This window comes from Parasteatoda tepidariorum, chromosome 7 (genome assembly GCF_982258835.1).
Source record: "Parasteatoda tepidariorum strain Cologne lab strain chromosome 7, Ptep-v5.0, whole genome shotgun sequence".
Lineage (NCBI taxonomy): Eukaryota > Metazoa > Arthropoda > Arachnida > Araneae > Theridiidae > Parasteatoda > Parasteatoda tepidariorum.
The window spans coordinates 86,626,053-86,762,640 of NC_141761.1; the positions used below are offsets into that span (position 1 = coordinate 86,626,053).

The window sequence follows — 136,588 nt, forward strand, 5'->3', positions numbered from 1 at the left end:
GATTTTTTTTCCTCCGCTGTGAGTTTGGCAACTTCAAGCTATACGGAATTCACAAACAATAACTATTTCTCTATGAATCTCCCCAATTCTGGTAATATTTTCTTTATTAAATAAATAAATACATCCATGAAAAAAAATATTTAATAGCTCCCGTACATTTTTTTTCTGAAAGTCTGCTCTTCTTCTAACGTAAATACGCTCCATAACTTGAAATTAAATATTACTGTTGTTGATAAACAAAACTATCTTTACATTTTGCCCATAATTCGGTATCCATGGTGGCTTGGTTAATTCTCCTCCGGTTTATTCTCTTTGACCGGTCATATAATAAACTAAATTCAACTTCTTTGAGAGGGGAAGATAATTTGTTTGATTACTTTTACGAAGATGATTTCCAATTTTGTGTGCTATTTTTTCTTACCATTAATATTTAAAAATATAAGAAAAAAAACTCAAGACTGAAAGGAACAAAATCGAATAGAAAAGTTTAAAGTTTCATTTTCTTGGGTGGGATTGTTATATTCGCTTTTTTTTAAATCAAATTATAACAAAGCAGCAAGCTTTTAAAAGAAAAGGGTTATTATATGGGTTTTACATAAAAATAGTTATTTAAAACCAATCTTGGACTTTCCTGCAATGCCAGTAATATTAACGGTTATTTTAAAATAATATATTTAGTCAAATATAATAAAAAGAAACGGATGGTAGTTTCAACATTTTTTTTTCTTTTTTTGGAAGAAACATTTTTAAGCCTCGAAAAATAATACAGCACTCCCACACAGGTAATGTTCGATTCGAACATCAATGCGTGAAAACTGGAAGAAAGTTTCAGTTCAAAATTTTAGAATGTATTCTTCAGATATTAAATTTAAAATTTATACAATATGCAATACAAGACGAGCGAAAGTTCAAATGAAACAAAATTAACATATTTAGTTGCGTAAGATTTGTAAAATATTTACATAGTCGGAATTTTCATTCTGAAATTATGATATAATAACCGGCAGCAGCCTGCCCATCCAATTAACCATAAAGTTTACGGTAGAGACCATTTATACCTGTACGGTTTTGAAACCGTTTGCAACTAATATGGTTAAAAAACCATGAATACAAAACTATACGGTTTCCTTAGTATTTACAGCTAGCATGGTTCAAAACCATAAGAGAGAAATTCAACCAGGGGTACCATCTATCATATCATGAGCGATAGGAAATTCTAAACTTTTTTATGCTAAGCAGATTTATAGTGCTGCCATCTAAGTGTGAATGAGAGTATCGTAATTTAATAGCCCAGGGTCACAAATTGGGGAGTGCAGGACTTTGGAAACTCTTCATGTGTTGAAGGGAATGAAGGAAATATTGTAGAGTCAACGCTGGGATTCGAACCCACATTCTGTCAATCATGAGATTGACAGGTTAGCCATCTCAGCTATAATATGTTCTTGGCTGCAAAGAACTAAGTGACTTCATCAGGGGGGCCTAGATGATGCGATAAAGTACCGTTCGTTTAACCGAATTAGGTGAAAGCTGTTAATAAGGGATTTTTCTCACTATTCACAAATTAAATACCTTCTAATTTATGGTTATTTGACAATATGGTTTGAATATGGTAAACCAACAATTAAAAAAATTGTTATTTAACCACTTTTCCGAGAAGTTTCTAACAGTGTATAGTTATTAGAGATTGTTGTAAAGATAGTGTCATTTATTAGTAAAAAAAAAAAAAAATTTCAATTCCAAAATTGTACAATTGATAATAGGTAGATTATACATGACATTAATATGTTTATGCAAATATATTGCTTCAATTTTTTTTCTGGAGAAGCGAGACGAAAATAGTCTGATGTAAGCATAAGCAGCTGCCTATGATAAATAATTCTGGAAAGAAAATGGATTTATTTCATTCGAAATTATTCAAAATAAATAACTTTTCTCTGCAGGTGTAAGCTATTAACCGTCTTTTTTATCCCTTGATTTCGAAATAAACACCACGATATTATATTTCCTCATAATCATTCCTGACTCTTCGTTACTCAACAGTTTGATAAACTTAAAACGGAAAACTAATCATATGAGTTTGCATGAACTACCATGTTAAAAAACAAGCCCATTTTTCAGTTTATATTAAATAAATTATGCAAAATGAAAATAAGAAGATGTTCATAATCATGATTCCTATTTTGACTATTTTGTAATCTTTAGAAAAAAGCGAATATTATTAAAATACAAAATTTAGTTTCAGTAAAATTAAACTTATGGAAAAATGAATAAAATTAAGAGATAGTTTAAAATTGACTTTAACTTTCGGACAATTATTTTAGATATATAATCTGCGTAAATAAAATTTAAGAAACTTCAGTACAATTGTATGAAAACTTTCGAAGTTACAAGTGATGTAAACACGAGACATTGAAATGTTATAAAATTGTAACAGCTGTTCCCGTGATATGTGAGTTACAGGGTTATATTGATCTTATAATTTTTCATGAAATACCATTTACTTAACTTAAGAAATGCTCTTATACTAGTTTGTGTGATGACCAATTTTAATTTTCCGGTAATTATAAACCACATTCATTTTGACTGGAATAATAAAAATGCTTTTATCTTACTCTCTTTGTAATGAATGAACAAATACAATTAAAGGAAAATTTAGTTCACTCATTAATTTAACTGCTCTTTGCTCTGTAATCTTACAGAATGAATATTCCTTCCCAAGACACAGAACCGTCGCAAAGAACAAAAATGGCGATTGTATTCATTCGCTAAATAGTAGGTAAATAACAAAAGGTGTTATTGTAGAACGGCGAGTTTCAAAAAAAAAACCTTTTGTTCGCATATATCAAATGAATTCAAAGCGAAAGAAGTCAGGCAGTGTGTCGAAGCTGATCGCCTCTGTTGAACAAGGCAGGAGCCATCTTTTGTGCACCAGGAATAAACTGCCCATCGAAGAATTCAAACGGAACCATATTGATGCTCTGAACCATATCCTCATTCGTATTGCTTTGCTCACTCAGTCGAAATGGCGGGGCCTTCCGGTGTACTATTTCGCACCATCTCTTTAGGTCGGAAAAATATTGCAAATGAGAACAGTTTAGTCAGGAGTCATCAAAAATTTGGCGCGTGTCTGTTAGGTTTGTGTGGTGAAGATAGATTCTTTTTCATCAACACTTCTCCAAGCTATTGCGAGTAAAGAGTTTTAAAAAATATAAGGTAAGAATTTATATCAGTGGTTTTTTTTATTTATTAGTAGTTTTAGATTGTTGTTTAGTTAACAAAATTTCTCTGACGATGCTAATATGCATAATCATAAAATAAATATGCTTATAAAGTATGATCCTATTTTAACACTCTCAAAGAAAAAATCGATTAAATGTTGTACTACATTATTGGTACCTTGAAATAATTCATGAATGTTTTCGTTCCACTTGCACTATAGTCTTGCGCAACAAGGTTTATGATGGTTTAAAGTGCCCCATAACAGTGTTCAATCTAGCACCATATTAAGATGGCAGCTAATTTGCACGATTATATGATTCAGTGCTGGACAAATATTTCAAAGCATATACCGTAATATCTCGGTGTATAAGTTGATTTTTCAAACCCCCAAAATGTTACGAAAATCATGGCGCCGACTTTAAACCGGTAATTGAGTCAGATATCAATTGATAGTAATTTATAGATGCATTTTAAACAATGTGATAATGTGAATAACTCTAAACCAATTGAACCCTTTTAGAAACTATTTTTAATATGTTACACACAATTAATTTTGAATTTGCTTTCATCATATTTGCTTCACATATAAAGATTTCCTTTTAGAAACAATATTTTAAATCACTTTTAGAAAGAAAAAAAATAAGAATAAGAAAAGTTAAGATAATTTTGCATTTATATTTATAATTTTAGAAAATTACTAGTAGATTTATTACTTTTTGTACGTTTTTTAATTTTAGAAATTTTTATATTTGGTATGTTCAGCTGTCGACTTATAGACTAGAAATTCGCTATATCATAATCAAAAATAAGAGGTCAACTTATACACCGAGATATATACGGTGCATGTTTTTATTACTTTCAACTTTGGGATTAAAAATTTTTAACTGAAATGCAATGCATTTTTATTTATTTATTTATTTATTTATTTATTTATTTATTTATTTATTTATTTATTTATTTATTTATTTATTTATTTATTTTAGTTTTTAAGGTCGCTGATGAACAATTAGCCTAACAGAGCCTTCTGAATGAATATAAATTCTTGTAGTTTAGAACCACACTGAGAAGTGAAGAAAATCCTTGATATCATTATTAGGACTTTTATGTTGGAAGTTTTGAGTTAAAATAAGCGGCATTTCCCTGCGTTAAGAGAAAAACTATCCAGTGGTTAGTTCGATGTCGATGGGGCAACAAGCACTAGTTTGTGAAACTAAGAAATGTTGGTCCATATAGCGTTTGTTTTACAATGTTCTGCCTTTAATGATTTCTATCATTGAGTACTTACTCTAGCCCTCACAGATACAATTTTTATTCAATCACACTCCATATTGCACTATTCCTATTGGACTATTCGTATTCTTATCCAAATTGAAATGCATTTCTATTGGTTGCATCTCTAGCTGATTGATCATTGATGATCTTCTAGTGACCAGGTAAGAGAAGTGAGTTCAACTTAGACATCTCCAAAGGCTATATAAGTACAACATAGAGCCACGATGGCTTAGAGGATAGAGCGTTCGCCCTCCAATAAGGTGAACCGGGGTTCGATCCTGACTGGTCGATACGAATTCCGCATCTGGCTTACACCGACCACAGTGCTGACGTGAAATATCCCCAGTGATAGACGAATCATGAGTTAGAATCCCCTTGCCATCAGGTTAACCGTGGGAGATTCTCGTAGTCTTCCTCTCCATGTAACGCAAACGCGGGTTAGATCTAGTAAAGAAGTCCTCCAGAAAGGCAAATTTCTCCCAATACTTGATCCAGGAGTTCCCTTGTCTTCTGGATTGGGTTCAAATTACAAGGTTATGTAGTTGAACATTAGTAGTCTCAATGCTGCTCTGCGCCCGCCATGATCATGGGCTGTTTGCCATGTCTGATATGTATTTTATGTTTGTACTGTTTTCTGGATTTTTTTGATTTTAATAAACTTTTACCCGTATGCCCTAAAAAAAGGCGGGTCGGGGAAAATTTTCAGTTATTAGTTGTAAACCCAAAAATTGGGTCGGCTGTTCAACGATGGTTATAAAATAAAATAAAAAAATAAGTATAGTATAAGTAAAATTTAAAAAAAGAAACTAGTTTCATAATAGATTTATATTTCCGAATTATTTATATTATTGTGTACCTTTGAGATGTTAAGACGAATTTTAATGTATTGTCTTCAAGTAGTTACATCGTAAATGTAACACAAATAGAAAAAGTGCTTTTGAATATTAGCTTTACATTGATTGTTCGATTCTTTCAGGTTATATATAAGTCCTGCGGGTAACATAAATAGTTGTTATGATAACATAAAAGTACTTAAAAATGTCCTTTTTGAAAATGGATCTTATCATTAAATTGTTTTTATTGGCAGATTTCTTTGAGATGTTAAGAGTATTTCGCTTGATAAGCCTACAAGTGTGTCTTATTATCCTCAGCAATCAATTCATAACAACTGAAGGTAAAAAAATCAAGCAATTTGTAAAGAAAGGACATAGGCGACAGAGTGCTCCAATTGATATTGGCGAATACTCAGGTATGCTAAACATTTCATTTATTAAGTAAATGAAATTCGCGCTTAGTTGTAAATTCGTAAAATAATGACACAATATCAAATAATAATTTGAAAGAATTATTTTAGTCTGTTCATTCATTTATTTGTTCAGCAAATTTTTTTAAATACAATTTTAGAAAACTTTTTATCAGAGTTTGTCGCAATATCTTGGATTTGATAAATTTTTTAAGAAGAAATAATTTTTTAAATTTCGATAAAAAATCAAAATGTTATTCTTTTTTTCCCTACTTTTTCAAGTTCAATAAAGCGTATTCAATCATAGTTTCTTTTAATAATTCTCTATTTTAAATTATGTCAGTACACAAAATATTTGGAAGATTGAAAAAAATTTAAAAATTGCAATTTGGACGGAAAACAGGGGAGGGATAATTTTTATAGGTAATAAGCATATTTACATACATTTCAAATGAAATTTTAATAATTTTTTCAATAAAATCTCTGCGATATATTTTTCAGGGGACTTCGACAACAATAGAAGGCAAGGCAGGCCAAATCCGAATGGAGATGTATACGAGTTCCACAGATTTCAGCATTACGGGTATAAAACGCCTGCACCCACCTCCTTCAGTCTGGAAAGCATGCTAGCGTTACTTGCACCCCTAGCTACCATACCAATCATTGCAAGTGCTGCTCTCAGCAGTATGGCCGCAATTCTACCAACTTTAACAACCGAAGGTAAATTACTTTAAGACTACGCTTTTTGAAATCGCAAGGAAAAATTTAGTTTTAACAGCGCGAATTATTTATTTAAAGAAGAGTTTGTTTTTTCAATTTATTTATTTCAAATGGCAGAGGTGAATTGACATGTTAAAAAGCACAAACACAGGAACAAAACAAGAAAGTAAAAAGTCATTTCCTCAGGAGCGCTCCTGTCTCCCAATATCGCTCGGTAGACGACGACCCGCAGAGGGCCCTGCAGCACAGGATGTGGCTGCTATCCAAAACAACTTGGCTCTTGCACAGAGAACAATAGGGATCAGGTGCCAGCCCTAAGCGAAACAGGTGAGCGGCTAGGCAGTCATGTCCGGTATATGGTCGAAACCGAGCCACCACTTCGCTGCACGGCCAGTCTGAATGGTGTTCTGTCGAAGATCTCTCCACACTTCAGTCTTTACCCTTTCTGATAATTGAAGATGGAAGTCCCCATTGATTTTTGATCTAACAATCCTTTTTAAAGTTGAAAAGGGAACTGGGCTACTAACAGCCTGGAGAATTCTTGTGCCTCTCTTTGCCAAAACATCAGCCCTCTCATTTCCTGCAATATCACAGCGCCCGGGAATCCATTGTAGGGCTACAGTTTTACCAAATTGCTGGAGTTTACGTATCACATCCTGACAGAACGTCGCAAGTAGAAGGGCAATGCATAGATTTTTTTAAAAAATAAGAAGAAAGAAAGAATAATTAAAAACACGTTTTTAAAAACGTAAAAAATTTTAAATTCGTGTAAGGAGATTTGTTAAGAATGCAAAGAGTTGCTTTAAAATAAATAACTCAAAACCATGAGTTAAAATTAATTTAAATTTTTGGGGCTGGGATAGCCTGGTTGGAGGGGTGCTGGACTCACGTCCGTGAGAACGGGAGTTTGAATCCAGCCGGTCGAAGACTCTTCTTGTAGTAAAAGGAGACCTGGTGCACGTTAAATCTCTCGGGTCACAAAGTACTCCATGTCCCCATAACAAATTATACTTCTAGGAGTACTGAATTGGAGATGGATCGTTCTCTGTTTCAGGTCAAAATTACGATCTGTGGATGAATGAATGGATGTATAAATGGGTCCGCCCTATAAACAGATGTGACGTATGGGTGCGGCAGAATTCAAATCTTTTACCATAGATGGCTCCACTGGAAAACAAGAGCAATCGCACCCCTTGCCTTTATGGCCTACGACAGCAACAGCAATCAATATTTTTACTGTGTATAAAAAAGAAGCGGGTAAACGAATATTTAGAATAACTTGATGACATTTCTTAAACGAAACTTGGAGTATTTATTATTAAAATCCCACAAGAGTAAAACAACAATATGGCAATATGATAGCTCATATTTAGTAATCCCAATAGAATGTAAAACGCTTTATCTATATCTCCTAAAGAATTTATGCCAACTTTGTATTAAGAAAGCTCAAAATTGATCCTAATAACATATTATTTCGTGACAAATACTTTACATCAATGTAATTGAAACGCAATGCAGATTTTTCTTATAGTCTTTAGGCTGAAAAAAGTAATCATCTGGTGTTACTTTGGCGAATTTTAAATTTTTGGCACAAAATCTGTGTTTATCTATCAGATGGTGAAAGGTAAATAATTTTCTAACTTTGCGGAGAACAGTATAGAGTAAGACTAGAATGTTTAAATACATTTTAACTGCTTTCTTTTTCTGTAAAAATTCTAAAAAGTTGCTGGTGAAGTTACTCAAATCACATGAGGTAACTTTAACCCACAAAATGTTTTTCATTGTATACTGCCTTTGAAGTCCTTTTTCGGGTTCAAAATAAGCAAAGATAAACTTGAAAAGAGTTTAAAAAAAAGTTTTTTATTAATCTGCTGTTGTTGTTGTTGTTGTTGACGTATGCCTGTTTAGGCAGAGGGGGTGTGATTGTTCTTGTTTTCCAGTAGCGTCATCTATGACCAAGAATTCGACTTCCGCCCCACCATACGTCACACCCGTTTATAGGGCGAACCCATTCATTCATCCACATTTTTATCAATCTTTATTGCTTTTATGAATTTTATGTACCTTCGGCATTCGTTTAAGTATTAGATTCTTGTTTTGAAATTTTAGTACTAGAGATAAATGAAAAATAGGAAACATATAGCTGCGAGAGAACAATACAGATTGTAGATGCGTACTATTCTTCACTAAGTTTGCAAAAACTATTATAATATAATAATAATAATGAAAAAGAAAATGGCGAATAGCTTGAACTAAGAACAATAGCATGGAATATAAAAAATCACAGTACAAGTTACGCTGAATTATTGAATACAGTTTGCCTGTTTATCTATGTACTTAATAGAATGATTGAATTTGTTTACCCGTTAAAACTTTGTATATGATACTGATCTCATTATAATATTAAACACTTCTTTTATCTTTTTTACTTTCTTTAATGATAACTACTTAATACTTTATTTAAATATTAACGCTGCTTTTTTCCCCCATTAGGAATGATAACTGGCAGGAGTCGGAGAGAAGCTGTTGATGACATCCTGATGGGAGCTTCAAGTAACCTCAGCTCGTCATTTAAAACATCCCCTACCCAGGAAGACAGCAATATTCGCCTCAAACGAGACGCTCGAGATCTGGATATTATCCACAAGTACCTGAAGCAGATGAATCCCAAGCAAGACTACAACGATGAGGTCATGGCATCGTATTTGCAGTGCAGCGGAATGCTGAGCGAAAATAATCACTGCTTAGAAAGATTGGTCTGTCAGTTTTCAGATCAGTCAGCTCGGATGGCTTCTTTAGAAAAGGATGTGTCTTCACTGTAAGTATCTATCTATATTACAGTGAATTCGCGATAACTCGAATCTGATAGGACTGACGAAAAACTTCGACATATCGGAAGTTCGACTTACCGTTAGTTTCGGTTTTGGACTTTCAAAATATTGTCGGATTATTTAATTAATGCTTATTAATTACAAATCTTCTAAATGGTTACAATATTTAAGATCATTTTTCTGACAAGCCATTTACGATAAGACTGTTTGAAGCATTTTATGATACCCTGGTCCATCGGCTGCAACTTTGTTGTTGTGTTTTGCGGGAGAAACTGCAAGTTTATGGCTTTCAAATTAGGTAGATCACTATGTGCTGTGCATTTATCCATTAAGAGTATCACTTTTCTTTTTTTAGCGAAGAATTTCCGATCCAATTTTCTTACATAGTCTTCAAATAAAACTGATGTCATCCAAAACTTTTTGTTAGACTTGTAATCCAAAGGATACGTTTTTACATTCTTGAAACATCGGGGATTTCGGTATTTTCCGATAACAAGTAAGGGCAATTTCTCTGTACCAGACGCATTTCCTCCAACTAGGACAGTCAAACGTTCCTTGCACATTTTACCCCATGAGCAGTTTTCATGCTTAAACATCATAGTCTTATTTGGAAGACATTTAAAAAATGAACCCATTTCATCAATATTGAAAACATCATTTTCACTGTATCCTTGAAGTAAATTTGGTAACGTTTCATTTAACCACTGTTCACATACTTCAAGAGGGACAGCTTTAGCTTCTCCATGAAGAGTGCGAAAGACATTGTGTGTGTTTTGCAAAGGAAGGGGCAAGATATCAGCTCCTAGGTTTTTTTTCTTGCTTTAAAAGATCCAAAAAAAATCGAGTTAAAGGGACTCAAATTCGAGTAATCGACAATAATTAACATGAAATTGAAGATAAAAGGGTCGGGACCTCATAAAAAAATCGAGTTATAGTAATATTCGAGTTATCGTACTTCGAGTTATAGCGAATTGACTGTATATAAAACGCTAATACGCATGTATCAATAAAACCAATGATATTTCTTTTCTCGCGTTGGCAACAGTTTTCATTTCTAATTGATAGGATTCGGCGCGCAAGAGCACGTAGTGAGCATCATATGGCTAATCTATATTATATAAAACGCTAATACGTTTTAATTGATAGGCTTCGGCGCGCAAGAGCACGTAGTGAGCATCATATGTTTAATCGGGTGAATTCTCACCGAATTATCAAAAAAATTCTCATAAAGTTATCTTCATCGAAGCCGATGCTTTACATCCGGTGTTCAGTACTATTTCATATTGCTTTACAACACATGGTTTTAGCCCTCTGGTGGGAAAGACTTTAAAACAAAGCTTTCAAAAGTTACTTTTCTCAACAACTGAAATTTAGTATAGTGTGATTAAGAAAAATATGTGAACTGTTTGCAATTTCAAATTAATATTGAAATGTACAGGTTTAGAATTTTCTACAGTGAAAAGTTTTCGGAACTTCAGTAATCAAAAAAGTATACAAAAGTTAGATGTTAAGAATGTATCCAATGCGCGAGCAAAGCGAGCATCGGATTGCGAAGCAATCCGAAATGAACTGCAAAAGCAGTTCCGGGGGTTGGCGAGGGCCAGCGAGCAGGGGGCGAAGCCTCCTAGTATTATATAAAACGCTAATACGTACGTATGTATCAATAAAATCGATGATATTTCTTTTCTCGCGCTGGCAACAGTTTTCATTTTTAATTGATTGGATTCGGCGCGCAAGAGCACGTAGTGAGCATCATATGGCTAATCAATATTATATAAAACGCTAATACGTTTTAATTGATAGGCTTCGGCGAGCAAGAAAGTGAGCATCATATGTCTAATCGGGTGAATTCTCACCGAATTATTAAAAAAATTCTCACAAAATTATCTTCATCGAAGCAGATGCTTTATGCAGATGCAGCGGATTGCGAAGCAATCCGAAATGAACTGCGGAAGCAGTTCCGGGGGTTGGAGAGCGCCAGCGAGCAGGGGGCGAAGCCTCCTAGTATCATTTAATTCTGTAATGGATCCATTTGTATTAATATGCTCTCAGAAAAATCGGTTCAGTCTTATAATATCGTACAAATTAACTTTAATTATGCGTTTAAAATTAACCCCGTTTCCACTCAATGTGAACGATAATATCGTGTTGAAATTTTTAAACTATTTGCTCTACAATATGGTTCAAATTATCGTCGTATTACGGTTGCTACAAATATGAACGATATTGTGGTTCAACAAGTAAAAAGTATTATATTTTCCTGTTCGTTCTACGCAAATAATGCTTTTTCTATTAGCATAGAAGAAAAGGGATGTAACATTGAGTCAGCATTCTATTACTCTATACTTCAACCAAGTTACAGTAACCAAATTACAAAAAAAAAAATTGTTCTTTGAACGGAAAATCTTAAGAAAAATATTTGGTGCAGACCATGAAAATAATAGCTAGAGTTACTTATTTAACTTCGAAATTTACCAAAAGTACAAACAACCTGATATTTTTAAAGTCACGAAATTCCATAGACAACGATGACTCAGACATCTATTACGATCTGATGAAACAAATGTAGTAAAAATGCTCGCATTTATTTATCCATGGAAAACAGAAAATGAGGAAGACCACAAATTAGGTGACTTGACTCTGTGGAGAAGGACTTTCATATAGAAAATAAGGGAAACAGTAAGAGCCTTGCTGCGGATAGGCCCTGATGACAAAGACTACTTGGGACTGCCTTAGCCCGTAATAGGCTGCAGTGCCTTCAAATAAGGAAACACTCCAACTTAATTACACACAACTCATTTGCCTAACGCGTAAACATATATGAAGATAATACTTAAAGCTCTTTAGTGTCTTGGACTTGAAAATGAATATTTGATTACAGACCCCTTGATTGTAATCTACTATATCAACGTCATCGTCCTAATTGATTTAATCTAACTTGTATTGATTTACTTGGAAGTTCAGAAACAACTACAAATAGTTCTGAGGGAAAATATAATAAATATTTATTATAATCAACTGTAAGTCTTAACGCAGCACTGTTCTCTTTCCTTGCTTCAACCCGGCATGCATAGCCAAATTCCTATCACAATCGGTAATACTGTATAAATCACAATATGTAGTTCACATATAGTACAGAGAATGAATCACAATGTATTGATTTGAAAAAGAACTTAATTACACAGTTTTGCAGAAATCCACCATTCCATAACCTATAAGAGGTCCCTAACAAAGACTATATAACTATAGCTGAACGGCGCTGTTTTACAATGTAATCTTTATTTTGTTATATCATTGATAACTATGCTCAGACGCGATGGTTAAGCGGATAAGTCACTGAACTATCCTTGCGAATGACTGAGGTTCGAATTTCGAAACTCGGTGGCATCATGAAGCTCACTCAGCTTCCATTAGCTACTCAGGGCAGTCTAGCATAATCTAAACTGACCACATTGCCGCCGTTGGGCCCGAAATTGTGGCACCATGACAACCTGGTCAGTAATGCGTTTATTGAAGGAATGCTGTATTTTTTAGTCATTTATGTTTGGTATTTTTGTTTGAAAAATTAAGTCTTGTTTTACTTTGATAATCAAAACTTTCATTTCGCACAATACTAGACATTAACTTATACTCCCTCTATACCACATACATACATGGTATATAGAAAAAGCGGAATTGTAACGAACTAAATTACTATTCCTTATTATTTCTCCAAATATTAATCATTAACAAAGAAAATAATGAATAACGGTTGAAATTTTCTAAAAAATACTAGCACAAGTGTATTTAAAATTCTTGTTTTATGCTTAGTCTTGTCTTGAATGCTTAGTTTTTACTGTTAAAATGAATTTATGAATTAATAAGATTTCAAGGTAAAATATTCAACTGTAGCGAGTAATGCTTGCCGTAACGAAAATTATCGCGTTTGACAACACCCCACAATCTCGGAAAGTAAAATAACTGCAGAGAAATACCTTGATTTAGAAACGTGAACTTCAACTTGAAATGTTTTGTTTGTTTCACAATTTAAGACGAACTCTTATACTAAATAAGATGCTTTTGAGATTATGGTTGACAAGTGTAAACTAATACACCTGAAGCAGAAAATGTGGCAACATTTTGCACCAAAAATAACCACATCAATGAGCTTCAGTTTCAACTAATTTACACTTCAACTTCCTATATTGATCGACAATACTTTTTGTTGAAATCATGTGAAATTAATCACACCTCAAATATACTTTGTTTGTTTGATGTATAGAAAAAAATAAAATGTGTACCTCAAAAGCAACCTCTCTAAGCTGTATGCTCTGAGGTAGATTTCTATCAAACCTAAAAACAACCTCAAGTGTGAATAAAAACAACTTCATACACCTTGATTATGAACCTTTGGGGGTTGACTTTTTAAGGTTGTTTCTGAAGTTCACTTTAAATAAACCTCAAATGAACCTTATCTCTTCAAAACAACCTCAAAAGTAGCTTAAATTTTTTTGTAAAGGAAGTTTCCAGACGGACAATCCTTCCGATGCTGAGGTTTTAGTCTATTTTGAATAGTTTTGTATTTATTTTTTTTAAATTGACAACTAATGAAATTTTTCTTTTCCTTTTAGGATAATTTATACCATTTTTAATAACAGATACATCAAAAGTGACTTTAAAGAAAGACTGAGAAAGGCGGCCTTTTTTGGAAGAGACAAAGGACGGTGTTCATTGTTTGCATGTTCCAGAAACCATTATACAACTATTTGAAATGTTTTTAAAAAAAACGCGAGACACCAAAAGTTTGGACTTGTTTTTAATAAAATTATTACAGTTTCAGAAACTACTAAATTGCAATTTGCTTTCTGGCTTTCAAATAATCTCGTGTTGTGTTGAAAACACTATATTATAGTTATGTTAAACTCGGTTGTTAGAAATTCTAATGATAGGTGTCGTCAGAAAGACGTATTTAAGAATTTTGTGGTAGTTAGATCGTTCTGACGCTATCTATTAGTGAAATTTCTTATCACCTAGTCCCTGGAATATCTTTTTACCTTTCTATCAAGAGATGTGAATCTATTTTCGTAAGAGCCTTTTCTAAATGTGTGAAGAAAAAAAACATTTTGATTAATTTATATGCGCAAAAATTACTTTCTTTTTAAATTTGAACAAGTGCGAAAATAAAACATAGGAGGTTAATTGAGTTTAGAAAAAAAATAGCATTTAAACTCAACTCTAAACGTCTGGGGCAATTGTGCAGAATTAACAATTTGATGAGTAATTTGAGATTCTAAAATGGATCACTAGGCCGTTGACTTGAATTCAGCTCCTCTTTTAACCAACAGAATGGTTAAAAAAAGTTTTTTTTAATAAATCAATGTTAAATAAGTCATAGTTTTAATGAAGCAAAATTAAAAAAGTTGTAAAAAATTTATTATATAAGGTTTTTAATTTAGAGGAAGAGGGCCATCCTAGGGGGAAAATCTACAGAGTTTAATCCATTTATCTTTTAGAGCAGGGGTTTCTAACTGGCGGCCCGGGGGCCGCATCCGGCCGCGAAGCCTTTTTTTGTGGCCCGCGAACTAAAATATATTAGTTGTCATTTTTTTTAGGACAATTTTCGTAAAAAAAATCTATATGGGTTTAAAATACTTCTCTCGTTAATAAAAACCTAATTTCTTCGTTTCTGTAAAATTTAACATACCAACGGTGCAAAGAAATTTATTTTTCAGGTTTTGCATTCAGGAAAAAATTTATTCAAATACAAACATAATCGTGTATGTTTGTCTTTTTTACTTCACTTTTTTTGTATTTTGTGAATATAATTTAGCATGCGCGTATCAAAAATTTTCTCGAATAAATTCTCCGATTTAACTTTTTGAAACCACCCATTTTGTACGAGAATATTTACACACACATTTGTAAATTTTAAATTTAAAATGTAAATATCTATTTACTGTAGGATGCATCAGAAAAAACCTCAATTTTCTCACTGAATATTTTGTGTGCTACTATGTAAGTTTTAATACCTTAACAATTAGATATCTGTTGCACATTAATTGTTTAATACATAGGTGCATATTAAAGTTATTGTAGCCCGAAATTTCATTATTTATTTAATATTTTTAAAATTATTATTAATAACAATTAAATCTTTTTAAAAATCTACTTCTTATTTTAATTCGTCATTCAATACTTTCGTTTTTTACAACTTGGTAAAACTCTGACAGTAATATTTAATGTTCCTTCAAACATAAAAGAGTCCTACAAAAACTTTTGATAAAGTTGCGGCCCGCCATTTGATTTGTGTTTGTAATTGTGGCCCCCGACCTCATGTAAGTCGGAAACCCCTGTTTTAGAGGTTTAGATTTCAGCCATTTTCACTTCAAATATCATTCATTTTTTTGGCTGAATAGACTTGCTGAAAAAAACGAGTTAGTAAAAGAATTGATATTTGTTTATGATGCTCTGATGGTGTATTTTTGTTATTTAATTCTGTATTGTACATATTTTTAATAGTTTATTCTCTGATATTTATATATCATTGCTTGACATCAAGTTTATCATTCACATAAATAGCTTGTAATGTTTTATAAATAGAATATGATTTGTCAAATCACTTGCGTTAATAAATATTTTGTTTATCTTTATTCTGAGTGCTCTTGTGATATTTGTTCTACATGAAATAGAACAAAGATAGAAAGAAACAGTATCAATAAATCAGTAAATCGACAGATTAGAAATCTTACGAATCAATGGAAGGGTGAATCAGCAATTCAGAGAGAGAATTTATATAAAAAAATATTTCTGTAAGGAAGAAAAAAATAGTTTTTGAACAGTGAGGAGGAAAAATATAAATTAAGCACCCTGAATAACTTTTGATCACATGATCGGATTTCAGGACTTCAAGGCTTGAGGGCGTAACTGCGAGTAAGCTAATTAGTTAGTGCAAACGATATTTCAAGTTACGAAATCAGACACAAAAACGTATTTTCTCCGAATAAACATACTTTTTTTCCGACGGATTCGGATTCTTGACCATCAGTATAAGGAATAGACGCAATATGAAAATTATGATCTCGATAGTTTGGTCAGAAGAGTGGTTGAAATATTGGACATAATAATTTCATGTTTTGAGTATTTCGCTCATAATTAATACCTTTCAGCATATTAAAATTACCCTACATTTTTCTGAAATTATTTACATACATAACCAAAGTATATTTTGTTTTTTATCCAGACTTATAAATAGTTAATGCTTCTCGTACAAACGTATATACCTTTCAAAAAATGCTTCATTGAAGAAAGGCTATGGAGTTGTTATTTCATTCTGTATCGCTTTGAAGAAATTAATTTTTAGAGTTATTAGTTGCAGAATCATCTATCTTTTCCAGAATTATGATTTATTTCTTCGTTTCACAGCAAAAAGTTTTCCAAAATAAACTAATTTTTTAGCCAGTAGACTGCCCCTTAAATTTTTGCTTACATTTTCACTAAAAATAATATTTTTTAATTTTATAAGCTAGTTTTAAGGTGCAGACTTTGTGGTTAGATCAAAATCATTAAAAATATCAAAAAATATTAATATATATGTCCGGAATTTTACTTGACTATATTTTTTTGGGCACTAAGCACTTAGCTTTTCTCTAAAAAGTCAGATTTTTTAATTTAAATTTTCAAATAAACAATGGCTTTATGAATATGATCATGATTAACAAAATCGTAAGTATTTGCATACTAAACATCATAAGGATTGTGATGTTCAGAAAAACAATCCAATTGTTCAATGATCTAAATTGTTCAGAAAAATATAACAGCACATTGGCAGAAATTTAAAAATAAATCCTCACTCGAATGTTTGTAACTGAATTCTAAATCATAAATTCTGAGATGTTCCTAGTATCATTATAATTATAACAGTTTCTCTATAAAACTTAACATTTTTCCGCTTATTTATTCAGTTTTATGTCAATAAAGTTTAATATTGGTCTGGTATTTTGGAAGAAAAGAAACAGGAACGTAACTAATACTAAAATGTAAAATTTATGGCACCATTTTAAACATTGGAATCCGTAGAAAATATTTATCTTCAAAACGAATGGATTTCGCCATTCAAGTTTAAGAAATTTGTGTTAAAAGTGTCTTTTTTAATTTTAAAAAATTATTCACACGTTCCTCTATAAAAATTTAACTTTAAATTGCAGTTGGCACAAAAAAGATATTCATCAAATACAAATTTAATGACGTCATTTTAAAGTTTGGAAGTCGTAGAAGTATGTTTTAAAACTGTAAATCTTCTGGCTCAAAACTTGAGAATTTAGTTTCAAAAGTTTCTCTTGCAACGATAAATTTTAGAAACTTTTAACTCAAGCCTCTAGTGTGAGAGAAAAAAATAATAAAAACAAATACAAGTATAATAAAAACAAGTAATAAATAAATAATCATATTAATTCTTGCTTACTTTCTATGCCAATAATACTCTACATGTTTATGTTTAATTAAACGACCAATAAACATTAATTAAACATTTTCCGGAAAAAATATTTAGTTTTAAATATTAATATATTGGTATCGAATCTTTTTTCTGTTATATCGTGATGAAAGTTTTAGACCAACAAACAAAACAGAACTGTAGACAATTACTTATCTGCACCGCAGATCAAGTAATATATGCGTGACCTAATTTTTATACAATAATGATTCGGGATTTGTGAATTTTCGTTTCAGTATTATTGAATAATAGCAAATGTTAAAAATTTTCTTGCAATACTTGGAGAAAAAAAAGAATTTATACGCTTTTAATAAATGTTACATTAATTTTCTTTTTCAGAAAGACAATTTATTTTTTGTAGCTGAACTAAGCAATTAACGCTTAAGTAATGCATATAATAATTTCATTTTTCCAAAATTACATTTTGTTTATTTAGCATTTCATTAGTAACGTACAACTCTAATTTATCTAAAACTCATCATCCTCAATGGCTCGACAGCCCAGGGTGGACCTTGCCCTTCTCAAGAAGTTTTTTCCAGGCTAACCTTTTTTCTTCTAGCGTTTTCCAGTTTTTAGTTTTTCAGACCAAAGGGTCTTTTTCTAGATCATCTATCCATCTCAAATTCGGCCTACTTCTTTTTCGTGTGCCAACTGGTCTGGCATTGAAAACTCTTTTTGTGGTACGGTCTTCATCCGTTCTGATAACGTGGCCTGCCCATTTTATTCTTTGTCAATTTATAAAATTAATAATCTCAGGTTCATTATATGAGTGATAAAGCTCTGAATTTGTTCTTCTGAGCCCCACACCATCTAAAACTACTATGAAATTAATCAAACTATCGTATATTATATATTTACGATCGTAATAAATGAAAAAAAATAATGGTTATAATTAAAATTTATCTTTATCAAATGAAATAAATATTCAAATTATGACTTTTCCCGTTGGCAATATTTCAACAATAGTACTAAAATTATGTATTGTAAATTGGATTTAAGCACGGAATTCAAAACTACGAGGTTTAGAACTCAGGTCAAATTCGATTCCGAATGTAAGTCTAGATCAAAATCATTGATCCCTTTATTTAAAATTTTAGTGCCAGCTAAGTTATTTTGATTGTTTATTGAGTTAAAGTTACCCACTTGCTTAAGGAGAAAGACCAATCTGGGACATTTTAGAAAAAAAACTTAGATTAAAAGTTTTTTTTTCGTTTCTTTAAAATTAAATAACTAAAGATCTATTTAAATTTGAATAGTCAATTTCTGGACAGTCGGAAAACTTGAAATGCGTTTTTGTTTTTTTCGAAGCTACACTTTTTAAAACAGCAAGATCCAGAACTGGTACAAATCTCCACACATTGACTTCAAATTAAAAGTTTCATTCTTCACCGATAACGTTTAATTTTTATTTCATTGTTCTCAGTTTTTTCCTTTGTTGTTAATAACTTGTTTTGGAAGTGGGAGTTTTAAATTTCTTTTTAAAAAGTATTAAAAAATCGTACATATATATAATTATTCTCAAATAGAACCTAAATACATTTGTTTTTTATCCCGATGCTTAACTGACTGCATACACCCTTGTGCAAATTAATTGAAACAAACTTTTTTTTTCGTGTTTTTTAAAGAAGATGTTTTGGGATTGTTTCGGTTGCAATGGGGTTGGACCTTTGCAGCCGATAATGATGCGTTCTGAGCAGTACATTACTATTCTGGGTAAAAAAGTTGTTCCAGAGTTGAAGAAACGATACCCTGATGGAACAGGGATTTTTTCAACAGGATTTAGCTCCTTGCCATACGTCCAAAATTGTCAAGAAATTCATGTCTGAGAATCAAATTGAGACATTGGAATGGTCAGGGAACTCTCCGGATATCAACCCAATTGAGAATTTCTGGGCCATATGCAGGAATCGCCCATTAAATATGGACTGTACAACTATGGAGAAGCTAATCACGGTGCTAATTCATGTGTGGTACAAGGACACAAATATTATAAATGACTGTAAAAAATTAGTGGAATCCATGCCGAATCGTGTCCAAATGTTAATAAAGTGTCGTGGAGATCATATTACGTACTAAAAATTTTTGAGTTTGTATAAATTTAAATAAAATAGCATTTTCTCTTAGTTTTCTGAATTTATTGAGTCTGTTTCAATTAATTTGCACAAGGGTGTGCCCTTAAAAAAATAAAAGCCCCAACAAAAAACACTGAGTAGTCCTTATTTTGAGGTGCATTTCCTTTGATAAATTAATTTTTTTATAGCCGTCGTTGAGCAGCTGACATAATTTTGTGCTAACCACTACCTATGTTCAACTCCGTTCCCTTGTAATTTTGAACCCAATCCAGAATTCCAGAATAAAACTCCTAGATCAATGCGTTAGGAGAAATTTGCCTTTATGGAGAACTGTTTGAAGGAACTGAACTCGCATTTGCGTTACTTGGTGAGAAAAACCACGAAAACCTCCAACGGTTAGCCTGATGGCAAGGGGACTCCAGCCCATGATCCGTCTACCACTGAGGATATTTTACACGAACACTGTCAGTACGAGCCGAGAGAGGAATTCGTAGCGGCCAGCCATTTCTGGGATCACCTCTTTGGGAGGGTACTCTAAAAAAACTGTTAGGAGCAAAAATAAATATTATTAAAATTTAGTAATACACGCCTTTTGTTTTAATATTTCTGCACCTAATAACAGTGTTTAATATAATCTAGTTTGTAACCCTATTATTTAATATACTAATCTGATCATTTGAACTCAGTTACTCTAAATTTTTTTCTAACAATTGTATTATAAGTCTTCGGTTATGAAACATATTGATGTTCGCACACAATAATGTTCGGAAAATAATATTTATTGGAATTTATTGCATTAACACACTTTCCACAATTTATGAAAAATTAAAAGCAATAAAAATTAAATACTTTCTATAACATTAATGAAGGTGTGTTCTGGTCTATTTGTTGCAATTTTGTTATGCCGTGAAAACGGAAAGTAGGCCTATCCTTAACTTGGTATCGATTAACGTCATTCACAGTTCTATTTATCAATCAATGGTCTTCAATTGAATGACGTGATGAGTTTATTTAATATAGATGAGCGATATTTGAGCCCTCAATGTTGCTCTCAATTAAATATTAACTACCTGTATGTTCAGAAAAAAAGGTAAATTACCATTAAACCAATAAAAGTTAATTAAAAAAGAGAGAAGTAAATACTTTGAAAAAGTTTTTAGAAAACTACAATATAAGTTTAACAGTTTAGTACAAACTTGTAAAATAAATAATGCAAGATAATAATCATGAACATGCAACAAAAAATTCTAAAAGATACTTTTTCCAAAAAATATTCCATACATTTGCGAGTCGTCATAAAAGATTCTGATGTAGACATGGAAGATATTACCGCTATTAAAGTTGTTTACGCTGAGGTAAGAACAATTTTTTGGAGAAAGAGTAATAATTTAAATTGAAACAAATTTTACGTAATAAAAGTATAATTTTACCTTTGTTGTTGCCTTTCATCTCACGGAATGACGTTTCCTATTGCCGAACATCTTATTTAATGACTTTGTCGATATTATATGCTAACGTTGCCATAATGACGTTGTTAATCTTCCAACTTTTTAAATTTTGTATACTCTAAAGTATTTAATCTTGTATATTAACGTTATCGCTTTTGTATACTGACTTTGCCAATCGTATATACTATGTTAATCATGTATGGCGGCAGTGTCAATTTTGCATTCTGACATTGCCAAATTCGTATACTGACGTTTTTATACCTTGTACAATGACACTGTCAATCTGGATTTGTCAATTTTGTATGCTGTTATTGTCAATCTTGCATATTGACACAGACGTATGCTTTCATTGCATTTTGTTCATCTAAAATCATCTACGGTTTCTAACCTCAAAGAATAACGTTTCTTAAAGGACAATAAAGTTTAGAAATAGTTGCATTTCATTGCTGTTAAGCTTAAGCATGTGCAGAGAGTAAACTGAGCAAGCGAACACACTTAATAACTTTTGATCTAATGATCGGATTTTTATGCTCTAAGACTAACGTATAGTTCGAGGGCCTAACCTTAAATATGCTAATTAATTGCTGCACACGACATTTTAAGCTGCAAAGCTAGATACAAAAACGTTCTCTTTCTAAAAAAGCATACCTTTTTTTCAACATATTTGGACTCTTGTTCCTCAAAATATAAGAAAGATCCTACAATCTTGAAAATGTCCCAATAACTTGATCAACAGAGTGGTTGAAAGTTTGGAGCTATTAATGTTAATTTCATTTTTTGTGTTTTTGCCATAAACTTTTTTAAGCTTATAGTAATACAAGCATATCTACTTATCTACGCAGACGCCGAAAACTAACTAACAGCAATACGCCAATATAAGTCCTATTTCTTGACTAGTCAAGTGTAACTCAGAGTTTGTCCACCAAAAAAAACTAATTTCAACACAATCGAGGTACCCGGTCTTACCTCACTCTCCCCTAATAACCAGTGCTACTGGTAACATACGAGAATGATATTAATAAAGATGATTATATTTGTTATATTGATTATTGATAATTATATTATATCATTGGTATTTATATTATATCATTGATATTGATATTAATATTATCTATTAATTCAAAAAAATTATGCATTAAAAAGTTTCTATAATAAGCGAAATGTATCTAATTAGTTACGGTTGTCTCAAAATAAAAAATAAGTCTAATTCCTGTTTGAGTGATTCTTCGTCTTGATCACAATTGTACAAATTCTTAGGAATTATGATAAACAGCTATTAGTGGAACAATTCTTTAGCTAAACACAGAGGATGCTTTGTCGTACAAGCATTATGTTTTTTCCTATAATGCCTTAGCTTCCTTAGAAAAATTGACTCTCTTTCTATTTGTTATCTTTGAGAGTTCGAATTTCTCTTACAAACAGAGTCGGGAAAGCATTCCGGTTTCAATATTTCAGTTTGAAGGAAAGTCACTCGTGTCCCACTTGCGGGACATTCAAAACCATGTGCAATAATTATCTTCTATGATTCATTGTGCGTTACGCTGATAAATCAATGTAGTTTATAGCAAGAAACTTGATTTTTTCACGTTTTTTAAACTCATCACATGACCGCTATGCAGTGAAATAATAATGAAATTTTACCTTATTTTATTTTGTATTTTTTGAAATAAACATAGAAACTATAGCATAACGATTGTACCATACATGGCCCTATATCACCCTATATATATGTGGCCCTATATATGTGTATCTAATTATAGGTAACATTAAAAAATGTAAGAAAAATGTTCAATTTTGTCAGTTTTTATAAATTTGGAGTGCGATGGGAAACCAGAAAATATTAACCGATTTTTAAAAAATTTCTAACAATTTTTTTTTTAAATAGCATTTGCACTTTAGCGTTTTGAGAATAAATTTTAAAAAAATCATTTTTTTTTTCTTTTTGCCCTTCCTAATGTAACCACAATTCAAAGTTTGATTCTATAATTCCCATTCTGTTTCTCGACATTAACTTCAGAACGATTTTGTAAAATAAAGGTCTTTAGAGAAAAACTAAAATTTTCCTATAATAATTATTTTCCAATAAATATTCGCGAATTTTTTCACGTATTTGAAGCAAAAATGTAAAAACACTCGAAATTTCAATAACGTTCAATACGTTCATAAATAAATTCATTCAATACGTTCATTAAAAAAAATGATCCGTTCAGCTCTTCCAATTTTAGCTCTGTAGTTGTATGTCTGGTTTCATTGTACTCCATACATATTTTTCTATTCAATTTCGTGATTTCAAGTTCTAACTCTAACAGATTTTGCACGGCAAAACAAAATGTACCATAAATTTGAGCACCTAAAACTGCATCGGCGTAACTTACGATTTTTAATATAGATAAATAATCATTATTTTAATGTACCTCAAACAGTTTTAAAATATCATGCATATCTTAGTATCTATTTTATTCCCTTAGTTACCACCTTTTGTAGAAATTCTGAGTGTTGACGGGAGAGAAACTCTGGGGGGTTTTATGCCCGCCATGTTCCAGGCTGTTATTCACTGGATGAACCTCACGTAAGTTCTTCAATCCCTTCCCAGTCCCAACTAATAAAACTTTTAATAATTATAGTTTCTTTTAATAATTATCGTTTATTTTAGTAATTACCGTTTGTTTTAGTAATTATCGTTACTTTCAGTAGTTATCGCTTCTTTGAGTCATCTTTGCGAAAACCACATTTAAAGCTTCCGAACGCATAGTTACCTTTTTAAGGAATATTGTAACTAGTGGTAATGAAATTACGCTGTGCTGATTTTAGGAATGAACTTTTATTAAATTCAAAACATCAAATGAGTAAGATTCCTTACATAGCAATGCTTGCATTTTTTATGAACAAGTTATTCCGTAATGCCCACTCTTAATCTATATTATTAGAATCCTTATCAAAAATAAAATAAAAAACAGTACATATTAAGGATTGCAAATAAATATTTGAACAAGTAAGAAGCTATCAAAAACTCTCAAATCTCTAGCGAGGAAGGCAAAATAATTGTAATAAGAACCTTTTGATGAGTTGGTGAAACTAGGATGTGTTTATAATTACCTCTTTTCAACTTCTCGCTATTTTTTTAGGCAATCAAACAGATTTCTACTTCCAGTATCGCTTTTCACAGTAGTGATTTGTTAGATTTCAATTGCTCGTTTGTTTTTCCGGAAACATTAATTTTTATTTCATAATATGCATTTACTTCATTTTTGGCAAAGTTTCTAAAAATATTATTTAAGTATAGACTTTATGAATTACCCTACAAGGTGGTAACCAAAATAATTTGAAATAAAATATATTTAATCAGAAATGAAAAAATGAAACCATAAATTTTGCTATATCTCGAAATATAAAGGCAAAATCTTCCGATTAATTATACTTATGAAACTGGTGTCTTGGCATGACAAAGAGGATATTAACTGCGTTTAGTATCTCCTGGTGAAAAACTGGTGAGCTAGCGTTCCTATATCTATCTCGAAAACAGAACAAGTTATGAAGGGAAGTGAATTATAAACATTAGAACATTTTCGGTTTAGTACAAATAGACACCGTATCAACATTAATCATAAGAGTTAAAAGCTTTAAAATGTATGTTTGTATGAGATTTTCGAGGTTTCCAAAACTGTTGTGAAGTGACGAAAAAAGGGAATAACTATAGTCACTATGAGATACCTTTATTTCCACGTAGAGCGCTCACTAGAAGCTTTCTTTTCTTTCCTTTTTTTATCTTCTTTTCTATTCAAAATTATTACTGTAAGTCACAGCGTAATAAACTCACGAATACTCATTTCTTTCTTAGCATTAATGCCTACAAAACCACTAGATATCTGATTTACCAAATAGCGAGAAAAAGAATGTTTCAGAAATTTTTACCTGACTCGGTTGTTGTATGGACTTGAAACTAATAAATTAAAGGTGCAACGTTTAGACATCTCACAAATCAGTTAGAATTTGCCACAATTTACTGAAATCGGAGATGAACTTAGAATATTGAATTATACCTCGAAAACATTGAAACACTCCACACACACGAATCGATACACTTACACTATTTATTTTCTCAATCTCAATGAATAATTAATTAGGATGCGCAAAGCGCCATCTGTGGACTATAGAATTACACAATATCTATTCATATTAGATCGATGCTACTTAATTATTTTAGGATTAAAATGTTCCCCTTATCTTGCACCGTTTTTGAAATAAAGACACTAGTTACTACGTTTTCCACTATGCGGCGCTGTAGTAATTCTTTTGAACGTAGCACATAGCTAATTCACTTATCTCCACTCATATAACTATAGCTGAAGCTGTTACAAAGTTAAAAAGGTGGATCTGGATTTTAATTGTATTAAACTTATTCAATTAGTCAGTGAGAAGTTGATGGTAGAGTTTCATCTTTTATTTGCAAAATAAAACCAATTAAAGTTTAAAATTAAAGATAAGTATTTTGTCCAAACAGATTTTCTATTTATCTTTATTTTTCCAAAACAAAAACTGAAATGAAATATTTTCAGGGCAACATGGATTAGGGAACCAGAAGATAAATATGGAACATGGGAAAATGACACTTGGACAGGAATGTGCGGAATGCTCTTCAGAAATGTAACACAAACTAACATTATTTATGTATAATTATTTATATTATCTTTTTAACATATTTTGTTACTTAAATAGAATGTTTTTCCCGGACAATTTTTAGAAAAAAGTATGTATGTAGGTACTTTTAATTACGTCGCACAAGAGGAGCACAATGCAACAGTTTAGGAAACATCCCTGGGGATGATCCGAAGCTTGGCGATCCGAAGACACCCTATCACAAATTTGATCCTCTGCAGAGGTGATCTCATTTATGAGACCACTTCTTCAATTTTGACATAAATCAGAAGGGGAAACAAATTTTCTCAAGTTTATGTACCCATGATACTGCACAGCCACCTACCATAGGACTTTCGATTCCACAAATTGTACGAGCACGTATATCGAACGTATTCGGTGGGTCTGAGCGGAATCGAGGATCGAAGTCTGATTCTTTAACCATTTATTGCAGCCGGGGAAATTTTATTAATGTGTGGTTCATGAAAAAAATAAACCATTTTAGTTTAAAAACTATTGGATTGGGAATTTAAACAATAACAAAATCCTGAAACCGAAGTAACTTTTAACATGTGCTGTCGTTAGCTCCGCTTATGTTATGTATAGGAGGAGACATTTGAACAGGCTTGATATTCTAGGAGGTTTTATTATTGTGATTTATGCTTATATTTGAGAGTAATTTTATCATGCACAAGATTTTTATATAACTTATAAATAGGTCATTAGCATTAAATCAATTTAAGAAAAAGATTAAGATGACACAAATACAGTGATTTGCCATGTTTTGAGTATTATCCCTTATTTAGCTATATTTGTGTAAAATATCTCCGTTTGTAATTTTTTGGGTGCTTGTTGCATGCTTGTGGAGTTGTTTAAATTAATTTGTTGTCGGATACCCTACAAACGAAACAAAAAAATGCGTTATATTGTAAGCACTACAAGCATAATAATATTGTAATATTGGCGTAAGCAATATAATATTGACGTAAACAAGCAGGAAGCGAAGCCCCATAGTTTGATTAGTTTATTAATAAGACGGTTTTTTTCCTAGGAAGTTGATGCTATTGTCAATCCACTTCTGCCTGATGATAATTATGCTAAAGTTTGTCACTACACTAATCCCATCTTATATGAATCTTATACATTTCTGTCAGGCAAAGAAATAAAGGATGGGGGTCTATTTCTCTATTTCAGTGTTCTAGAACCACCAGTAAGTTATACCAGACTAATTCCTTTTTATTCATACTTAAAATTTTAACTTGGACATGATTATGAATTACTAGACCAAATGACAAGCTTTTGCACACTTTCTGATAAATAATTGAAACTGTTTTTTCTTTCTGTACACATATCAAATCTTCTATCTAGTCTGGAAAGATTCTTATTTACTAGTACGATCCCATATCCTGTTTTTACACTAATTCATGTAGAAATGATCTTGGAGTGCAGTTATTTTCAGTGAAAAAAATAAATTAATAAAATGAAAAACTCTTTTAGCAAATTCATATAAGAGCCCATAATTTTTTTCACCAAGAATTTCTGGCTTTAGATTAAAATATTCCAACAGTTGACTTTTGCAAATCACTTCGCTCGTCATTTTCTTTTCGTTTTGATGCATGTGTCGAGTTGTTTTTATGTAACATATAAGTATTTATGGTAATAGGTTTGTGTACGGATCAAAAATTAACGAGTTCGAGTATGTACCGCTGTTCTTCAACTGGGTTGCTAAGTTTACTGAAAGATGTTTCGCTTATGACAGACACAAAAACGTGTCAATAAATCAGACACAAAAACGCATTTTTTTAGAATAAACATATCTTTTTTCGATAGATTCGAAATTTTGTTCTTCAGAATATGGGAGAGGAATCCGTAATCTGGAAAAAGTGAACACCATAGTTTAGTGAGGAGAACGGTCAGACGTTTGATGTTTATTTTATTACTGACGTATTTAACCTTTATAACTATTTTAGAGAATTAAGAAAAATTGAGTTATTTCACGCAAAAAAAGAAATATTTATTATATTTTATTATTTAATTCAATTTAATATTTTATTATTTAATTTAATATTTTGTTATTTGATTTAATATTTTATTACTTGATTTAATTTATTATTTTATTATTTTATCGTTGGTGGAAACTTTAGAGCCTTCCGCAAAGTAACAGCATTAATAAATTTAACCACCCTTGTTTTTTGCACTTTCTTCTACAGAAACTATTAGTTGAAATAACATGATTTATCTCAATCACATTTACCTTTTAATTCTTCCTACAGGTGTGGAACAGCATTGGACTTTCTCTTATTGCCATCACTATTGCTTCCGCACTCCTGTTTTTGAGGCTCACATTTAGAAATAAAAGCACTTGGCTTTTTGCACTAGGGCAATATCTTTGGGTGTACGTTGTTTACATGCTTCGCCAAGGTAAGTCATGACTGCAATTAATTTAAATGTTTGTTTTTTAAATATTTCTAAAGCTTTTTTAAAAGAATTATCATTGTGGAATTTAAATTCACGAGACTCAAACTCTTACAAATCAAAAGTAAGGCTATTTGCACCACATAAAAGTGCAATTTAAATTTTAAAAAAGAAGATATTAATAACTTTTGTTCTTGTGATCAGATTTCAACGTTCTAAGACGCAATCAGAATGGTTTGAGAGTCAAACCATTCATCCTTAAATATGCTACTTAATTAGTGCAGAAGGTATTTTTTGCTAAGAAATCAGACACAAAAACATGCTTTCTTGGAATAAACCTACCTTTATTTTGACAGATTTGGATTCTTTGCCCTTGAAATATAGGGCGTAGTCGTAATTTGGAAAATATCTGTCTAATAATTTGTCAAGAGGGATATCGAAAGTTCCCTCAGTGTTAATTACCTTTTTTTACTCATTTCATCATATTTCTGGAATAACTTTAAATTCATACATTTTCTACGCCAGTGTTTCCCAAAGAGTGGTACGCGTACCCCCAGGGGTACGGGAACAGTTTAGCAGGGGTACGCATTCTTATGCGAAATATCTTGCAAAAAAGGAAAATTTAAAAAACTTTTATTTGAAAACATAGCTAGCCATGAAAATTTACGATTATGTATTTTTCTATTGGCTATTTTTTGCAGAGTTAACAGTTAATAATTAGTGGTGTCAACAGCCAGATGTGATTTTTAACTTTTGTGCAATTTTTTTAGTAAAAAATGCATTCATTTTTTTATTAGTGGTACACAGCGTTACGAAAAATTTAGAAAGGGTACACCAAAGTCATAAGTTTGGGAAACACTGTTCTACGCAGTTATAAAATCTTCGACTCACGGATAATTCCTTTTAAAAAATTATAACTATTTATCATTAATTACTTAATTTAAAAAAGCCAAAAAAAATGTGTTTTAAGGCATACAAATTTCAGCATCTTATCTATAGCAGAATAACTTTAAATGACAAAAATAGCTCTTAAGAAAGCAAAGTTTGAAAACACTATATTTTTCTCAATATAATATAGATTTAAAAATAACTTATATATTTCAAAATTATATATATTCAATAGATTTCTTACATATATTTCTTATACATATTTCGTATATATATTTTCAATATATTATTCTTATATATTTCAACACTATATATTTCAAAATAACTTGTAAGAAAGGGCCAAACTTTTGCACTTTTACACCAGCAAAAATTAACTTGAGTACTCTGAGATAAAAATATGAGTCGATTAGGTGAATAGTTTACTGCACATCAAATGAATTTTTAACTGACCGATATCTTTGATGCAAAATAATCGAAATTTTTTTTAATGCAAATCTTTAAAAGCAGTTGAATCCACCTTTAAATAATCATTCTTTTCATTGGTTTTTAGTGTCACGTCTTACGCTTACTTACAGTTGTTTCTGTTTTATATTTCAGCATTAAGCGAGCGATGGATGTTCCGAGCAAGTAAAATTCCAATTGCTACTCTAATGCCCTTCTTAGTGATATTGTGGATAATAGGCGTTTCATTTTTAGTTATGACTGTATTTCAAAGCTTACTGGTGTCCAAACTTACTATAGTCAAAGCACAACCTGTTGTCGATTCAGCAACAGATCTCATAACCAAGAAAAATGTTTTAGGATGGACGGTGCCTGAAATCGAATTGCAAGAAGTTCTGAAAGTAAAGTTTAAATTCAAATAGTACAATTAAGCTGCGACAAATTCAGCATCTGATTGTGACAATTTAATAATCAGTCAATTTAACTGATAATTAGAAGGCCGTTTCTAGAGTTAAATATGGAATCGACTTGTAAGCTAGAAAACGAATTAAATTTTTTAACAGATTGGTGTATTTCAAACGAAACACACCATTATGAGAGTCTAAAAAATAGGTTTTAAATTGAATTATAGTAAGTCGAATTAAAAACAAAAGAATAAAAACTAAAACAATAGAGTCTCATAATTAATGAAAACAATTGTATCATGAAACAAATAAAAACAGTGGTATGACGTTACTAATAAAAACATTAGTATCGCATAATAAATAAAAACAATAGTATCACATAAAGGATAAAAACAAATTTAGTTTTTTATTCTTTTAATTTTTCCAATCTTTTTGAATTATGCTCAAAATAGTATGTATGTTAAATTTGTGATCAATTAAGAAAAACTTTTAAAAATATTAGCTAATGACTTAAAAATTTATTTATTTTTATCCCATATTTTCTGTAAGTGTAAGTTTCCGTTGTGCGCTGTTGCAGATTTCATTCTGCATACGATTTTTTGAAATCATTTGCACACCAATAAACCTCTTTAAACATCAATATAATACATTTCAATTAATATTAAGATTATTATCTTTTTGTTACTTTAGCTTTTAAGAATTATTTAATAAGTTTAAACTGCAAAATTACTCTTATGGTAACATCTTAGTAAAAAAAAGTGATTTCGTTTGCTTTTATAACATTCTCTTGTCATGACGCCAAAATAAACATGTTTCTGTTGAGGACGCGAACTCTATTCAAATATACTTAGAGTTCAGTATATAACCCAGAAATATTTTCTGATTCCAAGATAATCCAAATATATTATAAATATAATTTAAAATTTTTCAATAAAAAAACAAGTGGCTTAAAAAATTAATAATACAAACAAATTTTAAATTTATTTGTCAAACATTTGCATATTAACTCATATGTTAAAGATCAATTTGTTTAAACTAATCTGGAATAATTATTTCATATATAATTTATAAATTTAAATTAGAATTACCTTTTAAAGTATTTACTTAATACAAGAACGTACGATCATAGTTCTTGAAACTTTTACTGTAAATATAGTTTCAAAGCAAAAAAAAATTTTAATTATAGTTATGAATTAAAAGTTCTAATAAACATTGATTTTTAGTAAATTCGCGATCGCAACGAACTATAGGGGGCGTTGTTGCATGAGACTAATACCTGCGATTTTTATATGAACAATCATTCAGTTACTCTAGAGACGTCGTTAATGTAGCACGTAGCATTGCAACGTTCCTTATTTATTGTGGCTAATTAAATTTAAAAAAGAAAAATGCTTGATATTCTTTCTTATGCAAACGAAAACAAAATGATATCTCTTTTTATTAGAGAAGGAATATCCAAAACACATCGGAAAAATATTTGTACATTAACAGAAAAAAATATGTATATTCTTATAAGAGTTAAAACCTAATGCCCGAGAAATAGTATTACTAAATTTAATGATATAACATGAAAGGCCCATTTAAACTTTACATTCTATAGTTTTAAGAATCATATTACTTCAAAAATTAAAATGAACAAAAAGTATACATAAGCCTCATAATTTTATGAAATTTAATTTTGTAAACAAAGTTTTTTGACAACAATTTTTATCAAAAAATTTCAAGTTTCAATAAAAATCATTATTTAGAAACTAAGAAACGTAAAATAAAGAATGCTGACGAAACAAAAACAACAAAAAAAAACAATTCTTTTTTGTCGCCATTTCTAGTGCTACGAAAATTCGTCTTTGGGATTTGCCAAAAAACAAAACAAGATGCAATTTTATTATTTCAGGAGGGAAATATTTTACCGAAAAAACGAAAATGTACCAAGTCCCACAACATAAAACTTTATCTTGGTAAACGTACGTTTTGGAAATGTTATTTCATTTGGAATCTTATTTATCAGAGTTCATATGGCGATATGATTGCTTTGAATCTATGCTAAACTCTATATCGGCTCATTTTCCACCGAAATCCGATTGACTATTCTGATTTTAAATAAAGTGTTTTATTTTATGAATTGTCGCAAAAATTTTAAGTGTAGATTGGCGGCACTTAAAAACCGCCAAATCTGTAGCGGCGGTGGCGTTAATACGTAAGTACCGAATTTTTATTCCATACTTTTCTGAATCATATTACTTCAAACATTGGAATATACAAGAAGTATACATAAACACATAACGTTATACCATTTAAATTTTCAAAAAAAGTATTTTGAGAACAATTTTTATCAAAAAATTATAAACTAAAAAGCGGAAAATAAAGAATTCTTAGGATAAAAAAACGATTTTAAGAATTCTTTACATTGAAATAAAAACTTTCATATTGTTTCTTTTTTTATTATTCTTATAGTTCTTAATCAGACGTAAAAAACCATTCTGTAGAGAACCATCATCAAATGAAAAAAAAATATTTACAAGCAAATTTTTTATTGTAAAAATCATTGCACTTACCTGATTTATAATTCCCGGAGAATTCCAAAATGATAAGTTCCTTGTTTGAAAACTTTATTCTCAAATAAAAGATACTTAGTTTATCCCTTCATTACTTTTAGATAACATACTACACAGCAAAATTTTATAATTGATACGAATTTGAATATGTAGCTAAAAACAGAATAGCTGAATTCTAGTTGAACTTATTCTTTCAAAACTAAAAAATACTTACCAAGAAAACGATTAAAATTAATTAAGAATCAGCACAAATGGCACTATTTCAAGTAACTTGGATAATTTTTTATTGTTGTTTTCCGAATTATATGCATACAGAAATATATACTATTCTATAACGAAGAAAAATATGTTATAACTATTACAATTCTGTATGTTCTGAATTCATATTTATTCACTGGAATGACGAAAGTAATGTTAACTTCACTTTAATTCGTAATGAATTGAAGACAGAAGAAATGCATTTTACCTTAATACACACATCTGTAACAGTATCCGAAATCGGAAGTCATCAGTTGCAAGTTTGTTGATAATAGAAATTAAAAATTATTGAGGAATTTTTCTTCAAATGTTTGGCGTGTTCTGTTCCTGAAATATTTACTAATATTCTGGAGATTTTTTTCAAGTTCTTCGGCCTTTTCCTTAGGGAAATTTTGTTTCTTATTTGCTGCTAAAAAATGGCGTCTGATTCATTCAATGATTTTGATGGAACTAAATGAAAACGTGATAAATTAATGTCTGATATTTACAGGCTCCCGCTAGATGGCGTACTCGAGCGTTGCGATCGCGAATAAGAAATCGTTTGGTTCAAACATTTGCTTTTTTATCGTTTTCTTAAATGTTGTATTTGAATTTAAGACTTAAGATCAAGTCATATCCTTTTCATGTCTTTTTTTCAAATAGCAATCAACTCTTAATAAATTTTATGTTTTCAGAATTTGAAAGCAAAATTACTTGTACAATTTTCGAACTATATATTATATTAAACTTTTAAAGCAAAAAGAATTTAAATCAATAAGAATTGGATACTTGCAAGCGAAGAAGAAGTTAGTTGAGTATGCCTAGCCATATGATTTAAATCAGATTTAATTGGAGATGGATACCTTTAACTTACGTCACGCGTGTGTGTCGCCGCTGGGTTGCATTTGAATCGACAAATTACCTACGATGACGTCACTTGCAGGCATCCAATTACTTTAAATATATATAATGTTCTCGCTTTGAATTACATTATATTTTACATTCATATTTTCTTTAGAAACATAAATTTAAAATTATTGTTATAAATAGTTTTCCTAACATAGAAAGTAAAAAAATTAATAAACTTTGTTTGAATAAAAATAATATATATATATATATATATATATATATATATATATATATATATATATATATATATATATATATATATATATATATATATATATATATATATATATATATATCTATATATATAAAAATCTCTTGTCACAGTTTTAGTGGTTAAACTCCTCCTAAACGGCTCGACCGATTTTGATGAAATTTTATATGTATATTCAGTAGATCTGAGAATAGGTTTATAACTAATTTTTTTTCATTTTTTGGACAGATTTAACGTATATTTTAAATATATCTTTATTTAATCATATTCCAACCCAAACTAGACATAGAAACATGATAAATCAAAAACAATATTCATGCACGTTTCAACAAGTCATATTAAACTCTAATACTTATGCTCGCCCTTAAAAGAAGAACACCAAATGTACTTGCAAGTATGTGAATAAAGGCAATGATATGGCAGTATTTCGAGTTGAAAATACCAATGTGACTGCTCTTCCAGTGAATGACAACGATGAAGTAACGCTGTACCAAATTGGCCGGTACATCACCTCCAATGAAGCTACTATGGCTCTATGGCCACAGTGTTGAAGCACTGTAAAATTATTATCTGGGAGGAATGCACTATGCCACACAAACATTCGCTTGAGGCGTTGAACAGGACATTAAAAGATATAATAAACAATGACAAATTATTTGGCGGCAGTTCAGGTGATTTCAGACAAACACTTCCCGTCATTCCACGTTCAACGTACGCTGATGAGATCAATGCTTGCTTGAAATCATCTCCACTGTGGAGTAATGTTCAAATTTTCAACTAAAAGTAAATATGCGTGTCCAAATGCTTCAAGATCCATCTGCTGAAACATTCTCAAAATAATTGTTAGATATCGGTGATGAAAAAGTTACTAAGGATGAGACTGGATGCATAAAATTACCGGACGATTTCTGTACAATCATTGATTTACAAGATGCTCTCATTAACCTAATATTTCCCGATGCACACACACACCGATGTTCACTGCAGAAAGGGCGATTTTAGCAGCAAAAAATGTGGACGTCAACGAATTGAATCTGAAGATACAACAGTTATTGCCAGGTAACTTGGTGACATATAAATCCGTTGATACAGTTTGAGATCTTATTGAAGCTGCAAATTTTCCTACAGAGTTTTCAAACTCATTGCATTTACCAGGCATACCACCGCATAATTTAGTACTCAAATTTGGATCTCCGGTAATTTTGCTTCTTAATTTGAACCCACTACGGCTGTGCAACGGCACGCCATTGGTCGTTAAAGAATTAATGAACAACGTTATCGAAGTCATTATTTTAAATGACAAATTCCGGGGTGAAAGTATATTACTTCCACGAATCCCTATTATACCCACAGATGTGCCAATTCAATTAAAACGCATTCAGTTCCCCATTAGATTGGCATTTGCATTGACAAGACCAAACAATGTCTGTGTCTTAGATTTGAGCACACCATGTTTTTCACACAGACAGTTATAGGTGGCATGCTCTCGAGTGGGCACACCATCCAGTTTATTTGTGTTAGCTAAAGATGGAATGACAAAAAAAAATATTGTTCACTCCATTGCACTAAGAGATTAATATTTTTGACTAATATTTTCAGAATTCGTTGTATATATAATTTATAAGAAAAGTTACAATAAATTAAAAAGAAAACTATTATTTGGTGTGTTGTTTCACATTCCGTTATCGTTCACAGCTCTCCATGCCTCTCACTCATATACCACACTTACAATAAATAAGATATATTTTCATACTCTAGAAATAATTCATATGGCGAAACAACGTTTGCCGGGTCAGCTAGTATATATATATATATATACTAGCTGACACACACACACACACACACACACACGCACGCACGCACGCACGCACGCACGCACACACACACACACACACACACACACACACACACACATATATATATACTAGCTGACCCGGCAAACGTTGTTTCGCCATATGAATTATTTCTAGAGTATGAAAATGTGTGTGTGTGTGTGTGTGTGTGTGTGTGTGTGTGTGTGTGTGTGTATATATGTATATATATTTTTTTTTAAATGAAACTAATCATAGTTCATTTAAAATACAATACACTCTAAAAATAAAGTTTATAAATTAAGTAAAGTTTAAAAGAATTAATTAAGCTTTTTGAAAAAGTATTAAAATATTATTCTTACTCCCTTTAAATATTATTAGTATTATTAGTATTATTCGCAGAAAACTGACATCAAAGAAATACGTGAAAAGTATACAAGGGAGTATTCAGAGGCAAATTAAAGATCAGAGTCAATTGCGTGACCACTTTCCTGCACGCTGCTAAAGGCATACTAAAAAGTATATGTTATAAAAAGTATTTCATCAAAGAAAAAGAACTACAATATGTGATAAAAAAAATCATATAAATTAATAACTAATACAAAGAAAAGAGCACTTTTAATAACAAGACAATTTATCTATCTATCATACAACATTCTATTCTTGTTCTACTTATGAACTTCCCCTAGACAAGCGTGGAGAACTTTCCTTACTAGAAATTGTTCTACTCAAATTATTAACTTATTCTACTTAAATTTGTTACTTAAATTTTCTACTTCCTAATGTTAATGGTTCTGTATCCATCTTCAGGACTCTGGTATATCAGCATATGAAAAACTGTGGGACAAACTTGAGCCAGAAATGACAACTGAAGACGTTTTGACTGATAAATATATCAAGCAAGTAGAAAAAGGAAAAGCTGCAATCGTTCATGGTCAGCTCATCATGCGAAATGGCTTGAGTGAATACTTTAAAAAACACGGAAAATGCAACTTGCATGTCTCTAGCAACGTCATATATCCGTTTCCGTTATTGGTTGCTTTAAGGAAATCGCTATCTAAAGAGTTTGTGGAAAAATTCAATGCTGGGTGAGTTTTTTAAAAGCACTATGAAATTTTCGAATTTCCCTGGACATTCAAAAAAAAACTTTATTTTGCTTTTAAACGTTGTTAATTTTTTATACTTATAATAAACACAAATAGCCGACCGGCCTGTGTAGGGGGCAGGGAACTGTCCTTGCATCAGAAAGGTTCTAGGTTTTAATCCCGGTCAAGGTATGGATGTTCTTTCCTTCTCGGTACTATCTGTCCTTAATGTGGGAGCGACGTTGGCCCACCTAATATGGTACCCCTGTAAGAGAGGTCAGCAAAATCTCCCTGTAGATACCTGAATTGACGGATGTTAACACAGACGGGCATTAGAAAAAAAAATAAACACAAATAACGCTTGGTAAATATCTTACAATTGCACTCGCTTTATAAACAGAGCGTTGAAAAGGCATTTTTAAATTTATTGCTACAATTAAATTTTCTTTTACTCTTCAGATGTTGTTACAAAAAAGCTAATAGAAAATCTTTAAAACAAATTATAAAACATTCGAACATTTTTTAACATAAAACATTTTTTTTATATATACTCATATATCATTTAATTTAAATAAAGATTTGGTTAATTTTTCCTCAGATATATAAATATATATATTGAAGGTGATGATTGCGCTAAAACGCCGTATATAATTCTCCTTCATTCTTTACTCTATCAACATTTAAAATACGCTCTTCACTCTCAGTTTTAGGATTAATTTATACTGATTGCCCTAAAATTATTTATTGTTGTTTCAGCATGACTAGACTCATAGCTGCCGACATCAGTGGAAAGTGGTTCAAGCCAGTGTTTCAAGCATCTAATTTGTGCACAAGTTATTCTGACAATGAACTAAAGCCTTTAGAGCTGAAAAATATTTTGGGAGTAATTGTTATTTGGTGTTTTGGAATAGCAACATCCATTTTATGTTTTATTGTAGAAATTTGCTTCAACAAAAAAATTCAATAGAACTCTTCTGATGACAAAATAAAAATAATTATAAGAGAAGAAAAACATCTGTGAACCAGTTATAGTTTATCGTGCATGAATCATGATCATGACGAATGAACTAGAACCTTTACAGCTTAAAAATATTTTGAGATTTATTGTTATTTAGTGTTTTTGAATCGCAACATCCATTTTGCGTTTTATTGTAAAAATTTGCTTCAACAAAAGAATTCAATCAAACTCTTTTGATGACAAAAGAAGAACAATGATAAGGAAAGAAAAAAACATCTATGAGCCGGTTGTAGTTTATCGTGCTTGGATCATAATCATATCACGCATCCTAAAAAACAATTTCATGGTTATCTATATAAATAAAACATTTACATCTGTCAATAAGCTTGAATTTCTTTTTCTGACATAAGTATCCTGTATTAAAGTGAAATAATTTTAGAAAGAAGAAAATGTTCTGGCTTAAACAATTTTCTTTATTGTTATAGCTTCTAATTTCTTTAAGTTTTCTAATATGTGAACAATTTTACTAAGACCTTTCGCCCCTTCGACTTATTAAACTACGTTTTAAAAATTCATGCGATATACTGTATATTCAAGAGTACATACGGGATTTACATCTGGATTCTGAGAATTCCAGTTCAGTCTTTTAACGCCCATTTCGTCGAATCATGGCTACAAAGGTGTGGTGGCTCAGGGGATAGAGCGTTCACCTTCCAATAAGGTGAATCGAGTTTGAATCCCAGCGAAGGCTGGTCGATACGAATTCCGCATCCGGCTTGCACCGACCACAGTGCTGACGTAAAATAACCTTAGTGGAATAAAGATCATGAGTTAGAGTCCCCTTGCCATCAGGCTAAATGCGGGAGGTTTCGTGGTTTTCCTCTCCATGCAACGCAGATGCCGTTTAGTTCCATCAAGAGGTCCTCCACGAAAGCAAAATTTTTGCTAGTGCCTGATCCAGGAGCTCCCTTGTGTTCGGAAGTGGGTTCAAAATAACAAGGCTGCGGAATTGAACATTAGTAGTCGTAAACCCAAAAAATAGTGTCGGCTGTTCAACGACGGTTATTAAAAAAATTTAAAAAATCACACATGTCTCGCTACTGTGTGAATGGAGAAGTTATCCTGCTGGAAGAGAAATGGGCCTTACCGCAAATATTGCCTTATAGTTAGGTGAGTAGTAGTAGTCATCATAAATTTCAAAGTTCATGTTTCCAGCCACGGAAGCCTTCCCACACAATTAATAAGCCTCCACCTTGCTTTATTAATGGAGAATAAATTATCTTCTTTTTCATATGCTAATGCATTTACTTATTTTTTGTTTATTTTTTGTGGCAAATTACTTTTGCATTACATAAAACGAAACAGTGCACCAGGGAAGAAAAGAGGAAAACTTTTTCATTGGACAGCGAAATGGAAGTTCATTGATGGTGAGTAAATTGTGATAATTTTAATGTGGCTTAACCGATTACCAAAGACTGTTAGTTTATTTGTTTCATTTTTTAATGTTTTTTATTTATTTTTTATTTTTATATATATTTTTTTAAATTATCTATTTATTTTGAAAAATTAAACGAAAAAAAAATTTTTTTTCTTAATCTGATGGGTTCAGAGATACTACCATTTCAAATAACTTATACCCCCATTTTAATTTTTGTTGGTGCCAGCCCCTAGGGGAAGCAATATGCATATTACGTGCAGGTCGAATTCAAGTACTTTTTTCTGGAGAATCCAAATCTGCAATAAAAAATAGAATTTCAAATTTAAGATATCAAAGTTACCGTCATTTAGCATCCAGGAAGTCGGGTTCTAGTTCGAGTTTGGTATCACTGGATATCTCTTAAAAAATAATGAATGCATCGGTTTTCACTTTTTCGATCTGATTTATATTTCTTGAGATATTTGACCGTTTCTGAGCTTTTTTATAGTTCACATTCGCTTTCTTTGTGTCCAATTATAACATAAAATCGAATGGCTTTATTTCAACGGGACACGTCCCGCAGTGGACTGATCGTTTAGACACGGTTCCCAGCAGATCACTGAAGTCAAGCATCTCTGACTGCCATCAGTGTGCGGGTGGGTGACCACTTGGTTTAGTCTGCGTAGTAACCGAGAGTGTGCGGTATTGGTCCTCATTAAACTGTTCTACCGTGAAGTGCTCGACTTCGCGTGCTTATCGTCTGCCTACCGAAGTGGGGATCAACTCTGCAGAGGTTCAAAATTGTGATGGCATGTCTTCGGATCATCATCCGGTATATTTCTCAGACCGTCGCCAATATCCCATTGTGCAGCTCTATTGCGACGTAACTGAACTACAACAACAACTTCAACAGAGAGAATGAGAACTTCGAGAAATATTATATGTCTCCCTGATAATAATTTTCAACGTTTTCAACAGTTCTTTTTCGTTTTTATTTTAGCAAAAGCCATAATTTAGCTTATTTTATTCATTTTCAATATATACACTCTCCAAAATGCAAAATCCAGAACTAGACTGAAAGACGAAACTGTCCCTTGAACTGCGAAATCAACTGCCTGATTGGCAAGTTTTTCGAGGCAAAATATTTTATTTATGAAGTTGGGAGTCTGCTGAAAGTCGTTCAATCACTTAGGTAGGTACTATATTTGCGTCGCACAAGAGCTGCACGCTGGGCTATAGGTGACGTTAAGGGAAATATCCCTGAAGATGATCCCAAAACATGTCATAGCAATTTTGATCCTCTGCAAAGAGGATGGCTCCCCTGCTTTGGCAGCCCGACGACCTGCGCGCGAAGTCGAACTCTTTACGGCAAAACAGTTCTACGAGAATCGGTACCGCGCACTCTCGGTTCCTACGCAGGCTGATCAAAGTGGTCACCCACCCACTTACTGACCATAGCCAGTTGATGCTTGACTTCAGTGCTCTACTGGGAATCGTGTCTTTGCGATCAGTCCACTGCGGGACTCAAACACTTATGGGTTCACAGAAAACATAATTCGGAATCGCTGCTAAAGGATCATTCTCACTGCACTTCTGATGACTGGCGAGAAATATACTAATACTGATTGGCAAGATTTTCACGGAAAAAAAATTCCCGACAGTTATATTATCATTCTCCCTCGAGGACGATTGGAAGTGCATGAACTACGTGCCGTGAGAATAGCCCTTATATTAGTAAAATGCGATAGCAAGTCTCAGGAGTGGTCTGAGAAGCAAAATGCTTCATAGACCGTTGCCACCAACTCAGTTGTGAAGCCCTAGTGCGACGCAAATAATATAGATGGTTAATGTAAACAATAACAATATTTCAAGAACCGGAAGAAGTTTAGAAAACTTCCGGTGCATCCCTCCGTTTATGTTGTGCTTACGAGGCGTTGTCTGAACAAGCTTAATGTCTCTTGAAAGTCTTATTATTGTGATTTGTGGTTAAATTTAAGTTTAAACTTAAGTGTAAATTTACCATTTATAAAAGTTTTCTACAATTTAAAATTTTAACTGGATATGAACCTAAAACAAATTTAGGAAAATTAATATCACAACATAAATAATGTATAAGGTTCGCTTTGTTTTGAGTGTTATCCCTTATTTGGCTATATTTGTGAAAAATATCACCGTTTGTTATTTTTTGGGTAGCATCTTTCATAGCAGAGCATGCCTGCGGAGTCTTCTGAATTCATTTGTTGCTTATTTCGTTGAAAATAAAATTGAAATAACGTGTTTATTGTTGTTGTAATTCTTTTAATTCATTTACGTCGTACTAGAGCTGCACAATGGGCTATTGGCGACGGTCTGGGAAACATCTTTGAGAATAATTCGAAGATATGCCATCACAACTTAGAACCCCTGCAGAGAGGATGGCACCCCAGCTTTCGGGAGCCCAACGACCTGCACACGAAGTCGAATACTTTACCGTAGAACAGTTTAATGAGGACCAATATCGCACACCTCGATCCCTACGCAGACTGATCCAAGTGGTCACCCACCCGCAGCCAGTGATGCTTGACTTCGGTGATCTGCTGAGAACCGTGTCTTAACGATCACTCCACTGCGGGACAGCGTGTTTATTGTAAACACTGCAAGTACAATAATATTAGATGGCGCGCTTCCTTAATCTTAGCCGTGAAAATCAATCGGAAGTAGTAACCCGGAATTCTTACTATGAATTTTATCTTTTAGCGCCGTCTGTACTTAGCTTTACACGGTCAAACATCGATACTACAGGTATAGGACAAAATAATAGGAACACCTGTGAAAGAATGGGGTCGTTCTCGACCATCCAATAAGCTGCGGGCACGTGTCGCAAGAATGTGCCACCTAGTGGTGATGAAAGGCAAGGTATCGGTATAGCATTTGGCAGTGTGAGATTTGCATGAGAAAAATCTGTTTCTAGCAAAACGAGATTATGTCTGACCTCTCTGACCTTAAAAGAAACATAATAATCGGAGCTCGCCTGGCTGGAGCGTCCGTGTCCAAAATAACGAACATTGTAGGTGTTTCAAGGACCACTGTATCAAGGATTCTGTCGGCATACACAAAGTTGAGTAAGGTGTCTTCGGCGAGGCACAACAGTGGCAGGAAGTCGAAGTTGTGAGACCGTGATAGGCGGGTGTTGAAGAGGATAGTCGCTCGAAAACGTAAGACTACACTGCTGGTGATAACATCCGAGATGAATACCCACCTTCAGAGCCCTGTATCCATGAAAAGTATTCAACGGGAGTTGCATGCTGCTAACATTCATGGCAGAGTAGCTACTCCAAAACCGTTAGTTTCTGCGCGGAATGCTTTGATGAGACTACAGTGGTGCCAAGACCACCTAAAATGGACACAACTGCAATGGAAACAAGTCATCTGGTCTGAAGAATCCTCTTTTACACTATTCCAGACCACTGGACGTGTGTTCGTGTGGCAAACGCCGGCAGAAGCATTTCATGTTGACTGTCTGGTTCCAACCGTGAAACATGGAGGTGTTCTGTGATGGTGTGGAGCACTATATCTGCCCGTGGATTAGGGCCTCTCGTTGTCTTAAGGGGGGTGGTCAAAGGGGACCATTACCGAAGCATTCTTGCAGATCATCTTCCCCCTATGCTTCATACTCTCTTTCCGGGAGAACGTCCTGTGTTCCAAGATGACAACGCCCCTGTTCATACGTCTCACTGTGTTCAAACTTGGTTAAATGAGCATAATGATGAAGTGGACCATCTAACGCGGTGTCCTCAGTCCCCTGATCTCAATATCATTGAGCTTTTGTTGGGGTTTCTTGGAGAAAAAAGTCCGTTCTCGGTTTCCTCTTCCATGCACACTCTCTGAACTCGAGACAGCCCTGCAAGAGGAATGGCTGCAAATTCCAATGAACTTTGTTCAAGACTTTTATTTGTCAATCCCACGTCGAATGCAAGCTGTCATTCTGGCCTAAGGTGGCCCAACTCCTTATTAATAAAATATTTTCATATTTTCATAGGTGTTCCTATTATTTTGTCTTATACCTGTATAATTACAATGGATGCGGTATTCTTATCTGATCACTGTTGAGATTATATTAGTGATGAATTGAGGATTAGGGTGTTTTTACTGGAAAATATATTTAACCAATCAGATTCTTATATTTCCTTGACGGTGATCGGGGTAACACGGAGGCATTTAGTAACGAGAATGCTCCTTGAAACCCAGTCTTTTTCCGCTAGTAGCGCCTCTACATTGATGGAACAATTTCACCTAACGGAATAGAAACAAGCAGACTTCAATCCGGGCAGAAAGAGACATCCAAAAGTGTTTCTCAACCATATTTTGAAGGTGAAACTTGTAAATATTTACTTTTCATTACAATATGTATAATTAATTTAAGTAACGCAAAATTACGAATCGAATATCAACTCACCTATTTCTATTTGTAGATTTTATATTTTTTTCTATTGTATACATTCCAGTACAAAAATCCCCATTTTTAATTTATTTTCATTTTTGTTTAATTCCGTAGAGAAATGTATTCTAAGTTAGAAATTTTTTCTTCTTATAGGAAACTATGCCGTTTACTGAAGATTTTTATCTTCCATCTGAGGAAGAGCTGACAGTTCAGGAAGTAAACTTATCTGCTCCGTATTTAAAAGCTGGGGCACTACATTTTGGTAAATACTGTGACACACAATGTAAGGTAAAAATTTTTATTTAATGTTTCAACTCTGTAATATATTGTTTGTAGAATAAAATGTTTGATAGGACTGGCTGATGTTACGATTTCGGCATCGCCATGTATCGTCACTCTAACATCGCGATGTTTCGTTACACTAATATTTTGCATTTGGTATTGTGTAATTTCGAACTCTTGCACTTTTTGATTGATATATTGAGGCGGGTATACTATATTTGAGGGTGCCCCTTGATTCTCGCCAAGTTGTGATGTTGAAACGCAAATGTGATTCTTATTGGCTTAGATTTTAGTGTAATTTTTAAATGTTCAACGGTATATGTAATTTCAGGGGTCCGTTAGTTCTAAGTTGGTTACCGGCTGGTAAGGTTACTTTTGCTTCTGGTCAATGAGATGAAAGGTATGTGGGCAGTCATAAAAAGGTACTTTAGAAAAAACTGTCACCGCCAGTCTGGTACTACAGACGCTAATTTCGATTCGCATTTTGCCGAATTTATGTGGTGATGGAGGTACACAGATTCTATTCATGATAAATTTAGACAATATCTAACTGCTATTAGAGAATTCTGTGCACCTAAATCTGAGGATATTTAAGCTTAATGAAGAAGTGAGTTTTTTTTCTTCCTTTTCTTTCAGTGCTTACTCCATTAATTTTTTTTTCGATTCAAAATGCATTTTAATGGATTTATTAATTTTGCTTACATTGGGTTCATTGCAATTTTATAATGTTTTGTTGAAATTTTCCAATGTTTTATTGAAATATCATTATGTTTTGGCCGTCATTCCTGTTACCACGGTGCTCAGCGCAAACAGGAATGGCGCTAAACATAAGTCGCCAATTTTGCCAAGGGGCACCCTCAAGTATATTTTTACCATTGAGGCAATTATATTCTTGTAATAAACATAATTCTCAGTTACTTTACAAAAAATGTTATAAATTCGTCTAGTTAGTAGATTTTTTTTTTTAAATTAATAAATCACAGCAATGACATGATACATTGAAAATAAAAATAAAATTTGTGACTTGTGCAGACAAAATTAAGTCCGCCAATGTCATTAAATAAGTAATTATGAATATAAAAATCAAAATAAAAATGCTCATTGAGATCATTCATGAGAATCTTCATAAACAGAAAATTAAAACATAAACAGAAAGTTTGAAAACTTAAGAACAGCTGGTGCTAAATGCACGTAACTTCCCTATCACTCCTCCCCCATCTTAAAGTTAGTTCATTACTATAAATAATAAAAGAGGAAAAAGCTCTTCGCGCAAACTTGTGATCATCCATTTCATGGTCGGTAGAAGCACTCATCACACGCACTTAAAACCATCATTGTACTATCAGAACTAATGCTCATCTTCGCATGTGTAGGCGAGGATGCGTCGTGAAACATCACACTCATCTTGGTAAATCGCAATTTTCGATGCTTCGAAAAATTGCCAATCCAAACATCAGATCGGTGATGATTACATAACATCAGCATTTTTTGATAAATCGCCCAGTCCAAATGTTAAATTTAATGGTTCTGAAGGGGAGATTTCTATATTGTGATTCTGTGGCAGAATAATCGCCAAGTCTTGGCAACTTCCAACAAAACATCACAAAGGGACAAACCCAAAAGGTATAACTCGTAGCTACCACTGCAAGGAAATATCTTCATGTTTTTTTTAACAAAAAAATTTGCAAGTTTAAAATCTATTTGTCACTTTGGCTATTGTAGTTTTAGCGCAACAGATCACGATACAGAAATATCCCCGCACTAAAATTACTATATTTATTAATTTTTTACAATTTACATTAAAAATTTGGCTTGTATGTTTTCAATTGCGATATTCAACTTCAGGTACACTGAGCTGGTAGAAAAAAAATAGTGTGCGATTGTACAAAAATTTAAATGCTTCACTGACTTGAAATATAAAATAAGTTTAAGCAGTTTGGGATTTCAGACTGTGAAAAAATTTTGAGAATTCAAAACTGAAATTATTCCACTGTATGTGAAAGCATATAAATATATTTCCCCTCATTTTGAAGTAATTCAACTGTGTTAAAAACCTATAGAGTGAATATCTCTGTATTGTGAATTGGAATGCCAACTACAATCACCAAGAGGCCCAATGGATTCTAAACTTGTAATTTTTATTGAAAAAAGTAATATGTAAAGTTTGTGTGTAGGTGGCTACGAGTTAGACCCATCGAGCTGGCCTTTTTACTGTGTTGTTGATTTTTTTTCCCCTTTTTGGTTTCTTGCAAACTGCTGCCCAGAAGTTGTCAAGACTTGCCGTAATTTTGAAGCAAGGTCCTTATTCAAATATCTTATCCCCATCAACATTATTTTTTAATTCAATTAATGACAGCCGTGGTGGCTTGGGGGATAGAACGTTCGTCTCCCAACTAGGTGAGCCAAATTTGAATATTCAGCTCATGGCTCGCACCAACCATAGTAATGTTATAATAAATGTTTTGATTTTAATATTCTTTCAACATAATCAGTAGACAAATTGTGTATTTTTGTTTAAGTTTTTTTTTTCTCTGGATACCACTTCACTGTTAAACTTTTTTTTTCTTGTACTGCTCCAATACCAAGTGTGGTTCCTTCTTTGTAATGATTTATCAAATTTTTTTTTTTTTTTTTTTTTTTGTAATAAAAGTTTTATGATGAAAAATTCTAGGAATTTATGCTTTGTCGTAAAGAAGAAAATGACCCAAGAAGGTGTTTGAAAGAGGGCAAAGAGGTAACAGCATGTGGCTTAGAATTTTTTCAAAAAGTAAAGCAACACTGTAAAGATGAGTTTAATGACTATGCTGATTGTATCCAGTGGTACAGCCCTCATATGACAATTCAAGAGTAAGTTAATTTTATTTGCTCAAGTTTTTTTTTTTTTAATTATTTATTTTATCAAATCCAATGAAACATGTTATCTTATGTAATAAAATTGGCCAAAACCTTCGTAGTTTAATCACCAGGGGTCTGTCTAGGGTTTTTTTAAAGAGGTACCTATTTTGTGAAAATTTAGACATAATTTGTGAAATTTAAGAATTGTATTAACAAATCAACACAAAAATATGGTAAAAAAGGTAAATATTTTCAAAAATATTTAAATATTTTTCGAAAATATGTTAAAAGTATTTTGTGAAGCATGAAGCTACCGTTTTTCTTAAAATTGAATTTGTGAAACTACTGTTTTTACCAAAATTTAATTTGTGAAACTACCTCTTAACGGCAGTAAATTTGCCCTGGACAGGCCCCTGATCACCTATCTATTTTATATGTTGACCCCTAAAATAAATCAAGTCTGCCTAGAGGTGTTTTTGGTTGAGGCTTTATAAAACCTGACTTGAACAGTAATTGTTCTGCAAATTTTCTATGCTATTGTGTTATAAATATCACTAAATTGATGAAGTAGTATTATTAAAAATTAACCTTAATTCATGAGTTGACCACATAGGAAATCTATTAATGGCTTTTATGTGGAGATCTATTAGTTTTTAAAAATCAATGTCACAAAATATATATATCAAGTTGAATATTTATAAATATACTATCAAGTTGAAATTAATTTGATAAGTCTTTTAATTGCTTAAATGTTCTTGTGTACTGATATTTTAAGAAATTATTTATTTCAGTTAAAAACAGGCATGCATCACTAATTAGTAATGAAAAAGAACTGTATGATGTATATCAGAATAACATGTTTAAAAAGAAACTAATCCACTTCAATAAATTAACCACCTATCAAAGATAATCACTAATGCAATGTACAGCTAATGTGAATAATTTCCACTAGTTACACAGCATAATATTTCAAGGCTCAAAAGGAGGGTTAAGAGGCTTTGCATATTACTTCTATGTAAATTGGTTTAAGGATCAGAAAAATATTTGTTACATCAAGAATTTCAAATTTGATATTCATCACAGTAAAAAATAACAGTACATCTTAATTCTGAGTGACTTAATGTTTCCTGTATAGCTATTATTTGACCCTATGCATGCATTATGACCCTATGCATATGTGAAACATTTTCACACAGCTTTTGTTATGCTCCTTTTCTGAAAAATATATTTTCTATATCATATATTTAATAAAAAAGAAGAAAAAAATCTTGTTTTGTGAAGTAAATTTATTTATTGATTAACAGATAATAATTACTTATTTCTTATGTTTACTTTATTCGATGTCTCTAAAATAGTGATTCTCAACCACTGTCTCACCAAATATTAGAAATGATAGAATAAAAATTATAATGCTTTTTTAATATATTTTTATTTATTCTTTCCTGAATAGTCTTATAACCAAAAATCTAAGTCAGAAATCTATTCATAAAATTTTTTGATAGCAGGGAATCGATCCACGAAAAAATATTTTGCACTAATAATTATTCTATAGTCTTTGACTATTCTGTCATCTTTTTTATTTAATTATTTAAAAAATAATAATAATCGTATAAGATATTATTTGTAACAAACTATGTATAAGACAAACATTTATTTATTTTAATTTTTTTTCTTTAGGATATTTAATATTTTTTGTCCAAAAGCAAATGGAAAAAATAAAAACTAGAAACTATTTTACTATCGAGGGTAATTATATTGTGGCGAGAAACATAATAAATATCCAGTTTCTATAAATTTATTGATTACTGTTTTAAGCACAATTATATGAACTTTGTATTTTATATAAAATACAATACACATGATTATTTTATTTTAGTTGCAGAAAATCCCAATTCAAACTGGATAAATGCATGCTAGAGAAGTTGGGTGTAGAAAGACCATATCTTGGTTATTTTTCTGGTATCTTGACCCATAAGACAGACAGACCAAGACCTGGACCTCCACTACCTCGTAAAGAATATAAAGATGATCGTCCATCTTTACCTGATGATTATCCCAGGGAGAAAGTAACCAAATTTGGTTCTGCAGCATCTATATTCCATTAATTATAATTCTGTTTTCTAGAATAAAGTATGTTAGGGTCTTAAAATTTGATTCTAGAATAATTACGAATGCAGAACATCTTTTCCTGTTCTTTCTTATTGTAAAAATAAACGTATTGAAAATTGAATTATTTGTCCATTGTGATCTCACACTTCTTTACTGTAAGACTTTCATTGTATTTTTGTCTGAGTAAATGTACAGTTTTACTTTTCTAATCGCACAGCTTTGTTCCGTATAAAAATATTTATTAAATTATAACAAAATATTTTAGAATTTCGATTATCTATCTAAACCCCTTTCATCTGAATATCTCTCTGGTAAGCAAATTAAGGATTTTTTTCTTTCCAACATGCAGCCCAATATTTAATATGAGAATGCCATCATAATTCAATTATGAGAACTTTAAAATAAAAAAAAAGTATTGTATGACTTCACATAATTGATCATTTTATGGAGCAAACTTTTTTTTTTTATTGCTTGTGAAAGTATTTTTTTTTTTTGTTAGTAGTTGGTGTTGGTTGCTTGGGTTCTACTAAAGACCTTGAAAACTTTTTTTTTTTTAATTTCCATTATTTCTTGTATGATTTAGTTTCGGTTTCTACTTCTGCTAAAAAGAAGCATTTTATCTTTTTTCTTCAAAATAATAATGATATAGTAGTGCAAACAGAATCAGCAAATGAATTACAAAGCTTGTAAATTAATATAAATCAATTAAATCGGGTAGTAATTCGGAATTGGGCGCTGCTTTGTCGAATATTTATTAAAGAATATAAATATTCGACACTAACTGAGACAATAATCCAGTAAATGATCAATTTTAAAGTTAAAGATATTTATACCTGTTTGGCAAAAATATATTTATGGAATGATCATTTTACATTTAAAATTTTTAGTTCACTATTAATACTATTATTTAAAAGAAGAAAAAAACTTTATTTTCGGAATATATTAAAAAAAAAAAAAATTTAAAGAAAAATGTTGCTTCTATAATCCAAGTATTTTGACTATTCAAAGTGGGTCAGGTCCAAAATATTTATGGTAATTGAGGTTCTATTGATATCAATCTTAAAGAATTCTATTGTTAAAATATTTGAAATCATTGTCTTAAACAAATTATATATATACGCAACCTTCTGTGCAGCAGGAGTCACCGAAAATCTTGTCAATTTTGATATTTCTTTAACTTCTCTAAATAATTTTACAATAACCTGATATTTCTATGCTATGTATCTGAAAATAGATAAGATCGCATATGTATAAAAATAAAACAATGCAGGCAAAGGAAAAACAAAGATGTTCGATGCTTTATATGTATATGTAATAGAAACGTTTATTTTACTTTTCGTTTTGGCTCTCTTAAGAAGGACACAGAAGAGGAGAGACCATTTTTGTAAAAGTGAATGAATTTGTAATTAAAGTCTGCAGTGAAAAAAATTGGCATTTCGAAGTGTCTACAGTCTCAAACAAAAAGATTCTTTAGGGGTATCAGTTAATTTCCACTTCTTTTTTTTTTAAGTAATTCATATTCGTTAATATCACGCAGCAAAATTTTATCTTAAAAATTAGTTAGCCAAAAAATCCTTGATGACTATCAAATTCGAAATCACGATTACGAAAAATTTTTGCGTCCTGCATTTGCACAAACAGTGCGAAAGCGATGGTCCAGGGGAAAATTGGATTTCTATCCAAAGTTCAGCTAAGTAGCAACGAACGTGTAACATTTTCTCATTGCATGATGCATCGAAAGGCCCTGGTGCTATCCGCCGAATTAGATGTTGCTTCGAGATATGTTAAAGAAGTGAACTTTATTAAAAGGCGGTTTACTTTCAAGTCTTTGTCAAATTCTGAATATGAAAACTTACTATTAGAGGCAGTGTTAAAGTGGCTTTCAAGAAACTGCAGTTTAAAAAGTTTGTATTGAAATTAAACGATGCAAGTACTTCTCTTTCTAACTGACCAAAAATCTGATTTTCGCTAATTTTTTCCATTATGAATTTTGGCTATAAAAATATGTTATTTAAGTGATATACAGTACAGAACCCGTTATCCGGAAATCAAAAAACCGGAACGAAATTCGATAAATTTTCCCGCCATTTTTAAAAAAAAAAATTTTTTTTTCCTCATAAGATTTTAGGATTTTTCTTTCTTTTTTGAAAGATGTTTACCTTACCATCATTTTGGAAATAATCATTAGTGTATTACTCCATCGTTTTTTCTTTTTAAGATTATTTCCAACAAAAAAAATGTTTTTAGTTGGGTTTAACAATAAAAAAAACGGCTTTTTGTAGCGAATCAGAATACCGTCAAAATCAGTTATCCGGAATAGCGATGGTCCCGATCGTTCCGGATAATCAGTTCCCTACTGTATTTGAAAAATTAAACGAACTAAATTTGTCACTTCAAGGAAAAAGTTGCAACATATTCCAGTAAAATAATGATCCCTTTATTATGAAAATTACCTTTCAAAAGTCATCGGGGAAAATGGTTCATCAGAAGTGTTTGACTTAATAAATGAATTATGTGTAAGGAATCATCAAAAAAAAATTTTTGTTAAAAGTTATAAATGAACATCTTCAACATCTTGTCATTTTTTAGTGTTGAAGAACTTATATGCATTGTGTGAAACCATTCGGAATTAATGTGGAAAACATTACTCGTTTGCCAATTAAACCACAGCAGGAACACTCCTAGTGTTTTGGAGTTGAAAATTGATTTTAATGCGAAATTCTTAATAGATATTTGACTAGGAGTTGGTAAGAAATTTCCAACGACTTCTAAAACTGCCATAAACTTTTTTTTACTTTTTTTATACGACATATTTGTGTGAGGAGACATTCTCGTCTCTAAGCAACACCGGGAAATCAAATCGAAAGAATATTGAAGTGCTTCGTCCTGAGGTTTCGACTATTTTGCCAAGATATGATAATCTAATTAAAAACAAACCTTCTCATTTATACTTAATCCTCGCATTCGCTCTGTAAGATCGTTTTCTTAGTCGTGGCCTTTCTAGTGGCTACGCTTAATGGACAGACTATAGTTAACGTTTGAATTTACCTAAATAAATTTATTTTTTTTATTATTGTATGTTTGTTTGATGTTTTAAAAATTAAAGACCTAGTATATTTCAGTACAGGTCAAGAAACTTAACAATTTCGCTGTTTCATTCACGCGAGTGTTGGATTTGCATGATGCTTTCAAGGGTCCTGCAAAATTTTCGTAAATATTATGGTGTATCCACCCCGAAAAAGTTGAAGAAACCCTGCTGTAGAGCAACACAACTTAGAGGGATTCTACTTAATTGCCTTTAAAGTGTAAAGACAATTTTTTTTATATTTTTTATCGAATGTTGTGTGCTTCTCTTCCGACAGCTGTATTCTTCCATTGCAGTTTCGGCAATCTAAATCCTTTTTTAGAAGTTTATTAGCAAAATATGTATGTCTCTTTTTTATGTTGTGACTTGTAAATTTATTTTTTATAGAAAAAATAAAAGAAAATTCCTTTAAATTGGAATTTGTTTATAAAAATGGAAAATAAATTCACAAGAAAATTTACCTTAAATGCTATTAAATTTGCTTGATGTTCAAGTAATAGGAAGAATTTCCAACATAATGTGAAAATGATCTGTGATCTAAAAAGTACTCTGAAATATTTTATTTAAAAGTCATTTTATAACATGAGAAACTATTTGAAAATTGACTCCGTTTCAAATTTATTTTCTTATCTAAAATATTTCTTTTGGAATAAAATATACTCCAATATTTTTTCAGTGTATATTTTATTCTATTCTAATTTTGATACTATTTGGTTAGCTGGCTCAAAGAAATTCAACTATTTTTCTTTTATTTAATTTTTTGAATGTCTATTTTGTTGAGTGTAAAAAAAAATAGTATAAAAAATATAGTAAAATAAGAAAAAATTTTGTAAAGTTCTACATTTTTGGGCGATTTTTTGTTTGCGTCTGGCTAACTGAAAAGTACATTAAATTTTTTTAATTTGCTATTATTTTATTGTTTTTTACGCATTGCATATGAAAAGGTACTTTAAAATTTAACAACCATTTTTGCACTTTCAAGTTTTTCCGCCATACTTTTAGAACTAGGTTAGTTTTAAAGTTTTTGCAATGCTGTTTGTAAAGCTTATTTACCCAAAAGCAATTTCGTGAGGAAGAAAAAAAGAGCTTTATTTATAAATAAATCTGACTCTTGTTCCGATACTACAGAATTATCTTTATCAGTGCCTTTTTTTTTTTCTTTACTGCTTTTATTTCTTTACCTCAGCTCTAACGAATGTAATTCTTGAGTTGAGTGCTGAACCAAAACAATTGAACCTATTCACTATCCATTTGTTAACTATACTTGCATTCTTATCACTTCTTCTTTTCAATAGTTCTCTAAGTAGGTTAGAGAATATAGTTTTACAATATAGTACCACAGACTGAATAGCTTAAAAATTCTATTCCTCTTAAGATTTGAGGATTTATATAATTTTGAGTAACTCTTTTAATAAGGAATTTATTTTATAACCGTCGTTCAACTCCGTATCCTTGTAATTTTGAACCCAATCCAGAAGACAAGGGAACTTCTGAATCAACTATTAGGAGAAATTTGCCTTCGTGCACGACTTTTTGAGGGAACTAACCCGCATTAGCGTTACATGGAGAGAAGAACCACACGGTTAGCCTGACGGCAAAGGGACTCTAATCCACGATCCGTCTACCACTGAGGATATTTTACGTCAGCACTGTAGACGGGTGCGAAATTCATATCATCCAGCCATTGCCTCATTGGAAGCGCTATCCCCTGAGCCATCACAGCTCTAATGAAGACTTTAATTAAAGAAAATTGCAACAGTACGGAAATTTGGCTTTTTACCTTAAATAAAATGCTATTTTAGGAAATACCACGATTGGAATAGGTCAACAAAAATCAAGATGTCTTCCTCCCCCTCATAAAGTTCCATTAGTATTACCTCCTTCAAGTTATACAAACGATTAGTGAACACATGAGATGTAGAGTTTAACGGAACAAAAACCGAAATTGGCCTTATAGCTCTAAATACAAACGGTACAATATACTATAGCTTACAAAACTGAATAAGAAGGAAAAAAAAGACCTTATTAGTTCTTCAATCTACGAATAATAAGAAACAAATTATTGTATAAGAAATCATTCTCAAGAGACTAAACTTTGCCCTTGTTACGAGAAAGTGCGCTGAAGGAACAAATTAAGCAATCTTTTTACTCAATTTGCCCAAAATCACATGATCTCTATAAAATCGTCGAATAGGTAACAATCAACCAAAAAAAAATGAAGTTACAGTAATTTTTCAAGGTAATCTCTTTTGAATGAAAAGAAAAATACTATACCCTGGTCAAAAAATTAGGAAGGAATTAACTATATGTACCGTATAATTTTTAAAAAATACTGAAAATAATTTAATGTGAAATAAATTACGAATTATTTATTTTTGAAATTATCAATTTAAATTTATTTTATTGTAACTTTTTATTCTTCAACTGTGGCATTATTACCGTTAAATTAAAAAATAAAATATGCAATTACCTAATTTTTAACAACATACTTTCAAATTTAAAAGAAGAAAATATATATTTCTTATAATTTTCCCTTGTCTTAAAGCTTTGTAAACTGCTTGTAAGTACTTTTTTTAAAATCGTAAGTTCTTAAAATGATGTTTGAAGCATTTTTTTTCTGTGCATGTAAGCAAGTTTTAACAAAAACTCCCATGAAAATATTATATCAGCGCATTAAATTATTTTTTAAATGTAAGAATCAAAATTAAAAATTACATTTTTTATTTTAAAAAAATTTGAAATCAGATTAGTAATTTAGTTTGAAAAAATAATTTAAGTGTTATATCATTTTAAAAAATATATATTGGGCAGAATAGCGAGAAATATTGCGTTGATGTTCAATGGCAAGTAAAAATACAGAGTTTATTTTCAAAATTTGCTGTGAAGTTACAAATATAATTACGAGATTTAATCGATGTTTAATTCAGTTGCGTTTGGAATTACTAAGAAATCGTTTTCTTTTATGTACTCAAAAAAAAAAAAAAAAAATCCTTCGCCGAAAAGTGCAAAAGAAACCAAAATTTGGTATTTATATCTGATTTACGATTCCATTATTGGGAGTTATTTTCAGTACTTCCATTCCGAACAGCCATAGAAATATCGCCATAAATAGGTACTACTGGTATTGTTGTAATAGATGCTGTTGTGTTGTAATAGTTACCTGATGTAATAATATAGGTACTGTGGTTATAAGTTTCTTTAGGTCCCTGAAACACATAAGTATTACATTTGTTTCTGCGAAGAAAGTTATTCTTTGCTTAATCAATTCTCAAACCATAAAAAATTGAAAACTTCATTATTAATCGTTTAGTACTTGAAAACATAAATATCAACCGCATTTCAAACACTGATCAGTACTTATCCATTGCCTGGATATCAGATGAAAGCCCTTGCACTAAAATAGTCGCCAAGTTTTTAAAATATTAATGATTATTACCACTAAGTTATCAAATTTAATTTTAGCGATTGATAAAAAAAATTTGCAATTTTATGCGAGCTGTATGAATTTATTTTTCTTCCCTTCATTATTGTAAGTTAAATTAAATGTAATAAAAGTACACTCAGGGTCAAATAAGGTAAATCTATCTAAGTAAGCTAAGAAAAAAGTGGTTATTATTATATAGTAAGCTTTTTTTAATTACCTTTTGAATTTACATGCACAATCTCAGTCACCATGGTTACTTCTGTAGCGTATCTACCACTACAAAATTACAACTACAATTCACTAGTACATAAGACATGTTAACTCGACTCTATGTCGGGGTACCTTTTCATAGATGACGGTTGACATGGTCTAATACTCATCTCCCCACATTGGTGACCCGGACGTGATGGGAACACGCCTACCTAGACAATAACGCCAACTTCGATGGATGATCCACATTGAACAGTTGACTTGTGACTGTGACATTATCCACCTTCTCGCACTGTTGCTACTCAGTCTCGTCTCGATCATGCACAACGTCGGCATGCATACTTGTGATTACTCGACTGCTAACGGCAACAGAGGAGCGACTACGACCGTGAAGTTAATACACCTCTCACATTCAGCACTAAAAAAAATACGGTAATCTTAATACAGCTCTCCCAGCTTCTCACAAAACAGCAATGAATCAACTGTGGTATTCGTTCATCGAATTCTATCACAGATATAATTCTAGTGGGGGAGTACTGTAGCGTATCTACCACTACAAAATTACAACTACAATTCACTAATACATAAGACATGTTAACTCGACTGTATGTCGGGGTACCTTTTCATAGATGACGGTTGACATGGTCTAATACTCCTCTCCCCACACTTCTAATTAAGAAATTCAACACCTTCCTAACACATAGCCATTTGCAATATATCACACAATAGTAAATTTTAAAAAACCCGCGCATAAAATGAGGTTGTTTTGAAACAACCAAGTTTTATATGAGTAGTGTTCCGCTTATTAGTCGTGCAACGATATTTATGTGATAGCATATTTATTGATGATAACGATATACGATAGTTTATATGAGTAGTGTTATATAGAGTGTTCCGTAATAACTGTGCTTAACAAATTTTGAGAGCCTGCAAGAAGTACAAAGTATGCATATTAGGAGTAAGAAATTCATTCCTAGGCTAGGGAAAAACAAAAACATCAATAAAAAGAAATACGAAATCACTATTGAGTAAAACGGGATCAAAACGTCAAAAAAGTTTAGTAGTTGCATGAATCTTATGGTTCCGAATAAACACTTCCGCATCCTTTCAACTTCCTCGGCAATCAAATGAATCTTTTAATCTCGCTTTGGTTATTAAACCAAAGTATGATTCGACATTTTTTAGTTTCATTTTCCTTTCTTTTTTTTATTTATTTAATATGGATTCGCTACCCTTAATATTATATTTGTCTTTACTTCATGAAAAAAACAAAATTTTAAAATATATATTAAGGGTGGTGATTACGAAACACCTTGCACATAATTCTATTTAATGACTGTCCGAGTCAACCCAACTTTTCTTATGGCAGAGACTGAAAACTTGTTGAGACGATATTAGGAAAAGCCAGGGATGTCAAAGACTGACCGGGAAGAATTTCACTCGCGTTGTGACGCTTGCGACTATCAAAAACTTAAAGTAAGTTAAAACCATTTGGATTTTTTTATGGAGTCTTCAAGATTGTTATGTATCAGCATTCTGATATGGGCCATTCAAATATTACGTAAGCACCTAACAGCGGGAGGGGTTTCTGATTTGCTTATTTTTGCTGACAAGGGGGGGGGGTCTGAGCACTGCTTACGTAAGACATTAAACTCTCCTTATTTTCATAAAAAGCAAAGTAAAATACATAAAAAAATTACTCGTGAAATTTGGGAAAAGAAAAAATTGGAAAGGGATTCAAAGGTCAAGAGTATTGAACTCAAAAGATTTCTAAAGAATGTATTCGACTCAAAGTTCTCTAAAATGAATAAAAAGCAAAACCCTTTTTTAATGAACCTTGAAACTTTGTTTAACGGAAGCTTTTTATTCGAATTTAATCCTGAAATTAGATTGCTACAGTCAAAGTGAAAGCAAAAACCGGAAAAGGTGCTGCAACTTCCTTACGTAAGCATGGAAGGGGGTTGTGATTTGCTTATTTTTGCAGACAAAGGAAAACGGGGAGTCCAAAATTATCAAAAATATATTTACGTATCATTTGAACGGCCCTAGTGAGATCCTAATAACAATTATAACTTTTACGTGTATTCTAAACTCAGATATTTCAAATTGGTGTTGAATCACAATATCGTTTAAATTTGCTGAAACCTTAATATGATGAAATGTTGAACCCTATTAACATATAAAATGAACCAGTTTAAACTTGATTACACAACACTATGATTCAATATGGTTGGTAGCATTAAATTTAAATGGTAGTTTCGTGAAATCCACATATTCTGAATTAGAAAGTAACTCAAATTACGGTTTTAAAATAACAATTTGGCAGAGGAATTTGACAGCCGCAAATGACGACTATAGCCATCCTCAGAATCTCTGCAGTCTCAAACAAATATTTCTTTTAGTTAGATCTGTTCATTTCCACTTATTTCAAAAAGCTAATTCCTATTCTTCACTATCAGATTCGTTGGAAAAATTTATATCTTAAAAAATTAGTCAGCTTCAAAATCCTTGAAAATCACCAAATTTGAAATAAAGGTCATGAAACTTTTCGTGATCGGTAAACATCCTGATCCTGGTAGCTCAGGGGATAGAGCACTCGCCTATGGGGTGACCCGGGTTCGAATCCCAGTTATGGCTGGTCGATACGAATTCTGCACCAGGCTCGCACCAACCACAGTGCTGACGTAAAATATTCTCAGTGGTAGGCGGATTATGGATTAGAGTCCCCTTGCCGTCAGGCTAACCATGAGAGATTTTCGTAGTTTTTCTCTCCGTGTAAAGAAAAGGAGAGTTATTCCTTCAAAAAGTCCTCCAAGAAAATAAATTTCTATCAATACTTGATCCAGGAGTTCCCTTGTCTTCTGTATTTTGTTCAAAATTACAGGGTTACGATGTTGAACATTAGTAGTCGTAAATTCAGAATCTGATAATCTATTCCAACGATGGCTATCAAATAAAATAAAATTAATAAAAAAAGAACATCCTTTGTACGAAGAATATATACTATACATTTTTTTTATTAATTATTCAGTAATACCTTGAAGAATTTTACATGGCAGTCATAAGCAATTGAAAAAAAACACGATTATCGAATTAAAAGTGTACGACAACTTGTTAAGTACCGATTTAAAAAAACACTATCATTTCTTATAACTACCAATAGACTTTTTTAATTTTTCTTATATATATATATATCGATGAGGAAAACCTAAATATTTAATCAAACTTACTTTAGTTGAACAATAATAGTAAAAATAATCGAAATTTAATAATAAAAATTACATTTCCCTTGGACAATGAGTTATTTAGCAAAATTTTACCTCAACGTCACAGAACACTTGTAAAGGCAATATCTAATTTATTTACACAAATGAAAGCATATTTTTCAACTTGTATTAATAAATCGTTTCAGAATGTTTTCATTGGTCAGAATTTTATAATTCTCAAATATTTAAAAAAAAAAATTCTTTTCAAATTAGTCCTATATCGCAGGAATACGGCTAGGAGCACATTTTATCTTATTTTCATTTACGTCGCACTAGAGCTGCACAATGGGCTATTGGCGACGGTCTGGGAAACATCCATGAGGATGACCCGAAGACAAGCCATCGCAATTTTGATCCTCTGCAGGCGGGGATGACTCCCAGTCTTGGTAGCCCGATGATCTGCTCGCGAAGTCAAGCACTTTACGGTAGAACAGTTTAACGAGGACCGATACTAGCACCATCGGTCCCTACACAGGCTGATCAAAGTGGTCACCCACCCGCTTACTGACCACAGCCAGTGATGCTTGACTTCGGTGTTCTACTGGGAACCGTGTATTTACGATCAGTCCACTGCGGGACGGAAAACCTCTCGTAGATAGAAGGGAAGGGATTCGATTATTCTAAAACAGGCATGTAAGAGTGTTTTTCGAAGGCTTTGCCTTAACATGGAATTAAACGAAGCTCGCTCATATAACATCTTATGAAAATGCTTAAATTGTAATTAATACTTATTAATATGTTTCAGAAAATGGAATCGAATCCTATGGTACGAGAATTAAGAGATAAAATTGAACAACTAAGTTTCAGGCTAACGGAATGTAAAAATGAAAACCAAATGTTAAAAAGAAGCTTGCAGCAGGCTAAAAGGGTAAGCTTTCTCTTCTTTTAATGAAATTTACTTGAATAAATAAAACTTATCAAACGCTGGTGTTTTGAATTGTAAAATATACCCAAAACGTCATGATTTAACATTGAATCAGTCAAAAGCTATTTAAAAATAAAATAATGCGTTCTACGAAAATTATATTATTGTCTATCTATGGAAAGAACTCCTCTCTCCATTGCAGTAGCGGTAACTAAGGTTACGAGGGGTGTTGGGATAATATTTAAGATAGGTTAAGGCACGGCTCGGCAAGAAAAAGGAAATCGTGGGAAAGAGAAACTCCCCTCACTGAAATACGCTATTTCTTGTTTCCATAACAGTATGCAGGCTCAGACTTTGTGGCGAAGTGTGTTATTTCTATAGACAAACTATAGTTATGTTGCGGAGGTTACTATGTATAAAGCTTCCTAACTCACTCTGGACTGGGCGTACGTCCTTTTCTATGATGACTTCAGAAGTTCTTAGTTCGAATCCTGCTAACAAATATCTCTCTCACGCTCTCTCCTCTATGTTGGTGACTACGGGAACTCAAACGCGCGACACAACTCTTTCACTGATCGACAGATGGCAGCACTATACTACATCGCCTTATTCCACTGTTCGCCTTGATTCGACAAACAAATCATTTAGGTCCACTACGTCGAAGCCTGAACTGCACTGGAATGGTGACTTCTATCACGGCCTCACTGTCTCGTGAAACGCTCGTGACTGACAACGAGTAAGAATTCTCGCTGACTGGAGGGGAGTGTGCAGCAGCCACTATATATAAAGCTTTCTAACTCACCCTGGACTGGGATGCACATCCTTTTCTATGGTGGGTGGTGGGTAGAGCATCCGACTACGACTCCAGAGGTTCTTGGTTTGAATTCGGCCGGCAACCCAAAAATATCTCTTTAACCCAGTCTCCTCCTCAATGTGCATGATGTTATCGTTTTAAAAAAAAATTAGCAAACGAAGTTAGATAGTTCGCAATTCAGTTTTATTTTTAGTAATTTAATCGATCGGTCAATTATTTCACGATTATCTATTATGATTATTATCGATTATGATTATTATTAACCTAATAGATGGTGTACAAAGAGGTAGGGGCTTCTTCGTTAGACTTTCAAGACATGCTGAAACGCGGCTCTGATTCCAGTCGAAAACAAAGAATGGAAACCATTATTCACCTCAAAAGAAAACTCCAACAGCTGCAAGACTATTTGAATCAGCTCGAAGGAACCTCGTCGAAAACTCAAATTATTGAATGCCCTAAGGTGAAAAAAAGTGAAGATAAAAAAGATTTCTGGAAAATTGAATTGGAACGCCGAAAAGCAAAAGAAGTATTTATTATTATAAACTATTTTCAATTTTTTTCCTACCGATTTTTTAATATTATTATTAAATAATACTTGATAGTATATCTGTTACCAGTTATTAAAATAATAAGAAATTTAAAAAAAATATCAAACTTTACTATTTTAAGAAAAGGGGCAAGCCTTCTAAAAGAGGATTTCTTTTTCAAATCATCATTTAAGGGTGTCCAAATATTTGCGAAATATTTGAATTTTATGCCATTAGAATTAATGTTGGAAAAAAAATCAGACAGGAGACAGCTGATATTTCAGGATTGTTAAAAATGGAGCTATAAGCAAAGAATATCATGCGTATGGATGAGAGATGATGAGTCATACTTTGGGTGTCCGGCTGATGTGAATTAACCCCTTAACAATCGTTTAATTTTCAAGAAAATGGTCATAAAAGTGCCTATTTTCTTATTAATGCTATTTGATTAGTGCTGACATCTAGTTTAAAATAAACTAACTATCTACAATTACCTTAAAATATCCTGGTAAAATCCCATCTGGTGTGTAAAATGATAAATAAAATGTTTTCCGGGGGCAAAAGAACTGAATTAGTTTTATTCTTATTGGCGCGTTATTATTAAATACTCCAGCCCGGAAATATCACGGGAGCGAGAAAAAGAGAGCGAAACCTCACCCCGTCATTTCCACGGGAGCGAGAAGGAAGGGGTTAACGATGTTGGACCAACACCTAGAAGAAAAAAGGCTTCTCTACGCATCAATCTAGTAGTTGGACGTAATGAACCTAAACTGTGGAGTTGTGGGGAAAATGAGATAGATGTCAAACTGTCCGGACCACTAAAGCATCAAATTTCTCGTTTATGCTAACCCCTTTGAAGATTTTCTCTATTCTAGGAGGTGTTGGTTGAACTCCTTTTTTTCTTTTTTTCTTCTAAAGTTTCTACTTTCTATAAAGAATCTACAACGCAGCCCACAACCACCCACACTATGAAGCAGTGACTTGCTGCAGAGATATTTGGAAGTTTGCACACACCAAAGCTTTGCTACTGCCCGTTGGTTAGTTGTAGCATTTTTAACAGTTGTCGCTTTTTGAAAAATTAAAAAAATTTTAATGATAAATAAAACCATTGATATTAATAATGTAAGACATTTATTTTAAAGCGATTCTCAAAGAAAAATTTCAAGAAAAAAAAAGGAGCGTAAAGTGTTTTTCAGAACATTATGAAATATTCATAATATTTCCCTATTTATTTTTAAAAAAAATTATAAATGCACTTCGGGTGGCGATTGGTTAACGATTTTATAATCCCTGTGGTTGGTGGGGATCATTAATTTCGCGCAAAAGCACGGAACATACCCAAACTTTATTTAGGCATTTTAAAGGCATACACATTAAGGGTGATTGATTACAGGACATCTTGGAGTGTAAGTGATAGCATAGTATATTGTTCTTATATATAATACTTTATTGGTATTAATTATATCGTTTTATTTGTTGGTATATTTATTGTAAGAAGTTCTGAAAGTTTAATAGTTTAGTAAAATTTTTAATATATTTGATGTCTCTTTTAGACCACTGAGAGAGATGTAGCTCCACTGCTGGAAGAGAGCAATGAATTGCGGAGACGACTTGCTGCAGAGAAAACAAGATTCAAAGAACTTAGAGAAGAAGTAAATTTGCTTCGGGCAGAATTGGACAGTCAAATACAAAAAAATGAAAGCGACATGAGGCTCACAAAATCCTTCAAAGTAGGTTTTTAAGTTTAAATACTAAAGGCGTTCAGTATTTAAAATTATATTCAGTATAATTCAGTATTTTTATTTAAGGATATCATCTATTCTTAAATGGCTCAAGGGATAGACCGTTTGCCTTCCAATGCGGCGAACCGGGTTCGAATCCCAGTCGATACGAATTCCCCATTCGGCTTGCACCGACCACAGTGCTGACTTGAAATATCCTCAGTGGTAGACGGATCATGGGTTAGAGTCCCCTTGCCGTCAGGATAACCGTTGGAGGATCTCAAGGTCTTCCTATCCATGTAACGCAAATGCTGGTTAGCTCCATCAAAAAGTCCTCCACGAAGGCAAATTTCCCCCAATACTCGATGCAGGAGTTCCTTTGTCTTCTGGATTGGATTCAAAATGACAAGGCTACGGAGTTGAACATTAGTAGTCGTAAATCCATAAAAATGGGTCGGCTGTTCAACGACGGTTATGAGACATTACTTCAAATCAATGACTACAAAGTAGAAAACATACCGGCCAAATACTAAGATTCTGTCGATTACTTATGGCAGGTATGGTGGATACCTTACAAGTACTTGGCATCTTTCTTCCAATGGTAGTAAAAGAGCAATAGGTGTTATCAAAGTTCTTTCTTATTTAATGTAGCTCTTACCTATTAACATAACTATAAAAAGAAATTTATGGAGCGTGGTGGTCAAAATCTTTTTAAATTACATTTATTAAATTCAAAAACGAATATTACAGTATAAGTTTGTTTTTTCTTATCACTAGGAAAAATCTTCGAGTTAAAACGGAAAAGCTCTGGTTGCGATGTATAAAATGAAAACAAGTACTACTTCTCCTGGTTGGAGGTTATAAAACAACAAAGCAAGGAATAACAATTTCTTTTATGTCTGTCGTACACAGTGAATGTGATTTAAATTAGAGTTTGAGACTATTGTACAGTGTACGGATCACCCAAACAAAAAATATGATTTTTTTTTTTAAATTTAACTTATCAGGAACATTTGATCAATTTTGTTCAAAATTTGTATTTTGCCATTTAAAATTAGATTCTATAAATTTATGTAAAAATAGCATGCCTTATAATTCAAAAATTTTTTGATTATTATTAATTAAAGTAATAAAAAAATAATGGATATTAACTAAAAGTTATTTTTTCATAGAATTATCTTTAGATTGTACTACCACTGTATTTAGTATCTACCACTATAAATATTAAATACCAATTCACTAGTAACAATTATAGAGAAAAAAAAATGAGCGAAATGCTATAAACAAAAAATGAGTGAAATGCTATAAACAAAACAAATTAATAAAAAATATAATGAGAAAATGTTGTAAATAAATAAAACAGCATGAATCAACTAGTGGTATCCGTTCATCGAATTCTATCACAGATGAAATTCCGGAAGCGAAGTAATGTGGCGTATCTACCACTATAAATATTTAATATTAATTCACTAGTATATAAGACATGTTAACTTGATTCTATTTAGAGGTACCTTTTAATAGATGAAGGTTGACATAATCGATTTATAATTCCCCGCAAGAAAAATGATTTTTCTAATTGTATGCAGTAAATAAAATCTATTTAATTCCCTTAAAAAGTTTTCAAGATATGGCGAAATATGTAAAAAATGAGTAAGAGGTCCAAACTTTGGACCACACTCCTGACCAAACTATTGAGACCATATTTCCCAGATTGCGGTTACGCCCAATATTTTGGAGATCTGAATCTATCGGAAAAAAGTATGTATATTCAGAGCTGTTCATAATTCAACATGTTGAAGGAAAAAAAAGAGCATACTTATTCAAGGAAAGTACGTTTTTGTGTATTAAAGTACGTAACTTAAAATATCGTGTGCATTAATTAGTTAGCATATCGAGGTCACCCTCTGAACAAGATTGAGTCCTAGAACGGTAAGATCCGATAATTCGATCAAATGTTATTCAGACTGGGTTTTTTTTTGTTTTTTCCTTTTTCGCACTGCACGTAACGATCGCTTTATTCGTACAGTCTATATTATAAGACATGATATTACCGATATATTTTGAAAATAAATTTACAATCACTGTTATCGCAATGTTTAAAAAATCTATTTTACCATACAACGCCTGTATAAAGGAGGGAATGAAAAAAAAAAAAAACGTTCTCTGACAAGTGAATCAAATTTTTCCTCCTTAGATTTCGCAATACCTGGTGGGAACTAACTCTTGCACCAATGGCATTCAGTAACGACGAAGAACAACTTCATTGTGACGGTAAAATATCGTTAACAAAATTCTAATAACCCATAACATTTATTTTAGACAATTGAAAGTCAAATTCAAGATACTGTGTCAGAGAGAGCTGAAATACGAAGAGAACTTGTCGGTTGTAAAGCTCGAAATAAAAGACTGGATGACGAAGTATCTGCATTAAAAGGGGAATTACAAACATTGCACACTAAAGCACAAGACAATAACATGCTGATTGATTGTTACACGGTAGGTTTAGTAGGGAGTGGAGGGTAATTCACTTTCAATATTAAATGTATTTCAAGATAGCGAAATCTTTAAACTCTAAATAAAACATAGTAATTTTTTGATTTAATACGAAATTTTCATTTAATTTTCAAGTAAATATTTGCTGAACGAAGGGAACAGTAGATTGGAGCCACCTAGGTTTATAAAAAAAAAAAGGAAACAATTTTTATAGTGTTTTTATTTAGTTTTCAAAGGATGTAGGCAAAAGGGCGCTGCCTCTGAATTTATGGTGGGAGAGACCAAATAAAATTATTTAAATGGTTACTATGGAAACAGTCTCAAACTTTCCCCATTCATAGGTTAAAGATCCTTGCTTGAAAAAAAAAATTTACCATTGTCCGCACAAGCTCAAAAATTTCTGATCCACTTACTTATTACGTACCAAAAATAAAATAGCTTCTTTAATTATATATCCTGTAACTATACATTTAATTTTTTAATTATATATCTTATGTGGCACTATAAACTTAGGTATTCATCTATCTATTGGCAAGGTTATAATTATTATTAATTTCTTTCGGTTATCTTAACTAATAATTTAAGACGTGTTAAATAGCTAGTTTTACGTTAAATATTTATTTAGTTTCATTCTACTATGTTGTCTTAAATAATAATTCAAGTAGTGTCGAATAGTTACTAAATTTAAATGCATGAAGTACTTTGACAATATCGGCAAGGCCGGATTAACCATTAAGCACACTAAGCACGTGCTTAGGGCACCCGAGGTAAAGGGGGCACCAAGAAGCACCAATGAAAAAAAAAATTTTCCTACTATACATAATTTTTTACGCATTTTAATTCCATTTTTATTACATAGTTTTAACTTATTGATTTTAACTAAATTTATATTGTGTTATAATTATTTCAATCACGCGGACACGAAAAAGAAGTTGTGTGTTTACAAAATAATCCATGCTTTTTCCTAAACGACCACCTATATAGCCGGTGAATAGCTGAGACCTTGAGACCGCTAAATCCCCCCTAAACTTTTGCTTTTCTTTTCAGTGAAAAATACTACTTCTCTATGTACGGAAGATAAGATACGATTGAAACTTTTAAATTGTCCTTCTTTGTGGTAATATCAGTTACAGAAAAGTAGGAGGGCGAATAAAAGAGAGTTTCCTTGACTGGCATATTTTTTAAAGCCAATTACGTGATTAGGAGTTATACCAATTTTCTCATTTCCCACGTAAACTTGTTAGTGCGACTCGATCTTGACTAAGTGAGTGTTTTGTTTTATTTCATGTTCGACTTAATTTTAAAAGTATAAATCTTTTTGAAGATTTAATAATTCAACGAGGTTATAAAAAGAGACAAGGATCCCCCAGAGATTGAAAACTTCACGACTGACGTAAAAGGTAACAATTTATTTTTATTAATTTAGTTTTAACTTGTGTTTCTCATTTTCATTTATAGATTATTGAAAGCGTTATAACAACGCAATGTGATTTTTATTTATCCTGAGATAAGTCACTTTAATTAATTGATTTTAAATAGAATATTTCAAATGAAAATTACCTATACTAGTCAATTGAAACATTTTATTAGATTCAAAATTAATGTGGAAAAAGTAGGCATATTTTAAAATGCAAAATGAGTTTAATTTATTTTAGACCAAGTGAATAATTTGTATATAAGGGGAGTCGGGTGTTCTAATCCAGTTCAAGTTCAAATGGCCAAATTTGATATGCAGGGCGTAAAATAAAAAGTGAACGTTCAGAATAACTTTTAATCTAATCTAATGATCGGATTTTCGCTTACTCAACCTTTGTAGTTCAAAGACTTAACGTTAAATATAAATCGTTCAAATGCTTTAATTTGAACAATGTTTTAAGTTATGATATCAGAAGCAAAAAAGTACTTTCTCAGAAAAACATATATTTTTAAAAATTTTTTTCGACAGTTTTGATATTCTCACCCTTGAAATAAGGGGGAGGTTGGCCGAAATCTGGAAAATATGATCCCAATAATTTATACAGGAGAGCGATTAAAAGTTAGGACCTATCCATGTTAATTTTAGTTTTTTCGTATTTCACCATATATCTCTGGAAATTGCTAAGCAAATCAAAAAGTTTTTGAACACAATTTTAAATTTCCTTTATCGGAATATAATTTTATGTAAAATAATAATTATTATTATATATTTAATTTACTTAAGGGAAATTGAATTGTAAGGTATTATACTGTTAAGTATGTAATTTTAAACAACAAAATACAAAAATTTAAATTAAATTGGTGGAATAATTCCAGAGAAATCAAAATTCAAATATACGGCGTTTTGAAATTTGCTAACTAAGAAACTATTCGATCTATTTCGTTCAAATTTTGTGATTTGAAATTGCATACTTTACTATGGTGTAAAAATTTGTATACGTTACAACAGAAAAATGTTTCGACAACTTTTAGATAAAATAATTAATAATTATAAAATTTTTTTTTAATGAAATTATCTTGGGATTAACGAATTTTATAATTGCGTACAAAACTCTTTTGATTCACTTAAAAATTTCTCGTGATATCACGAAATGCGCAAAAAGTGAAATTAAACGTTAAAAGTTCTGAACTTTCGACTGCCTACTGCATAAACTATTGCGACCATATTTTCCAGATTGTGGCCAGCTGACATTCATATTTTGAGTATCAGAATTCCAAATCTGAGGAAATGAGATATATTTTTTCAAAGAAAGTACGTTTTTGTGTCGGATTTTCAGGGATGAGATTTTTCCGCTTTTTAGCGGATTTCCGCTTTTTTCACTTTTATCTTTTGAATTTCAGCTTTTTTATCAAAAATTCAGATTTTTCTAAATATTTCACTTTTTTTATAAGTATTCCGCTTTTTCAGAAAATTCACCGATTTTCAAAGAGAAACAGAAAATTCAAACTACATAGCCACCAATCCTTTCTCATTTTAGCTATTTTCTGCCCTTTTACTCGCAGCAGATAAGATTTTCTGAATTTTTTACCCGCCCTCCAGATAGATCCGATTTTCGTAGTTCAAACGAACGACGCTGCTTCTGACAAGCCTTTTAGGGGTCCCAAGCCTGTAATCTGCTAATATCTCGATTCTTATTCACACGATTTTAATATCAAACATAGCTTTTCATATTTGCATGTTGCGATTCTTATTCACACGATTTGAATATTGTACACGTTGCGATTCTTATTCACACGATTTGAATATTGTACGTTGCGATTCTTATTCACACGATTTGAATATTGTACATTGCGATTCTTATTTACGAGATTTAAAAATCCGATATTGTGATTCGTATTTACACCTTTTTAAAAACCTATGTAGCGATTAGTATTCACGCAAGTTTAAAATTCAATGTATTGATTTGCTCATGCGGTTTATGATATCAAACATTAATTTTCGTATTTATACGTGATTTTAAAATAAGGCATTGGGATTCGCATTCATACATTCTAAAAATTATGCATCAGGATTCGTATTTACGCTATCTAAAAATTATGAATCGTGATTTGTATTTACGCGTTTTAAAAATTCTATATCCTAGTTTGTATTTTCTCATTTTCAAAATCGTATGTCTAGTTTCATATTCATGTGATTTCAAAATCCATAATTGTTATTCATATTCACGCAATTTTAAGATCAACTATCGCGATTCTTGTAAGAAGTAAATTTTTTTTAAAAATTAGTTACTATAAAGGTGACTGTTTTTCTAACGACGATTATTAGTATATGTAGGTGTTGCAACATCAGAGAAACTGGAAGGGAATATATTCAAAACTTACATTCTGTGCTTGCAAAGAAGAGAAAATAGGATTTGTCACAAGATGTTTGATGATGGACTAACGACTAAATATAGCAAACATAAAAGATATAGCAAACAAAAGCAGTCACTTAAAAAGGGATTTAATAAATTATTTTTTTTTTTTGGAAAAAGAGTTACTTAACTCATCATCAAAATTTTATTTATAATTGCTGTTATTTATGCTATAAAATGCAAAATTCTTATCAAATAAAAAACAATTATCTAAACAGTTGCTGATTGTCATGTAATTTTTCAAACTAAAATAGCAATTTTTGTATGTTAAGGAGTTACTATATATTTCTACTTCACTGTTATTGATATGTTTCAAAGGGCTCTAGTTAGATTAGACTATAATATGAACATAATGATTCAGTCCATTGTTAAAGTTTTTTTTCCCAATATAATTTAAAAAGTAATATTACTGATAAATTTGCTATAAATCACATAACAGTATTTATTAAAAGAAATGAAATATTAATGTATATTCTTAGTAGTTTTAATTTGCTAAACCAGGTAGTTTTTCAAGTAAAAATTGTCTCTTATGTGAACTGAGGAAAAATATAATTTCCAGCTTTATTTTTTCAATTGGTAATTTTTATTTTCACTAAATGTTAAGTATCAATGTAATCATTTATATAATAATAGATTAGTACACAATTGTATATCAACACATTATTTATTACCTTAAACTGTCTGGAATTTATTGTTAAAGGGTTGCGTAAAATTTACTATTCTGGAAATTCAGCTTTTTTGCCTTTTGGCTAATCTCATCTCTGGATTTTGTAATTTATTATACTATTAAAACATTGCCTGCATTAATTAATTGGCCCATTTAAGATTTGACTTTTGAACCCATTAAGATTGAGTCCTAGTGTGTGAAAATCCAATTGTTTAATGAAAATTTGCTCGGGGGGGGGGGTTGTTCACTTTTTTATTTTGCGCACACCCTTTTTCAGAAAATATTGTATAAATTTAAAAAATCTTTTTTGTTTTCCTTTATGTAATAGGGCATGATTTTATAGGTTTTTATAATTTAAAAAATATTGAATTTATTTCTTGTATTTTTTCTTTATTTTCATGATTAAGTTTTTAATTAAATTTCCTTTAAAAAAAAAAAAGAGTTCAGATTCTGCATTATTTTTAAAGCTTAAATATGCATCAAAACAATATTTTGAGTATAATTAAAACCAGTTAATATAAACAGAAAAAATGTTGCTAAAAGTCAGCTACTTTAACAAGCTGATAATTCATCCATATTTTAATAACTTTATATGTTAATAACTTTTTAAATTGCTTTAACAGTAATGCTTTCTGAAGTCCTATGCTTCGTTTAAATAAAAAGTATAGGAAACAGATTAAAAAATAGTTGTAATACTGAATAGTGGAGTTCACTCTTAAATTAAAATTAATAACCAGTTTTAGTGAAATATATAAAACAACCATATTATATTAGTGCATTAGTTTATGCATTAAAACATTTCTAATCCTCTTCAAAATCATAATTGAAAAAAATATAAATTCTCAAAATAATATTAGATTATTTATGCATATCAAAGATATTGAAGACTATTAAAAATACTAGTTAATTAAGTTATTTGGTCTGTATCATTGCAATTGGTTGGTTACTGTTGCTCTTTAAATTTAACTGATTTAAAACCTTCTATTAGAGTGCGAAAAAGCAACTTTTCCAATTAAAAACAACTAAATTTCCTGTCGTTTGCATATGGTCTGTCACTTATTACAATAATTAAAAAAATATTTGCGTTCCACGCTGTGATGAGACAGACAATAAAAATAAATAAAACTGATAGATTTTTCTCGTTAAACTGCTTCGTAGACTACCTGTAAATTTACAGTAAAATTCACGTTCAATACGAATGCATATCTTGCGTCATAAAATAATCACAATATCATTTATATACAAAACTCACTTTTTCACAAACATGAAATAAAAGTGAAATAACATATAACGGTTTAATTATAAATTAAATTTATTATAAATTCAGAAATTGTTTTGCATTAAATATAATTATGTAAAATAAAATTTTAAACACTACGTTTTTCAAAGCAGTAGAAATAAACCGATTTTGTCACAAAAAGCGGAGTAATTTCGTTAATAATAATAATAAATGCTGTAAATAATGAGAAATCTTTTATAAATTCATGGAGATCTGTCACAAGTTTCTTTACATTCTAAGAGATAAAAAAAGAGTTGTTGGTTATTTTTATTTATTATTAATTTCGTTTATGTACTAAATTAAGCTTTTGTATGTTTTTGTATTCTCCGTAAAAATTGGTTAAGTTCGATAATTTTTTTTCTACGCGAATATTAACTTGACACCCACAGTGAAAATATTTTTAGCAAAACTTAAAAAAGCATATTTGAAAATATTACATAACACCCAGAAAGTTTGAATAAAAAATTAGGTTTTATTTTATAGAATTAAAGAGAAATAGCTAAAAAGGAAGAAAAAAAAATTGCTTTTGGGTGAAGAAATTTTTTTAAAAATGAAATACCAGGAAAGTTGAAATTATTTTAATTTTGCTCTAAAATCGAAGAACACGACGTGATAAGCCTTGATTAGAACGTGATTAGCCTTGAAAAACTTTCAAAGAGTGTATCGAAAAATTTTGATTTCCACCAGATTCTCTGCAAAAAGGGTTAAATTTATTTTTTTTTAATAATATATAAATTTATTTATTTTTGTAAACTTACTTCAGTTTTATTTAAGAAAAATATTTTTTTAAATTTACATTGATCTTCTTAATTACATTTAAGGAGCACCCAAAAATGTAAGTGCTTAGGGCCTCTGAGGTTCTTAATCCGGCCCTGAATATCGGTGACATCTCTTAAAATGGTAAAAATTGCAATTAAAGCACTTCGCGGCAACAGCTAAAAGGTGAAAAAAAATTGGTTAATGTATTATTTGAAACTAATTAATGTGTAAGGTGTTAATTGATGAAAAGGATGAAAATAGAAATACAGTTGTGCTAGACATTTGATTTGGTTACCATTAAAGTTTATGTATTGTACAAGGCAATTTTAAAAGGTGACCAAACTGGTCACCAAAGGCAGTCAATACTTTAAAATATTTTTTTTCCTTCATCATTTTAGTTTTTAATGTAAATTTTAAATAAAATCTCATTTTTTATTCAGAGGAAACATAAACAAATTCAAGAAGCAATAGAAGCTGAAAAATCAATAACGCAAGAAAAGATGGATTTTTACAAACTGGAATTGCAGGTCTTAAAGGATAATTACGATTCCGATATGGAAATACTGGATTCATTGCGGAATATTTTTGTTCAAAAGCATCAATTGCTTTCCGAATTAAAACAAGACATCGAAACAAACTTTCTGGTATGTTATATCTCGTATTTATTGTTATTTTTATACATCTTTTGCATATTTAAACCGGGTCATGATAGCCCAGTGATTATAGAATCAGACTGCTGTTCGGAGGGTCCTTGGCCAACACCACTATCTCGGTGGTGTTGCCTTGGCTCAATCCTCGACTGTGCTAAGACTCACCGAGCCACTGAGATGTACGTGATCGTAAAATATGTTAAATCGAAGTCCTATGGTCGATCGCAAAGCAGTTTCATGAGTATAGGGATCTGAAAAAAATTTCCTTTCCCTTCAGATCTATGTCTAAAGTGAGAAAATGGATTCACAAATGAGTGGTGCTGCCATCTATCCGTAGACTCTGATCTAAAACGTATTTTCACAATTGAGGTGCTCTCTTGTCAAGCGAAAGGCACATTTTCCTGTCTTAATTCGTAAAAGGCCAATAGCTGGTGAACTTGGATTATCCATGTGTTATTAGAAATAACATTTTAAACCTCAATCATCCGATCAGAAGGAACTAACTGAATAGTCTTCGAAAAAATTAAAAAGTACAACATTTTTAATGCTTTATTGTTGTTTAAAAACCATTCTGAAGATTTTATTCAAATTTTGAATTTTGTCGCTTTAAAATGCATAGTGTAGAATAAAAAATTTAAGCACCTTAAAACGCTTAAAAATTACAACTATTATTAAATGTTAAAATAACAATAATAAATAAATATTAATCATTGCTTTTTTGCATGAAATTATATTTAAATAAACTAGATTTATAATTTCACTTTTTTTTTTCTTTTTCATTTTTGAAAATAGTTTCTCAGATGTGGGGCATAATAAATTTGACTATAAATTTAAAAGGATTTCGTTGAAAATTAATTTCACAAATTTTTTCCATAAAACTTTTATTATTAGAATATTTTTCGCGTACTTTTCAAAATGATGCCATGCACTCTGCGTGTGTACTGCAAATGTTTTTCGTAAATCACAATAGAGCATCGAGTCTTATAGAGGGGAACGTGGCTAATTTTATTTAACGTTACTAGGGACACTTTGAAAAATAATTTCTCGAATTTGCAACATTAAACCAAAATTTTTAAAATGCTTTCTGCAAACGTCAAAATTGAAAATGTTACCATTTATTTTTCATTCGAGCGAAAAAAAATTTTTTCCACAAACAGCAATAGAATGTCGAGTTTTATACTAGATTTCGTAGCGCTAAGTTTTCAATGTAACAAGAGAGATTTTAAGAACTAATTTTTTAAATTTGCTACCCGAAACCTAAATTTTTAAAGTATTTTCTACAAATGTCAATTTTGAAAATGGTGCTATTCACTTTGCATTTAACCTCTTCGTTTTCACGCCCGTCAAAATGACGGATGAAGTTTCGTCCTTTTTTTGGGTACGTGATATTTCTCGGCAGGAGTGTTCAAAATAACTCCCAAAAAAGATTAAAACAATCTATTTTCTCATCACTGGAATTGTATTATGTTTAGAGATAGTTAGTTTATTTTACACTATTAGCATTCATATAAGATGTAAACTAAAAATTCCATTGAGAGGTTGAGCAGAAAACCTTTTTAAGAAAAAGTAAATAAAATGTCGAGTTTTATAGAGGAATGCATGTAGCTAAGTTTTAAACTTTGCAAGAGACATTTGAAAACTAATTTTTCAAATTTGCAGCACAAAAGCTAAATTTTTCAGGCATAAATATTCTATTTAAATGTCTGCGATCTGTGAAAAATTCGTCAGTCATATTTTCATTCGCATGCGAATTTTTCGCAAAGCTTGGTTTGGAATGCTGCTATACATTTTACATTTGGTCTACATATTTTTACAAATCGCAAATGGTATGAAATTTCGAGTTCTTATACACTGAAGAGTCAAAGTCATGGATTTTGGTGGTCAGCGGAAGTGTCTAAATTCAGAAGAGTGCCACTGGCCACCAAAATCCCCAGACATAAACATTATTGAACATATTTGGGATGCCTTGCAACGTGATGTTCAGAAAATATCCCCGACCCTTTTACTCCCACTGGTTTATGGACAGCCCTGCAGGATTCATGGTGTCAATTATCTCCAGCACTACTTCACACATTGATGGAATCCATGCCACGTCGTGTTGCGGCACTTCTGCGTGCTCGTGGGGGCCCTACACTATATTAGGCAGGTATACCAATTTTTTGGCTCTTCAGTGTAGTGCTAAATAAATACCGTTGCAAGGAACAATACACTCACTAAATTTCATCACAAAATATATGGTCTTGTGGTGAAACTTTACCACCGAGATAAATTAACCATTCGTGAGTTTTCAAATACCATAATAAATAACATTAAAATGTGATGTCAATTTTTTACAAATAATTTTGCAGCAAGTCAACTTGGACGAACAAAGTCAAATAGTTTTGCAACAGGATAACTTGGATGAACAAAACCAAATAATTATGGAGCAAGATAACTTGGAGAAACAAAACCAAATAGAAGCGGCAACGAACAAATTAAAAGACCGCAGTTCAAGTGCAGTTTTTAACGAAACAGAAACCCATCCATCAGAGTAATGCCATGTTTGCCATCATTGATTTATTGCTGTTGCATTTGTTATGTTTGTTAAGGACGACTGCATTTAAATATTACTGTGTTAAGTTCAAATATTAAATGTAAGAATCCTGATGGGCTCAGGGGATGGAGCGTTCGCCTTCCAATGAGGCGAACCGGGTTCGAATCCCAGTCGATACGAATTCTGCATCCGGCTTTCCCCGACCACAGTGCGTGAAATATCATCAGTGGTAGACGAATCATGGGTTAGAGTCTCTTTGACATCAGGCTAACCGTGGGAGGTTCTCGTGGTCTTCCTCTCCATGTAACGCAAATGCGGGTTAGTTGCATCAAAAAAGAAGGCAAAATTTCCACCAATACTTGATCAAGGAGCTCCTTTGTCTTCTGGATTGGGTTCAAAATTACAAGGCAAAATTACAAAGTTTAAGAACATTAGTAGTCGTAAACCCAAAAATTGGGTCGGCTCTTCAACGACAGTTATATAAAAAATAAATAAATATATATATATATATATAAATATATATATATATATAAATATATATATATATATATATATATATATATATATATATATATATATATATATATATATATATATATATATATATATATATATATATATATATATATATATATATATATATATATATACTTGAATAGTTTCGGAATAATTTCATATGTTTCTTTTTTTTTTTATTATAACGCTTCGAAACCTCGGAGGGAATTATGAATAACCCTGTATGTATATAAATATATAGGTTTATGCACTATTTTTGTTTTCCTTTGTTTAATTGCATGTCTAGTATTATTCCCGTGCATTTTTTAATTTTCTTATCTGTTAACTTTTTGTGCAAAACGTTAGCCCTCTTCGTGATTTTCTTGTGCCTCTTTAAGGAGATCTCATTAGAACACTGTCACTTCACAGCGTGTATAAAGTTTTTTCATCAACTCGCTATTTGAAATCAAATAAAAAATGAAGTATTTCTCATAGAAAATATTGTTTTTATTTTATTTTATTTTATTTTTACAATTTGCAAGCACTTAGATTTAACTCTCGCTCAGGCAAATCGAGTCACTTTTCTGCTTTAAGCAAAATATTTGATTATTATTGGCAATTACGATTTTTTTTTCCTTTAAAAAATAATATAAAAAAATTATTAAAAGTAAATTAAAATATTAAAATTATTTTTACGACTTTTCTGAAATTGCAATGCAAACGGAACATTACACGATTATTTTACCTTCAATAATAATTTAATGATTCTTACCTTAACATTTCTTAAAGTATATTTTTGAAAACCAAACAGTTATCAATCGAGCATTTTTATTTCAAAAATTCTTCAAAATCTAAACTCGTAATCTTTTTTTTTTTTTTTTAATTTTGCTGTTTAGATTATTTACGAGATTACAATAATTAAATCTGCACTTAAAATTTCTCTATCGTTGATGGTTTTTAAATTTCATATTAACAAGTCTTTCTTTTCTCTTAAAGAATATAAATATTTAATTTTGTTAATTATAACTTTGCAACCTCTTTTACTAAGCAGATATTTAAATCACGAGTAATTTTTTTTATTCTTATTTTATTTTTTTACTCACTTTTATGTTAAATTATTTTTGTGGAAACGAGTTTTAGAGCTTCAGTGCTTTGAATAAATACATCATGCATAAAATAATGTTTTTCAACTATTTAATTGTGAACTCATAATATTACGCACGATAAATAAGAAGAGTTCTTGGCAAAATTCAATTTTCATTTATTTATTCATTTTAATTTATATATGCCACAAGAAAATTATTTTTTCACATAAAATTCTGGCAAGTCCACATTTTAATTTTAAGCCCTTTAAAAAATATCTGCAGGATCAATTTTAGACAAAATTTTCCGGCTGTAGACTGTCAACAATGAAGAACATTATGGATCGTAAATTAATATTTAAGTGAAAAAAATAATAAAACAAAATATGACATTAAATTCTATGGATTCATTTTTGATGTCATTAAAAAAAAATTTTAAAGCCTTTTTTAACGAAATTTTAACGCATTTTAGTCTCATTCAATGAATAAAAGAGTTCTTAGATTTTTTTACTTATTTATTTATTTGGAAAACTAGCATACGATTCCATGCGGCAGCATGAGCCACTACATTGCCACCATCTTGCAGTTGATCGCACCTTAACCTTTATGACCCCCTAGCCCACAATGTGATGCTGCAGAAATGCCTTTATATATTTTATTGTTTTTATTTTTATCTACTTAGATAATGGTTTGTTAGAGATTGATGAACATTTTCTTTATTTAACTGTTAATTTTCGACTTTAGTTACTTACTTTTTAATTACCTTTAAAATTTTATTTAAACTGCATTAAACTAGTATATTAGTGATCTCAGTTACTTAATATAGTTGAAGTCATAATTAGTGTACTGATGCCTAATTTGTAATATTTTGATTTATAAAGCGAAGAAATTTCTGTAGAAGGCACTACGATTGCAGACGATTCCGTAAGAGAGCAGAATGCAGCGATGAATTTACGAAGAAGGCAACTACTTTTTGATATAGCCATGTACCAAAAACTTCTTGAAGCATCTCGAATCGAAAAAGAGCGCCTACAATATATATTTCAATTGCAAGAACGACAGTAACTATTTTGTTTTAAATCACAATTAACAAGAGAACAATGTGTAAACAGTGGCGTACGCAGAATTTTTTCAATGGGGGTGTTCATAATTTTCTGAAATTACTAAAAGAAATTCGAGTATGTAATAAAGCACTATTATTTCCCTAATTTAGACAGCTAACAATTTTGATTTTTTATTTATTTAGACAGCATTGTTTAGTTAAATTTTGATTTGATTTTTTAAGTTTAAGAACATGGTGTAATATCTTCTCGCATGTAATATCTTTTGAAAAAAGTCCAATGTCCTATGGGTGGGAAGTAACACTTTGAGGGCCACTTCACATTCATCAGATTTTGTTATGCTAGAAACGTTTTCTTCAATAACATTTCTAAGGTATAACATTTCTGTTCAATAAAAAAACTTACATTGGTACCAGATGCTGTCACCTCATTAATTTCAGGTCGTGATTTTTTCTCAAAATGATTAAAAATTGTTAAATTCTTGCGTTTTGCAATCCTAAAGATCCAAGAACAGCAAATATATACATATATTTATTGGCATAGAAATATCCGCTATGCTACGATCTCAAAGTTTCGAGCTGGAATGAATAACTTCAACGAGCACAGTATCTCCAATGGTATTGTTACTGATTTCTTCACTAGTCGAAATAGTGGAGACGACGGGTTCGGCGATTGAATTAACTTTTTGTTAAGACAAAACGAAGCAGATTTAGCTACGAGCTCCGAAAGACAAGCGGCAGTGATAACTCTTAGTCTGACTAACTAACTCCACTGTACTCCGTTCCCCCTTTTATATAATTTTTCACCGCAACTCCAAAATTTTCGATTTGTCTCTAAGACGACAGAACGTCTAGGATTCCAGAATCATCGCGTAAAGACCTCGCGAATGACTGACTGCCAATCTCGAAAACTATCGCGACTGGCAGGACAGAAAGGAACCAGCCCGTAACAGTATCACGCGAATTTGGTTTCAAAAGTACAACTCTATTATAGTAAATGTTTTTTCAGTGAGAAATACCGTGAGAAAAAAAAAGTAGGCATAAGGCAAATAAAAATATTTAGTCTTAAAAAATAGTAGCCCGCATAATTTCTACTAAAATTTTTATTTTTGCCATTTTGTCTGAGCTCAAGGAGGGTGTTTAAACCCCTAAACCCCTCCCTTGCGTACGCCCCTGTGTGTAAATTACATGATGCTTTTCATTTCATAGATTTTATATGAAATTGGAATGCTTAAAAAGAACTTTAAATCAATGACAAAAGCAAATAAACAAACACTCTATGAGCCATTGTTTGTTCCACACATGACGCATGCAAATTATTTAATATTTTCGAAAAGAAAAACTGTATAAAAATTTATCTTAAAATGAAAATTCATGTACTTCGAAAACCGCGAAATCTCTGTATAATAAGTTATAAGTTCCACTTAAACTTTTAATCAGAAAAAAAAGAATCATTTTTCTCACAAACCCACTCATTCACTTAGCATGCCTATTCGCTGACTTAAATCACCGAAATAAAAGTTATCTGTAATGACAGATTAACTTCTAAATTTTTCCTTGTACGTATTTTTATTAATAAAAAGTCCTTAATTTTCTTTTAAATATTTTTTTTATTTAATTTATAGTAATTATGCCCATTCACTTATTAAATTACGCTATTTCAAAACGACAGATTTCTCAGAACGACAACGTTCCAGAGTTTTTTAAAAAAAAAAAATAAAAAATAAAAAAAAAAAGCTCCTTATTTACTTCATCGATAATAGTTTTTCAATTTATTTCATGATTTTACTTATGGATTACCGTCTGATAGTTTTTTGAGCAAATTCCATGGTTGTTGGAGATTAAAAGTAATTATAGATTTTCTCCATTATATACTAATTATAGATTAAAACTAATTATAGAAAGTTAATCTCTTTTTTCTTTTAAACTAAACTAACTCAGTGGCGCGACAGCCCATTAAGAGGGCCAAGGCCGACTGTGCCCATCTCAGTTTTCTTGACCTTGGGCTCTGGGGTGCAGGAGCATATGTTCCGGTCAGGTGGTCTGCCGAACGCGGAATCCCCAGTGTTAGTTCCCAAGCATGCTTGGTACTCATTTTATCGACCCACTGAAGGGATGAAAGGCTGAGTCGGCCTTGCCCGGCCCAAGGATCGAACCAAGGACCTGTGGCACGGCAGCGCGAAGCGCTACCACTCAGCCACCGGGCGTCCTTTTTTCTTTTACGTATTCTTATTTATAAAAGTAACCAATTTTGTTTCCGAGAGTAGTTTTTTTTCTTCTGGTAATTAAATAGCTATTTTATTTATTATATATTGATAGGTCTATTAATAAATTCTTGTGGTAATGTCATTCTAAAATGTCGGAAAAATTGGTACAACGTGAACCATAATATCAATAATTGAACCAAATTACGGCGTAAATTTGTGCCAACCTTTTATAAAGCGTTAAATTGAACATGATAACTCATTAAAGACAACTCACCTAAATGAGATTTAGATCAACAATTATACGAAACTTCTAACTGTATAATTTCTTATGATTTCCGTGTTTTTCCAGTGTCATTGAAGGTTGGACAATAATTGATCTACTATATTCAATTAAGACTGCAATGTTTCTTTCAGAATGAATGGAATAGCCACGCAGGTAGTCGAAACTGGAAGATTGGTCACTGCAAAAGACATCGAAAGAAGTAATCTTAGAGAGAGAATAACCAGAATGCAACGAACATTATCCAAGAAAGCTTTACTCTCTAAAAATGAACTCGAAGATTTACGAATTAAGTAAATTGTTTTTATCCACTTATCTAACCACATACTCATCCATCCATGACCAAGAAACTTGTCCCGTTTTCCAGGGATCTGTCTTTTAACGAACATGGTAGGAATGCCACGTGATTCAGACCCCTGTCAGACAACCTGGAGAACGCCTGAGCTGGTACTCCTCTATCCAATCTTCCACCCTGCAATCGACGAGACAGCGTTACAATTGGCGATCGCAACACTCGAATACGCCATCTAACCGGTTTCATGGCTTTAGCCCTTCTCCCTTCGCTCTCCTCCTTTTTTCAGTTGTATAGGATTATACTACGATATTTTCCCTTTTCTTAATATTTTTCCTTTTTATTTAATAGAAAAATTTTTTTTAATTTCTGTGATACTTTTCCTTAGAACTATGTTTAGCGTAATTTTCAGTTCGATATAGTTTTCAAACTTAAAGATTTTAATCTACATGAAAATCAAGAGAGAAACTAACGTACTTCCTTCCTCTATGACTTTCCACACGCTAATGGGGAAAGCATGGGAAGTGTTGCCATAGGAAGAGAGTTCTGCTCTACGCCACCTGCAGCCCATTTCGATTGCCAATAAATATAACTTGCACCTTGCTGCGTATACTTGATTATTGTTTACTCGGTTGCCGGGATTGAACTTACGATCCCAAGCTCTTACCAAAGGCGTGAGTGACGCCTTAACAGACTACTCCACACTTATGTATTCATATACACTTATGTATTCTTCTACACTTATGTATTCATATGCACGCATGTATACATATACATGCATATACACATATATATTTAGATACATACTTCTAGGGTCCCGCAGTGGACTGATCGTTAAGACACGGTTCCCAGCAGATCACCGAAGTCAAGCATCACTGGCTACGGTCAGTGTGCGGGTGGGTGACCACTTGGATCAGTCTGCGTAGAGACCGAGGGTGTGCGGTATTGGTCCTCGTTAAACTGTGCTTCCGTAAAGTGCTCGACTTCGCGCGCAGGTCGTCGGGCTACCGAAGCGGGGGTGCCATCCCCCCCCCCCCCGCAGAGGATCAAAATTGTGATGGCATGTCTTCGGATCATCCTCCGGGATGTTTCCCAGACCGTCGCCAATAGCCCATTGTGCAGCTCTAGTGCGACGTAAATTAACAACAACAACATACTTCTAGGGATTCGCGATCACAACGCTTGAATACGCCATCTGGGGAGAACACCGGTTCCATATGGAACCGGTGTTAAATAATGGATAGAGAAGGGGAAAGGGTCATGACATACGTCTTGACCCTTCTCTATCCTCTATTCTCTTCTCAGTTGTGTAGGAATGTACTACGAACACATATATATTTTGATATATACTGCTAGAGATTCGCGATCGTAACGCTCGAATACGCCATTTGGAGAGAACACCGGTTCTATGTTTTGACCCTTCCCCCTTCTCTCTCCTCCTCTTCTCGGTTGTATAAGAACGTACTACGATATTTTCCTCCTTCTTAATATTTTTTTTTATTTAATTGTCAAAAATATTTTTTTTTTCTTTTCCATGACGCTTTCTTTTAGAACTATGTTCAATTTAGTTTTCAGTTCCAAATAGTTTCCCTACTTAAAAGTTTGTAATCTATTTAAAAAATCAAGAGAGAAACTAAGGTGATTCCTTCTCCTATGATTCTCCACGTATTAATGGTGAAAGCATGTGAAGTGTTGTCATTGGTAGAGAGTTCTGCTTTAAGTCACCTAAAGTCAATTTCAATAGCCAATTATGGCTTAGCTATGATCCTAAGATAATGCTGGCACCTTCGCGTGCTACCCTGTCACAATTTAGAAGGTGGTACACATACTCGGCTTCTGAGCATGTGTTTATATATTTTTACGATATTTTATCAACTTTATCTGAAATTGTTTCAGTTAATAAAAATTTCTGGTGGAATCAAAAAGTTGTGAATCGACTCTAACCTGAGTATATATATCATCTTAAAATAAATATATTAAAAAAAACATATGAATCATATGCAAATAAGACACAGAATAACGTTCTAATTATTATTATTATTATTTTTTTTTTTTTTTTTAAGAATTGATGGTCAAAAAGAAGAAAATGAGTTTTTGAGAAATTTTCTATTATCAGCTGTTAGCATTCGAACAGAGGATTTTACTCTTTACAAGAAATTTTTGTACGACACAAAAAATTTTTTCGAGGATGCATTTCAAGAAATAATTGGACATTTTAGTCGAAACGAACCTGCTGCATTACCAAATGACATCTCAGTATACAGTGTGAACTAAATATCTTGTATATTATTGCCTTTTTCAGACTAAAATTATCATTTTTATCAATAGTATTATAATTCATATTATTACAAATATTTAAATTAATAAATTAATTATTTTTTGGTTTATTCGAATTTTATTCTCTAGAATATGTGTTTATTTGTATTATTTCATTTATTTTCTTTGTTTTTATTTATTTATTATTTTATTTATTAATTTATAGCAGACTCTTACAAGATACATTTTAAACGTCCTAGTCTAATTTATAAATTGTTATTCTAGTAGAGAGATTTGTATTTATCTACAATTTGTGCATATAGTTTGCGCATATATACACAAATAGCTCTAGTCATTGCAAGTTAGTAACATTTCAAAATCATAATTCCAAGACTTTTTGCGTCAGTTTTAGTTTACTACACATCAATTGATCCTTATATCTGGAGTAAGTAATGTTTCAGTTTGGTGCGGTATAACCATTTCTGACTAATATATCTATAAATTATGGATTCAATTGAATTCTAAATATCCCAAGTTCTAGAGTCCACTCATGAGTATAAACAATAAATACTGTAGGTACGAATAAAGCTAAACAATGTGAATACTATAGTTTCGATCTTTAATCAAGAACTTTCTTCAGCTGGTCCCGCAGTGGACTGATAGTTAAGACACGGTTCCCACCAGGGGGTATGGGGTTGCGGTATGGGTCCTCGAGGCATGGACTGAGGGTGTGCGGTATGGGTCCTCGTTAAACTACTCTACCGTAACGTGCTCGACTTCTCGTGCTGGTCGTCGGGCTACCAAAGAAGGGGAGCCATCCCTTCTGCAGAGGATCAAAATTGTGAGGGTATGTCTTCGAATCATCCTCAGGGATGTTTCCCAGACCGTCGCCAGTAGCCCATTGTGCAGCTCTAGTGCGACGTAAATGAACTACAACAACAACAGAAACAGCTGTTTTTTTCTTTGCCTTAGTTATTAGAAGACCAACTTGCCATATTGGTCAAACCATTTTATTTTATTTTATAACCGTCGTGGAACAGCCGACTAGTCGGCTCAATTCTGGGTTAACGACTACCAATGCTCAACTCCGTATAATTGTAATTTTGAACCCAATCCAGAACACAAAGGAACTCCTGGATCAAGTATAGGGGGAAATTTTGCCTTCGTGGAAGACTTTCGATGGAACTAACCCGAATTTGAGTTACATTGAGAGGAAAACCACAAGACATCCCACAGTTAGCTTTACAACAAGGGGATTCGAACCCAGTTCACCTCCTTGGGAGGCGAGTGCTCTATCCCCTGAGCCACCACGACTCTTTCACATTTGTTGATTTTTGACTTTTCACAATATAACTCTTGACAGCAATAATATGAAAGCCTAATATTGATCCTTGGTGCAGCAGGAGTGAAGCCCAGAGCATTCAGCAACCTCTATAAATAATTACGATCTGTGAAAAAATCACGTGACTTTAAATAGTTAGTTTGCTTTGGTGATTATTTTGTCGTTTAATGGAACTCCTATTTGTGTTTGAATTATTTACTCTCTTTTTAGTCTTTGACTGTGCAGAAATAGGTAGATAAAAGCGTCTCTTTTACCTTTTTTATTGTTTATACTTGGTTTAATGTTTAGTTTACATTTATATCTAACTAATTTTAAACTTTAACTACTCTCCAAGTCTGTTATTAATAACTGATTAAGATCTTAAATTTCTTATGACATCTATGTTCCTATGTCCTTTTTAAATTGTTTAATAATTCATAGTGAGAGCATTAATATGTGCCTTAAAATTCTTCGTACCCATCACCTTAAAATTCTAAATACCATCTTAATAAAGAAAAGATCCAAAAACTTTGCTTTAGATTTCCAACTATTCAGACGAAAATTTTCTTTAGATTACTTTTAGTGGTCCGTTGTATAATTATATCCATAAAATTCTATGCGGGAAAGTTATATGCGAAAACAATTTACAATAATTACCAATTTTAATAAATTAGCGTTTATTCTCCACCAGAATATATTTTACATCACAGTTTCTTCTACTCAAAAGGATTATTTTTTAAAAGTGTAGAATTAAAAGGTCCTGATTCTCGGTACCTTTTTATATTGACAAGAAAACTTATAGCCTGCTGTTTTACTTTACTCTGGAAGAAAAATGTAACATAATCTCAGTGATCGGAAGTAGCGCACTACATTAGTAAGAAGTAGGGTAATGAGTTACAATACAAAAGAAAAAAATTATTACTTTCACAATTCCTGAAAATAAAGAAACATGATTAGATATGACTAATTTTCCAACCAGATTGGCACAAGTCTTTTCAGGTCTATCAATAGACTGAATAAAATTGCCCCTAGAACTAAGCGTTAATAAAAATTGCATCTGTTGCTCCAGAACAGCAAGTCTCTTTTCTTTAATTTAGCTATTATATATAATGACTAAATATTTAAACTAGCTGTTAAGAATAATAGCTAATGGTGGCCATATCTTCAAATGGGAATGTACATTCATGGAACTCCAAAATACTTGATGTTGGATGGAAATATATTTTCTCTGTACTTCTATATCTTGAAAAATCAGTAAACACTTAACAAAATCTTAAATATTTTATGAATTTCTTGCATTATCTAAATTACATATTTGCTGTTGAGAAAAGTATGAAAAGTTAAAGTTTAAAAGAACAAATTTCTTAAAAATTATTTGTATTACAAACAGGCTCATATGAACATGAATAAGTATTTCTTAATCATTCCTGACTTTTAGGCCAATTTTTCATTCAAAACCATTTTGAACATGGGATTTAAATTTTGTTATCCAACATCATTCAGCTCTAAATGCAGTCACTACATTTTAAAAATATTTTTTTGTAAAAATAGTTATAGTTTACTAAATTGATAATAAATTAGTTTTAGTAATAGCAAAATATATATATAGGGTGACCCGGGGTAATTCACAATCACTCTGTTTCTGGGGTAAATAATGATCACCTAAGTTTTATTTTAAAAAAATTATTTTTTTTTAAATTTGAGACACGGACGAGAATGCTTGTACACTTTACTAAAGTATAACTACATTTACTTAATAATAATTTTTTGTTTAATATAACAAAATAAGTATCTTTTAAACTGCTTTCTGTATTTTTCATTTCAAAGATGGGTTTCAAAATGTGCATATTTCTGCGAAGATCCCCCTACTTCTCTTAATAATAAATATTTTGAGTTACTTTCTTCTTCTTTGGTATAAAAGTAGTGTAAGCTTTTGTTTAATTGTTTCACATCTACTATAAACATTTTAATTGATTATAGGAAACTATATCAAATGTTGTCCCCTACAGATGGGGTAACTATTGATCACTGGGGTAATTCCTGATCATTGTCATTTCTTCTTATAAATAGTATATAAAATAGCTTATAAATAGCTAATTGTCTTTTCTTAAATAACAGTTCATATTTATTAAGTGGAACAACTGTAAAATATATTTTAACTGTCATCACAAAATTTCTTTTTAACTGTATACAAGACTGTATTCTGATTTGCACCATTTCTGGTTTGTCTTACCTTGCTTCTATCTTAATTTTATGTGTGTACATCGTTAGAATAATTTTTAAGTGTATAAATTAGCCTCGTATAAATATGGTGAGAAATTATAAGCCTAAAAAGGATACTGAGCTTCTAGAAAGCAAAATTAGTGAATTTCTTTTAATGATTGAAAATGAAAATTTCAGTGTGAGAGCTGCTGCCAGAGCTGTTGGCATACCTTACTTAACTTTACACTTTCACTTAATGAAGTTAAAAAATCCAGCAAAAGTAAACCATGTGGGAACTCCCTTATATTTCAGAAGAACATGAGAATGAGTTGGTTGATTGCCTAAAATGTATGGCACGATGCAAGGATTTTTGAAAATTTAGAGCGTTAATCGTTCTTCTTGCTTTTAAATAAATAGTTTTATTAGCTGCTTAAACATATCTTTTTGGTTTATTTGTTTGATCTTGATGTCTTATTTGTTAATTACCATTATATATTTATTTTTAAACAGCCCCTTTACAATAAAAACTGGTGATCAGTAATTACCCCAGAAGTGATCAGGAATTACCCCAGAAATGATCAAGACCAGGGGTAATTCCTGATCACTAAAAATTTAAAATCTTTTAAATTCTAGCTAGATTTTCAAACAAAAGAAGTTGGCATAGGACTCGTCTCATATAGCCTCAAAGTTCCAGTAAATAATAAAATTCTATTTTGAATAGTTTTTTCACAAAATAGATGTTTGCGTTTTTTGATCAGGAATTACCCCAGGTCATCCTATGTATAGTTTTTCTGATCACCGGATAATTTGAATTATATTGTCTGAATAATGTCATTTGTAAAGCTTAAAATATTTCACGCTTGTTAACCCAACATTATTAGGGGGGGGGGATTTTTTTCAATGAAAATCAACATTAATGTTATATTTAATGTAAGTATTTAATTTATAACGAATGCTTTTACTTGAAATTATGTGTCTAAATTTATGCATTTATTTTTGTAAAAAAAAATTCCATCAATATTTTTTGTTATCTATTTTAATATGTATAAATATTTTTAAAAATAATACTTATCTTAGAATATGTATTTTTTGTGGTTTGACTTCTTTGTTTCTGTAACTTTGTCTTGACAACATCATCAGCTTTTAACCTTTTTTTAACAGTTTTCTTTTTTTTCTCATTTGCTTAGTATAAAAACTATCAAATCTTTGTCAAAACCTAAAAATTTTTTGTCAAATAACATAGATACTCAAATGTATGTGTTAAGCTTTATTTTCAGTATTATCAACTGGTCTCATTTAATCAATGATTTAAGTCTTGTGACTTTTTTATTTTTAAAACTTCCTTTTTTCTTTCATAACTTATCACTTGTAGTTGCATTTAAGGAGTGCGATCGAGATTTTTGTAGTATGAATATTTATTTTTGTATTGCTAAAAAAAATCATGGTAGCGAACCTGCCACTGATGCCCATACTATATTACTAAACTAATCAAATGTAAGTTTGATTAGTGTAATTCTATGTTTTGTTTAAATTTTATTTAATTGGCATAACCATTCAAGTTTTTTAAATTTATTTCTTAAACCCTTTTAATAATTATTTAATATTAATGTGAATAAATAAAACTTCTATTATGTACTGACAGTCATTGTAGTCAAATCTTATATATTACTTTTATTGTATAATTTTAATGTTTTATAATATTTCAGGGATGAAACAGATATCAACTACAGAATTTTTGAAAATATATCTCTGACTTAGAACAACCTAAAATCATCAAATGTTATGGATAAAAAAAAATTTCCCTCTTTTTAAGTAATCAATGACCATTATATTACTTGACTAGTATTGTTACCAAATATTCTAATTCCCAACTACTACACTTTTCTTTTCCTCTTCCCCAATTCTTTGAAAGTGTTCAGCATTGAAAATATGTGATCTATTCAAAATAGGCCACATGTGTTGAAGCTGTAGTTTTATCATGTCTGCAACATTGTAAAAAATTCCAATGCAGTGTTTTTTGATAAAGTGCTTTTTGTGCTATAGAATTTAATACTCAGCGCAAATGCATTTAAATATTAAGCCTCAATTTTAAGGCAAATTTTCGCATCAGAAATTTCAAATGTTCATCATGATCAGTTCAAATGATAAATTGAGTTAATATATAAATTAATAAAGTAATTGCAGAGTTTTTTGATAAAGTGCTTTTTGTGCTATGGAATTTAATACTCAGTGCAAATGCATTTAAATATTGAGCCTCAATTTTAAAGCAAATTTTCGCATCAGAAGTTTCAAATGTTCATCATAATCAGTTCAGATGATAAATTGAGTTAATATATAAATTAATAAATAAAGTAATTGTCTTGACTATATTTTTTTTCATAATCATTTAACTGTTAGATATTTATAATCTTTTAGTTGTAGAGTTGTAGTTAGATCTTTTTGTTGTAGAGTTTTATAAAATTATTTGGAGAAAACATATTTTTACTGAAGTTAAAAAAATCTGCTTCTCTCAATTGTATACTCGCGCAGGTTTTGAAGAACATTTGAAATATTTTATTGATGTTATTGAATCTGCATAATAATGATAAAAAAAGCTTTTACATCTGTAAGTTCAAATACATTGAGCTATTATACAATGCATGAAATAAAAAAAAATTATTTCTTTAGTTTTTATCATTTTTGAAAAGTTAATATTTTAGTTCTATATTCTATTAACTTTTCAGTCTTCTAATAAAAGTATTTGTTGATTACTAACATTGCTATTATTGATTTCTTTAGGACTACTACAGAGACTACGATGTAAAAACTGTTCCTTATGTTTTCCCTCCCAAGTTACCCTTTCAAAACATAGAATGTGGCATCATAAAGAATACTTCCCATTCTTCAAATTCAACTGTGAGCTTTGTCCGTATTCAACTCACAATGGAACAAATTTTAAAAAGCATGCATCTGTGCATGATGCTAGAAGACCTTATCTTTGTCATATTTGTGGTAATAGGTTTTGTTCGAGTCAAAGCTTGGGTAGCCATCTGATAATCCATACAGGAGAAACAATGACTTTATCTTAGGCGAATATATAAAAACTTGTTTAAAACGTTTATGCTTGATACTACAGGGTGCATAGCGTTTGTAAAAAGTACTTAAAGGTGCTTTTTTGGGGATTTCGTTTTTAAAAGCTTTTAAAGGTGCTTTTTTCAGCTGGCGTTTTTAAAAAGTGCTTTTTTTTTTTGAATAATTTTTTTTCCCCCTTCAGTGATATCTGGTGGATCCCATGCATTTCACGAAAAATGGGGAGTTTGCTACGTAATCATTCACACGGACTTCATGTCGTTCCCACGTTATGACTTGCGCTTGCGCGCACACTTGAAACCGAAACCCGAGTGCTCCAATTCGGATAGAGAAAATCAGATCCTTATGAAATGTTTCTCTTTTTAATTTATTTTAATTTTGTTCTTGTTTATTTTATTTTACTTCTAACACTTTTTTTGACGTAGGGGGTAAGGGTACTTTTGTTCTGAGTTCAGGGTCAAGTTGAATTCACTCGGTGATGTGGGAAAGTACTGATTGTTTTGATTTACACCCGTTTCTATTTTTCTTTTTTTTTTTTGACGCTAAAACTGTTAATAACAAGTTTTTGTTTTTCAATAATATCATTGATTGAATATGAATTTTTTGAGTGCTTGAAAATTTTTGTAAAGTGCTTGAAAAGTATTTAAAAAAGTGCTTATTTTTGATTCAAAGATTTGGCTACGCACCCTGTACTATAAAATAATTCATGACTTTAATAATGGCATATTGTGTAAGATGTTTTTACCTTTCACATATTTGACACTTGATGTTTTTAAGTTTTCAGATTATAATCTATGTATTTATAAGACTGGCTTAGAAATTATTTATAAGACTGGTAAAAGCTTAGAAATGTTAATTTCAAAAATTGAATTTGAAACTCTACATTTTATGTTCTGATTATTTTATATATACAGTACAGAACCCGTTATCCGGAAATCAAAAAACCGGAACGAAATTCGATTAGTTTTCCCGCCATTTTTTAAAAAACATTTTTCTTTTTTTTCCTCATAAGATTTTAGGATTTTTCGTTCTTTTTTGAAAGTTGTTTAGCTTACCATCATTTTGGAAATAATCATTAGTGTTCTTCATCATTTTTTCTTCTTTTTAAGATTATTTCCACTTTTTTTTTTGTTGGGTTTGCTATAAAAAAAACGGCTTTTTGTAGCAATTCAGAGCACCGGAAAAATCAGTTATCCGGAATATCGATGGTCCTGATCGTTCCGGATAATCTGTTCCCTACTGTATAAATAGAAATTTTGCTGCTGACTTCTCAAATAGAAAATAAGACAACTGTATGCATTTTTAATTTTATTAAAATATTTGTTTAGTATTCTTTACTATCTAAGGCTATTATAATTATTAAAAAAAATAATTTACAAGTTTAAAATGTGCTTTTTCTGGTTAGGGTCATTAAAAGAATGGGTATCTCTTTGCACAAGTAAAAAGCAATAATTTTTGTGTTGCAAAACAGCTGATGTGTAATATTACATAATAAAAACTCAATTAGAACAGAATTTATACATTTTTTACCTTTGATTTTGTTCTAAAAATTAATATCTTTTACTTGTAAAAAGAGGCTTCTAGCTATTTAATTTTAAAAAGTGATAATCAAAATGGGCAAATATATTTTTATGAGAAGTGCTAGATTATTACATGCACTAAAAGAAAGATTTTTTTTTAAATTAATATTTTTAATTTCTATTGATTAATTGATAATAAATTTATGAAAATTATAATTTTTGATTATGAATGATTATTTTCAATTTGTGTTTCATGTGCTTGAATGGTAGATGTGCTGTCCTAATTCCTTATCAGTTGAGCTACATAAAATCGGGCAATGATTGAACTATTTTTTTCTGTAAATATCTAAGCCTATGTTGTATTTTAACAGAAATTTATATTTCGAATTTATTTAAAACATTGATGTGGGCTTATGGGATTTCTTTATTTGTAAGTTATAATCTATTTCATTTCATTATGATTTGTTTCAGCTTCCCTTACATATTTGTTATTTTATTGTGTTATTAGCATAAAATGAACAACTTTAACCTTTTATATAATTTTGCCTTTTAGTTTTCACAATTGTTTGTTTTATGTTTTTAACATTAATATTTTCATTGGGATAGTTTTTTTAACAACTTCAATAAAAGCTGTTTTAATAATTAATCTTATCTTTCTACCATCATATTTATACTGGTATGCTAAAATTTTTGGACAACCTGTGATTTGTCAATAAAAACAAAATATGTGTTTACAGTGACTAAATTTATTGATTACTTTTTAGTAACAATATTTTAATACATTAGTCAGAAAAATAAGATTAATCATGTATACATATGATTTTTCTTTAAGTTTTACTTCATTAATATGACTCTTTTAGCATATATGACTACCTTACACAGATAATTTAATGTTGACAATTTTTTTTTTTTTTTTTACTAGAAGAAATTAAAGTACTTACATAACCTTTTCATTTTAAAACTTTAAAATGTTCTTTAGCAAATAATATAGACAGAAAAAAATGTTTGAGTGAGCTTTTATTTATCACCACATTTAAAAAAGGAATAGAAAAAAAATAGAAATTTACACCCACATATTTATCAAGTAGCTATTGTCTATTTTTAACTTTTGTATTGGTAAATTTTAACTTCACATTGGCACTGTATACTGTATGTACAATTAATAAAATTGTTTAACTTAATGTTATAAAATGAGTTAAATTTTTTTGATTTTTCTAAAAAGTTACAAATTGTGACAGTTTATGGTAATTTTTTGTTTAGGTTTTATAATTAAACATTGCTTGTTTTCCTTTTATGTACTTTGTATGCAATTAAACTATAAGTGGTTTTTCTTTAAAATTCTAAAATTTATTTGTTGCTTATAGATAATTAACATATTTCAGTTTTTTTTTCCAGTTGTATCTCTATGTAAAGTTTTTTTGTACAATTTTGAAATTAGGGGCAGACAAAATTGAGTTTTTTTTTTAATTCTTAAACTTTAAATTTCTTTAATATTTTTCTTGAAAATGTAAACTTTTGACTTCACAATTTATATATTGATCTAAATATGCATTCAATTTTGATTCTTGATTTTTTTACACTTGTAATTATATTGATGTTATTTATCTATTTTTTGTAAAGGTGTTATCGTGAACCTGTATTAATGTATTTATTTATTTAAGTTGTAAATTTAAAATAAATACATGGATCAATAAAGTTTTTTTAAAATTATTTATAAGATGCAGATTTTACATAGTTGTAATTAATTAAAACACTATGGTCACCTCGAACTTGCTTTTGATAGCCTTAGAATATTCTTTTAAACAGAAAAGCTCTATTATATGGTTTTAATTCAATAACTTGGGTACTAATTCTCCCAATTTTTCAGACGCCCCTTGTTTTAAATGCTTCCTTACTCCTAAAAATTTTATTTTTACCAAAACTTTCAAACTTCTCCTTAAAAAGAGAATACTTTATGTAAAAATAACATTCTATCTTCTATTTTTTAATCATTTGTAATTTATAAAAGGATTACCGATTATTTTTAAGTGTCCTAAGGAGAGAAGTGTTTTACATTCAAATAATTTTTAAGGATAAGAACTTTTTACACAAAAAAAAAAAGTTAAATATGTCTTGAATTGTTATTATATGTTTAATATTAAAATCACATTCTTTTAAAGGAAAACTATTTTGTCATTTGAGAAATTTTGTTATTTAGTTCTCTTTTATTACATAATTTATTAAAATACAAAAGTAATTAAAATATTGCAAGTTGTAATTATCTTTATATCCAGTGATTTTAATATTGTAATTAATCATGAATAATGTTTTCTTAGGTTGCCATAGTGGATTCCCTTGCAGACTTTGTAATCTATGGTTTGCCACCTCAACAACCTTATCAAGGCATGCAATGTGGCACCATGATTCCTTTGGAAAATACAGATACAGCTGTGATCTATGTCCTTATTCCACAAACATTAAATGCAACTTAGAGCGTCATGTTTTTGTTCACAAGGAGGATCGAAAGTTTGTTTGCACTGTCTGCAATAACAGATTCAATAGCCTTACAAGTTTAAATAATCATATGATTATTCATACTGGAGAAGAACCTAGACTAATCTGTCCTATGTAAAAGTTTTATTTTTGTATGCAATATTCTTTTGTTTATTGAAACATCATGTTTTTGTTCACAAGATATAGTGCGGCTTTGAGGAGAACTCCTCCAGACTGAAAGTCTTTGGCTGTCTGCTGCTGTGGTAACAAGCGAGAACACATTTCTAAGGGGGTGAAATGGAGGAAAGAAGGTGTCGATTGGTTTACTCAGGACGACCTATGCTAAGATTAAGGCAAAACTATTCACCCCAAACCCCTTTTCGAAGTGACCTTTCCTCGTAACCATAGTACCCGACACGACGCGAGACGGGTGTCTGGAGGAGTTCTCCTGAAAGCCGCACTATAGATTAAAAGTTTGTTTTCACTGCTTACCACAACAGGTTTAATAGTCTTACGAGTTTAAATAATCATAATTATTTATGTTGAAGAATAACCTAGACTAATCTGTCCTATGTAAAAGTTTTATTTTTGTATGCAATATTCCTTTGTTTATTAGAACGTCATGTTTTTATTCACAAGGAGGATTGAAACTGTTTTTACTGTTTACAATAACAGATTCAATAGTCTTACTAGTTAAAATAATCACTATTATTCATACTAGAGATGAACCTAGACTAATCTGTCTTATTTTAAAAAAATTATTATAGTTTACATTATTCCTTTGTATAATTTATATTTTATTGTGCAAAATTTCACAATATCTGTTTATTAATTTATTTGTATTTCAGTATAATTAATAGAACATAATGTTAAAACAAGTTGACTTCTGCTATTAAGTTTTTTTCCCTGCTTATGTGTGTATTTCATTTCATAATAAAAGGCATAATAATGCTCTAATCTAAAATTGAATAATGTTGCATACTTTTCTTAGTACTTCTATCCAAATAATGAATGATTATTATTTAATCTACAATTTAGTGATTCGTAAAATATTAAAAAGTATTTTCATTACATTTGTTGTAAAATTTCACCAACTGGGGCAGAATAGACGTGTCAAGAATAGTATAGCTGTTTGCACTGTTGCAATTAACAGAAATAAATTAAGACATAAGTTTATTTTTTATAATTAAATTATATAATTTAACGCACAAATACAAATAGAAAGCATTGAATATTTCAACTGAAGAAAACTATAGTTTAAAATACTTAAAATATGTTGTGCAAATCACAAACCTCAGCTTGAATTATCTCTCGACAAAAGTGTATATTCTCTGACTTCAAATTAAATATGAAATAATAATAATACAGTATTTAAGGCTCAGAAAATTTATTGATGATTATTATCAAATACTTTATTGATGATAATTCAGGCACACAAAAGTGCTTTTAAAGAAAAAGAAAAAAAATTTGGACTAACTTACTAAATTTCTGGATTAAATTTTTGGATTAACTTCCATATTAGTAAAAATATTCTTACTTGCTGACTAAAGAATAATATTTTTTACGATTAAAGAAAATCTCAAGATACAACTTGATTTTCTCTTATAACTTTGATAATTTAATTGTGTTCCTTGTGTGGAATTATCTACTGTTAAGTTATGGAATGTTAAGCTTTTTTTTTCTTTTAATTCGAAATTTTTTTTATAAATGTCATATTGTCATTTATATGCAAAATATATTTTAAAATCCTACATACCCATTCATTTAAACAGTACCTAGTGATATTTTTTTCCACACTTATTCTGTTCATATGTTGCACTTTTTTTATTATCAACCATTGTCACACAAGAGTACTAAATGTCAAAAATTACTTTCAATGTTAGCAAATTTTGCAGCATGTTGCTTAAAATTAAGTTAACGAGAAAAAACAAAACAATATGGCATACCATATGATTATTGAGTTGCTACCATTTAACATTAAACAATTGAAATAATATCAAATATATTTTACACCCTTCCCATTTCTCAGTAAATGAAGTTTCTAATTCAGAGTCCTTTATAAGTGATTGTGTCTGGTATTATAATTAACTAAATTCATTGTATGTCTAAATACGGAGAATTCATAAATATATTTATTTTTTGGGCATGTTTATTAATCCACCACTTTTCCTCCTCAGGATTTTTTAGGCTCTATTCATATTGCTCTGTTTGCAATATAAAGTTCACAAGTAAGGTTACATTATCAAGACATCAACTCTATCATCACAAACCTCCTCATGCTAAATATCGTCATAACTGTAATCGGTGTCCATATTCTTCAAACAGAAGTTGTGATTACCATAACCATTTAAAAGCTCATAATCCTGAAAATTCTTTCATGTGTCCTGTGTGTGGGAATCGTTTTAGTACTTTAAATGGTTTACATAGCCATGAAGTTATTCACACTGGAGATTAAGAACTATGATTTTTTTTCAGTTTCTGTAAGTTAAAGTGTTAGTTTTTGTTTTTTGTATTTTGCTTTCAAATTAGTGTTTATAATAAGATAAAAGTAAAATGTACTGTATGCATAAATACCTCAAATTTTTTTTTCTAATGATTGGATTTTCATATATTAGGACTCAATATTAATACTTCAAGGAGCTGACCTTGAATATGCTAATTCATTAGTGCAGATAATATTTTAAGTTAGAAAATTAGACGCAAAAGGTACTTTCTCTGAATAAGCATTCCTTTTTCTTTTTTTTTTTTTTTTTTTTTTTTTTATAGATTTGGATTCTTACCCCTCAAAAATCAATTGATAGCTGCAATTTTGAAATAATGGTTCTAATATTTTTTTAGCCAGAATAGTGGTCAAACCTTTTTAGACCCTTAATGTTAAATTTGTTTTTTCATCTGTCCCCATCTGAAAGAAATTTTGTTTTTCATCTTGAGAACAATTCAATTCTTTCTCTTTATGTTTAGGATTTGGTCATTTGAAATTCTGCAGATTAAGTTGAGGTATAAATTTGTATTCTAAATAATTAAAAAAAAAAATTTTTAATCATTAAATAAAATAATAAAAAAAATTATGCATGATTAGTAAAATTTATTTTTAGTGGAGTGATCTTTTAATTAATGAATTTTATAATTGTCTGCATAAAATAAAATAATACTCAATTATTAATATATATTTTCTACATGGAATTATCTTTTATGAAACAAATTTTATGCAAAAGAATTTTCCACATACTTAAATTTCTAGTGTATATTCCATTTGTTGTCTAGAGTATTGAAATTGTTCAAACCATATTATCCAGATTGTGATTACCTTCCATATTTTGAGGGTCAAGAATCTAAATATAGTAAAAAAAGGGGGTTTGTTTGTCTAGACAAAGTACATTTTGTGCCTGATTAAGTAACTTAAAAAAAAACTTATGCACTTATTAATTATCATATGTCATGTTAGGCTCTCAAACCATTAAGATTTGTTTTTGTATGTGAAAATATGATTTTTGTATCAAAAGTTAGTAATGTGTTTGCTTATTTTTGCACACTGTATGAATGAATTATAAATTATTGTGCTTAACATAGTAGTAATTAACCACATTAATTGCATGTCGAAGTAGTTATTATATATTAATGTAGTTGCTTTCTTATGCATGCTTATTAAACCTGCATTTTTCCTCCTCAGGATATTTTAGGCTCCATTCGTATTGCACTGTTTGCAATAAAAGGTTCACAAGTAAAGTTACACTTACAAGACATGAGCTCTATCATCACAAATCTCCACATGCTAAATATCGACATAACTGTAATCTGTGTCCATATTCTTCAAACAGATATTGTGATTACTATAACCATTTAAAAGCTCATAATCCTGAAAATTCATTTGTTTGCCCGGAGTGTGGAAATCGTTTTAACACTTTAAATGGCTTACGTGGTCATAAAGTTATTCACACTGGAGATTAATGAAGAGCTTTTAATCTTTAAATTTCAGTAAGTTAGACTGCTGTTTATTTGTTTTTTATACTTTTTATTCAGATTAATGTTGCTAATGAGGTAACAGTAAAATACACGTTTGCAATCTATAAAAAGAGTATATTATGCATCTAAATTAATGTCATAAGTTTTTGCGAAACGGGGCATGTGCTTAACTTCTTGCTCTTGAAGAGTATACTTTACGATGGTATCTTATAATTGGTAAAACTAACTAAAGTGTTTAAATTAATAAAAAAAAAGTTTGCTTTTGTAATATGCAAAAATAAATTAAAACATGCATTTGCTTTAAAATCTACCCATCAGTATTTGCAAAAAGGACTATAGATGCTCTTTTCCATCCATGATTTTTACTGGTTGCGGTCAGTGTATGGGTGGGTGACCACTTGGATTAGTCTGCTTAGGGACCGAGGGTGTGCGGTATTGGTCCTCGTTAATCTGTTCTACCGTAAAGTGCTCCGCTTCGCGTGCAGGTCGTCGGGCTACCGAAGCGGGGGTGCTATCCCCTCTGCAGAGGATCAAAATTGTGATGGCATGTCTTCGGATCATCCTCAGGGATGTTTCCCAGACCGTCGCCACTATGAATGAACTACTGCTGCCATCTATGATTTACCATCTTGCAAATGCCAGTAATGCATAATTTATAAAAAAAATGGGCCTTCTCATTGATAAACCTAATACATTTAAACTTGTTTAAATAGCAACATTTAAATTTGTTTTGCATTACCATATTTGGTTTAGTTGCTGACGTCACAGTTAAGCTGTACATGAATAATAATGCATGAAAATTGTAATCATAGTAAAATTCCTTTCCACTTTAGTTGCTAAAAAATTTCCATCTAAACTGAAGAAGTTAACATGTTTACTGATACAAAACTAAACTTATAACAGTGATGTGATAGCCCATGAAGAGCCAACCTGTCGCAGTTTTCTTGATCTCTGTGGTGCAGAAGCAGATGTTCTAGTTGGAAGGTGAGCTGAATGCAGAAATCACAGTGTTTACACCCCAATCATGCTTGGTTCTTATTTTTATCAACTCACTGACTGGATGAAAGCCTTGCTTAGCTCGAGGATTGAACCCTGAACTTGTAACACAGGAGCATGAAGAGCTAGCACTAAGCCACCTAGCCTCTGTTTGTTAACATAGCTAATTAAAATATTTTAACTTGTTTAGATAACAGAACGTGATGAATTGATTGTTAACCTTAAACTATAAGTGCAATTACCAAATATTGGCAATAATCCAGGATTCAACACTAGTAGTGAAATCACTTATAATAGAATAAGTACAGGATTATTCAAAAATATTTTTTAATAAAGTATATAAGTTTTGACTGATATTAACTGTATTAAATATAGACTCAATATTGTGAGTAAGGGTTAGAATAAGCAAGCATTTGTTAATTTAACTGATGTAGGCTTCTGTTAAGGTTATTATGTTGAACCCTTTGTTTGGGGGATAATTTTTATATGTATTAATTTGATTTTTAAAAAATGCATTCTGCATGTCTGAAAAATAATAAAATAGCTTCCACCAGTAGTTTTATTTTATTTTATTATTTGTATAATTTTTTAGTGTATTTCTGAGAAGAAAAAAAATTTTGTAAATCTCTTTTACAATTAATTATAATGTTTACTTGAGTTTTTCTAAGTTTTACAAATCTATAAAAAGTATTTAGATATAAAATATTTTTATATTTGCATTTTAATTAACTCATTTTGTATTCAAATTGTTATTAATATTATTTATCTAGAATTGTATGACAATGATGTTGGATGATATGAAGATGGTATGATATAAGAAATTGTTTAGATAAAGCTTCCTAATGTTTTTACCCATTTTAAAACTATTTTTCTGAAGTTCACTAAAAAATAAAAATTTAATTTTCATATTCTTGCTAAAATTTAAAGTTGTTCCTCTTGAATCAAAAGTAAAGTATTTGAAGTGAAGAAGCTAGCATGTAAAAATACTTGGTGTTAAAAACTAACTTTTTAATGACTATTCTCTTATGAATTGTTATTTGCATGTGCAAATACAAATGCAATTATAGTAATGTACAAAATTTTGATAATAACTTTAAAGGAATTATTGATTCCCATTTAGATATGCCACTTTGTTAAATATATTTGTATTAAATGCACTCATTTTTATCTATTTATTTTTATCATTTACTACTAAAACTCAATTCCAAGTTTATTTTAGACAATTTATTTTTATTATTTTTGAAATCACAAATTATTAAATTTTATCGGGTATCATCAATCTTTGAAAGATTAATAGGCTTGTTTTGACAGAATTGTAATGAAGTTTATTGTTTAAGAAAACAAGAATTAAAACTGGCTAAGTTAAAGGAAACTGGTTAGCTTGATCAACTAAGTTTCTCTTTCAATTTGTGCCTGAAAAAAATTTACAATATTTTTTTATTAAATGTTTGAATTCCACAAAATCTTCCTTTTTTTCAATTAAAAATACTCTTTGTTATAGTTAAATACGTCATTTTATCTTTTATTAAAACCAACTTCCACATTTATTGAAGATGTTAACCTTATACTTTTTATTAAACTTTAATATTTAAATTACTTATTAAGTACTTTTTCTCTAAATGAAATATTTTTCCTTGGCATTTATCTTTTTACGAATATATATTATCTGATGATTAATATTTTGTTTATTTATTGCAGATCTGTTATCCAGTTTTGCATGTTCAGATTGTGGAAAGTGGTTTGGATCAGGAATAACTCTCCATCGGCATAAAATGTGGCATCATTTATCATCTGTATCATACAGATACAAGTGTAACAACTGTCCCTATGGTACCAACAAAAAGACAAATTTTGACACTCACAGTTACGTTCATCGACCCGATAGAACCCATTGGTGTTCTTTTTGTGGAAATGGATTTACCACCGCCAGTAGTTTAAATAAACATGTTATCATACATACAGGAGAAGACAATAGGGCCCTATTTTCTGTTCATCAACATTAAAATAAAATGGGCCTGTTTTTCTGCATAAAAAAAATTTAAAGAGATTTATATTTATGTACTAATTCTACTTTGATTTACACACAAAAACTGTGTATCCTTATTCAAAAAGACAACAACAGTAGTGTCTTGTTTTCTGTTTTTCACCATTAAAACCTTGTGAAACCAAGTAAACCTTATGAAAGGTTTTCAGTAAATGTATAAAAATAAAGATCCACACCATATACTTGGCTCTTTGTGTTTATAAATCTTAACTTTTGGTTGAAGGTTAAGAAGAAAAAATTATTTGAATGAGTATCTCTAACTGGCTTTTGTTTTGTTTTCAAATTGTATTAAAATAATAGAAAATTTCTTATCACTATTTAAAAAATATGTGTATTTTTTTCATTTTGAAATTGCATGATTTATATCAGAATTAACTAATTTTATTAAACTGCTAACAGTTAAAATTGATTTTTATTTTAAGAATTAATCTGAAAGCATTTAAATGTGTCATATTTGGTTATTTATTTTTAATTTATATCTTATAATTAGCATTGCTACAAAATCTCAACGCTCTTGTAAAAAAAAAAAACAAGATTCTGTATAACATTATTTCATTACATTTTTTTTTAAATTGCTATTCTTAATTTATATTGTTGAATAATTATGGTAGTTTGATTTTTTCCCCTCAAACATTTAATTATAATTTTCAGAAATTTTTTGCCCTGCTTATGCTTTTATCGAGTGAAATCTCTAATTATTAAACAGGTAGTTTTTTTCCAATTTCTACTTTTTGTTTTGTATTTCGCCAAATAATTGCCTCAGCGCCAAATAGTTTGTTCAGAATTAACATCTAAGGTAATTCTGTTTTTAAGTTTCTCGATAGCTTTTATGATATATATGATAATGGCAATAGCTTACTTGTCATTATTTGAATGCTACAGAAAAACAAAATGGCTAAAGTTATAGTAACATTGAAAAATAGAGTTCATTTCAAAAGTACTAATTCTGATATTTTATAATACATCAAAACTCAATAAATTATGATACCTATTTGAATTTTCCATATTTGCAGTAATACGCATAAATAATATTCTTATTATTTTTTATTTTAAATTTTTTTATAATTTACAATTTTATTAATAACATTTTATTAATAGCTAAGTATAAAGAAGTTTAGGTAAATAATTTATATGAAATAAACCATGTATAGTCTTAATTTAATTTTGATTTAGTTTTAACATTGGGAAATAATATTCATTACAAAAGTTGCACTTCTGTTCTTTTGCAATACATCAAAATGAAATAAATTTTGATATAAATTTTCAATGTTCAAAAAAAAAAATTTTTCCTGAAATTTTTTTTTCTTAATTTACAATTATAACAAATTGAAAAGAAGTTTCAATAATTTTTGCGAAATGAACTATGTGTAATCTCAGTTTAATTTTGACTTAGTTTTAACATTGGAAAACAAGACTAACTTCAAAAGTTGCACTTCTGTTTTGTTTTTTTTTTCTAATGCAACAAAACAAAATAAATTTTATATATATCTGAACTTACAGTATTCACAGTATCATAATAAGTTTTTTATTCTTAAGTTTAAAAAAATAGATGCTATTATTGTCATAATAGACAATACTATTATGTTTTCTTAAGTTAAAATTATAACAAATTAAAAAGAAGTTTAGGTAAATAATTTTTGTGAAATGAACTATGTGCAATCTCAGTTTAATTTTGACTTAATTTTAACATTCCAAAACAAGAATCACTTCAAAAGTTGCACTTCTGTTTTTTCCAGTACATCAAAACAAAATAAATTTTTAAATTCGTCTGAACTTTAGGTATTCACATTATTTTACTCATAAATAAATTTTTTATTCTTAAGTTTAAAAAATAAATTCTAATTTATTATCTTATTTAAATACTTGTTCATTTCTTTGTATTTAAAATAATCTTTTGCATTGACTGTGATTTTTACAAGTTTCTTTATTATAGGATACTTTTGCAAAACCTGCAGCAAGTTTTTTACGTCAAGTACCATATTAACCAAACATCGGATGTGGCATCATAAAGAAGAGTGTCCGCCATTACGCTACAATTGCAAGGAGTGTCCTTATGCATCAAATATTAGTTCCAATTTGCTAACTCATTTACAAGTACATTTACCAGATCGTCCTTATGTCTGTAAAACTTGTGGAAATAGATTTAAAGCCCTAAATGTATTTAATTCACATAAAGTCATTCATACGGGAGAAATGTTTATTGTGTAATAGCAGACATTTGTAGGATATCAGTTTCAGATTTTCATAGAACAATTTTTCTATTTTATTTTGAAACTAAGAGTATCAAGAACTTCTAAGAAAACAAATTTTCTTTCTTTAAAACAACTAAATCAATTTTTAGGGATGCTATATTTGTATGGTTTTTGAAATTAAGTTTACAAACATATAGTATTTATTGTACATATTTTTTATTCATAACATTTAACAAATATATAAATGAATTCTGTACTTTAAATCGATTCTAAATTTCCAAGATACTGTTGGGAAGAATACTCAGTATTTTCTTCATATAATTTAATTTGTATATATGTAAATAAGGTATTAATTATTTAAAGCGTAGTTTAGATTTTCAAAGCTCCAATTTTTAGATTAGTACTATCCTTTTAAATTTAAAACATATTTTCTGAAAAAAATAAAGTTTATTTTCAACAAAATTTCAACATGCGTTACTTAATTTTTCTTATACATTATTATTGAAAACAAAAACCCAACTAAATTCTGACAAAACTATATTAAAAAGGATTTGATTGAAAAAATATAATTTGACTACATAATGTAATAGTCATGTGATAGAAAAATTTCTGATTAAGAATTGTGCTCTTTTGTTTTCAAGCGAAGTGTGTACAAAATTTTTTCTTTGTTTTATCAATACAAGGTTGAAGTCAGGGCTCGAAGAAAGTCAGAAATTTTACCCGTCCCGGAGAACGGCTTTTCCAACAATGTACCCGTCCTCCTTTGAAACTAACCCGTAGCTTCTGAATAAATAAAAATATAATTTTCTCTTATTTATTACAAACATTTATATAAATTGCACCATGAATTAGTTGTTACTAGGATTACAAATACTAGGTTACTAATAGTAAAACCTAGTATTTCTTTTATGAAATAATTTATTTCTTTATTTTTATGAATAATTTATTTCTTTATTTTTATGAATAATTTATTCTTTAGTATTTATTATTTATGAAATAATCTATTTCTTATTATATGAAATAATTTAAATGACAAAGGTCAAGTTATCTGGAATGTCAGTTTATCCGAGGGTACTTCGTTTTTTAAATGAAACAAATATGACGTTTGCCAGTTCCACAATCAAGCCAATGATTTACAGAGGTTTGCGCACAGAAATCTGAAAGGGGTTTTCCATTTAGGTAGATGTTCATAATTGCGTTTAACGCTTCTTGTTTAAGACCAGTACGTAATGTGTTTTTTTGTAAGCTCATTGCTGAAAAGCCTCTTTCAACCACTGCAGTACTCCCAGACAGAGAAAACATCAATTCCACCAAGCGCAGTATGTTGCTGTATTTCTAGATTAGAGGGTCATTTTAGAAGTGAGGCGCTAGACTCTTGTACGATTACAAAAATTGAAAATGTATCACGAATATTAATGGGAAAATGGCCGTCCGCACGGACGTCGGATTCGAGATATTTGTTGTCCGCGGGGAATTTTTGACCGCCGAGGACGGGTGGTTTTTCGAGCCCTGGTTGAAGTATGACTTATTGATTTGATTTTTTATCTAAATTTACTTTATATGCAAAACTAATTTCGGTTTAATCCTACTAGCAGGAAGCCTAATTGTGCAGAAATTTCTCTGCTATGCAATATTTTCCTTTGAACACCGAAAGGAAAACCAGATTTTTGATGTACTTGCTTAAACTTTTCAGAAAGCTGAGACCAATGCTCAGTTGGTTAATAAATAAATTCATCATTTTCACGTGTTTCTACAAAAATACTCAGTTATGTTTTATTTTTAATTTAATATGTACGTCCAGTCGAGTGTATGAAATATACCGTTGAACCTTGATATAATACTAGTTTTTGATATCATGAAAAAATCTCAATTCCCTGCATATTTGCTATGCTGCTAATAGAAAATAATCTCTATTAACTGAATACATTTCTTAGTGACCTTCAATTTCACAAAATATTATTGATGACAAAAAAAAATTTTTACGGATTTCTGAAGAATTTAAAAAATTTTTATAGATCATTTCTTGAAACCCTAATAAGAAGGAGATTACCAAGTTAGAAAAGAAATTTTGTGAATTATCCATTCGTAAGGAAGTAGATATGCACGATGTCTATATAGATAAGAATATTTGCTTGTAAATAGATAAGAATTTTCTGATTTAAAGAATCCAAAGCAAACTGTTTTTAAAAAATTTATTTTGTCTGGAAAAAAAAAATTTCAGTGTGTAGTGATTTTGAAGAATCAGAAATATTTAAAAAGGCTACAACATTTAATTACATATCAGTAAAGGAATGAAACGGAACTTCAGTAAAGCATCAAATCAAATGAAAAAGCAAAATATTAACACTTTTTGAAATGGATACACATTATACAACTTTTAAAATGTCAGTACAGTTACTATTTTGACTGAATTGGTAAAAAATATGGTCTCAAAATGTTTAATGTCTCTCTTCTAGTTTGTGATATCAAGGTTTGATTGTATATGTCAAGTATATTGAAATTCTTTCTTTGAATTATTTATTCTAAAAAAAAAATTCCTCTAGTTTACATGTAATTCTTTCTACATTTATTGAAGTTTCGAATTGTTTAATTTTAGAATTTTATTGCTTACTTTAGTAATTACGTTTTTTTATTACTGAAATCTGGCGTTAAAATGAAAAATAGAGAATAAATACAGGAAATAAACAAAAAAAATTAAGCAAATTCTTAGCAAGTATTTGTTTAAATAGAGACCTTTTATTTATATACAATCAAAAAGCGTGCTTTTTTTTTATTTTAATAATTAAATTACAACCCATATTTTAACGTCATATTATCAATTATTTTGTTTTGTCTTTCCCGAACAATTTCCTCATTCCCAATTTTAATGATCACTATATATTTTTTATCTTATTTAATAATTTATATTAAACATTTTTAAAATATTATTCTGTATTTCCTTTCTTTGAAGATAAATTTAGAGTTCTATTTTTTTCCAAAGAAATTTTAAGACAGTGTCTCCTAATAAATCAAGAAAGGAAAAAAAGTGAGCCTACATCACAGAAAATAAAAAAAGTTAAAAGTCCTCACTTTGTAATCTGTTTATGATATCTATATTTGGTTTCAGAATATGTTTTAAGTTCTTTTTAAATCAAAATTTACAGCAGTTATAGTTGGACATTATTTAAACATTTGATAAGTAAACTTATATAGACATTACCCATTGATATTTTAATAGCATATGATTATGCACATCAAATTCAATAAACACTTGAATTAAGTCAAGAATTCTATAATTACTGAGATTATGAGATTCATTATTTTAAAATCAATTTCAAAGTGTGCTTTGATTTCCATAATTATTTTTCGTTGAATACTTTTCTGAAGTTCTAGTATTATAATATAAAATATATTTCTCTTAAAATGTAATTTTAACTTTTGTTCAATGCAATTTAGTCTATCTAAACATTTTTGTCTATTTGAAATTTAAAATATATAGTATTTACATTAATTTGAATGAAATTTAAGTTTTGCTCTGTGGCAAAACCACGTCAACCCAAAGTGAGTTGCAAAACTGGCCAAATCCAAAATAAAAGTTTAATAACTTCTTTCTTTCACTTTTTCTTACTTGCTTACTCTTTTAAAACAGTGTCTTAAACCAAGATAGTTCCTATCTTCTTTTGGCTGAGTGTTGTTGAAAATAAACTTTCCCTGAAAGTTTCGTGTTTTGGAGATGGTGGTTTTGCAAGTAAGCATATGGCAAGTGGACAAGTCCAAATTGTTTTACTATTTTTCCTAAATCAGTTACTATTTAGAATATATATTCTACTAGATTTCTTTAATGCTATAGCATTGACAAATGTGACATTTAAAATTTCTTTTAGACCCTTATTCAAATAGTTTCTAAATGTCTTACTATTGCAGTATTAGAATTCATAGCTATAATTTTATCTTACCAATTGTTTAAAATTATAATTAGAAAGTTCAAAAAATGTAACATAAAAATAGCTTTCAAAAAATTATAGCATTTTATTATGTATCTTTTTTAGCTTATCTTATCTTTTTTAGCTTATCTTACATCAATTACATATGTAAAAATTGGAATCTTATGAAAGAATTGTAAATATTATGTAGACTTGTATTTTAATATTAGGGTATCAAAAGCCATAACTAATTGCTATACTTAACCCTTTATAAATTCCATTTCTCTTAAAATTATGCAGTTGCTAAACATTAAATGAAATTTTTCATACAGCCTGTTGTCTTGTTATTACTTTTACTTATAACATAATACTGAATATTATTGTTGAAAATGTTTGTTTATTCTGACTTATTGCCTTTCTTTACAATTTACATAGTTGCCAACTCTACTAGATTTTGCCAGTTTTTCTTGGTCTACTAGTTTAATAAAAAATCTCCTAATTTTTATACATTTTAGAAAATTCTCTAAAAGTTTCTGAAAAAAAATCCTTATTGAAATATAATTTTTGTGCAGTTTATTTTTTACTTTAATATTTAAATAAGTATTACAAATATATAATTAATGAAATTTTGGTATTTTGATGACTATAAAATCCTTAAAATTCCCTGTTTGTAAAATGTGAAGTATATTATGCAAAAGTTATATTATGTACTAGTTATAGTTGGCAGCTATGTAGCTTAAAATTTGAAGAATGTGTATTATTATTTTCAAGTTGTTAATTTCAATTGTTAAATTTATTTAAATGTACCGAAAGTATTTGTTAATTATATACAGTGACTTCTCATCTTAAAAACTTTAGGTAACATTAAATATTTTTTGTAACACAAATTTTTTTTAAAAAAATTTTTAAACCAGCCAGTTATGTTGATTCATTAATTTCTTCTCCAAAATACTTCTAAGATGAACTTTAATAATACAAATTAAAATAGCTTCTGTTAATTTTTTAAATATTTTACTTTCTTAACTATGATAGTAAGATGTTTTGTTAGACTGTAATTTTTTCTTGTTGAGTAACAAAAAAGTGTATGCTGTAAGTTTCCTATTATATAATCATGTGTATACTGTAAGTCTTTTTATTAACAGGAGCTCAGCCATTGATGGGTGCACAGTGCAAGACTTGTATGAAGTGGTTTTCTGCACAAACAACTCTGATGAGACACAGAATCTGGCATCATAAGTCAGAGCTGGGAAGATTCAGGTTTAACTGCCCACAGTGCCCTTATGCAACCAATGAAGGGACTAATTTCAAAACTCATGCTGTTGTGCATGACGAGACTCGATCCTGTGTTTGTAAAGTTTGTGGGAATAGATTTAAAGCTTTAAATACTCTTCATAATCATTATTTAATCCATACTGGAGAAGAGCCCTACAGTTTAAGATATATCATGCCGCTCTAGCTTATTCCATAGCATACATTAATCGTGCTGTTAGCTTATATAATATAACATGTTGTAAAATATTTGGTTTTAATATGATAAGTATATGTTTTATTTTAGGATGCTTGATTGTGTCACAAGGAACGTAAAATTTAAAATACACTTTCTATCAAGTCCCTCTTGATCTTCCTTTTTTATTTTAATGTTTCCCATTTATTTTTAGTTTATAACCCTTTACATTTTTTTTTGCATTAAGTATATAATAATTTTGGGTTTGAAATAGTGTAGTGAGAAAAATTATTCTTCTGCTATTAAATTCTACATTTAACCAAGCAACTCCTTCTTATCTAAAACAAAAATGTAATCTTTTGAAATAACATATGATACTAAATAAATAATCCCTGGAAACTGAAGCGATAAGATATACACGGTTAAAAAAATATTATTTATAATATACTCAGTTTCATTTTCTTCAAACATATGCAGATAGAGATAATATTCGGCATGTTTCTAGCACTCGAAAATCAGATACTAATGCAAGGCATTCTTGATTATTTTTGAGCATTTGAAACTTGTCGATAACTTTCCATCTGCATATATTTGAAGCCACTGAAGTTTTTTAATCAAGAAACATATGATACTGTTATAGATGTATTAATCCCGTCTCAAGTAACTCTTAACTGCAAGCTCTTTTTAATTGAAAGTATGTATAATTTTTATTTCTAGATTATTGTACGCTTATGTATATTTATGGAATAAATAGACCATGCTTTACTTACTTAGTCTAATTGGAAAAACCATCAATTAAAATTTTAATTCTTCCCCTTAGAAACTATGTGATTTTTGTTCATTTTAGTGTAATAACCTTTTATCCATAAAATAAGCTAACTTCGTATTATATTATGATTTTTTTAAATCAACCTGAAATAAACAGGAATTTTTACATGTGTTACATTGTTAGAAGCTAATTATTTTTAAATCTTGAAATTTATAATAATGTAATAAATTTTCCTAATAAACCTCATTTATTTCGTCTTTTTCTGCATCAATTTTATTTTGCTGCTCTATTTTCTTACTCTTTTGCAGTTATTTACTTGTATCATCTAATAATTATCTCTTACCAGTTATAGTTATTTACCATAACCATTTATACCTTTATTTTGTCAAAAAAGAAAATGATCCATATTGTTGTATCTTAATATTTCAAGATGTAATTTAATGAATTATGGTAATTTAAAATTATATTGAAACTGAAATGAACATTTCAATTAAAGGCAGATAAAAGGTTCCCCAGATTTGTAAAATTAAATTAATTTAAATGGCTTCTTTATTCTTATGTTAGAAAATATTTATAAAATTCTTAAGTATACTCAACAAAAACATATCATATTATTCTACTAAGTAATTGACATTAGTCTGTTGGCAGCATTCAAGTTTAGCTTTGAAAATGCAGGCTTCTTTTATTTAAAATGTATACTTTTTAAATTGAATCACTTTACTTAAAATTGGAAATTATGTTTATAACAAAACATTTCAAGATATATTTAATGTTTGGGAGGCAGATTATAGACAAGTGTGTTGATAAATTACAGTAAAATTTTGAGCATATATATATATATATTACAGAAATAACTATTTATGCCTATGCTCTATATCGTGTATATGCTTTGTAACAATCGCTTTTAAACTTATCACAGTGTTATTTTCCCCTAGTTCAATCATTCAAAAATTATAATTAGTTGATAAAAATAGAAAATATTCAATGTAAAAGCTTATGTGAGGGCAGTTAAATTCATATAAATAGTGGCTATTTTTCTAAAATCCAGGCAGTGGCACACACTTGTTACATATCTGGCATTATTTTATTTGATCCTGTAAAATTATATATTTAATAGTAGGGATTGACTAGCAAGCATCCATTTTAATGACTTTTTTATGTATTTTTAATAGGCTATTTGTGCCAACATTGTGACAAATGGTTTTCAACTGACAACAACCTTATGAAGCATAGGAAGTGGCACCATAAGTCTGAATGTCCACCATGTCGCTATAATTGCGAAAAATGTCCATATGCAACAAATGTCAGTTCAAATTTACAAGCCCATATGCAAGTACATCAACCATATCCTCCACATCCTTGCAATATTTGTGGTAGCAGGTTCAAATCCCTCAGTAATTTGAGTCGCCATAGAATTATTCATACCGGTGAAGCTCAACACATTATGACACCATATTATATGAGAATGTGAGTTGATAATATGGTAATACTAGTTGTAAAAGGATTTTCAATGATAATATTACCATTGTTAAAGTTCAAATTTACAAGCCCATATGCAAGTACATCAACCCTATCCTCCACATCCTTGCAATATATGTGATAGCGGATTCAAATCCCTAAGTAAATTTTAGTCGTCATAGAATTATACATACTGGTGAAGCACCACATATTATATGAGAATTTGAATTGGTAATATACATTAGAACAAATATTTAATTCATTAACTTGAACTGATTTGCTTAATACTGCAAATTTAATGTATAATTTAATACTAATCCATATTTATGTTCATAAATTTTTTCGTGTTGGTGCATCTGCCATAATTTCTGATTGTAAAAACGTGATTATCAATAAATAATGTATAATCTATAGTTAAGTTTACTTTATGATGGTGTTATTTGACAATGAAAAAACTAAACAATCACACAGTTACCATATTATATTATTTTAATTGTAAGAATTTATTTTTTTAAATTTAAATCCTCTTTTTTGCTTTCTATTACCTTGCATCTTCTATTTTCCTTTTCCCCAATTCCGTTAAAATCCATCTTGTATTTCGGGCCTATAGTACAAATACGAATTTGCAAAGCAAATGCTTTAAAATTTGTAAAATTATTTTGTTTATACATATGTTAGCATAGCAGAAATGTATGAAACATCAACATTATATAAAATACCTAAACTTTTTTGTTGAATAAGAACAGAGTATGAAATATAAGATTATTATACACTTGAATTCTATTGATCCTAAGTATTCTATTGATAAGACACTGTCTGGCAAAAAAGAAAAATGGTGCTGGTTTGGCTATTTATTAGTATTCATTCCTCAAGAATGCAAATGTTGTTTTCACAAAATAATAAAAGACTGTCATCAAATTTTTTTTATTTAATGCATGTTTGTCTTCGGCAGTCCATTGAATTCATGGACATTGTTTTAAATGTTTAATCTCTGGGATGTATAAATGTCTAGTTTTCTTTTGAATACAAGTATGTGCACCTTTTTTTTTAATTCAAGCAAAAGGTATCTTTTTGATGTATTGAAACATATATTGATATCTTCTGCATGAAAATAGTATAAAACAGTGTTATTTGAACATTCATACGAGTATATATAAATATCTATTATTAACCATTCAGCAACCGTTTTATTGCAATATGTTCCTGCATCACGAAATCATACCTGTTTAAATCTCCTGTTTTATAATGCAGCGTACTGTATTTTACAATTATCTCTTTTTCACCCATATATTCTCAAATTTCTTCATATTTTCTGAAGAAATTAAAAAATTAACTTTCTTTAGCAATAAAATTTGCACTTGTGGCAAAAAGATTTCTCTTTATTGGGCAACTAGAAAATTGATTGTATTATAAACAGTTAAAAAATATAAGATACTAGCGTTGCAGAGCGAGAGGAAATTTTTTCTAAAATAAAAGGAAAAAAAATTCACTTTATTTTGCTATTATAGATTATAAAAAAATAAAATTTATTACTAATAATTATAGAAATTATCTAAATATTGAGTGTTTAGTTTATCTAACTATGATAACTGGTTTAAAAAGTTTCTTTAAGGCTTATATACATATTTTTTCTATGTTAAATGTTTGTGCTTCTATTATTTTCTATTTTGCATTTCTCTTTTTGATGTTCCGGTGTTTGCATGGTGTATAAAAACTGTACGCCTAGCCCAAAAATGTCGCTAGTAAAAATCTCCATTATTTTTTCTCTCCTAGGTTGGCAGGTATGCAAAATGTATTGTGATACCACTTTAAGAAATGCTAATATATGAACCCTGGTTTTACTACTACACTTTTTAACACTAACAAATTTTGCTACTGAATTTAAAAAATAAAATTACCTTTTCAGCACCATTAATTTATTTTGATTTATTTTTTGGAATTATTTTTTTTCTGGAAGGTTGTGCCTAAGACGCACAATGATTAAGCCAAATAAAATGATACATCAAAAGTGTGTGATTATTTTGTGTGTGCATTATTTAAAGAAGCATCACCACTCTCTGATTTATTGAATTATCTGCTTAAAACTGTATTAAACATAGTTCTTAATGTAAGTGGCGTGAAATTTTTAAAAAAATATTTTTGTCTATCTAAAAGTATTATGGGAGGAGGAAACATCATAATAGATTCTCATGCATCTGTGGAAATTAAAAGGCTCAAGACATGGAACCTGTGTTCTATGATTCAAGTGTTGTGATTGGAAAATAATTAAGCTTAATATTTTTTAAACTATTTAGCCCCTTTAGATATTTTGCAAATTGTGACATGAATTATTGCGAGTTAAACATTTCAATCTGTTTTGCTCATTTAATTTCGTTAATATTTTTCTTTATTTTAACTATTGAGCACTTTTTTTTCTTCTTTGCAAAAAAAATTATAATTTTTTTAAAGTTTTTGAGTTATTAAAACTAAAGATCATCTGGTATTTAAAAGAAAGAAAAAGCCTTTCTTGTTTTTTTTATCATTATTATTACTAGATTGACCTTTAGTCTTAACCTCTTAAAACTAAGAAAAAAACTTTTTTTTTTGCTAAAATAAACCTTTAAAGCTTTAGCTGCCGCTTCTTCCAAAATTTCTTGACTTTTTCTGTATTAAAACACTGCCTTTGCCCCATGTTATTCAATTTGAAAGCAGTACATAGAGGGGAAATTTTTGTACAATTTAACCCTGAGACTCAACGCTTAGAGGGTTAAATTATTCTGCAATGCTATATTTTTATATAACTGGTTTTATTTGAAAGAATAGAATTATTTTATTTCTTTATTTTTGTTTCTCCAGATTTTTCTAAAACTAGTTTATCTGAAAGTATACTGGTCAAACATGTTAAAAAAAGATGACACGGCACATGCAATCAAACCAAAAGCACGTGTAATCAAACTAAAATTAGTCCAAATTTTATCCAAAATAAGTATTAGTAGTACTTTATTTGCACTGCAGATGCAGAGCTTTAAATGGGCTAATGGAGACTGATGGGGGAGCATCATTGCAGATAATCAGCTGACATGCCATCATAATTTTGATCTTCTGCAGAGGTGAGTGCTCCGCCCGCTTTGATAACCGGCCCCCGAAATCCTGCACTTTTTGTTAAAACAAATTAACAAGTACTAATACGGAGCACCCTCGATCCCTTCGTCGGCTAATCTAAGTGGTCAACCATACTCTCAATAACCTCTGTAGGTGATTTAATCTAACAGAGTAGTCGCCAGGTATTCCGATTAAACAACAGTAAATTTTTACGTGCTGTTTATTGACGTGTATGGATTATGAATCAAACTTGAAAAAAAGTAAGAACTTTGACTGAGAATGGAGACTGGGTCATGGCCGAAGAATGGTGTATTAAATGGTGACAGATGCAGGTAAAATCTGTGAAGGTCTCAAAGTTCCCATAACAAATCAGTGCCTTAGGGAGTACTGAATTGGAGATTTACCATTCTTTGGTTCAGGTAAAAATTGCTATCTGTGAATGAAGAATGAATGGGTCCGCCCTGTTAAACGGGATGTGTCGTGTGTGTGTCAACAACAATAATTTGAATAGTTAATCATCAGGAAAACTTAAAAAGTCAACCAAAATGAAGGTTTTAGGTACTCCACTAATTTCTGTAACTATGCTTGACCACTACTAACTCCATTTAGTATTTATAATTAGTTAAATAAAGTAATAGTTGAAAGAGTTTAGAATTACAAAGCACTATGGGACAGCAACTGTAAAACTAATTATGTTTGATGTGCATTGAAAGATGTTTTAATTACTGACTATAATAGTTTGACGAAATAAATCATACCTTTTGAATTTTTTTATACCCTTATGTTCTTTTAATTTAATTATTTTAATTAGCTTCATGGGGTTTTGAAAATTATTTTATTATTTGAGAATTGCAACTGGCTAGCATCTTAATTTTTTTTAAATCATGCATAGTTTAAAAATGCTGTATTTTCTGTGCATTGTGTTTTGGGGGTAATAAAAATAAGTTTATTAAAATTACTGCATATCTTAAAAATGCTTTATTTTATGCATGAGAAGTTTTTTAGTTCGATTTTAAACCCAAGGCCGGATTAAGCACCTGCGTATGGCACTACGAAGCACCAATGAAAAAAAATCTTTCTACTAGAAATATTTTTCTACACATTTTAATTAGATTTTTAAGTTCATGCATGGTTTTAACTAATTTGATATTTTGTTATAATTATTTCAATCACACGGACACGAAATAGAAAGTTGTGTATTGACAGTATCCGATCTCATAAATGATCAATGTTTTTTCCTAACAGACCACCTAAATAGTCAGTGAATAGCTGAGACCTCAAATACAAAACTACAGTTGGGAAGAAGCTTTGCGCAAACAAGTGTAACAAATTGATTTTCTTCACTGACATGCAAAGTCAAAGCATCTTTTTTATCTCTGAAACATTTTGGGGACCGTTAAATCAGTGAATATTCTTTCTTTCAGTGAATATTACTGTTTCTCTATATACGGAAGATAAGGTTGAGACTTTTAAATTTTCCTCCTTTGTGGGAACTTCTGTGACAAAAAAGTGGGAGGGCAAATAAAAGAGAGGTTCTTTGACTGACATATTCTTTAAAACCAATTAGGTACATGATTAGGAGCTACCTCAATTTTCTATTTTTCAGTATAGACTTGTTAATTGAACATTTAAAACTTAAACAGATTTTAGAGTGCAACTTGATATTCACTAAATGTGTGTTTTGTTTTATTCCATGTTTGAGGAGACTTAGCTTCAAGAGCGCTGGCAGATTAATATAAAAGGGGGTTGGAACCCTCTTACAAACTACCCCCCTCCCCAAATTTTTTTTTTTAAATATTCTGTTATTACATTTTGTTTTGTTATTACATGTGCTTTCATCTGTTAATTTTTTTCAAGATATTTTTAAAAAAAAGTACGAATTTCTTGTACTTGCGAATTTTGTATTGAATGCGCTGGCATAGCTACTGACTTTGAAACACAAATAACTACAAACAGTAGTTTTGTATACTAACGCTTAACATTGGTATTTATTGTGTTGATGAAGTTTTACAGTTGTGAGAAATCAGTTTGTGTTATGCACCTTTGTTAAACTAAATAACTAATAGAAAATATAATATTACTTATATTTTATTAAATCCTCGGGCTGGGCAAGGTTGACTCAGCCTTTCATCCCTTCAGTGGGTCGATAAATGAGTACCAAACGTGCTTGGGAACTAAACACTGGAGGTTTCGCGTTCGGCTGACCACCAAACTGGAACATCTGCTCCTGCACCCCAGAGCCCAAGGTCAAGAAAACTGAGATGGGCACAGTAGGCCTTGGCCCTCTATGGGCTGTCACGCCACTGAGTTTAGTTTTATATTTTATTAAATGAAATTTAAAAATATAGCTTAGATATCTGCCAAGTTTGTACAATAAAAAACTTTAACAAAATTGTTTTTCTGTATCTCTTTAATTGTTTTTAAAAAAAACAGGGGGTGCAAGTGCACCCCGCTGCTGGCGCCCTTGCTTAGCTTAATTTTAAAAGTATCTTTTTTAAGATTTAATAATTCAACGAGGCTATAAAAAGAATCCCTCAGAGATTCTTTGAAGATTCACGACTGACTTAAAAAATAACAATTTAGTTTTATTAATTTAGTTTTAGCTTATTGAAAATGTAACAAGATAATGGGATTTTTTATTTATCATGAGATAAGTCACTTTAATTGATTTTAAATGGAATATTTCAGATGAAATTATGTATACTTGTCAATGGAAAAATTTAATTAGATTCAAAATTAATGTGGAAAAAGTAGGCATATTTTATAATGTAATATGAGTTTAGTTTATTTTAGACCAAATGAATAATTCGTTGAGATGGCAAAATTTGATATTATGAGTGTTCACTTTTTATTTTGCTCAAAGTATAACTTTTAATCTAATCTAATGATCGAATTTTCACATACCGTAAACCGGGGCGAGTCTACCCATTTTAGTTTTATTTAATTTTCACTATTTTAAATTGCAAATAAAAAAATTTTTACCGACGAGGACTTAGTTCAGACTCTAAGGAAGATGGCACTGTAGTAGTTTGATCCGTTTTTATTTATTTGGTGTCTTTTTAACCGACCTGTTCAAACGTCTTTTGAGAGATTTGTATTGAAAATCAGCAAATTTTTAGTTGGTGCTCCGTAAGTATATTATTATTATTACTATTTTCTCTTTGGTTAAGTGATAAACTTATCTAAGACTAAGATTACATTAATTTTATATGAAAAAAAACAAAAAGAATGTAAGTTTTGCTGTTGTAAACAAAAAGCCAGAATTGCGGGGCGAGTCTACACATTCGTATTTAGTTTTAATAAAGCATAATAATATAATTTAGAACTTTGTTTATATTTAAATTAAGTCATTTTAAATGAATTTGAGTATATTATTTTAATTCTGCATTGATAAATTTATCATTAATAAGAAAATTTATAGGTTAAATGTAAATATAAAATATGTTTATTTTACCTATATTTTTTCAATTTTTTTATTACAAAATTAACTTTTTTTACTGAATGCAAGTTAAATAAATTATTATTCATTATTACAGATGGTTCGAAATTATATTCATACGAAATTTTTCATGATTCCCAATGTTTGAATTTCGATTTTGTTAATAATCTTTAATTATTATTATTTATTAGTTATTTAATTGTAAATTTATATTAATTTTAATTTATTTTTATCAACAATAATCAGAAAAAAATGTTATTTTATAATGTTAATGATTATAAAAACAAAACTGTGATCAAAATGTGATAATCGATCAAATACTCAATTTGTGATATTTTATGAATAAAAAAATGGAATATATAATAAAGTTATGAATTTTACTTCATAAATATCCTATATAGTAACTAAAATAACAATTTAATAGTAAAATTTGATTATTTACAATGTTAACATTCATTTTAGTAGAATGGGTAGACTCGCCCCATACGATAGATTTATCAGCAGTTCTATAAAAATATACAGTAACAGCATAACTGTTAATATTTTCTAAAATCGATTTCACAGCTTTAAAAAGGGATAAATAGCGATTCCGAAACACCTATTAAAAGCCTTTTTTCTTTAATATTTACAAAAGTTTGACCACTTGAAAGTTGACAAACTGAAAAAATGGGTAGACTCGCACCGGTTTCCGGTACTCAACCTTAATAATTCAAAGACGTAACCTTAAATATAAATCGTTCAAATTAATGCTGATGATGTTTATGTTTTAAGGTATGATATCAGACACAAAAAAGTACTTTCTCAGTAAAATATATATTTTTAAAAAAGTTTTTAGACAGTTTTGATATTCTCAACCTAGAAATAGGGGGGGTCGAAATCTGGAAAATATGGTCCCTATAATTTATACAGGAGAGCGATTAAAAGTTTGGACCCCCACATGTTAATTTCACTTTTTTGGTATTTCACCATTATTTCTGGAAATTGCTAAGCAAATCAAGAAGTTTCTGCACACAATTATGAAATTCCTTTATCCATATAATTTTATGCAAAATAATAATTATTATATAATAATTATTATAATGTATCTAATGACGGGAAATTGACTTATGACTAAACTTATCTAAGGCAAATGGAGGAAAAAATTACTTATTAACAAGTTCTTTTTAAAAAATTATTTAATAACAAAAAAAAATATGTACCAGGGAAAAAAATATGAAGAGAAGAAAAAAGAAGACAAAAATGAAAGACTTCTTTTAATACTGTGATACAAAGCTGAAACATGAAATTATTATGTGAGGTTTAAACATTTTGGTCAATTCAACTGACGATTCAATTTGGAAGCATAAGTTCAGATTGAAAATGTATTTGAATATTTATTAGAATCTAGGTAGAAATTTCTTTAAAAATTTAAATAACATATGTATATTTTTTATGTGATTATAAATTTTCAACCATTTAGTGTTTTAATATACTGAAATGAAACAAACATTTTTGTTAAACTTTTTAACCAATAAATTAGGTTTTAGTATGAATATGAATTGTTATCGGAGATATGGAGGTTAAAATTATACAATATGAATAAAATGATGATTAGATATGAAATCAATTATGGCTACAAACTAGGCTTATTTGATTTTGAAAAATATGGAATTACATTTATGCGAAACTTCCAAGTAAATATCAAATTCAATCTGTGCATATTTAAAAGCCAAGTTAAATTGGAAATTAAAATGAACTTTAGTTAGACAACTCCTTTTATTTGAAGTTTTTAAGACTAGATGAAGGAAATTTTCGTTATTATTAATTTTTCTCTAGTGTGGCTCAGTTGCTACTTAACTAATAACTGTTTTAGATGTGAGTGCTGAAACATTTATGTATGTTAAATTGATTATTGATTTGAAATTGAGAATTCGGTAATCTGTTAATAAACATTCTCAATAAAAAATTTATTAGGTTTATTTTCTGAATTATAACTTATTTTATTATTAGGCACGAGAGAAATGACATTTGTATTAAAAATATCGGCTGATAAGTATCTTTAGTATACTATCTAATAATTTTGAGTATTCATAATTAGGAGCATTTCATAGGAAAATTAGTATGCTATTTGCAATGGTGAATACAATATGTGATTTATAATACAGTTGAACTTGTTTAACTCGAAATTTCTAAAATTCTCTACATTTACTGTCTAAAATCAATGTTATTTTCCATGTTTATGTCGAATTTTTTTCTTCAAAACCTCCGTTTCTCGAATTTCTAATAATGGAGCACAAATGCCAAAACTTTCTTTATCAGTAGAACTCCTAGACAGATATGAATTCCGTGAATCCACAGGAAGTAGGGATGACCAGGTAGGAGATGCTTCTTGGAATTTCAATCACTATCCCTGCACTTCCTTAACTAGAAAGGAATACAATGATTCTGGCAGTGAGTGAGGGGTTAATGAGTAGTGACCATCAGGGGTTAGCTTTTCAACATAGATAAGAAAGCTATAGAAAACAGTTGGTATGCAAACTTGTAGATGCCATCGATGAAACAAGTTAGACGCTATCAGAATTACTGTTTTGCCTGGAGAAATGTGTCTCCAAAAACTATCCAAAAGGGTTTTAAAAATAGCTGTAAAGATGATGAAGAAGAGGATGAACGCATCAGAAAAGAAGAAAATTTTAACGCTGAAAATGCAGTGCCAGATTTGCCAGAATGGAATGCAATAAAATCTGGATTGGATTTAATGTTGACATTAATTTTGATGATTTTTACAAGTGGACAACTGCCTGGCAACATGCGGAACATTGGCAGATGCGGAAATCATAAATAATGTCAAAGAGGAAGAAGCTGAAGATCATATTGATGAATCAAAAGTGAATGCAAAAGAAGTAGAAAGGCTGTAGAATTCTTACAGGGTTCCCACACAATTTCAGAGAAAATATTCCCTGACTTTTCCAGCTAAATTTCAATGAAAATCCATACCTCATTTTATCTATACTACGAAATGTTTCATTAGAAAGTTCGGATTTTTTTATTTGCTATGCCAAGTATTAGATTTTTGTGTAAAATATATATCATTATATGAGGAAGGAAGCAATTCAGTATATCTAAAATGTAAAATTTTTACAATAAATAATTGTAATAGATGCTAGAATTATTTAACTCTAATCTCAATAACTGAGTATTGTTATTGACAATTTTAAGACTGGTTTTTTTCCGGGAATAATGAAGGAATTTTCCAGGTTTTTGTAAGAAAATTGCAACTTTCCCTGACAATTCCCTGATTTTTGGAGTTGAAATAAAATTCCCTGACGATTCCAGGTTTTCCCTGTTCTCCCTGACTTGTGGGAACACTGTTCTTATAAACTACTCTTGAATCCCAGGAAAATGCTGGCTATGAGGAATTTGCGATCTTTCTAACTTCAAAAGAATGATCGAAACAAATAAGGTTATACATCAAAAATCTTCACAAAAAAATTTTCGGTGTTTAATGTATGTTAAAAAACTGTTATGTAAATAGATGTATGTGGTATAATTAATTTAAAGAAATGTATATATTTTTCTACTAAAAACAATTAAAGCACTTTTAATAGAATATCTTAATTAAAATTAATTTTTTAAAGTACCTGTATAACTCGAAACCTCTTTATCTCGAATTTTTCGCCTTTCCCGTGAGATTCAAGATAAACAGGTTCGACTGTATAACACTATATTATTTTATTATAACATTTAAAAAGTTTATTAGAATTTCAAAATAAAGCCTACTAATTTTTTGTGAAAAATTGAGCGAACTCCTTTTTTAGAAAAATGTCATAACATTTTTATTCCCAATTTTTACTCTTATTACTATCACTTATTTATGCTTTATAAATAATATTAACTTATGCAGGTGAGCAGTAAGGTAGACCACCTCCCAAAAAATGAATATTTTTTTTCATCCCTATATAGGGCTACTGCATTATAAATAATCCATAAGCAGAGCAAGTCGCTGAATTTGAATAGTTTAGTATAATATGCCAAAATTGTATGCAGACATTTTATCTTTCAAAAGAAGCAGCTCTAATTTTCAGTAAAGGAGATATTTCGATTACATCACAGAACATTTAATTATGAAATATTTTCAAAAGTTTATTTCTTACTTTTTAACCATTATGTTATAATACAAAGTCTAACATTAAATGAAGTGCCTTTTCTTTTAACCTTATACAGAATAACATATACCACATATAGAATAATAAAATGCAATGCAAAATTTATATGGAGTAATCAAATAAAAAAAAACTGTCGTAATATTCATTACAATAATATTTCGGTAACATAAATGTAGAGATTTATAAAATGATGAAAGCCTAGAAAAAGTTTAGATTTAAGTACAAGAAATTTATATTATGAATCAATTTATATTACTTTATCTATATGTTTCATGCTTGCAATTAAACTAAATTTACTTAACAAATTCATTAAATAAAAGATGTTACATGGAATTTTAATTAAAAGCTGCTATTGAAGTATTTTTTTATTATTATTATTAAAAAATATTGCATACAACTCAGGATTCTAATGCTGACAGAATAAAAAACAATTTATAACCAAGGTTACAACTTCGACTAAGATGTGTTTACAAGAATGTATTTTAATTCACAACTTTTCAATACTGGAGCTTATTTTACATATGCATAAAAACAGAAAAATACATAGAAATCTGCAATATAAAATATTTTGAAAATAAAAAAAAATTCAGCTTCATTAAATTGTATAAAGTCTAATGACTCTTCTGTGAAATTTTTTACTTATAACGGAAGCAAGAAGAAAGTTTTTCCTCAGTGAGAAATGGTCTGTGTTCAGTCACTCACTTTTTACATATGCAGGGTATCTGCTATATTTTAGATTTTCAAATTCATGACATTCCAAGAAATTTCCATGACTTAACGAAGTTACTATTTTCTCCGACAAAAACACATCAATAAATTTAAAAAAGCATTATAGTAATAACAATTAAAATGATAGGTATAACCAAAACTGCTATACTCTGCATCTTCATATTTATAGATATTAAAAACAGTAAAGAAAGAGTTGAAGCAATAAAATATCTGAAAATAATACAAATGAAAATAATTTTTTTTTCTGCAGAATTATATTCTAAAGATACTTTTCTTCATTGGAAAGAAATGCTCCTGATTTTTCTGTTCTCATTTCAGAATGAAAAAAATTCACAAATGACTGGCTTGCTTCAGTTTGAATTTTAAATTAATAAAACAAAAAAAATAATAAAAATTCTGAAACCACAGAAGTTTAAAAGATAATTCGCTCTAGAAACGATATTTTTTCTTTCATTTTTGGAAAGAACATAATTTTATATTTTAATAAAATATCACTCTGAGTAGGGATTTTGTTACAAATTCAGATATTCGGAACATCATGAAATTGGGGGGGGGTGTAAATTCCCTTTTAAAAATTATGTTTTTTGGCAACCTAAATCCATGATTTATTTGTTTTAATAGTTAAAATCATGACAGATTTTGTTCTATACCGAAATTCATGACTTTCCAGGTGTGCAGATACCCTGCATATTCTGCAAAAATAAATGCATCCCTATAAAATCAGAATGTGTGTTGAAAAATTATTTTGAGTGGGACAAGAATTGTCGCACCTGTCAACAAAGCTATGATTAGCACTTGGTAAGAAAGACTTATTACAAATGCTACAAGAATATGGTTTCTCAACCAGTATGAACACTAGTGTAAATACAGTCAAACCCTGCTATAGTGAATCTTCAAGGGACTGGGACTTCACTATATCCGATCCACAACCAATTTTAACTAATGATTTCAAACTCCCCCTTTTTATTACAAATTATTTAAATAAATGACCAATAAAATGAAATACAAAAATTACTGAATTATTTTTACTTTTATTTTTTATTACTCTTCCTCTTGAGTATGAAAAAAATTTTTTTTAACTTTAGCTGATGAGCAATCCTCCACATCAGATATGGAAACATTTGTGACTTCTTTGAATGCTGAACCAATTCAAAAATAAAGCAAACAAGAAAAAATGCTTATTGCTATATTCCATGGTATAGATGGTTTTAAAAATTGGTATATGTATTTATTTTAAAGTAGAAATTTCAAAATTATTAATTAAAAAATGAAGAAAATAGATCAGTCGAAGACAGAAAAAAATTCAGAATATAAAACTTCCTCTCTTTTTTTCGATTCACTATATCGACAAAAAATAACACTATATGTGTGCAGCAAGGCACGGGAGCAAACATATCGTTCACTTTATCCAGGAGTTCCCAATAAACCGCGTTCACTACAGCAGGGTTTGACTGTATTTAGATCACTATTATTTTTTTAAAAAATGCTGTCACTAGAAGGAAAAACACTGTATTTAGTCAGATGACATTTCCGAGAAAAACTCTTATTACATTATGGTACAACAAAAAAGTTTCTCACCAGTGCAAACACAAACATCAAAGTCAGTCTTATGAAGAAAAAAACTCTTACACATACATTATAAGAATGAGGTTTTTAACCAGTATGAATAAAATCATGAAAAGTAGGACGGTCCCGAAGTGAAAAAAGAGACTTTTTATGTACACAAGAAAATGGCTTCTAAACAGTGTGAAAAAATCTTATTACATGAAAAAGGTTTCTCTCCAGTATGAACACAAATGTGCTTATTTAGAATAACTATTTGTCAGAAACATATACTACAAAAATAAGGTTTATTCCTCTATATGAACATGTCTGTGTCCAGCCAGTAAACCTTTTTGTGAGAAACTCTTATCACATGTACTACAAGAATAAGGTTTCTCACCAGTATGAACTCGACTATGTATCGTCAAATAAGCTCCGCTTGAAAATCTCTTATTACATTTGCTACAAGAATAAGGTTTCTCACCTGTATGAACACGACTATGTTGAATTAAATTACCTTTTAATGAAAATCTCTTACTACATATACTACAAGAATAAGGCTTCTCACCTGTATGAACATGACTATGTACAGTCAAATTACTTTTTGATGAAAATCTCTTATTACATACACTACAAGAATAAGGTTTCTTCTTACCAGTATGAACAAAAAAGTGTGCAGTCAGTGATTGTTTTTGTGAGAAACTCTTATTACATGTACTACAAGAAAAAGGTTTCTCACCTGTATGAACACGATTGTGTCCAGTCAGTAGACTTCTTCGTGAAAAACTCGTATTACATTTAGTACAAGAATAAGGTTTCTCACCAGTATGAACTCGACTATGTATCGTCAAATAAGCTTTACTTGAAAATCTCTTACAACATATACTACAAGAATAAGGTTTCTCACCAGTATGAACACGCCTATGTCGATACAAATTACCTTTTAATGAAAATCTCTTACTACATATACTACAAGAATAAGGCTCCTCACCTGTATGAACATGACTATGTACAGTCAAATTACTTTTTGATGAAAATCTCTTATTACATACACTACAAGAATAAGGTTTCTTCTCACCTTTATGTTCATAAAAGTGTGTAGTCAGTGCATTTTTTTGTGAGAAACTCTCATTACATATACTACAAGAATAAGGCTTCTCACCCGTATGAACACGATTGTGTTCAGTCAGTCGACTTTTTCGTGAAAAACTCTTATTACATATAGTACAAGAATAAGGTTTCTCGCCGGTATGAACTCTGTCATGTATCGTCAAATGATCTTTACGCGAAAATCTCTTATTACATTTACTACAAGAATAAGGTTTCTCACCAGTATGAACACGCCTATGTTGATACAAATTACTTTTTAATGAAAATCTCGTATAACATATACTACATGAATAAGGTTTCTCTCCAGTATGAAGTGTACTATGTCGCATCAAATAATCTCTTTTTAAAAATTTCTTATCACATATACTACAAGAATAAGGTTTCTCACCACTATGAAGATGACTATGTTGAGTCAAATGACCTCTAACTGAAAATCTCTTATTACATATACTACAAGAATAAGGCTTCTCACCTGTATGAACACGACTGTGTGCAGTCAAATTACATCTTTGTATAAAACTCTTATTACATACACTACAAGAATAAGGTTTCTTCTCAACAGTATGAACAAAAAAGTGTGCAGTCAGTGAAATTTTTTGTGAGAAACTCTTATTACATATACTACAAGAATAAGGCTTCTCACCGGTATGAACACGATTGTGTTTAGTCAGTAAACCTCTCCGTGAAAAACTTTTATTACATATAGTACAAGAATAAGGTTTCTCACCGGTATGAACTCTAATATGTTTCATCAGATCAGTTCTATTTGAAAATCTCTTATTACATATAGTACAAGAATAAGGTTTCTCTCCAGTATGAACATGACTATGTGCAGTCAAATAAGCTCTATTTGAAAATCTTTTATTACATGTACTACAAGAATAAGGCTTCTCACCAGTATGAACACGATTGTGTTTAGACAGTTGATCTTTTCGTGAATAACTCTTATTACATATACTACATGAATAAGGTTTTTCACCGGTATGAATTCGACTATGTAGCGTTAAATAATCTCTTCTTGAAAATTTCTTATCACATTTATTACAAGAATAAGGCTTCTCACTAGTATGAAGATGACTATGTTTAGTCAGATTACATCTTTGTGTAAAACCCTTATTACATACACTACAAGAATAAGGTTTCTTCTCACCAGTATGAACAAAGAAGTGTGCAGTCAGTGAATTTTTATGTGAGAAACTTTTATTACATGTACTACAAGAATAAGGCTTCTCACCAGTATGAACACGATTGTGTTTAGACAGTGCACTTTTTTGTGAGAAACTCTTATTGCATATGCTACAAGAATAAAGCTTCTCAACTGTATGAACACGACTGTGTTCAGTCAGTAGACCTATTCGTGAAAAACTTTTATTACATATAGTACAAGAATAAGGTTTCTCACCAGCATGAGCACGACTGTGTCCAGTAAGTGCAATTTTTTGTGAGAAACTCTTATTACATATACTGCAAGAATACCTCTTACCCATATGAACACAATTGTATTTAGTCAGATCTCTTAGCGAAAAAACTCTTACACTGCAAGAATAGGATTTCTCACTAGTATGAATTCTGCAGCGTTTAGTACGGCTTTTTCTTTTTGAAAATATCTAGTTACATGTATTACAAGAATAAGGTTATCTTACAGGATGAAAAACACTGTTACAGTATATGTTTACTTTTCTGAGGGCAGATAAATTGAGGGTTTCATAAGGGTAGATAAATTGTGTGCAGTTGAGTAAGATTTTTAGAATAACAATCATAAATATGTTGTAAGAAATGAAGATATAAATCCACTTTGCAATGATATTAAAATAGAAATGCATAAATATTAGAAAAAATATAGATTTTCTATTCAAAATCCAATTATTGCTTTTTCTTTATGTGATACAAATAGTAGCTATATTTAGAAAATATAAAAAATAATCCTTAATTAAAGTGAAGGCAATAATTCAAAATAATTTTCACTGCAAGAGTAACTCATTGAGGCATACAAATTAATTACTTTGACTAAATGCTTTAAATAAGCAAAATAAAATACTGTAGAAATATTATCACTTTATAACAGGAATATGATTTATTAATAGGTGCATCAGTGAAAGGATTAATTTAATTTATATAGAGGTGCAAAAATTTTTCCCCACAAACTTCACTTTAATAATATTTCTATTTTATCATACATATAAAGATACAAAACTAAATTAAATTATTTCACTTTGTTTTTGCTTTTTTACACATGAACTGCAGAAACAATGAACTTCTTTATGTAACAGATTCCTTTAAATTCAATAAACTATGAACGAAGGCATTTTTAGATACACTGCAAAATTTATGCTATTTGTTATTAGTAAAGCTTCTTACAAAATGAATATGAATAAACAGAAATACTATTTACTGTTATGAACATGAAATTATCAAATTAAATTTCATTTACAATTTATTTTACACATACATTGCAAAAATATGGTTCAATATTTGTTTAAGTCAGACAATATTTTTTTTTTACTTTGATTGATTTAAAAAGTTTGACACTACAAATATATATATATTTAAAAATTAAATTGCTAATTTTTGTATCAATGTTTTATCATACACTATAAATGCATGCTCTTATAAATAAACATAAATGTGAGGTCAAGAAAATTTAATTTTCTCTACAAATCTTAAATTGCACAAAATGCATATAAAATATATTTTCTCAGTGCTAACAAGAAACTCACAATCTCAATTACGTGTACATAAATATCAAATCACATGTGCTTTATGAATGTAAGAGACAGTTTCATTACCTGCAATTTCAATCTATTTACAACTGTTTAATAATGCACTACATGGAAAAGTTCATCTAAAATCTTTGTTAAATAAAACCAAATTAATTCCATTCTTTACAATTAATTTATCCTAAATAAATTATTCATATATTATGAACACAAAACATTTAAATGAAATTATTTCTTATTGCATGCTTTTTATTTAGAACACTTATTAACTACACTTGGAAAGTTTTAAGCAAAGTGCAAACATTAAATTTCTTTGAAAATATTTTTCTCTTAGAACATCATTTCAACTATATGTCCAACTTTGCCCAGATACTTAGTGTCAAAGAATGTTATTGCCTTCAATAATATCTTCTTCGGTCAGGAAGCATTTAACACACACTGCATGAATAGTTTATTAATTACATGAATCGAACAGAAAACCTTTTTTTTCTTTTTGCTAATATTCAGGCAAGCACAGCATGAATTTTATTTACTATCAGCTGGAAGAAAATGTTATTTTATCATTGAATCGATTTTTGTTTTCAATATAAAGAAGATAATATCATATGAATACGATCCGCATGGAAATAACTCTTTTAAAGCACTTCCTATAGATTTTCCATTACTCTGAGTCCAATTCACTTTCATTAACAAAGGTTTTGGACACGCAGTCATATAAATTTGAGAATAAAAGTTTTATTACATCTCGAAATCAAGTACATATATTAAGTTGCAAAAGTTTTCTTCAGTTTAAGCAACATAATATTATTTGAAATAGTTTTTAGTAATGAATTCTAATAACACACACAAAGACATTTATTAATTGTGGTGAAAGTTGTCTTAGCAGATTTTTGACAGACAGTTTACTTTCCCTCTCTAGAAATTTGAATGGAAAGCTATAGTTGAAGTTGTAGTTCATTTACGTCGCACGCTTTTGACAGACTGGTTTCACGCACAAAGAGTGGCGTTCGCATCGTCCTAGGGATTATTTTCTGACATCCCCGCCGTACCTTGGCATTGCAGATCACCGAAGTCAAGCATCACTGGCTACGATCAGTGTGCGGTTGGGTGACCACTTGGATCAGTCTGCGTAGGGATCGAGGGTGTGCGGTATTGGTCCTCGTTAAACTGTGCTACCGTAAAGTGCTCGACTTCGCGCGCAGGTCGTCGGGCTACCGAAGCGGGGGTGCCATTTCCTCCGCAGAGGATCAAAATTGTGATGGCACGTCTTCGGATCATCCTCCGGGATGTTTCCCAGACCGTCGCCAATAGCCCATTGTGCAGCTCTAGTGCGACGTAAATTAACAACAACAACAACCTTGGCATTGCGCGTAATCAGATCATTAAAAAGCAATTTAATTTAAATTCTAAAATTTTTTCATTTCCGTAAACCAGTATATTATTTTGTATATTGCTTAAAGATGTCTATTCATTACTCATAATTTATTTGTTTGCTTATTGAAGTTTTAAATGCAGAGATCATTCAGATTACGATCAATTATATACTGTAGTTTCGGTTTTCAGAACTTAGTTTAATTCAGACCAAAGGAAGGATATTTGCTTATTCAACCATAGTTATTAGTTTGAAGCGTCTGGTTCTATTATAGCTGAAGTATAGATGCTTATATTAGCATTTTTTATATTTAAAAATATGATTTAACAGAACGAGTTCAAAACTAAAATCCTTTGAATTTTACAAGTTTACTATGATTGTTTTAAAATCGTTATAATTAAAAATGCACACTAATGACACATTTTTTTTTAACAAAATATAAGCCATGCAACCGTAAATTTATTAAATTTTTCGATGAGAATTAAAAATAAAAATCTTTTTCATGAAAATAATTATTCGTAGCATTTATTATGAATTCGATTGTATTATCTATTAATTTCCGATCTTTATTAATGCCTTTGCACAAATAATTATTCAAATTATTATAATCATATCATTCAGATTGTTTGACGCTTAAGAAGTTCCAGCGAAATGCTCAGTAATCGTAATGAGTTTTTTTTATATAATAAATAATTTTTTTAGCGTCTTTGACAGACAGTCAATTGTTTCGGTGGATATAGCGAGATGCTCTACATATTTTTTGTAATTTTAAACTCATTCCAAAAATCAAAGTAACGTGCAATTTAAATATCGGCGTAAAACAGTGTTTATAAAAGTCATAAAAATAATTTATTTTAACCAAAATTAAGTTGAAATTAAAGTAATCAAATTTTGCGTTACACGCAAAGGAAAACCATGAAAATGTCTTTCAGATTGCTTGGCGACAATAGGATTGCAACTAAACGTTCATCTTTATCTCAATGAAATTATTTTCTTATAAGCACCCATTTTTATTATTAATAAGGCCTAGCCGTTGTATCAGAAGTCTCCTTGAAGTCAGGCTAACCGTGGAATGTTTTCGTGGCTTTCCTCTCCATGTAACGCAAATGCGGGTTAGTTCCATCAAGAAGTCCACCACGGAGGCAAATTTCTCTCAATACTTGATCCAGGACTCTCCCTGTCTTCTGGATATGATTTAAAATTGAATTTACGGAGTTGAATATGAGTAAACGTAAACGCATAATTAGGTCGGCTCTTCGACGACGGTTATAAAATTATGAAATAGATAAGATATCAACTTGCTGAATATAAACGAAAAGCTCTTCTTTTTAACTCAACCAGTGAAACAAAATAAGCCACAATTTAAGGATCGAAATACAATTATGTACTTATGAAAGTTAAAAAAATAACCTATTTTAAATATAATTAAATTATCAAATTTTGCGTTATCATGCTAAAGAAAACTACAAATGCGTTTTTCAGATTGTTTTTATCGGTAATAGGTATTCCAGCTAAATGTTCATTATCTAAAAGAAGTTATTTTTAAATAATCAATAATTTTTTCCCCATCCTTGATAGATGGTGTCGAGAATTCCCACTTCTGCGCATGTTGTTTTGGTGCGCCCACAGCGCCACCAGTTGATGTTTTGATCTCAATCTGTGAACAAGCATGTTTAGCTCCGTACGATAATTAGATGTTTAATTGTTAATCCTTTTTTGTTTGTTATATTTCGTTATTAAAGTGATTGTCTTTAAAACATGTTAGTCTTTTATGACTGAGCAAATTGATATTTATTACCCTCCAAAATGTGGCAGTCCTGGAGAACGGGGTAAGTAGCACTTACCTTAATTAATATAGAAATAGTTTTCTTCAGTTTTTGCTTAAAAATTAAAATTTGGCGCCCGAACAGGGACTGCCATTAAACGGTAATAAACTATTATTGACATTTATTGACTTTTACCTGATAACGAAATGTTGCATGTTTGAAATAAGACATTAAACACCAATTTAAAGAAATTAAGATTAGCAATTAAGAATAACTATAAATTGACTCACACTTACAGAATGTCTGAAGAAGAATTGAATAAATTAAAACGGAAACGCGGCTTTGTAAGAGCTTCGGTGACAAAGATGATTACTAAAATCGAAACTGACATTCTAAAACCGGACATAAGTGTGGAAGATCTCGAAGAATCACTCGAACTTTTTGGTGAAAAAAGCGAGGAATTAAAAACTATTGATTCTCAGATTGAGGGCTTAATCAAAATCGAGGATATGGAAGAGGAATTTAACTGTATAGAAGAGTACAAAGAAAAAATAACTAAAACAAAATTTAGAACATTAAGATTTATTAAGAATTTAAACAAAGAACTTGATTTAAATAATTCCTTTCAAGAAGCTAATATTTCTCTAAATAGTCCCAATCAGAGTGACATTCAAACCATTGAAAGGGAACGCATAAAGTTACCTAAATTAACTATTCCTAAGTACTACGGAGAAATTTCTGAATGGTTAAATTTTTGGAATTGTTTCAATTCGTCAATTAATGAGAATAAGAACCTCAGTAAACTTGATAAATTCATTTATTTGAGATCATTTTTAGGAGGTCCTGCGTTTAATGTGATTGATGGTTTAGAATTAACCGCGGAACATTATGATCACGCTATTGATTTATTAAAGCAACAATTTGGCGATATAAATATTTTGATTAATGTACATGAGGAGACACGTGGAAGTTAACGCGACTCCTAAAATAAAAACATATAATGAATAATTAAGTTGATTGAAGAATAGAAACAATTAACAGAATGCCAGCCATAATTAAATAATAATAAATTTAATAAAAGGATAACAATTAAGGTTACAAGTTAAGTTCTAGATTAAACATCGTGGCGGACAGGTTGTCCCAGTAACATACACAGGCGTCGTCACAGATCGAACTGAGGAGAAAAACAGGTGCAGTTAGGTTTGCAATCGTGATTGTCCTTATCGCCAACTGGCGACGTAAGTTTGCCACATTTCGGCGTTTAGCTTGAAATTGGCTCAAACGCAGCAGCCGCTGCATACTCCCTCCGCAGTGTAACGGTTAAAAATGGACATACCGTTGAGGTCTACGAATTGTTCTACCGGTACGAGTTGTATTGGCTGGATCAATCGGTTTCACTGTCTCTGAGTTTTTTGCAGGAACGGTTGATTCAATCGACTCGACTGGAGAAGGATAAGTATGTTGATTAGTCTCTTTGGGCAGGAAAGCTGGTTTAAGCCTGTCTATGGAAATGGTATACTTTTTCCCCTTAAGTTCGATGTCGAAAAGTTTGTCACTTCTTTGCAGAACTCTATACGGACCATCGTACGGAGCTTGGAGTGGCTTTCTAACAGCGTCGTGTCTGACAAATACATGTGAGCAGTCCTTCAAATGTGGGTGAACAAAAATTGTTCTGTGTCCATGACGAGACATCGGGGCTGGTCTCACATTTTCGAAGTGGGATTGCAAGTCCAGGATAAGTTGATTTTGGGAAGCACTGGTCGGTGAAGGAACGAAGAGTTCGCCTGGTAGTCTGAGAGGTCTTCCATAGACCAATTCGGCAGTTGTGGCTCCTAGATCCTCTTTAAAGACTGCACGGAAACCTAGTAGCAATGTAGGTAGAGCTGAAGACCACTGCTCGGTATTATAGGCCTTCAGGGCTGCCTTTAGTGGACGATGAAACTCCTCGATCAAGCCATTTCCCTGAGGATGATACGGAGAAGTCCTGATGCGTTTGATGCCTAGGAGTTGTGACAGGGCCACGAAAAGTGAGCTTTCGAACTGCCTGCCTTGGTCAGTAGTAACACGGACAGGACAGCCAAATCTGGAAATCCAATGAGTAAAAAAGGTCTTTGCAACTGTGTGTGCAGTTATGTCAGGAATAGGGACAGCCTCTGGCCACCGAGTAAATCTGTCGATCATAGTTAAACAATAGTAATTCCCGTTGGATGGTGGAAGAGGACCCACAAGATCCAGGTGTACATGCTCGAATCTTTGTGACTGGTCTAAAAAATTACTTACTGCAGATTTTGTGTGGCGAGTTACTTTTGATCTTTGGCATGGGACACATTGTCTAGCCCATTCTGCACAATCTTCACGTATGGACGGCCAAACAAATCTAGATCGCATCAATTTTGAGGAAGCGCGAATCCCAGGATGGGATAAATTATGTAAAGTAGTAAAAACTTTTTTACGAAATATTTCAGGAATGTATGGCCGAGCTGTGCCAGTTGATAAATCACAATAAATTGATTTACTACAATCAGGCAAGGTTATTGCTTTAAATTTTAAGACGTCGGAATTTGTCAATAAATCATTTAGTTCCTCGTCGGTTGTTTGTGCCTGTGCAATTTCGTTATAGTCGATTGTGTTGGGCATAGATATTGCTTCGATTCTCGATAGTGCGTCTGCCAAAACATTATCTGATCCTTTTATATGATGAATATCGGTCGTAAACTGAGATATGTAATCTAATTGTCTCGCTTGTCGCGGAGAGCAATTATCAGAGCGCTTTCGGAATGCAAAAGTTAGAGGCTTATGATCTGTGAAAAGAGAAAATTCTCGCGCTTCAAGCATATGTCTGAAATGTTTGATTGCCGCATAAGCTGCCAATAATTCTCTATCGTATGCGCTATAAATTTTTTCAGCTGGGGAAAGTTTTCGAGAGAAAAAAGCAAGTGGTTGTGCATCATTGTTAACTATTTGCGCTAAAGCCCCTCCTATTGCGAAATCCGACGCATCCACATGTAAAATTAATTTGGCATTCGGTTTAGGGTGCGACAACAGCACAGCGTTTGCAATTAATTTTTTACACTGTTTAAAATCATTATCAGCTTGATCTGTCCATTCAAGTTTCGTTTTGTCTTTCTTTTTGGCTCCTTTTAAATACGCCGTTAAATGTACTTGATTTTGTGCTATATTCGGTAAAAATCTACGGAAAAAATTTAAAATTCCTAGAAATCTTTGAAGTTCATTAACGGTTTGAGGTTGGGGATAATTTAAAATTGGTTTGATTTTGTCGGGTAATGGTTTTGTACCATCTTGAGAAATAAGGTGTCCTAAAAATGAAATTTCAGGTACACCGAAAACACATTTGGAAGTTTGTATAGTTAATCCATACTTGTTCAAACGATCAAAAACCAAACGTACGTGTTTTCTATGCTTTTCTTCAGTTTCACTGAAAATTAAAATATCGTCGAGATAAACGTAGCAAAAGGAAAAGTCACCAAGAATTTCATTCATAAATCTTTGGAACGTTTGAGCTGCTCCACAAAGACCGAAGTTCAAATAGGGAAACTCAAAAAGGCCAAATGGTGTACATACCGCGGTTTTCTGTACATGTTCCGGGTGCACTGGTATATGAAAATATGCTCTCACAATATCGAGTTTTGAGAAAATTTTCGCACCATAGAGAGAGTTTGAAAAGTCCTGTATGTGCGGGATTGGGTAACGATCAGGAGTTGTACACGTATTTAATCTGCGATAATCTCCTACAACACGAATACTACCAGAACTTTTCGGAACCACGTGGAGCGGAGAAGACCACGGTGACTTGGATGGTCGACAAATTCCCTGCTCCATCATGAATTGGAATTCTTTTTTAACGGATTCGTATAATCTAGGGTTTAATCGCCTAGGCTTACAATGAACGGGCGGTCCGGTGGTTTCTATATAATGCACAGTACTATGGTTAGAATCTTTTAGTTTTAATGACAATTTAGTTAAATCTGGGAATTCTTTTAACATTTTATGATACTCCGATTCTCCGGAGATGAGTTTAATTGAACTAATAGGTTTAGGTTGGGCAAACATACCCTGTATTTCTAACTTAGTTACACTGTCAACAAGTTTTCGACGTTTTAAATCAACTAAGAGGCCAAAATTCTCTAAAAAATCAGCACCTATAATGGGTGTTGGAATAGTTGCAATTAAAAAATGCCATTTAAAATTTCGTCGAATACCCAGATCAACATTGATTAATTTTGAGCCAAAAGTTTTAATTTTCGTGTTATTTGCAGCGTATAATTCCAAAGGCTCAGGTCTTAATTTTTTAGATACCTTAGGCGCGGGGATACAAGATACATCGGATCCTGAATCAACTAAAAATTTTAAATGAGAACGTTTGTCGTAAACATAAAGGCGACATGAGTTTTTGGCTATCGGGATTGCAGTCGCAGACACTTGTTTTTCGATAGCCGAATCTAGTTTTCCGGGTTTTTAGTTTGATTATAAGCACAAGGCTCTCTACAATGTTTTGCACGAGCGCCAAATCTGTTATGGTAAAAGCAAAATTTTGGGTCGCTTCGCGATCTTGAAGGAGTTTGATGTCGGTGGGGAGATTTGTTATATCGTGATCGAGACTGATCTCTACTACGCTCGCGAGATAATCTCTTAACTTCTGCACTCAACGAAGCTATCTCGTTTCGCAAAACGCTTATTTCAGACGGAGGATTGCGCTGTGAGCTTTCCGTAGTGTGTTGTCCAATAGCAAATACGCCAGTTTCTGTCGGAGTCGTACGGACTTCTGAAATTTTGTCAGCCATTTTGGCTAAATTGTCCAAAGATTCAGAGCTAATTGATAAGATTGTTTGAATTTCTTGAGGCAGTCTCTGAAACCATAAAGTTTTCAAAAAATCATCGTTGACGCTTTTACCCCCTAATTCGCGCATTTTTCTCAATAAATGGGACGGCTTAACGTCTCCAAGATGCAATTCAGAAATTAATTGGCGAATTTGTTCGTTTTCCGAAGCAGAGAATTCGGCTATTAACCGGTCTTTCAAAGTGTTGTATCTATCCGCAGCAGGTGGCGCAAATAAAATATCGGACACTGAGGATAAAGTTTCAGGATCTATTGATGAAACGAGGTAATTATATTTCGTTAAATCATTAGTGATTTTAGCTAGCTCAAAATTACTCTCTACCTGAATAAACCATAGTTTAATTTTTGATTTCCATAACGGGGGAATTTTTACTGAAAGATGGGAGACCTGAGATGCATTTGAAGAACGTGCAGCATTATCTGCATCATTAACCTGCTCCACCACATTCGGCATTATTTTAAAGTGTTAGGGCAGCAAATAAAATTAAACAATTTGTATGATGCAGTGATAAGCGCAAAGATCAAATTAAACTCGAAAATAATGCAAATACATTTACTAAAAATGGTAAAAGATTTAAATAATTATTGCTAATGAAAGTGATTTTCAAACATTTCGGAAGATAATGCACTAAGATAACAGACTCCGTACATGCCGTAGATCAATACTAACAGTAAGTTTAAATCAGAGATACTAGCAGTAAGTTAAATTAATACATTAATTTAAACATATTAAAGCAACAGTAATTTCGAATTGACCAATCACAAAAAGACAGCAGAAATTCGATAACATACCCTTAAAATATCCATGTGTCCATCCATCCATATCTCCTTGCGATCACAAATTTGTAAAATAAAAAAAAAAAATTTCAAAAAATAACGCTAAATTTTAAATTTAGTTCTAAAGGAGCAAAAGTTATTAAAAATTAAAGCTGGTCTTCGCATAAATTTAGAAAGATTGCATAGATTCAAAGCCGGGTCACCAGTGAGGAGACACGTGGAAGTTAACGCGACTCCTAAAATAAAAACATATAATGAATAATTAAGTTGATTGAAGAATAGAAACAATTAACAGAATGCCAGCCATAATTAAATAATAATAAATTTAATAAAAGGATAACAATTAAGGTTACAAGTTAAGTTCTAGATTAAACATCGTGGCGGACAGGTTGTCCCAGTAACATACACAGGCGTCGTCACAGATCGAACTGAGGAGAAAAACAGGTGCAGTTAGGTTTGCAATCGTGATTGTCCTTATCGCCAACTGGCGACGTAAGTTTGCCACATTTCGGCGTTTAGCTTGAAATTGGCTCAAACGCAGCAGCCGCTGCATACACATTGAAAACCTACTCCATACATGCCCATTAAAAAACTCTAATGACGTAAAAAACTTCAGGAACATTTTTAATCACATACAAAAGAACATTAGAAGTTTAGAAAGTTTATCTGTTAAAAAAGATAGCTATTCGAACATTCTAGTTCCCATTTTAACCAAATTGTTGCCCCGTGATCTACTACTAGAATTCAACAAAAGAACGAAAAATCCTCTTGTTTCTGAAATTGATGAGCTAATCGATTTTTTATCATCTCAATTAAAAGCCAGAGAAATGACTTTCTTAAATTTGAATACTTCTGTTTCGGAAATCAAAACACATGTTAGAATGAATCCTCACATTACTGAGAAGGAGTGTAGGCGCCAGCCATCGGCTTCTGCATTAATTAATGAGTGTTTTGAAGATCGGAGGAATGAGAAAGAGACTTGTCTATTTTGTAAATCTCATAAACATTACTCGGCTTCTTG

The 136,588-nt window shown here is 30.7% G+C and overlaps 7 protein-coding genes across 17 annotated transcripts; 6 read left to right on the plus strand and 1 right to left on the minus strand.

The window, feature by feature from the left end:
* The first annotated feature begins 2,870 nt into the window (after positions 1-2,870).
* On the plus strand, positions 2,871-15,914 carry LOC107450545 (uncharacterized). 2 transcript variants are annotated; one of them, XM_016066359.4, is made up of 5 exons: positions 2,871-3,213; positions 5,579-5,740; positions 6,236-6,454; positions 8,948-9,272; positions 13,896-15,914. In XM_016066359.4, exons 2-5 carry the CDS (start codon positions 5,590-5,592, stop codon positions 14,032-14,034), a joined length of 834 nt encoding a protein of 277 aa, XP_015921845.2. In that variant the 5' UTR covers positions 2,871-3,213; positions 5,579-5,589; the 3' UTR covers positions 14,035-15,914. The 2 variants fall into 2 exon arrangements, with proteins under 2 accessions (XP_015921845.2, XP_015921846.3); XM_016066360.4 differs by lacking the exon at positions 2,871-3,213 and having other exon boundaries at positions 5,466-5,740; positions 13,896-14,115.
* A 5,139-nt stretch (positions 15,915-21,053) lies between these two features.
* Positions 21,054-37,972, plus strand: LOC107450548 (glutamate receptor ionotropic, kainate 5-like). Its single transcript, XM_016066366.4, has 8 exons — positions 21,054-21,182; positions 23,744-23,844; positions 25,832-25,919; positions 26,962-27,120; positions 28,184-28,331; positions 29,811-30,055; positions 36,592-36,869; positions 37,623-37,972. Exons 1-8 carry the CDS (start codon positions 21,054-21,056, stop codon positions 37,831-37,833), a joined length of 1,359 nt encoding a protein of 452 aa, XP_015921852.4. The 3' UTR covers positions 37,834-37,972.
* Positions 37,973-43,225: 5,253 nt separating this feature from the next.
* Positions 43,226-49,008, plus strand: ND-19 (NADH dehydrogenase [ubiquinone] 1 alpha subcomplex subunit 8). 5 transcript variants are annotated; one of them, XM_016066382.4, is made up of 4 exons: positions 43,226-43,591; positions 43,815-43,949; positions 46,615-46,790; positions 48,655-49,008. In XM_016066382.4, the coding sequence occupies exons 2-4, from the start codon at positions 43,821-43,823 to the stop codon at positions 48,881-48,883; spliced, it is 534 nt and encodes a 177-aa protein (XP_015921868.1). In that variant the 5' UTR covers positions 43,226-43,591; positions 43,815-43,820; the 3' UTR covers positions 48,884-49,008. The 5 variants fall into 5 exon arrangements, with proteins under 5 accessions (XP_015921868.1, XP_015921869.1, XP_015921873.1 ...); XM_016066383.4 differs by having other exon boundaries at positions 43,470-43,600; XM_016066387.4 differs by having other exon boundaries at positions 43,581-43,712.
* Positions 49,009-54,389: 5,381 nt separating this feature from the next.
* On the plus strand, positions 54,390-82,807 carry LOC107450546 (uncharacterized). Of its 2 annotated transcripts, XM_016066362.4 has the most exons (11): positions 54,390-54,532; positions 56,976-57,082; positions 59,618-59,740; positions 60,823-61,077; positions 62,632-62,808; positions 65,119-65,295; positions 72,268-72,471; positions 74,826-75,007; positions 77,469-77,648; positions 80,269-80,427; positions 82,490-82,807. In XM_016066362.4, exons 2-11 carry the CDS (start codon positions 57,017-57,019, stop codon positions 82,698-82,700), a joined length of 1,734 nt encoding a protein of 577 aa, XP_015921848.2. In that variant the 5' UTR covers positions 54,390-54,532; positions 56,976-57,016; the 3' UTR covers positions 82,701-82,807. The 2 variants fall into 2 exon arrangements, with proteins under 2 accessions (XP_015921848.2, XP_015921849.2); XM_016066363.4 differs by lacking the exon at positions 56,976-57,082 and having other exon boundaries at positions 54,416-54,532.
* Positions 82,808-84,249: 1,442 nt separating this feature from the next.
* LOC107450549 (uncharacterized) lies at positions 84,250-110,447 on the plus strand. 5 transcript variants are annotated; one of them, XR_015435597.1, is made up of 6 exons: positions 84,250-85,257; positions 88,984-89,196; positions 93,110-93,839; positions 95,444-95,746; positions 96,937-97,241; positions 99,924-100,449. XR_015435597.1 is itself a non-coding variant. In XM_087168208.1 (3 exons), exons 1-3 carry the CDS (start codon positions 85,153-85,155, stop codon positions 93,263-93,265), a joined length of 474 nt encoding a protein of 157 aa, XP_087024334.1. In that variant the 5' UTR covers positions 84,250-85,152; the 3' UTR covers positions 93,266-94,230. The 5 variants fall into 5 exon arrangements, 1 of the variants encoding a protein (XP_087024334.1); XR_015435599.1 differs by having other exon boundaries at positions 93,110-93,418; XR_015435598.1 differs by having other exon boundaries at positions 93,110-93,401.
* LOC147807291 (zinc finger X-chromosomal protein-like) lies at positions 104,944-119,448 on the plus strand. The gene is made up of 5 exons (XM_087168869.1): positions 104,944-104,950; positions 107,506-107,712; positions 109,749-110,043; positions 110,111-110,196; positions 119,321-119,448. The coding sequence occupies exons 1-5, from the start codon at positions 104,944-104,946 to the stop codon at positions 119,446-119,448; spliced, it is 723 nt and encodes a 240-aa protein (XP_087024995.1).
* Positions 119,449-122,349: 2,901 nt separating this feature from the next.
* Positions 122,350-127,750, minus strand: LOC107450554 (uncharacterized). Its single transcript, XM_016066378.5, has one exon. The coding sequence runs from the start codon at positions 125,562-125,564 to the stop codon at positions 123,276-123,278; it is 2,289 nt and encodes a 762-aa protein (XP_015921864.3). The 5' UTR covers positions 125,565-127,750; the 3' UTR covers positions 122,350-123,275.
* Between the last annotated feature and the right edge of the window lie 8,838 nt (positions 127,751-136,588).

What these genes read in the sequence shown, in the direction of transcription:
- LOC107450549 (XM_087168208.1), top strand. Translation starts at nt 85,153, where the DNA reads ATGGTGGCCATATCTTCAAATGGGAATGTACATTCATGGAACTCCAAA. An exon ending in TTCTATATCTTGAAAAATCA is followed by an intron (nt 85,258 to 88,983) that starts GTAAACACTTAA and finishes TGATTTCTTTAG; the next exon opens with GACTACTACAGAGACTACGA. An exon ending in TTATCTTTGTCATATTTGTG is followed by an intron (nt 89,197 to 93,109) that starts GTAATAGGTTTT and finishes ATGTTTTCTTAG; the next exon opens with GTTGCCATAGTGGATTCCCT.
- LOC147807291 (XM_087168869.1), top strand. An exon ending in ACACCATATTATATGAGAAT is followed by an intron (nt 110,044 to 110,110) that starts GTGAGTTGATAA and finishes CCATTGTTAAAG; the next exon opens with TTCAAATTTACAAGCCCATA. An exon ending in TAGCGGATTCAAATCCCTAA is followed by an intron (nt 110,197 to 119,320) that starts GTAAATTTTAGT and finishes GATTTTTACAAG; the next exon opens with TGGACAACTGCCTGGCAACA.
- LOC107450546 (XM_016066362.4), top strand. Translation starts at nt 57,017, where the DNA reads ATGTCAAAGACTGACCGGGAAGAATTTCACTCGCGTTGTGACGCTTGC. An exon ending in GCTTGCAGCAGGCTAAAAGG is followed by an intron (nt 59,741 to 60,822) that starts GTAAGCTTTCTC and finishes TTAACCTAATAG; the next exon opens with ATGGTGTACAAAGAGGTAGG. An exon ending in TGCTGATTGATTGTTACACG is followed by an intron (nt 65,296 to 72,267) that starts GTAGGTTTAGTA and finishes TTTTTTATTCAG; the next exon opens with AGGAAACATAAACAAATTCA.
- ND-19 (XM_016066382.4), top strand. Translation starts at nt 43,821, where the DNA reads ATGCCGTTTACTGAAGATTTTTATCTTCCATCTGAGGAAGAGCTGACA. An exon ending in ACTGTGACACACAATGTAAG is followed by an intron (nt 43,950 to 46,614) that starts GTAAAAATTTTT and finishes GAAAAATTCTAG; the next exon opens with GAATTTATGCTTTGTCGTAA. An exon ending in CCTCATATGACAATTCAAGA is followed by an intron (nt 46,791 to 48,654) that starts GTAAGTTAATTT and finishes ATTTTATTTTAG; the next exon opens with TTGCAGAAAATCCCAATTCA.
- LOC107450554 (XM_016066378.5), bottom strand. Translation starts at nt 125,564, where the DNA reads ATGGGTAAGAGGTATTCTTGCAGTATATGTAATAAGAGTTTCTCACAA.
- LOC107450548 (XM_016066366.4), top strand. Translation starts at nt 21,054, where the DNA reads ATGAACATGCAACAAAAAATTCTAAAAGATACTTTTTCCAAAAAATAT. An exon ending in TTAAAGTTGTTTACGCTGAG is followed by an intron (nt 21,183 to 23,743) that starts GTAAGAACAATT and finishes TTATTCCCTTAG; the next exon opens with TTACCACCTTTTGTAGAAAT. An exon ending in GTGGAAAAATTCAATGCTGG is followed by an intron (nt 36,870 to 37,622) that starts GTGAGTTTTTTA and finishes TTGTTGTTTCAG; the next exon opens with CATGACTAGACTCATAGCTG.
- LOC107450545 (XM_016066360.4), top strand. Translation starts at nt 5,530, where the DNA reads ATGTCCTTTTTGAAAATGGATCTTATCATTAAATTGTTTTTATTGGCA. An exon ending in ACCAACTTTAACAACCGAAG is followed by an intron (nt 6,455 to 8,947) that starts GTAAATTACTTT and finishes TTCCCCCATTAG; the next exon opens with GAATGATAACTGGCAGGAGT. An exon ending in GAAAAGGATGTGTCTTCACT is followed by an intron (nt 9,273 to 13,895) that starts GTAAGTATCTAT and finishes TTTTCCTTTTAG; the next exon opens with GATAATTTATACCATTTTTA.